The 144,179-nt window shown below is 44.8% G+C and overlaps 2 protein-coding genes across 11 annotated transcripts in view; both read left to right on the top strand.

Moving 5' to 3' along the window:
- The first annotated feature begins 24,928 nt into the window (after window positions 1–24,928).
- ACSL1 (acyl-CoA synthetase long chain family member 1) lies at window positions 24,929–129,430 on the top strand. Of its 3 annotated transcripts, none has more exons than XM_073578520.1 (21): window positions 24,929–25,155; window positions 44,326–44,541; window positions 70,928–71,042; window positions 71,341–71,405; window positions 72,362–72,463; window positions 72,723–72,822; window positions 73,050–73,228; window positions 74,511–74,543; window positions 75,170–75,221; window positions 75,790–75,863; window positions 79,334–79,411; window positions 89,459–89,593; window positions 89,677–89,811; window positions 92,679–92,774; window positions 93,429–93,501; window positions 94,188–94,276; window positions 94,358–94,474; window positions 110,517–110,660; window positions 110,732–110,833; window positions 111,345–111,416; window positions 127,935–129,430. In XM_073578520.1, exons 2-21 carry the CDS (start codon window positions 44,347–44,349, stop codon window positions 128,073–128,075), a joined length of 2,097 nt encoding a protein of 698 aa, XP_073434621.1. In that variant the 5' UTR covers window positions 24,929–25,155; window positions 44,326–44,346; the 3' UTR covers window positions 128,076–129,430. The 3 variants fall into 3 exon arrangements, with proteins under 3 accessions (XP_073434621.1, XP_073434606.1, XP_073434616.1); XM_073578505.1 differs by lacking the exon at window positions 79,334–79,411 and adding an exon at window positions 79,469–79,546 and having other exon boundaries at window positions 24,933–25,155; XM_073578515.1 differs by lacking the exons at window positions 24,929–25,155; window positions 79,334–79,411 and adding exons at window positions 39,132–39,150; window positions 79,469–79,546.
- A 9,810-nt stretch (window positions 129,431–139,240) lies between these two features.
- CENPU (centromere protein U) overlaps window positions 139,241–144,179 on the top strand; it is a 181,507-nt gene continuing 176,568 nt past the window's right edge. Inside the window, exons 1-4 of one of the 8 annotated variants that reach the window (XM_073578449.1) lie at window positions 139,245–139,401; window positions 140,731–140,797; window positions 141,839–141,897; window positions 143,925–143,976. In XM_073578449.1, the coding sequence (XP_073434550.1) occupies window positions 141,860–141,897; window positions 143,925–143,976 (90 nt within the window). In that variant the 5' untranslated portion in view covers window positions 139,245–139,401; window positions 140,731–140,797; window positions 141,839–141,859. Of the gene's footprint in view, window positions 139,402–139,441; window positions 139,463–139,637; window positions 139,815–140,730; window positions 140,798–141,838; window positions 141,898–143,924; window positions 143,977–144,179 lie in introns of those variants that run through there. The other 7 variants (XM_073578483.1, XM_073578428.1, XM_073578464.1 and 4 more) reach the window with 7 other exon arrangements.

Raw genomic sequence — 144,179 nt, 5'->3', positions numbered from 1 at the left:
GGTTTGTGCTTTTCATCGGGCCCATCCTGATCACCCTGGTGGCGTGGATGAGGGTTCGGTGACCCCTCCTCAAGGGGGAGGTACTGTTATGAGCTCATTTTCTCCTTCACCTTTGATGTCCGATGAACTCCCGTAAGGGATTTCACTATATTAATGTCTTTCTTAAGTAAAGTTCAATAACCTAGAAGAGAAACACAATATGCATGCAATAATAACTTCTTCAAAAACGAGGTAGATGACAGTCAGTTCCTGAGACAATCCAATGATACCCATCTTCGGATCGGAGAAGCCGCACTAGGCCAAACTGTCTCCGACCCAACGGTAATCCAATGGACGAAGTAGTAGGGCAGTGTTCTGTTCGTGGTTCATCCTACCGGAATGTTCTCAATTGGTAGTTATTTATGGCAAACGTGCCATCCGTGACAGTCTTTGTCTCCACGTGAGCTGAGATAAGATCTCGCAATGTGGACTAACCTTGCTACAGTCTTAAGAAGTTTCATCCCATTGGAGAAGTATTTGAAGCGCTGGCAACCGAGGCTGGAGGTTGGTTTAGTGTTCGTCGCCAAAGCACTGACCTCGGAGTGGACTTCGGGATCGCCATCCGGATCCTGGATGCTGAAGACTTCCTGGACACGTTCACTTCCCTTCTGTTCCAACAGAAACTTAGGACCTGAAAGCCAAGAAGAGTTAGCAAAGAACCTTATAGACATAGGTGTAGTCGCATGGTCAGCTGGTTTAAGTTCAGATGGGACATAGTGCCATTGTTCAGGCTTGGAAGACCTCCTTATTCTCTCGATGCGGTTACTGACATACACGTAGAAGCGCCTTGTTTGGTTGTAGATGTAACCTAAGACAACCTTACTGTCACTGTAGTATTGCACGTCATCTATGTTGGTGTCCATCTCGTGCCGTATAATGTCTCCGAGTTCTACTGCAAGCACGGTTGCACAGAGTTCAAGCCTGGGAATAGTGTGGTCAGGCTTGGGAGCCAACTTAGCCTTGCCGAAGACGAACCCAACGTGATCTTGATTGTCGGGTCCCGTCACCTTCAGATAGGCAACTGCTGCAATGGCCTCCGTGGATGCATCCGAGAACACATGGAGTTCCTTCCTAGTGCTAGCAACAAGTGAGGTTCTGGAGTAGCATCTCGGTATGTGGATCTCATCCAAGGCACACAAAGACTGCTTCCAGGTTTCCCATTTTGGTGCCTTCTCAGGAGGGAGTGGGGCATCACAGTCCTTGACGGTTTCGGAAAACTGTCTCAGAAGGGATTTACCTTGTATGGTGATTGGTGCTACAAATCCCAGTGGGTCGTATAAGCTATTCACCACTGATAGGACACCACGTTTAGTGGTTTGTCTGCACAGTTTATTTGGAAACTGAAGGTGTCGACTGAGAGGTTCCACCTCAAGCCTAAGCTTCTCTGCACAGGCGGACAGTCTGGTCCCAGGTCTATGTCCTTGAATCCTGGTGCGTGGTCACTTGAATCAAAGGCTCTCATGACAGCCAGGCTGTTTGAAGCAATTTTGTGCAAACTAAGCTTAGCTTGGTACAGCATACCTTGGGTCATAGAATCATAGAATCGTAGAGTTGGAAGGGACCTCCTGGGCCATCTGGTCCAACCCCCTGCTCAAAGCAGGATTCGCTAAATCATCCCAGTCAGATGTCTGTCCAGTCTCTGTTTGAAGACTTCCATTGAAGGAGAACTCACCACTTCTCGTGGCAGCCTGTTCCACTCATTGATCACTCTAACTGTCAAAAAGTTTTTTCTAATATTTAATCTGTGTCTCCTCCCATTCAGTTTCATCCCATTGCTTCTAGTCTTTCCTTGTGCAAATGAGAATAAAGTTGATCCTTCTACAATGTGACAGCCCTTTAGATATTTGTAGACAGCTATTAAGTCTCCTCTCAGTCTTCTCATTTGCAAACTAAACATTCCCAAATCCTGCAACCTTTCCTCATAAGACAGGGTTTGCAGACCAGTCACCATTCTGGTCGCTCTTTTCTGAACTTGCTCCAGTTTGTTGATGTCTTTTTTAAAATGTGGTGCCCAAAACTGGACACAATACTCCAGATGAGGTCTGACCAAACAGGAGTAGAGGGAAATAATGACTTCACGTGATCTAGACTGTATGCTTCTGTTAATACATCCTAGAATTGCATTTGCCTTTTTTGCTGCTGCATCACACTGTTGACTCATATTCAGTCTGTGATCTATTAGTATACCCAAGTCTTTTTCACATGTGCTGTCGCTTAGCCCTATTCCTCCCATTCTATATATGCTTTTCTCATTTTTATTGCCCAGATGTAGTACTTTGCATTTCTCCCTATTAAAAACCATTCTGTTAGTTGCTGCCCACTTCTCCAGTTTATTTATATCTTTTTGAATCCTCTCTCTCTCTTCTCTAGTATTAGCTATCCCTCCTAGCTTTGTGTCATCAGCAAATTTAATTTGTTTACCCTCAATTCCTTCATCTAAATCGTTGATAAAGATGTTGAACAATACAGGGCCCAGGACAGAGCCCTGTGGTACCCCACTTGAGACATTCTTCCAACTGGATGTGCAGCCATTTATGACCACTCTTTGGGTCCGATCACTAAGCCAGTTATGAATCCACCTAACAGTTGCCTTGTCCATTCCATACTTAATCATTTTTTCAATAAGGATTGTATGAGAGACTTTGTCAAAAGCTTTGCTAAAGTCAAGATATACTATATCTACAGCATTTCCTTGATCCACCCAATCAGTGATTCCGTCATAGAAGGAAATTAAGTTAGTCTGACATGACTTATTAGTTACAAACCCATGCTGACTCTGTTTAATCACTTCATTCTTATCCAGGTACTGACATACATGTTGTTTAATAATTTGTTCAAAGATCTTTCCTGGTATAGAAGTCAGACTCACCGGCCTATAGTTGCCTGGGTCCACCTTCTTCCCCTTTTTGAAGATAGGAACAACATTTGCTCTTCTCCAGTCTTCTGGGACTTCTCCTGTTCTCCAAGAATTTTCAAAGATTATGGAGAGGGGTTAAAAAATTTCTTCTGCTATCTCCTTCAGTACTCTGGGGTGTAATTCATCTGGACCTGGAGACTTGAATTCATTTAGGTTAGCTAAGTGTTTCCTCACTATCTTTCTGTTTAGAGATATCCTGGATTCTTCTATTCCCTTAATAGGACAGTGAAGAACAGTTGATGTTACATTTCCTTTCTGAGAGAAAACAGATGCAAAATAGGAATTTAAAAGTTCAGCCTTCTCAACATCCTGTCTTACCATTTCATCATTTTCATCCTGTAAAAATCCTATAGCATCTTTGACTTTTCTTTTACTTTTGACATATCCCCAAAATCCTTTATTATTGCTTTTGACATCTCTTGCAAGTCTCAATTCATTTTCAGCTTTAGCTAATATGATTTGTGCCCTGCAGGTTCTGCAGACAACATTATATTCTTCTTTAGATATGCCTCCCTCTTTCCATTTTATAAACATTTTTTTCTTCCTTTTTAGCATGTGCTTAAGTTCTGTGTTCATCCATCCTGGTTTCCTTAAATGCTTCCTATTCTTCCCTCTTTTCGGAATTGTTAACAACTGTGCTTTAAGAATTTCATTTTTCAAGATTTCCCATCGACATTTTTGTCTTTAAGGATATCCAGCCATTGGATCCCTCCAATTCTCTTTCTCAATCCCTTAAAATCTGCCTTTCTGAAATCTAACCTTGACGTCTGAGTCTTCACAGGTCTTCCGCCTCTAGTTATCCAAAATTCTAAAATAGCGTGGTCGCTACCTCCTAGGGTCCCAGCCACTTTTACCTCCTCAACCATTTCCTCCCTGTTTATAAGGATTAGATCCAAGGTAGCAGTTCCCCTTGTTTTCTCCCCTACCTTTTGGAAGATAAAGTTGTCAGCAAGAGAGGATAAGAATTTCCTTGACCTGTTAGTTTTGCCTGAGATAGATTCCCAACAAATGTCTGGATAGTTGAAATCTCCCATGACAACTATGTCATATTTTTTGGATAACTTGGCCATTTGATGCATAAAGAGTTCATCCATGTCTTCAGCTTGCACAGGCGGCCTGTAGTAAATGCCTACAATGGTGTCCTTTCCATTGTTCTGTCCTTGTATTCTTACCCAAACAGTTTCCACAGAACTCCCAGTCTCTGAAGCTTCAATCTCTGTGCAGATATACGCGTTTCTAACATACAATGCGACACCTCCTCCTCATTTATCAAGTCTGTGTCTTGCAAATAAGTTGTATCCTTCTAGTCTTGTATTCCAATCATGTGTATTGTCCCACCAAGTTTCAGTGATTCCAATGACATCATATTTCTTTTCCTGCGTTAGTAATTCCAATTCTCCTTGTTTGTTGCCCATGCTTTGTGCATTAGTATAGAAACATTTTAGTTTGTGATTGGTTTCTCTTTCTCCAATATTTTTATTAATTAGATTCTTTTGTCTTTGTTTTTCCTTTCCACTTCTAATAGCAGAGTTCTCAATAGCATTTGTCAGGTGTATGGCTTTTTCTGGTCTTTTGCTTCCCTTCCCATGTTGTTCTAGTTTAAAGCTCTCCTTACAAGTGTAGCAAGGCGACTTCCAAATACATGCTTTCCAGTCTTCGTAAGGTGCACCCCATCCCTAGCAAGTAGTCCATCGTATAAGTAATTCACTACGTGATCCAGAAATCCAAATCTTTGCTGACGGCACCATCGACGTAGCCAGTTGTTCACCTGCAGAATCTTATTCCACCTCCTTGTTCCATGGCCATCCACTGGGAGGATGGAAGAGAAGACCACCTGCGCTCCCAGTTCTTTCACTTTCTTGTCTAAGTCTTCAAAGTCTCTGCAGATGGTTTCCAGGTCATTTCTTGCTGTGTCATTTGTCCCCACATGTAGTAGCAGGAATGGGTAGTCATCTGTAGGTCTGAAGAGTCCTGATATCCTGTCAGACACATCTTTAATTTTTACACCTCTTGAGTAGATCGATAGCCACTTCTTCTGTGGGTAGAGATTTTAGTCCATCATCTACATAGAAGTCTTTCTCTACAAAGTCTCTGGCGTCTGTTCCATATTCGGTCTCTCCTTCTTGTGCGGTTCTCCGCAGGCCATAGGTTGCCACTGCTGGGGAAGGGCTGTTCCCGAATACGTGCACCCTCATGCGATACTCCACCATCTCTTTGCTGGGGTCATTGTCCTTGTACCACAGGAACCTGAGGAAATTCCTATGGTCCTCTCTGACTATGAAACAGTGGAACATCTGTTCAATGTCAGCGGTGATGGCAATGGGCTCTTTCTGGAACCTCATCAACACTCCTACTAGGTTGTTTGTAAGATTAGGACCCATGAGGAGGACATCGTTGAGAGATACGCCTTGATGTTTGGCGCTTGAATCACTCTAATTTGCTTAGGTTTCTGTGGGTGATATACTCCGAATGAGGGTAGGTACCAGCACTCCTCGTTTTCCTTTAAGGGAGGCGCTGGCTCTGCATAGTTATTCCGGAATATCTTGCTCATAAAGGTGACAATGTGTTCTTTCATCTCCGGTTTGTTGCTAAGTGTGCGCTGGAGAGAGTTGAATCTGGATAAGGCTTGTTCACGATTGTTCGGGAGTCTTACCCTGGTAGCTCGGAAGGGTAGGGGAAAAACCCAGTGATTAGTCTCATCCTTAAGGAACTCATTGTTCATTATCCTGACAAATTCCTTGTCTTCCATTGTCGGGGCTACTTTGTTGTCATCCTTAGTTGTATGAAACACCGATCTTCCCAAGTCATCTGCATAGGGAGAAGGAATGACATCAGGCAGCTGTACTGGATCTGGAAGCTTCTCTTTCACATCATAGTGATGAGGGCATGGTTTGCAGAAAGCAGTTTGTCCGTCTCGGCGAACATAGGTCTTAAAGGAATCGACTCTTGTTCGGTCCAAGCACACATTTCCTATGATTACCCACCCCAAGTCGAGTCTCTGTGCGTAGGGGGCATAGTCGGGACTATTGCACTGTTGGCGGACCTTATGTATCCTTAAATTGTCTCTGTCAAGCAGAAGCAGGATTTCAGCATCTGAGTCCATAGGTGGGATAAAGCTGACTAGGTGCCTTAGGTGTGGTTGGTGGAACGCAGCTTCTGGGGTAGGGATCTCATCCCTTTGGTCGGGTATTTGATCGCATTCGATTAGCGTAGGCAAGAGTATTTCTACGCCTCCGTTGACAGGAGAAGCAATGAAACCTTGTGCCCTCCTGCCGCTAGTCTCTATGCGTCCTGAGCAAGTGTTCAGAGTAAAGGGTGTTGCTGATCCCTTGATTCCAAAGGCTTCAAAGAACTTAGGTCCAGCTAGGGATCGATTGCTCAGATCGTCAATGATGGCATACATTTCTGCCTTCTCTGGTTGCCCTTCTGGATAAACTCTGATTAGGCATATCCTGGCACAGCATTTATCACTTTGGCTCTCCCCGCATACCTCTGAGCATGAGCAGGAGACGGCCATGGTAGAATTGGCGTTATTCTGTGGCTCCCCGCCATGGCTAGTAGCCGGACTAGAGGTAACTGCGACTGCTGGATCGCTGGTAGCTGAGGTTGGATGCAAAGCTGATGGGTGTTTGTCACTATGACATGCTTCACACTTTATGGCAGATTTACAGTCCTTGGCCATGTGTTCTAATGAGGCGCAGCACTTGAAACATACCCCAAGTTCGCTGAGGATTTTCTTGCGCTCCTGCATGGTTTTGGACCTGAAGCCTCTACATTTGTTCAATGAGTGTGGTTTTTTTTGAATGGGACACTCACGATTGAAAGACTTATCTCTCGATGGAATAGTGTACTGTTTATTGGAATTTACTGCAGGTGGTGGCAGGTTAGTCTTTCTGACACTTACACTGCTCCCCAAGTCCTTGCGTCTATGTGAGACGTTTTCATACCTTGATGACGGTGTTGCTGGAGCTGTAGTGTTAGACTACAGGAAGTCTAGGCTAGGGTCGTTCCTCATTTGGGCCTGTTCGCAGACAAACTTGCAGAACTGATTGAATGGAGGAAAGTTGACATCATGTGATCTTTTGTACCCACTTCTCTTGCAGACTATGCGGCAGCTTTGAGACGATTGGGTTCACCCTATGGGCAGTGTCCAGGTAGCATAATTCAGACAGACGAGGGTCTCCTTTTGCAATATCCAGCTCCATAAGCAGGTCGCTTAAGTCCAGAAGCTTGTGGGCTTCCTTAAGGTTGATCCTTGGAACGTTCTGCAGTCTCTTGAATAGGGACTTTTCTATGGCCTCAGCACTGCCATAGGTTCTTTCGAGTCTCAGCCAGGCAGCAGCAAGACCTGCTTCAGCTTGCCCCATGCAGACGGTCCGAAGACTCTTGATACGGTTCGCGGAGTCAGGACCCAACCATTTTACCATGAGGTCGAGCTCCCATTCTGCAAATAGATTGAGGTCAGCAATGGTGGCCTTGAAGGTTGCTTTCCAGGCTCTGTAGTTCTCTGCACAGTCGTCAAACTTTGAGAGGCTGGTGCTGATTAGATCTTTGCTCACCATAAACCTGGCTAACTCGGTCATATCCGATCCTTCACTCCTTGTTACCATGTTAGCTTGTGTTGCCTCTCGGGCGTATAAGCTGTGTGGCATGGAAGGGTGAATTGTTCCCGGGTAGAATGATGTTGCTGCAGGGTTGAGCTGTGGTTTAACCTCTGGAGATTTCGATGACTGCGGCTTGAACTGTAGAGATGGACTGGAGTGCATCTTGTGGTCACCTTGTGATGATTGCTGCACCTGAGGGGACACATTATGGCATTGGTCTTGGGTCTCTGCGGATGCTGTGGGTAACACTGGCACAGTAAGTTGGGCTGACTTGGACGTTTCCACATTGGTGGGTTGAACGTCGCTGGAGGTGTGTGCTGCAGATATCTGTTTCTGCACATAATCGCTGGTACAGACGGCTGGGTCCTCTTCTTCCGGTGGTAGTAGGCAAATCGGGTCAAGGTTTTGATTCAATGCTTGCTCGAGTATTTTTACTTCAGCTAGCGCGATTTCTTCCTCCATTTCTGTTTGAAGAATCTTTGCCCGCGCCTCTGCTTCTGCTTTCTTGGTCTCTGCCTCTGCTTCTGCTTTCTTGGCTTCTGCCTCTGCTTCTACTTTCTTTTCCGTGTAGGAGAGTCTTATTTTGGATCGCTCTGCTTTTAAACGGGCCTCTAGGATTCTGTCGCTGAGGGCTGAAGTTCTTGAGCAGGATGATTTGTATGACCGAGCAGAGCGTCTGGATGAGCCTGACCTGTGAGATCCAGCTTCTTGCAGATAAGCGATACGGAGCTCCGCTTTATCTTTGGCGTCTTGCACAGCGTCCCTTTCTCTGTCTGTGGAATCTACTTTGCTTAACTCTGATGAGGCTTCATCAATATTGGAGTCTTTTAGGAAGGCGGCGTACCTTGCGGACAGTCTCTTGTATCTTCCGTAGGCCGTATCTAGCCGTTTTATAGTGTCCTGTAGCCCCGCTGCATCATTTTTGTGGCGTTGGATGCTTGACATGAGGGAGGTAACTCGTTCCCATAGGTCGTCCAGGTTGTCATTGAACTTATCCTTTGTACTGAGATAGTTTTCGACGACCTTTATGGTTGGTTTGACAGAGCGTCTTGGTCGTGAGTTTTGGTCTGTTTCTGAAGCTGACTCTGTTTCCCCCTCTTCATAATGGACAATATTGGGTAGTATTTGCTCTGTTTCAGCAGTGGGAGACTGTGCAGGGTCTTTTTCGGCCATTTTGATTTAAGGTGCACTGTCTCTTTAAGAAACTGAACTTTTGAATTGGGGGCTGAAAATCGTAGTGCAGCTTAGGCCTCTTTCACACTTCAGTTTTTTAGCATCAGTTCAAATCCGCCAAAAAGTCAGAGAAGCGGATCCGTTCTGAACTGATGTGAACGGATGGCACAGGATCCGTTTTCAGACGGATCCTGAAAATGAGGAAATATAAAGGAACTGCTGGCCGAGAGAGAGAGAGAGAGAGAGAGAATTTTGTCCGGCACCCAGAAAGAATTTCGGGTTAAATCAGTGTCTGGAGGATCCGCCACAGAAAAAAACGTTGCAAGCTCCGTTTTGAAATCTTTGAGGATGGTGACGGACAGCAACTTTTGGCGGATCCTCACAAAAAACGGGTGCAACGGACAGCAATCCGTCACAATCCGCCATTAATGCAAGTCAATGGGGAAAAAAACGGATCCTCAAAAGAAAATTGAGGATCCGTTTTTTTCAAAACCTGGCGGATTGTGACTGATTGTAAAAAATGGAAGTGTGAAAGAGGCCTTAGTTAAGACATCCTGACAAGATCCCCAATGTGTTTTTAGAGAATTGTGGGGTTTTGCAGTTCGACAATATACAGACAGTCTCTATGCACAATGCAGTCTGGGGTGACGCTGCAGAGTTTTTTAGCAGAGCAGGGCTGCAGTATGTGAGCGGGCAGACAGGTTAGGATATAAGGGTGATTTTTTGCCGGGCTTCAAGGCAGTTTTTTGACTGTTCTGTCCCCACATGAGGCGAATGGAGGTGTAGTTGATTGGGGTTGGGAGAGATTCCTACCTTCCGTTTCCTCAATGCAGAGCAGACAGGATCATTGTTGCTGTTTTGCTGTTCATGCGTCCGGAGAGATGATACACACCAGATATTGTGAAGTCCAGACTTATTTATTGGAGATCTGGACATACAGCATATGATTGGTAATGCAGTACTTCTCCAGAAATGCAGATGTAACCCAGGTGGTACAGCAAGGTGAGCAATGAAGTGGTCAAAAAACTGATGTCTTTCACAGCCCGTACAGGCAAGTCTCTCCCAAGAGAAAATGAAACTAATAATGGCCACCAGTAGGAAGAGAAGCAGTGACACTGACCAGGAAGTGGAAGACATGTACTAGAAATAATTAGCTGCAGTCTGCTATACAGAAAAAGGACAGCAGGTGGCAGCATACCAAATGCAAAACTGAATACGAAGAAAGGTAACATAACACAATTATATAAGCATACAATAATAACCTTCGATGGAACAGCACAATTTATAACTACCCTCTACCTTCTGCCACTAAGCCAGTTACTTACCCACTTAGGCTGGTTTCACATTCGCGCTTTTTAAGCGCACGCACGGACGGGGGTAGCTCCGCCCCCGAGCCGGCTCTCTGCCCGGCGTGCCCGCCCCTTCCTTGTAGCGCCGCCTCCTAGCGCACAGCGGCGCCTGCGATCGGCGCACCCTATCTTTAGCATAGGGTGCGCAGATCGTGCGCAGGCCGTGCGCTAGTTGCGCTTTGACCTGCGCTGCGCACTTTTGACGGTGCGCCGTGCGCGCCAAAATCAAACTTTTCGGATTTTGGCGCGCACGGCGCACCGTCAAAAGTGCGCAGCGCAGGTCAAAGCGCAACTAGCGCACGGCCTGCGCACGATCTGCGCACCCTATGCTAAAGATAGGGTGCGCCGATCGCAGGCGCCGCTGTGCGCTAGGAGGCGGCGCTACAAGGAAGGGGCGGGCACGCCGGGCAGAGAGCCGGCTCGGGGGCGGAGCTACCCCCGTCCGTGCGTGCGCTTAAAAAGCGCGAATGTGAAACCAGCCTTACACACATTTCCCCGAGACCCCGCATTCTCATTTTGTGTACCAACCTCTTGTGTGGCACTGTATCAAACGCTTTGGAAAAATCAAGATCTACCATGTCCAATGACTCACCTTGGTCCAGTCTATAGCTTACCGCTTCATAAAAACTGATTTGATTGGTTTGACAGGAGCGATTCCTCATAAACCTATGCTGATATGAAGTTAACGCCTTAACGACCGGGGGTATTTTTGGTTTTGCATTTTCATTTTTCCCTCCCCTTCTTTCCAGAGCTATAACTTTTTTTTTTCTGGCAATATGGCCATGTGAGGGCTTACTTTTTGCGGGACGAGTTGTACTTTTGAACGACACCATTGGTTTTAACATGTCGTGTACTACAAAACAGGAATAAAAGTGCAGCGAAATTGCAAAAAAAAGTGCAATCCCACATTTGTTTTTTGGTAGGCTTTTTTTTGCTAGGTTCACTAAATCCTAAAAGTGACCTGCCTTTATGATTCTCCAGGTCATTACGAGTTCATAGACACCAAACATGTCTAGGCTCTTTTTTTATCTAAGTAGTGAAAAAAAAATCCAAAATTTGTTAAAAAAAATAAAATTGCGCCATCTTCCGAGACCCGGAGCGTCTCCATTTTTCATGATCTGGGGTTGCGTGAGGGCTTATTTTTTGCGCACCGAGCAGACATTTTTAATGACACCACATTTTAATGCACATATTATCATCACTGTCCCCAATGGGGCTCACAATCTAAATTCCATGGGAGGCTAGAAGCATGCCATACTTGATTGGCTCTGCTACATATAGGCGATGAGCAGATCGCCTAAATGTAGTTGCATTACTGCATTGCTATGAGCGTCAACCACCGGGTGGCGCTCATAGCAATGCGGCATCAACAACCATAGAGGTCTCCAGGAGACTTCTGGTTGTTATGCCAATGCATCGCTGACCCCCGATCACGTGTCGGTTAAATGCCACTGTCAGTGTTTGACAGCTGCGTTTAACTAGTTAATAGGCGCAGGTGGATCGCGATTCCACCTGCACCTATTGTGGATACATGTCAGCTGTTCAAAACAGCAGGCATGTCACGGCTTAGATGCGGGATCACCACAGGAGCCCACATCAAAGCAGGGGAGGCGTCTAATGACGGGCTATGCCCATCATTAGACGTTAAGGGGTTAAACAGTTATTCTCATTGAGATAATCTAGAATAACATCCCTCAGAAACCCTTCAAATATTTTACCAACAATAGAGGTTAGACTTACTGGCCTATAAATTCCAGGTTCACTTTTAGTGCCCTTTTTGAATATTGGTACCACATTTGCTATGCGCCAGTCCTGCGGAACAGACCCCATCGCCATAGAGTCCCTAAATATAAGAAATAATGGTTTGTCTATTGCATTACTTAGTTCTCTTAGTACTCGTGGGTGTATGCCATCCGGACCGCACCTCTTCTTGGATTAGATTGGTGCCCCTTAATATAGGGTTTTCTTTGTCTCTCGGCATTTCACCTATCATTTCATTTTCCACCATGAATACCGTGGAGAAGAAGGTGTTTAATATATTAGCTTTTTCCTCGTCATCTGCAATCATTCTTTCCTCACAATTTTTTAAGGGGCCTACACTTTCACTTTTTTGATTCTTTTACTAGTGATGTAGCTAAAGAACAGTTTGGAATTAGTTTTACTCTCCTTAGCGATGTGCTTCTCTGCTTCCTTTTTGGTAGCTTTAATTATTTTTTTAGATATTTTTCTCCCTATAGATTTTTTAGATCTTCAACGGTGTCATCCTGCTTTAGTAGTTTAAATGCTTTCTTTTTACTGTTAATTGCCCCTCTTACTTCTTTGTTTAGCCACATTGGGTTTTTCCTATTTCTTGTCCTTTTATTCCCACAAGGTATAAACTGCTTACGGTGCCTATTTAGGATGTTCTTAAATATTTCCCATTTATTATCTGTATTATTATGTCTGAGGACATTGTCCCAGTCAACCAGATTAAGGGCATCTCTATGGCTAGGTTCACATTGCGTTAATGCAGTCCGTTCAATGCATGGCGTTGACGGGCTGCATTAACGCAACTGTCATATTGTGATCACGTTTAGCAATGACGCTAGCGCAGCTTCCCTGTCTGCGCTAGCGGTGATGGACCCTCATATGAAGACTTCCGGGTCATAGACGCAGGGAAAAATACCGACGCATGCGCAGTAACGATTATATGCTTTGCCCACAGTTTGGCAAAGCATACTGCGCAAGTGCCGGAGGCCTTTGCAATGCGCAAGCGCTGAAACAATACGTGAAGGCAGGAAGAAGAAAGAAGAAATGCGTAGAGCAATACAGGGGGAGCAGGCGAATAAGCCCCGCCCATCGGACCAGACAGCGGCAATTTACATACATCTGAACTGATATAAAAAGGTATTTATGCATGAAAGATGTGGGGTCAGGGGGAAGCAAAAAGAGAATCCTTATGTGACACACCATTGAATAATATATAACAAAAATGGGGCGCACCAACTGTACCAATCACAAATATATAAATGAAGGTTTAGGTGCAGCAACAGTGGAATAATAAACATGAGAAGAGAAGAAAAAGAACCACTGCAAATAGCGCACACTGAACCAGTACAAAAACAATGTTTTATTGATGCAGCAATACAATTAAAAACATAATAAAAACATATGAAGCATCCCACAATATATAACAGTGAAGTATGGCATATCACAATTATAGATTATGCTGTGATAACCTGTATATCAACCATGTGGTCCAACCTCACTGCAATTAATCACAACAACCACCCCATAAACCTGCTCATGGAGACCAAGGGCCCTAATATTGCACAATCGCTGCATGAAATAATTCCATGCATGTGTCCCTAAATATTCACTGGTTAGGGCACACAGGCCATAATAAGCCAACAGCAATATGGCCAATGCCCACAATCCAATATTCAATTGTACCACACAAAAATTACTCCAGAGCAACCAATAATAAGGTTGCAGTGAAAATACAGCTATAACCAAGTGGGTGCTACACCCAGGATCATACCCCACGCGTATCGCCGCAACCCATGCGGCTTCATCAGGGGAAGTACACTGATCATGATCCAACAGCCTTATATACCTTACTAAGACTCAAATGACCCGCACATGCACCACAGGTGAACTGCCCCCATCCAAAAGTTCCAATCACTACAAAAAGACCGGCGTCCCGGTCACTGAAGGAACATGGCCGCCGCGCATGCGCAATGAGCTGTGTGAGGAGTGTTGATAAAACAGGGGGAAAAAAAAAAAAAAACCCTTCAAAAAATTTTTCTTTAAAAAAAATGTTTTTCTTTTCTCTTTTTCTTTCCTTTTCGCACCTGCGTCCAGTGAGACGCATGGAGTTCTCCCCTGGAACGCAAGCCTCACGCCCCCACATGCTGGCCAAAGAAGTCAATCAAGGTCAGCACCGAGCGGTAACCCACACCCGGGCGCGAGGCTGCAGCTCCAACGACACACAGTGCTCACAAGAGCATGAAACATGAAGAACAGACACGGCAATGAGACAGACAGAAACACATAGGGAGGGGGTCACAACATGAAAAGGAGCCATAAGCTAATTAGGGTTAATGTGAAGCATGAACACCGGTACATGTCATAAAAGACATTAAAAATATAACAATGGCTACCTATCCCCAGGTCCAACCCAATGGTCCCCATGAGCTCAAACCTAGGGATCCACCATATTATTCCAAGGTCACAATATACAATAGAACTAGATAGAAAATCCATAAAGGGATTAATGTCCCAAGCAATGTATAAGGTAAAACCTCACAGCCAAAAATGATAATATGATGTTAAAACCCCCCTCACATCAGACTCCTACTATACAGAAAACAGAAGATAATGATAAGGAATATCTCAAAGAGACTACAGAGACATCGTGTAAACCTATCAATTAGAACCATATGAATCAGTACAGTACAACTTTATTCAGATTTTAGTTACATATAAGAGAACGAAGACCTAACACAATATATCCAGACTGAGATTCCAATGAGGTAAGGGGTAACCATCTTCCCCATGAGAAGTGATGTCCAATAGGATAACTGCATGAGGGGAGAGAAGAGAACATCATAAATATTCATCCCAGAAATCCAGTAAATAAGAGCTCCTCATTTAGACCCCTTGGGCTCAGTGAGTCCAAATTAAAAATCCATCTGGACTCTGTTTGTAATAATAGCTTTCTGGGTGAACCCCCCTATTGGATAATGATATTTTCTCCAATGCGACCACCATAGTACCAGCAATCTTACCAGCATGGTGGTTCAAGAAATGGGCTGCCACAGATGTCAACACCTTGCCCTTGGTTTGATCAATACGTGCCAGGTTGATTGTTGAGAAATGCTTCTGGATCCTCCGGCGTAATTCCTGAGAAGTTTGACCAACGTAAACCTGATGACATGGACAGATTAATGCATAAACCACACAAGTAGTTTTGCAGTTCATATATGACCTTAACCTATGTCTAGTGCCGTCTCTTGGGTTCACAAAATAATCCCTGATGGAATGCATATAGGGGCATATGGTACAATTGCCACATGCAAATGAGCCCCTAAGCATTATTCCCCTTTCCAACCCAATTGCTGGTCTCATATAGTGACTTTTTGTTAAAATATCCTTAAAGTTTGGAGCCCTCCTTGCTGTTATACAGGGCCGTTCCGGCACCAGAGCAGACGTCTGCAAGTCCGTCGTAAGTATACCCCAATGTCTCCCAATCACTTCTCTCACCTGTGACCACTGACTATTATATTGCGTAATGAACCGGGGCATCACACTCCGAATCTTGTCACGAGTAACCAGGAGAGAGTCCTGCGTAGTACCATTCGCTCGCTGATAAGCTCGTGAAATGCTACCCCGAGGATAGTTTCTCTTCCTGAAGAGCTTCGTTAATTGTGCAGCCTCCTCACGAAACACTACCTCCGATGTGCAATTTCTTCGTACTCTCAAAAATTGCCCTATGGGCACCCCATTTCTCGTGTGGGCTGGATGAAAACTTGTATAGTCCAAAAGGCTATTTGTAGCAGTAGGTTTTCTAAATAGTCTTGTAGAGATGCCCCCATTGATATTAGAGACCGTAAGATCCAAGAAGTTAACTGAAACAGAGGACACAGTATAAGTGAGCACAATGTTGTATGGATTGGAATTCAATAATCCCATATAGATATCACATTCCTCTACCGTACCAGTCTAAATGAAAAAAATATCGTCGATAAAGCGCGACCAAAGTCGAACTTTATTTCTGAACATTTGTGTCACATATACCCGAGTGGCCTCCTACCATCCGAGAAACAAATTAGCCAAAACCGGGGCACATCTGGCCCCCATAGCCACACCGGAGGTCTGGAGAAAATAAGACCTGTCAAAAAGGAAGAAATTATGCTTCATCACAAAACCTAACAGATCCACAATGAATAAATCGTGCATTCTATCCGAATGAACTATCTGATCAAAAAAATACAGTACTGCAGTGATGCCATCAGAATGGTCAATATTAGAGTAAAGCGATTCTACATCGCAAGTGACCAACAAGGCCCCAGAGGGCAGAGTAACATCACGATGTTTCCTAATAAAATGAGAGGTATCCTGTATATAGGATGGTAACGTCTTCACCATCGGTTGAAGGAAATAGTCCACATAGATAGAGGCCTTTTCGCATAAGCTGCCTATACTGGCAACTATAGGTCGGCCCGGAGGCCTAACAAGATCCTTATGGACCTTCGGCAACATGTAAAAGGTAGGAGTGATTGGATGTTCAACCCACAAAAATTCCATCTCCTTCTTGTTAATAATACCCAACTCAAAAGCCCTATCTAGTAGTCTCTTGAATTTAATAGAGAAGGGTCCAGTAGGATCTGACGATAATCTTTTGTAGAATCGAACATTATCCAATTGGCGGTGCGCCTCTTCCTGATATAATTCATGCGGCCACAACACCACATTTCCACCTTTATCAGCCTCCTTAATCAAAAACAATTTGTTAGATTTTAAATTATCCACAGCCAGTCTTTCCCCCGCATGTAGATTATCCACGTGACGTGATCTAGCAGGGATGGCCAAAAAATCTTTTTGACCAACTCAAAAAAAACCCTCACAGCTGGAACCAAGGAAAAAGGCGGGGCTACCATTGATTTATTTTTATAAGGAAAACGATTTTTACCATGTGTCGTGTCCTCCTGTAAAAGATCCAATAGATCCTGTAACACCTGACGATCCGTTTGATCCAAACCATCCCCCATCCGTGGCTTGTTGTGTAAAACCTGAAGAATTAATTGTCTGCAAAAAATATAAAGGTCCTTAACCAAAGTGAACTTATCCATACCTATAACAGGCGAAAAAGTCAAACCCCTCTGTAACACAGAAATTTCCAAAGGTGAAAGGTTATATTGAGATAGGTTAATGATTTGAAGCACATTCTCCTGTACCTGTATCTCCGTAGTCCCATCCTCCACGACAACCTCCTCATCTACTTGCGAAAATCCCTGTACTGATTGTACTGCGGGGGCCTGCGTCCCCTGAAGCGGGTGTTTCTTGTGAACATCCTCCCGCCTGCGACGGCCCCTTCTTGTCCGATTTCGGCCTCGCTCTCGGCTGAAGATAAAAAATCACTACCCGATGTATAATCAGGTTTACGGGCCAACTCCACAGTTCTCTCTGGGGCCCTATCCATAGGGGCCTTACGTCTAATATTCCCTTTGTGTTTCCATTGGAATACCTGCTTCTCCTCAAAATCTCTACGATCTCTGTGAAATTTGGATTTTTTTCTTATGGGTAATATCCCTATCATATCTGTCCAAAGTCTCTTTGAGCCTGGTTTTAAAAGGCAATACTTGGGTCACTTCATCAAAAGCACTCAGTTTAGTATCTAATTCTTTAATCTGTTTTTTAACCGAGACCAATAGCTCCCTATCATGTTCCAACAACATATTCATAATAATACCTGAGCATCGTAAAAGTCCCTTCTCCCATGTGGCACGAAAGTCCAAAGAGGGTTCCCATGCCGGATATATAGAAACCCTAAGGCCTCTTGGCACAATGTTGGATTTAATATATTCCTCCAAGGACCGAATGTTCCACCACAACCTGATGCCTAATTTATGTGCTGCTATCGACTCTGCAGTCACAGTAGCAAATTCTGAACTAGGCATATAACTATTAGAAGTGGAAAAAATATCTGAGGACTGCGCCCTCCATGCTGCCTCTCTCGTATCCCAATCCATCCGGGAAGAACCACAGTAAGGAAGGCTGAAATAAAACAACAATAAATTAAAAAATATATAATACCCTTGCACAATGCATCAACCAAATAATAATTATATTAATAGTTTTTTGCAGACAATTAATTCTTCAGGTTTTACACAACAAGCCACGGATGGTGGATGGTTTGGATCAAACGGATCGTCAGGTGTTACAGGATCTATTGGATCTTTTACAGGAGGACACGACACATGGTAAAAATCGATTTCCTTATAAAAATAAATCAATGGTAGCCCCGCCTTTTTCCTTGGTTCCAGCTGTGAGGGTTTTTTTTGAAATGGTCAAAAAAGATTTTTTGGCCATTCCTGCTAGATCACGTCACGTGGATAATCTACATGCGGGGGAAAGACTGGCTGTGGATAATTTAAAATCTAACAAATTGTTTTTGATTAAGGAGGCTGATAAAGGTGGAAATGTGGTGTTGTGGCCGCATGAATTATATCAGGAAGAGGTGCACCGCCAATTGGATAATGTTCGATTCTACAAAAGATTACCGTCAGATCCTACTGGACCCTTCTCTATTAAATTCAAGAGACTACTAGATAGGGCTTTTGAGTTGGGTATTATTAACAAGAAGGAGATGGAATTTTTGTGGGTTGAACATCCAATCACTCCTACCTTTTACATGTTGCCGAAGGTCCATAAGGATCTTGTTAGGCCTCCGGGCCGACCTATAGTTGCCAGTATAGGCAGCTTATGCGAATAGGCCTCTATCTATGTGGACTATTTCCTTCAACCGATGGTGAAGACGTTACCATCCTATATACAGGATACCTCTCATTTTATTAGGAAACATCGTGATGTTACTCTGCCCTCTGGGGCCTTGTTGGTCACTTGCGATGTAGAATCGCTTTACTCTAATATTGACCATTCTGATGGCATCACTGCAGTACTGTATTTTTTTGATCAGATAGTTCATTCGGATAGAATGCACGATTCATTCATTGTGGATCTGTTAGGTTTTGTGATGAAGCATAATTTCTTCCTTTTTGACAGGTCTTATTTTCTCCAGACCTCCGGTGTGGCTATGGGGGCCAGATGTGCCCCGGTTTTGGCTAATTTGTTTCTCGGATGGTGGGAGGCCACTCGGGTATATGTGACACAAATGTTCAGAGATAAAGTTCGACTTTGGTCGCGCTTTATCGACGATATTTTTTTCATTTGGACTGGTACGGTAGAGGAATGTGATATCTATAAGGGATTATTGAATTCCAATCCATACAACATTGTGCTCACTTATACTGTGTCCTCTGTTTCAGTTAACTTCTTGGATCTTACGGTCTCTAATATCAATGGGGGCATCTCTACAAGACTATTTAGAAAACCTACTGCTACAAATAGCCTTTTGGACTATACAAGTTTTCATCCAGCCCACACGAGAAATGGGGTGCCCATAGGGCAATTTTTGAGAGTACGAAGAAATTGCACATCGGAGGTAGTGTTTCGTGAGGAGGCTGCACAATTAACGAAGCGCTTCAGGAAGAGAAACTATCCTCGGGGTAGCATTTCACGAGCTTATCAGCGAGCGAATGGTACTACGCAGGACTCTCTCCTGGTTACTCGTGACAAGATTCGGAGTGTGATGCCCCGGTTCATTACGCAATATAATAGTCAGTGGTCACAGGTGAGAGAAGTGATTGGGAGACATTGGGGTATACTTACGACGGACTTGCAGACGTCTGCTCTGGTGCCGGAACGGCCCTGTATAACAGCAAGGAGGGCTCCAAACTTTAAGGATATTTTAACAAAAAGTCACTATATGAGACCAGTAATTGGGTTGGAAAGGGGAATAATGCTTAGGGGCTCATTTGCATGTGGCAATTGTACCATATGCCCCCATATGCATTCCATCAGGGATTATTTTGTGAACCCAAGAGACGGCACTAGACATAGGTTAAGGTCATATATGAACTGCAAAACTACTTGTGTGGTTTATGCATTAATCTGTCCATGTCATCAGGTTTACGTTGGTCAAACTTCTCAGGAATTACGCCGGAGGATCCAGAAGCATTTCTCAACAATCAACCTGGCACGTATTGATCAAACCAAGGGCAAGGTGTTGACATCTGTGGCAGCCCATTTCTTGAACCACCATGCTGGTAAGATTGCTGGTACTATGGTGGTCGCATTGGAGAAAATATCATTATCCAATAGGGGGGGTTCACCCAGAAAGCTATTATTACAAACAGAGTCCAGATGGATTTTTAATTTGGACTCACTGAGCCCAAGGGGTCTAAATGAGGAGCTCTTATTTACTGGATTTCTGGGATGAATATTTATGATGTTCTCTTCTCTCTCCTCATGCAGTTATCCTATTGGACATCACTTCTCATGGGGAAGATGGTTACCCCTTACCTCATTGGAATCTCAGTCTGGATATATTGTGTTAGGTCTTCGTTCTCTTATATGTAACTAAAATCTGAATAAAGTTGTACTGTACTGATTCATATGGTTCTAATTGATAGGTTTACACGATGTCTCTGTAGTCTCTTTGAGATATTCCTTATCATTATCTTCTGTTTTCTGTATAGTAGGAGTCTGATGTGAGGGGGGTTTTAACATCATATTATCATTTTTGGCTGTGAGGTTTTACCTTATACATTGCTTGGGACATTAATCCCTTTATGGATTTTCTATCTAGTTCTATTGTATATTGTGACCTTGGAATAATATGGTGGATCCCTAGGTTTGAGCTCATGGGGACCATTGGGTTGGACCTGGGGATAGGTAGCCATTGTTATATTTTTAATGTCTTTTATGACATGTACCGGTGTTCATGCTTCACATTAACCCTAATTAGCTTATGGCTCCTTTTCATGTTGTGACCCCCTCCCTATGTGTTTCTGTCTGTCTCATTGCTGTGTCTGTTCTTCATGTTTCATGCTCTTGTGAGCACTGTGTGTCGTTGGAGCTGCAGCCTCGCGCCCGGGTGTGGGTTACCGCTCGGTGCTGACCTTGATTGACTTCTTTGGCCAGCATGTGGGGGCGTGAGGCTTGCGTTCCAGGGGAGAACTCCATGCGTCTCACTGGACGCAGGTGCGAAAAGGAAAGAAAAAGAGAAAAGAAAAACATTTTTTTTAAAGAAAAATTTTTTGAAGGGTTTTTTTTTTTTTTTTCCCCCTGTTTTATCAACACTCCTCACACAGCTCATTGCGCATGCGCGGCGGCCATGTTCCTTCAGTGACCGGGACGCCGGTCTTTTTGTAGTGATTGGAACTTTTGGATGGGGGCAGTTCACCTGTGGTGCATGTGCGGGTCATTTGAGTCTTAGTAAGGTATATAAGGCTGTTGGATCATGATCAGTGTACTTCCCCTGATGAAGCCGCATGGGTTGCGGCGATACGCGTGGGGTATGATCCTGGGTGTAGCACCCACTTGGTTATAGCTGTATTTTCACTGCGACCTTATTATTGGTTGCTCTGGAGTAATTTTTGTGTGGTACAATTGAATATTGGATTGTGGGCATTGGCCATATTGCTGTTGGCTTATTATGGCCTGTGTGCCCTAACCAGTGAATATTTAGGGACACATGCATGGAATTATTTCATGCAGCGATTGTGCAATATTAGGGCCCTTGGTCTCCATGAGCAGGTTTATGGGGTGGTTGTTGTGATTAATTGCAGTGAGGTTGGACCACATGGTTGATATACAGGTTATCACAGCATAATCTATAATTGTGATATGCCATACTTTACTGTTATATATTGTGGGATGCTTCATATGTTTTTATTATGTTTTTAATTGTATTGCTGCATCAATAAAACATTGTTTTTGTACTGGTTCAGTGTGCGCTATTTGCAGTGGTTCTTTTTCTTCTCTTCTCACACCATTGAATAATATCATTATATGATATCTCAAAAAAGGGGTAACAGATTCCCTTTAAGGATGGACTGGAGAGGGGAAAGTCGAGTGATGGGGAGGCCAATTAATAGAGCATTACAGTAGTCCAGGCGGGAGTGGATCAGGGCAACATTGAGGCTTTTTGTTGTTTCTACAGTGAGAAAAGGGCGGATTCTAGAAATGCTCTTTACGTGTAAGCGGTAAGAGCGGACAAGAGATTGTATATGGGAGGTGGAGAGATTTGTGTCAAACATAACACCCAGACAGCGCGCCTGCTGCTGGGGTGTTATTATGGTGCCACCCACAGAGAGGGAAATGTCAGATTTAGGGAGGTTGGTAGACGGTGGGAGTAGAAGTTGTTCATTTTTGGAAAGGTTGAGTTTCAGATAGAGAGCGGACATGACGTTGGAGACTGCGGACAGACAGTCACTGGCGTTCTGTAGTACAGCGGGAGGTAAGGTCGGGGGATGATGTGACATGTATAGTTGTGTGTTATCAGCATAAAGATGGAACTGAAAGCCAAATCTGCTGATGGTCTGTCCAATTAGGGCCATGTAGAGAGAGAAGAGAAGGGGGCCAAGGGCTGAGCCCTTAGGTACCCCAGCAGCGAGAGGAAGAGGAGATGAAGTGGAGCCAGAGAACAAAACTGAAGGAGCGGTCAGAGAGATAGGAAGAGAACCAGGAGAGAGCAGTGTCCTTAATGCCTACTGACTGGAGCCTAGAGAGTAGGAGACAGTGGTCAACAGTGTTGAAAGCTGCAGAAAGGTCCAGGAGAATGGGCAGATAGTGGTCATTGTTACATTTTGCTGTCAGACGGTCATTGGTCACTTTGAGTGCAGTTTCTGTCAAATATAGGGGGCGGAAACCGGACTGTGATGGGTCTAGGAAGGAGTGAGTGGAGAGGTAATGGGTAAGGTGGGAGTAAACCAGACGCTCCAAGAGCTTAGAGATGAAGGGAAGATTGGAGACTGGTCTGTAGTTGTTTGTGCAGGATGGGTCGAGAGCGGGTTTCTTTAATAATGGAGTAATGATAGAGTGTTTGAAGGAGGAGGGGAAAATGGCTGAGGAGAGGGAGAGATTAAAGATTGTAGTTAGGTGAGATGTGACGACTGGAGAGAGAGACTGGAGATGTGAGGGAATGGGGTCAGTAGTGCATGTAGTCGGACGAGAAGAAGAGAGGAGCCTGGAGACTTCTTCTGTGATGGGATCAAATGTGGAGTGAGCCACTCTGCACTTTACTATTGAATGCTGCTTTGTCTTGGATGCCTGGTGTTTCCGCATCTGTTCATACTTATGCCCTCCATTGCTCTCATGGTTATATTGCTGCCTGCCTGATTTTTATGATGAATTGACTTCTAGTATTGGATTCAATTTTTCTATTTTGCACGTGTGTCATATATTTATTCAATAAAGACAATTTGTAACCTTACAGAATCTGTTTTGATAATTTATAATTAAATACGCTTTGTGGTTTACCCATACTAGTGTTAGGATATTGAAACTCTCTATGGTTCTTTTCTATCATATTTTTTGAGAGCATCCTTGAAGTAGGAATACGTATTTTGGATTTTGTTGTTTCCCGTAGGTTTTTATGGGTTAAAATCAATAGTGGTATGCTGCGGTCCCCTAGTAACTGGGACAGGAAGGTCGGGCAAGAAGATGTGGGTGTTTGTTGTGGCACAATTTCAGCTTGGCCACGACCCCTGCATGCACCATCACCATCACGTCCCGTTCCCCGTCCCTTGCCATGTGCCTTGCCCATTTTAAATAGAGAATATTTTCCACGTTCACTACAAATGGCTGAATTTGGAGCAAACTTATGTGTGATCAGTGTGACGGACAAACCACAGTTTTTAATAGCTGGCCTGTAGGTAACTATTTTTACCAGCAAACTGATGTAAATAAATTCGCTAACACACTGCAACAAAATTTAAAGGGAGGGCAGAAATGGCAGAATTTTGAGCACACTTTTTGTCGCTGATCCGTGTGATGAACAAACCACTGTTTGAACTAGCTGGCCTGTAAACAGCATTATTCCTGGCCCCTGATACCTGGGGTTTTGCTATTAAATATCTGTAATAGCAGCAGCAGACAGAACTGGAGTGGACCCTCTTGCTATATGCACTGCATTCTGTCACATACACTGCCTGCCTAGCACTGACATCTATGCAGCTTTTAGTCCTCAGGACGGTTAGTTGAGATAGATATGTGTATTATATGTGGTATACCCACACTAAGTACGAACCAAGCATATCTCTCCCTACATTTACTGAGACCGGAGCAGACTGTGACAAGCATGGCAGCGCCAGGTCTGATATAGACCTGATGACGCTGTGCGACCAGGCAATCACTGTACTGCCACAACCAACATGGCTGCGGCATTACAGTGTGTGGCAGACAATCCCTGCATGTTCATTGGCCCTCTAAAGAGCACCAAACATGCAGGGAGGGGACCCGAGCTCTGGCCGAGCATCCCCGGAAATACTCGGCAAGCTTTGAGCATCTCAAGCAAGTGAGATGCTCAGGCGGGCAGAGTAATGACGAGCATGCTCGCTCATCACTATACATAACCATAAAACATTAATATACATTTCTATATAAAATTTAATTCTTCTTGACTCGCCATCTTCTTCCCTTCCATGCTCCCATGGCAAACGATGGTCGTCCCCGACCATATAACTCTGCAACAAACATTTAAACAACACATATCAGCGTTCAAAACAGTCCAAACCACTGTTCTTCTTCCGTGTACAATGTCCTTCTCTGTTGGTGTCTGCGGGTCCCTCGGTCGGAATGACGCTGGTCCCACTGGGTTGAGACCTTAGACAAGAGTGTTCTTGTCCTGTTTTTCTTCTACCCCCTTAGAGCGTGACGTAAGAGTGCACTGATCGGCAACCTCCTGTGGGTGTGGCCAATAGAGCAGATTACAAGCTCTGTAGGAATCAGCTTGTAAGCACTGCGCATGGTTGGCCACCACTGCTGACTGGTAACCTCGGCAACGAGCAGTAAACAGTACATTTAAAACGAACATTTAAATAAGATGTAAATTGCTTTTTTTACAATTGTATCAATAAAAGTCCGCGAGAATTACTGTACATGATGTAAGTGTAGCATAGCAGCTCATAGCGGGCTCTGCCTCGGAGGCGGCCCCTTACTCAGCCTCCATGGGGAGGCAGAAGGTGGACACAGGACACGGCCTTACATCACTGGAAAGAATTCCTGCAGGACTGGCGCTGATTTCCAAAGGCAGGGAGCAAAGAGCAGGGGGCGTAGACAGACAGAGAATGGGGCGGACAGGATTAGAGCTGGGGGCCGGCAGCACATGTAGCAGGCAGGCTCCGTGTATGCAGATGTCGGCCCCAGGGAGTGCAGTCTGGGCGGTGCATCCACACCACGGCCCTGCTGCGGCCACAGCTCTATAAATAGCCCGGCCGGCACGGGTGCTGCACGTTGTCCTGTGGAGGTGAGTGCGCTGTGGCTGTACCGGCTCAGCATGCGCCTTCTGTGAGGTCCGGATTGGACAGTGACGCGGGCTCTGCTGCACTGTGCCTGCTGGGGGTTGTAGTTCTGCGTGGAGGTCTCCCATGTGGCCGGTGCGAGGCCTGTGCTGAGCTCCGGGTATCGGGGGCTGTGCAGTCCGCTGCGCCGCATTGCCTGCGCCGTTGTTTCCATGGTGTCCTTCTGACTGCTGTAAGTTGTCGCGTCTGCTCGTGCAGTTGGAGTGGCGCTGTTTGCGCTTGGTAATTTCCCCCCCCGGCGCCTGCTGCACCGTGCTCGCCGTCCGCCCTCCTTTGTGGGGGCAGTGTGGCTTTCTCTCATGGTTTCCTGTTGCAGTGTACACGCCACATGACTGGGGCTTCTGCATTTTCTTCCCTCCTGTCCCATTATCTGTACACTTCCCTTGCACACATCATTGTGTACTGTGGTGGCCGTGACCTGGGCTGCCATTGCTGGATAGCCCCACCATGGGCACCCTGCTCATCACTCCATAGCTATCGTCCCCTTACGATCGGCCGCTGTTGGGGTCTTTTGCATGGTATAATTTATCATTTGCGTTGCTTCTATTGGGAACCCCTCACCCAATTCCTTAGAATCCCTTGTAGCTGAGGATGGAGGAATCCGATTGCTCAGTTAGGAATGGTCTGTCCCCACCGCCGGTTTCAAACTCAGAAGAATTGGGGTCTATAGCCGCCTAAGTGCAGAGTCCCACATCCATGCTCCACGGGCAGAGTATGGCATGCCGGACGCCGGTGTCCTGGCCCAAGTCTGACAACCACATGGATGTCAAATTTGGTTCAGATGAGTCACAACCGGTCTGTACCCACAAACCATGGCGGTGAGTGTGGGCCTAGGCTGAGCTCACCGGTGAAGAGGATACGGCTCAAAGATCCCTTTAGGCTATGTGCCCACACTAGCGTTTCTAAACACTCAGGAAACTGATTTTTCCCCCCCCCCCCCCTCCCTTCCCAGAAAACGCGCGTCTTTTTTCCGCTCGTCTCTTGCACGTTTTTTGCAAAAAAGCCGCGCGTTTTTGATGAGTTTTTTGACACGCGTTTTCTGGGAACATTGGGGAAGGCTAAAAACGCTCAGCAATGCGGAAATTAACGAGCATGCTGCGTCTTTAGCCGCTAAGTGATTCCTGAGCGGTTAAAAACGCATGCATTGGCACAAAAAGCCAAAAACGCATGCAAATTAATTTGAAGCATCTTTTAAGCGTTTCTGCAACATCTGAGTCGGCACAAATGCTGCGGAAACGCTTAAAAAAAACGCAACTTGGGCACACAGCCTTGGCATTTTACCTGCAGTCAGACAGTTCTGGAGGCTGAGAGGTCACTCACATGACCCGAAAACTCTGTCCCATTTTCATGCAGGAAAGTGGGGTGCCTTCCCCTTCATCATCCACATAATCATTTTTTTTTTTTAACTCTGCAGCTATTAATCATTTAAAGTATTCTATGCTACTGTAATGTATCCATAAAAATCCTATGGTCAGTGTGGCATGTGGTTAGTTTTTTCCCCTCACCCATCATATTTTGGCGTGAATACAGTTGCAACAAAACACACAGATCTGCACTGCCTCATTGTCCGGGTGCAATCCCAAGGTTATCAGATTGCACACTAACGCTAGAATCCCTGTTGGAAGTAGCAGGTGTAATGGCAACGAGAGCAGTGATTGTCGCAGGTCATGTTGACTTCCATTACATTGGCCTTTTCTGCTTTTGTGACTGGTAAGGCCTCTTCCACATACCGGAGCAGTGTACTGAGTCTTTATGGCACTTTGGGTCTCCATATTGCACTGCTTTACAGATCTGCTCTTGTAAGAGATCTCCTGTAGGGCATATGTCATCTGATGGATCAGTTGGGAGCTATGGTGTATTATGACTTCGTTAAAATTGGCTTTTGTGACCTTGGTCATGAACATAAGGCCTAAGGACCATGATGGGACTCGCTAAGAGGGGCATGGCAGAAGCACCCGACAGCAACGGTGACATGCTTAATCAAATGTCGCGTGTATATAGCGGCTCTTTACAAGCATTAGAGGGTGTACGACTGTTCAGGTACCATTCCTCAGCTCTATGTCAATGACCAGACTTTCTTTTCTTTATTTTCCTTTTTGTGTGGATCTGAGTAACAAACAACATAACAAGTCTCCATGTTAACATACTATGTGTAATAACGAATGCAATTTTTCTCCTGATTGCTTGGGCTGTATGGTATCAGACTGCACATGCTTTTCAACATCTTTTGGCATCTTTTTCTTTTCTCAGTTTCTCCCCTGTATCCAGCCGTTGTCTGCTAAGAATAGGTACAGCATGATCCCTGCACTTAAGTGCCTCTGTGACACCGAGTCATGAGATGCATGGAGTCCACATCAGTCAGTGCCAAGATTACATTTCCATACCTCAGGTTAGCTGTATTCAGATTAAGGAAAACTTCTTTCACCCCTGCTATCTTCTCGTCTCTGCAGCGACCAGCGTTCATGCAGAAGATCACGCGTGTGTTCTATAGAGTCCTATCCGGGTTCTGTGTGGTCTACATTCCGACAGCACTCGCATCAACATCGCTTATGTGACTAGGCCACAGTGAGAAACAGATTTTTTGTTTGCTAATGACAGCTGGCTCATGTAACACTACACAGGGGCTGTGACCGGATGAGTCGGTGAGATAGTGATGTTACAAAGTCCTAGAAGGTTGATCTGTCCTGGAGCCCCCTGAGGTCACCTCAATGGTGTGCTGGGGGCCCCCATTGAGGTGGCCTGTAGCTGATGTGCCGGGAGCCCCCCCCCCGAGGTGGCCTGTAGCTGGTGTATGTACACTTACGGCATTAAAGAGAAATCCTTTATTAGAAGTAGATGCTGGAGGTGATCTTTATCTGTACTGTCTAGCAAAGGGCTCATGGATTCCACCCGTGAGCTGCTGGTTTACACTCAGAGGTGTTCCCGGAGCAGCTTCTATGGCCACTGATTGGCATCTGTAAGCGGGCCCCGGCACTTTGCTAGCTGGCTCTGCTGCTCATTTGTGTAGAGCAATCTGTCATAGTGCAGGTGCACGCTTCCAGCCCCCATACACTGTGCACTGAGCGGTCACTGTCGCTGTACCGGCACACCTTTTAACTGAATGCCGGCAGCTACCAGGAGGAATAGTCCTCAATGTAAACGTGGACAACCGTCTTTAAGTTTTTTGGCTGAAGCTCGCTGAAATGCTGCAAAATGCGTGCGCATCGCATATTTTATGCTAGTCCTGGACTAGCCTTGTCAGAGTGGGTTGAGCCTGGATGGCACCTGTTGAAGCCCACCTGGTAAAGTTAGCAAGATGTATGCCACCTTGGTTGCACAAATACTGCCAGAAATGACTCCTGACTAGAGTAATATTTCTGGCAGTTGTAAGATGCCCCTAAAATAAGTGGTATTAATGAATTGGTTGCATCCTACTCCAGTGGTTCCATCAGTAAGACTGGAGAGGTCCTGATTCATCAGTGTTTAGATAATATACTTTAAAAAGTAAGAAAAAATGTTTACTTTTGGTGTTTTTTACCCCACTTTTTGGCCAACTCTACCAAAGTTGACAATTTAATCAAAAGTAACTGTGTTCTTTATGCAGAATTGTTTTGCCATTCCTTGACTGGTGTAATATTTCTGGCTAGAGTCATGGAGGCGCTTCTTGATGTCTTTGTCACATTTTATCCCTGCACGCATCTCCATTACAGCTGACATGCAACACCCCAGCCCTAATGAATCCGACCCTTAGGCTGGGGTCACACTAAACGACGCAAAATACGGTCCATAGATGACAGGCGTAATACGGATGAATGACCCCTAAATAGTGCTCTGTAGGTCATCCGTAAGCAAGGTGCGGTTGCGTATTTTGCGCATGTCTGCATCCGTATGGCGAGATTTTCTCGCCGCCTTGCAAAATGGACATATAATGGAGCCCTATGACAGGGTTTATAACAGAAACGAAATAATAGATATAGACACATAGAATGCATATATATATATCCACAAGTCATTGAGATATATATATTTCACAGAGTTCTTCATAGTAGAATAGCCGCTAATTAAATTGCCGGCTTCTATCAAATCCTTCCCCAACCTGACATGAAATGACACATGGTTTACATTCAGTAAACCATTTCATTTCATGTTTTTTTTATATGTCCTTATAATTAGATGCTGCTTTGTGTGCAAAACTTAGGAGTTGTAGTTGTTTTAAGGGGTTAATTCGTTGTTAAAAAATGCGTGGGCTTCCCATTGCCCTGTGGCGAATGGATTAATCTAACAAAGGGTTAATGTCACCTTACAATCAAATGGTGACATTAACCCTTTGTTAGATTAACCCACTCGCCACCAAACCATACTAACCCTAAACCTTAACCAAACCATACTAACCCAAACCCCTAATTTCCATTGTCTAACCAATGGTCAACAAAAAAACGCATATGAGCATGCCAATGCGCACCCATAGACTTACAATGGGTGTCTTGCTGTAAAAAAACACATTACATGTGCATGCGTTTTTTTGAGGCAAGTCGGACACCCAAAAAATGCAACAGGATGCATTTTGTGCGCCCGAGCGCACACCTCAAAGAAACGCATGCGCGCAAAAACGCATGTGTATGCGCCCATAAGCGCATCCCATGCAAAATATGGGGGGGGGAAGCGCATGCGTTTTTTTTTAGCGCTAAAATACAGCGCAAAAAAAACGCAAGGGTGAAACCAGCCTTAGTATCACTGGAATCTTTATTATTAAATGCAGCATGGTGTAGGTATGGCTTGTTTAGAGGATTTGAAAAATGCCAGAAAAAAATAACTGTTGTACAAAATGTCACTAAATAAGAAGAAAATTCCTTTGATACCCAAAGCAAGCAACTCAAGTACTTGCCTTGCAGAGCTGCTGGTTAATGAGTCTATCCAAGACAACAAGCGATTATCTCCCCCTCTTCCCTTAGTAGGATTGATGACTCTTCCAGCTTAAGTGGCATTATAAATCCTTTAACCACCTGTCCAGTCTGAGATCCCGTTCTCATTAGGAATTGTCCCCGTACAATTCTCCTAATGTTAATCCTATCACACTGGTTGAAGCTGTTCTTGCCCTATAAATTTCTAGTAGGAAATTTTAGAATAAGTCAGTGTTTTCCAACCCATGAATCTTATGTTAAAAATCATAACTTCCGGCATTCTGGGGATTTTAGTCTTAAGCAGCTGGATCATTGTTTACATGAACTTGCTAAATTTGAGTCAATTTTTCATATCAGAGAAACCTGCATTTTTCTCTGCCAGGACTGATCAATCCTTCTGAAAGTTCTCAATTCTGGAGTAAATTCTGTATACAGTGAAGACAGATTGTTACATTACTCAGATAGGAGCTGGCAACTGCTACTGATGACTCTGTGCAGGAGGAGGGTGGGAGCTTGGCACCTGCTCCATGGCAGGTGTCAAACGCAGGGGAAAACTGCAGGCAAATCCGCGTGGAAAATTCCATGTGCACAGACCCTTACTGCCAAGAGCAGGTTTTGCCTGCAGGAAAACACTGCAAAAAACGCAATTAAACATCATCTAACAAATCTCTTTTCACTGGATTCGGATTTTAAACCAAAATTGAGAATCTCGAAAATGAATTTGTACTGGAAGAGAGAAACGGATTTCTCTTGCGATATATTGTAAAGCTTCTTATTTTAACGTGTACTATCAATTCTAGGGCATTAAAATGCTGAATACTCATTACATACATCCTCTTTATGCCTTTGCCCCACTTTTACAGATATGCCTGCAAAAAAAAACAAAAAAAACAGGAGAAAACAAAAACCCCAAAGAAATGCTGAACACAAAACTGATACAATGTGTAACAAAAAGAGGACAAATTGTAAAAAATAAATTCTGTTTAAATAAATACTGCTAGACAGTAGAATATCTATCCTGTGCCAGGCATACAGTGTGTGTTTCCCCCACCCTCTCTCATGCTTGTTGTGATGAAAATCCACTTGGACTATCAGTTCCTTCTTTTTTTTTTTGGACCATGGTTTGCTTTTTAGTCTCCGTTGATACTTCCATTTGCCTGTTCTGTTTTGAGGAACGGAAACTGTGAAACCCCATTGGACGCTATAAGTTCTGAGTTTTGGTTTGTCTACAGTTTTGGAACAGAAGAAAGCTGTCCAAGCTTAAATTTTATCAGTTTTGTGAGGGGGAAATCAAAAAGACAGACCCCACAAAGAAAGGCGTTCGTCTGCTCCTCTTTTGCATCAGGTAGGCCATTACAGACTAATGGGAAGTGTGAACATAGCCTTAGAAGCATTAACGGATAGTCATAATATCCACCGTACTGCTCAGTTCATAAGGAGGCCTCCCAAAGGAATCCCCAGCGAGTTATCCACCGCTCAGCAGGCAATGGTATATTCTGACAGTATAATGAAGTGGCTATATCTGAACAAATGACTATGGCAACTTCAAAGGTCATTAAGGACGCTGGAAGGATATATAAAGACCTGGCGTTCACTTCACTGTCGTATGGGAAGCTCTGCCTTCTGAGGTCTTCAGGCCAAAACACTGTGCTGCATGTTCTGGTAATCTGGGATTTCTAGCAATTCAGGGTACGTCCTATTCCAGATTCTAGGAAGCTGCTCACTGGTCCTGCATGAAGGTTTTTAGGGACAACTGGATGGGGGCCAACACTGGAAAAGGGGGAGAAGTTGCGCCATTCTTTGCAGTTCAGCCGTCACATTTTAAAGGGTGTCAAAAGTGGTGCACAGAGACTTTCGTGTGCCGACTGGTTTAGCATTTGAGAACATTTCAAATTGTCACTGGAGCACCCATATAATCACAATAAATCCCCCTCTTTCCTCACTGATTCCTTGAGAATCTTTAAGCAGTATATAAGTGTTTTATAAATTTATCAAATGCCATTGCTTTGCGGTTTTCTGGAGGTACAGCAAGGCACCACCCAGTAGCAGGCCAACTTTATTTGAAGAGCTCCTCAGTTTTGATCACGCAAAACCACCGATGGCTCTTCCTATGAATGTTTAAACAGTTTTCCTTTGACTTTATTTTTAGTGTCCACAAGGTGGGATTCCCCACCCGCCCCATATGCACTAGAGGCATACATAGAAATCATGGGGGCCGCATTAATCACACTATTTAGTGAGGCACAGTTTAGCACAACTCGCTACTCTGCATCCCTTGCAGAGTAATTTCTCATATAGATTCTCCTCTCATTGCCCCAATAGTGATGCCAACAAAAGTGCCCCCCAAACAGTGATAACCACATGGTGAATTCCTAGATGGTACCCTTCACACGCACAGTATGTTGACCCTACTGTACCACCTGCTAAAATATGGTGACACCCCCCCCCCCCCCCCAACACAGCCATCCACACACAGCCCTCCATACAATGATGGACCCCATACAAACACCGCACTATATAATGGCCCACCACGTAGCGTTCCATATAATATGATATAATTAGCCCCCACATATAGTATGGTGAGCCCTAAAATAACCTGAGATTTTTGAAAAAAAAGAAAAAAAACTCACCTCTGATTCTCATTGGTGTCTTCTGCAGCTCTGCACTGCTCAGCACAGCGGGCGTGCTGTAATTTTGCGCTTACTGTGCTGAGGAGTCAGAAGCAGAGGAAGAATGATAGAGGATGCACCATCCTCCAGTCATTGTCTTCAACTGTTTCCGCAGGTGCAGCAAACGGGTCCCCGTGAGTATGTCTTGTGAGTGCGGAACGCCATCTGCTCATACATGGTAATGTGTAAAAGTGTGGGCATCCTTGAAATTGTTCCAGAAAATGAAGCACTGTATTTCTCCCAGGAATGTATTGCAATAACAAAACATGTGTAATACACTATTTTTTTTTTTTTTTATTTATTTTTTTTATTTTATCTTTGTATTGGAACAACACAAAAAAACAGTAAAAAAGGCAAATTGGACATAATTTAACTCAAAACCCCAGAGATGGGTTGGATGTAATTTTTGGCACCTTTCCATAATTGTGGATAAACAACTTTGTTTTAAGCATGTGATGCTTTCATCAAACTTGCCTGTTACAAGTAATGGGTTTGTACATTCTTTGACTCAATCTTTGTATTGTGTGTGCCATACTAAGGCCAGGATCACACTATCGTGTGTGATGCGAGAAACTCGCATGAATCTCTCTCATCAACACCAAGTACTGCCATTGGCACTCAGGACTGGAGCGTGCGGCTGCATGTATTTCTATGCAGCTTCGGTCCCGAGTGCCGGCGGCAGCGCCGGGTGGTGATGCGAGAGACTCGTGCGAGTTTCTCTCATCACACACAGTAGTGTGATCCCGGCCTAATAGTGGAGAGGAGAAGGAAACTGTCTGAGGACTTGTAACCTTTGAATTGTTGATATTGTTCAACAATTCAAGTTTCCAGAAGAAACTTGATGTTTGTCTTGTCCAAGGAGCTCAAAATAAACCAGTTTACAACCCATGGCACTGTAGCTAATCTCCCTGGATATGGAAGGCAGAGAAAAATTGATTAAAGGTTGCAATGCAGGATAGTCCAGATAGTGGATAAGCAGCCCTGATCAAGTTTCAAAGAAATTCAAGCTGTCCTGCAGGCTCGGGGTTTATCAGGGTCAGCGCAATCTATCCATCGACATTTGAATGAAACACTATTGCAGGAGACCCATGAGGACTCCATTGCTGACACAGACATAAAGCTAGTCTGTGATTTGCCAAAATCTGTCACGACTCAGCTGTCAGTTGACCCGGGAACAGGGGCTTTTTCCCAATCCCGAAAACTAGTAGGTACCCTAGCTCGCCCTATTCCCTGGGTTACTTCTGAAGGTGAAGATGCCAGGGCCAGCAACCTTGTCATATCTCTTGAATTTGGCCTCCGAGTACACCAAACAGACTAAAGGCTCCGTCACACACAGCGAGATTGCTGATTTTGTGACGCATCAGTGATCTTGCTGTGTGGGACATCCATCAGCGACCGGCCTCCCCACTGGGTATCGCTGATCGTGCAGGATCGTCCTGGGCCATTTTTTTTTTTTTTTTTTTTTGCTGCGTGTGGCAGCGGAGACCAACGATCAGCGACGCTGGGAGCTGGTATCTAGGGTAAACAGCGGGAAACTAAGAGCCGCGTGGCTCTTGGACACCCGCTGTTTACCCTAGATACCGTCCTGATCGCTGGTGAGTCTATGTCCCAGCGATCCCATCCATGTCGGATCGTTGGTGGGATTGCTGGGACATCGTCTTAAAGGCCCCGTTACAAGGGCTACTGAAAATACCAGGCATACAAATATTCACTCACATATAACAAAGGAATGGATCTGGGAGTGGAGTATGGGGGGGGGGGGGGGGGGACAAAGTTAGAGGAGGAAAGGGAATTATCACACTTGCTAAACTAAGCAAGAGTCATAGATAAATCCACCAGACTCCTTCTTATATAAGTGCCAGCAACAATCCTAAAAGCCATGCAGCACAACCTCTCTGATGTTTCAGCCAGGACCCAGATTATATAGGTGATAGGAGTGGCTAAGCTGAGAGCCCAGACTCCCAGAGCTCCAAACATGGCCGATTTAACCCCTGAACTGCCAAAATAAATTACACCATTTAAACATAAAGTGAATGCTCCTGCGTTGAAAAGAAGCACAACAGACACTACAGTCTTCTGGTTCCTCTGTTGCAGTAACCCCATTAAAATCCATCTGTGAAGGTGTCTTGTGGACAGATGTGACCCTGATAGAGCTGTTTGTAGGCCTCACTCTGTTTTCGGTAAACAGTTATTGTTTGTGCTTTAACAAAGAAAAGAACACAGTACCTACAGTCAAATATGGTAGAGGTTCAAAGATCTTTGGGGTTGTTCTGCTGCCTCTGGGTGCCTTGAGTGTGAGCAAGGCATCATGACATCTGAAGATTATCAAAGGATTTAGGTTGCAATGTAGTGTCCAGTATCTGAAAACTGGGTTTGTGTTCTAGGTCTTTAAGTAGGACAATGGTGCCAAACCTCAAAAAGCACCCAGAAATGGATGGATACAAAGGGCTGGAGAGTTCTGAAGTGCCCAGAAATGAGTCTGGATCTAAATTCCATTGAACACCTGTGGAGAGATCTTAAATTTTTTGTTGGTAGAAGGCACCCTTCAAATATGAGAGACCTGGAGCAGTTTACACAACTGGTCCAAAATTCCAGTTGAGAGGTGTAATAAGCTTGATGATGGTTATAGGAAGTGATTGCAGTTATTTATTCCAGAGGGTGTGCAAGCAAATATTAAGTTGAGTGCCAACCAGGGCTGTGGAGTCTTGAGTCGTGGAGTCTGAGTCGGAGTTGGAGTCGGTATAAAATGGACCGACTCCGACTCCTAAAATATATAATAAATTGGGTACAGTAATTCAATGCAGGATGTGCTGAATATTTTTTCATAGGAGTTTGGGAAAGTTATGAAATGTCCTATAAATGACTGTTCTATTCCTGATCTAAGGCTACATTCACACAGCGTTTTTCCTGTGTTTTTTGAGGATACGTTTTTCAGCTGCAAAAGCTGATCATCTTTTTAAAAAACCGCATCACCTGAAAGGTTTTTGAGCTCATAGATAATGTTTTCAATAGCAAAAGCAGATTAGAAATCTGCTCTATCTATATATCCATTTATCCATATCTGTCTATCCATATCGTATCTGTACCAAAAAGAATGAAAACCGGGTAGTACACCAATATATATTCTGTTCTATCTAAATATCTTGATTATTGGATCATAAAAATGATTAAATGTCTGAGGTTCACATTGTACTACAATAAATTTTTCACTTAAATATAAGCAATATGTGTGGGAGTTGGAGTCGGTGTAAGGGAAATTGAGGAGTCGGAGTCGCAGGTTTGGCTTACCGACCCCACAGCCCTGGTGCCAACAAATATACTGTATGTACTTGAGTATAAGCCGAAGCACGTAATTTTACCACAGAAAACTGGGAGAACTTATTGACGAGTATAAGCCTTTTATGCATGACCCCCTCCTGGTATGCATGATCCCCCTAATGAGAAAAAGATGAAATAAAAAAAAAAAAAAGCAAGCTATTCTACTTTCCTTCCCTGCTCTCTCTCGCAGTGTCCTGTTCTTATGCCAGTAGCTGATTTATGCTTGTAAGCAGCATGTCGTGTGCTGCTCACAAGCAGAGGACAGCTCCCTGAATACCTGCTGCTCTCCACGCCGGGACTATGGGCATGTGGAGCAGTGAATATTCATTGTGGGGTTTTTTTTTTTTTGCGCAGTAACCTCAGCCGCTGGCTTGCTGTAGCGGCCGAGCAATCGTGTGTCCGCTACTAAAGGAAAGGAATATGCACTGCTCTCCATGCCCATGGGAGTGGAGCACAGTGAATATTCATTCCCTTAAGTAACGGGCACGCTTCAGAGCCCAGCTGCTGCGGCTGACGGTGTCCACTATTAAAGAAAAATGAATATTCACTGCTCTCCTCTCCCATGGGTGTGGAGAGCCATGAATATTCATTTCCCTTTAGCAGTGGGCACAGGTTTGACCTGCTGCTCCCCCTACGTCTTATAGTCCAAAAAATGCCGTAAGTGGGACCCTCACTTGAGTTTAAGGGCCTTAGCATCATAACTTTTTGTATTTGTCTTGCCTGTACTGATGTTGTAGTTTTGCTCACTCGGGCTTTTTTTTTTTTTTTTTTTATAATCTATGTTGAAAAAAATGTGCCCTTCAGCATGTGGGTGAAGGCTTTTAAACCATTACTCATGTGGGGTCTGTGAATTGGATCCCTGCATAACTTAGATCCAGGCTTGTGTGTTTGTACATGTGGGAGGGGTAGATGAATAAGTGGTGAGTGGCCCTTTCTCATTTTGTCAGCTCTCCACAAAGCCGGAACAAATGTCTTATTTTCTGAAGTGTGTGGAGCAGACAATATATTCCCTTGTTCTTTCCCCAGTGGGGTGAGTGCAGCCTGATCAGGAGATGGGAGTTGTTCCCTCTGTGTTGTGAAATAAATTACCCCTACGCTATTGGGACTTTAGGCTTCCTGTGACACCACTGTGAGGGGCAATTTGCCAACGTGGTACTACTGTCTGCTATTGGAAATTCATTAGCGTGTCTGGTTTACTATTAAAGGTACCGTAAAGCCTATATAGCTGATAATTCTGAGCTCCTTGTTATGACTAGAATGCCAGAACTGCAGTGAAAGCTGACACGAGAAGCTTGGTAAGGGCTCGCTCTCATCTCCGTTAAAGAGAAAAACTGCTCCAATATTGATCCGGAAAAGTATGGCGAACCTCAACTATCATCCGTATGCAATGCATTTGTAACATCAGCTTTTACAAACAGTAATTGTCGTTTATAGCTGAATACAAAGATGGCTAAGGCTGAGTGCAGACATACTTTTTGGCCCTGCGGATTTTTCTGTGCAGAATGGAAGAAATCCGCAGGTCAAATGACCTGCATTTTTCCTGCGGATTTCTTCCATTTTTTTGTGCGGTTTTCCTCCTGTGGATTTGGTGACGGGGAGATGGAAAACCGCACAAAAGAAGTAACATACTGCGGATTTTGTACCGCAGGAAAACCGCACGGAAAAATCTTTTTTTTTTTTTTTTTTTTTTTTTTTTTTTTCATTTTAATGGTACTGTACATCACAATGCGGATATGCAATGTTTCTGCACGGTAAAATCCGCTGCAAATCTGCATCGTGTTCACACAGCCTAAAGATGTCAGTGAGATATATAATTGGTGTTTTGGGTGTAGTTTTCTGTGCTTGTATTTAGCTAAATAATAAAAAAAAAAAAAAAAAAAGGCCAGGGCATCCGCTTATTTTTAAGAGGAACCTGTCAGTGTCTAGGTTACTCCGCACAATCCTGCTGAAAGGTCAGCACCATTATATTAATGACAATGATACCTTGGGTGATATCTGTCTTGTGGTTGTTTAACTTTTTCAGTATTGTTAATGATGTGCTCTGGGGCGGCCTGTGGGGGGGTCTGCATGTGGTGCACGGATTAGGTATTCATCAGTATGGCTTCTGCGACTGGGTGTTACTGCGTATGGGGGAGACTGGAAATGGCTGTTGGCAGAAAGGTTTGCCAGACCACTGTCTAATGTGTGGGGCCTGAACACACTGCCGATCCCAAATCTGCAGCTCCTGTCACTTTGCTCTGCAGGGTGTATGACATTTCTGAAAATGTTCACCGTGCTGGCAATGTAAAATGCAGAAGGTAGCCTTATGAGAAAATGGTCTTGTCCTTTTTAAGGTGAACTTTCCTTGTTTCGGTTTTCTAGAGAATGAGTAGGACATACAGGTAATTCTCACTCGCGATGACCTTCACGTGTGCAGGATAGATAACATTGTGGTATGGAGTAAGGAATGTGGTAATGATCTCATTTCACTCTGCACTGCAGGCCACAAAGTGTTAAAAATCCGGTCTCAGTGTAATATATATATATGTATATGTTTCATGATTGTGGGACCCCACAACAAATACAAATGGTCATACCCACATGCCCTCATTCTCAGATGTAATGTGTGCGGATAAGACTTCGAGGAATCGGGCTTTAAATGTAATTTTTGAAAGTTCAGTCCTTCTCTCCCGGAGATCGTACATTCTGACCCTCTCGGTTATGTGGTGTCGTTAAGCGCACGCTCCTTCCCGCAGAACAGCTGACCTCTGCTGTGATGGGAAAGGGTTAACCTCTGCCAGTGCAGAGCTCCAGCTGTTGAATGACTGTCGGTCTGTGCCAGCTGTCCCTTTCCTCTGGGCAGTATTCATGCCATTGTGTCAGGGATGCCACCCTCTGCATGTGGGGTGACTCTCTGCAGATCCCGCTGTCATTGGCTCCTGCCCTCTCCGTTACCTTTTGCCTACTAGGCATTATGTAGCAGGTCCCTGCATGTGACTTCTGTCCTGAGAGTCCTTGCTCGCAGCTGGGATGACAGATGACAAGTTCGCGTCCTCCGCGGCAGGTTGTACAAGCGAGAGCTGAGCGCACAACGGTGAGTCCTCTGTGTTCTGTGATGGACGGACACTCGTCACTTGGACATTTATAGACTTCCAGCTTGTGGCTTGTGTTTTGCACTTGGGAGGGCTCACTCCCAGTTTTAAAATGTCCTGGTCCTTATCTATCTTGAGTTATTGTGCTCCCTTTCTGTATAACCTTATTTACATCCCGGAGGGAACCTGCTGGGATTATTCATCCCTATGGCTCCTAATAGATTGTGTTGTATGGCAGCCCCATACAATGCAAAATGCATTCAAAACTGTGATAAAAAGGGGTAAAAAATCCACTTAGGAATATTTATTGTATCAACTCCTTTAATGTTAGCCAATGCAGCACTTGTATGTGACGCTGCATTTGGGCTGACACTTATTTTTCCATGTTATTTCCATTGTTGGGACAGCTGAATATTTTTCATTGTTGGGGGGGAAATAAAGGCATTCACTTGTTAGCCCCCATGGCAGCACTATCTGTCCCATCCAGGTCACAACTCTACGTGGCTGTTTTGAATGCGGTGACTGTTTACAATGCTTTGGCATAATAATCCTTTTTGCACATTCTGAAGTTGTCCAGGAGGGGGCAGTGTAACGATGTGACATAACCTACATATGGAACCTGATGGCGCTATTACATTGTAGGTTACGTTGTTCTAATGTTTTATTGTGGTCAGCAAACCAATAATGGCGTCAGATGGATAATATCAGGAGCCAATCGGGTATTTGAACTTGACCATATTGTGTCAATCTCGAACTCTAATGTGTATATCCTGCTTAACATTTCTTTGTGTGTATATAATATATACTTTTTTTTTTTTTATTCCTATACTATTTGTACATCAAGGCTTAATTTACATCATATCTTGCATCAGCATTTATAAGCTGACAACCAGGAGCGGATCCAAAACAGGTGTAAATGTTTTGTATTTGACATTCTTAAGGATTAGTGCCTGGTTTTTAGCTTGGAAATGCTGTTACATAATGAAGACCAAAATATGCAAGTGTAATTGTCAGAAGGATACATTAACAATTTCTTATAATAAAAAAACTACTAATGACCCTGATCCATTGGCCATATTTATTAGTCCAAGGCCACTAGACCAGAGCCCTGCAATTCGCCTCCTACCTGCCAGAATTGACAGCACCTCTTCTGACTTTTAGGCCCAGCGAGACAAGAGTACTACATCTTGTCTTGACGACAAATTGAAAGAGGCACCATTTTCCTCTTTCTGAAGTTTTGGATTCCTCTTTAATTGCCCATATAAAGTATGATGCCAGCAAAAGTGCCCCAAACCAGTATAATATCCTCATGGTGAAATCCTCCACATTTGCCTTTACCAGCACAGTATAATGACCCTACTGTACCCCCAAGCCTAACTCAGTATAAGTCTCCCACACAGCCCTCCATGCAGTATAATGGGCCTAAATACAATATAATAGGCCCGCACTAGTCCTCCAAATAGCGTGGCCCCAACACAGACCTCTACACAGTATGATTGACTTCACACTGTGTAAATGCTTTCATACAGTATAATAGCACTCCAAATATTACTATGGCCCCACATAACCTTTCACATAGTACAATGCACCTTCCATAATCCTCCATAGAATATAATGCACACTCTCCCCATGGTCCTCCATAGAATATAATGCGCACTCTTCCCGTGATCCTCCCTCTGTAGAATATAATACGCACTCTCCCCATGGTCTTCCTTCCATAGAATATAATACGCACTCTCCCCATGGTCCTCCATGTGCTATTATGGCCACCAGTCACTGACGTACACAAATACAATACTTGTTCCACCCGATGCTCTGGTCTGCTGAGCCTGTGGTGTGAAGCACCGGATTTGTCAGGACAGTGGGCATGCTGTAATTACATCATCGAGCCAGCTGCTATGACACTTCAAATGTCAAGGATTGATGGAGCCCCCCTCAGGCTGTCACCGTGAGCAATGATGTTGGAGGGAGCGACGCTTTCACCCCCTTTACTCTGTGGGGGTGCGGACCCTGTGTCGTGCTCACAGGCCCCATAGCAGTGGGGTGTCCTACTGCCATTGCTACTGCACGAGGGTTTCCAGCAGGTAGTCCACTAATCTGGTCCAACAACCATGGACTTGGGCCATGCTGTTGGATCAGGGTCCTGTGAATCTGTTTGATTTCTATTCCATACACCAGAGAGCGAGTAAAAGAAAAGCTAGAATATGTGCAAATGCAGCGGATTCAATACCGCTCAGATCTACAGAATGCCTTCTCAGTTGTAGAAATTTGAACCAAATCTGCCACCTTTTTAAAGGATCTATTCATATTTGCAGATATTTTAGATTTATTTGCTGCTTAAATTTTAAGCAACTTTCTAAATGGTCTTCATTAAAATGTTTTATCATCTTGCTGCTGTGAAGTCTGTCCTTGATCTAGATGACTGCTATTGCAAAAACTTGACATACATATCATATTGGGTCTCTGCTCTTCTCTTCGGTTAGGCCTTATTCAGTGTTTAAATCTTGAGCGAATAAAGAGACACAATGGTGCTGTAGAAGTATAAATTCCCCAGCGCTTTACAGATATAATCACTATCCCCATTGGGGCTCACAATCTAAATCCCCCTATCATCATGTCTTTGGAGTATGGGAGGAAACCACGCAAACACGGGGAGATTATACACACGTCTTGCAGATGCTGTCCTTGGTGGGATTTCAACACGGGACCTCATCAGTTTTTCTTTTCCTCATAAGGGGGCAAAATCACAAGCTTTTGCTATCGGTCTCTGGGTGTGTGCACGTGGGGGGGTGACCATTGCTTCCTTCAAATATGAATTTATTTTATGCAAATCCTTTAGTTCCATGCCACGTATTAATGGGGTGCTGATACATTGCTATTGCAGTTGGGGCCTACTGGAAGGATCCCCAACTACAGCACGTTTGTTCCTTCTTTGTATCCCAGTCTTGGCCTGGGCCTCATAGGAAACATCGATACATATCATTACACTATATAGTATTACAGTATGTCGAAGTAATGAAATGATCTAAGTACCCTGGGGACTAGTAACGAAATGTAAAACAAATCAATAAATATAAAAAGTTCAACCAGAGTACATATTTTCCACAGACTCATTGTCTTGCATGACCAATTGCGATCTGAACGTCCCATTAAACGCTGGTATGCCTTGATTTATTATTTTTTTTCCCCTCCCCCCCCCCCCCCCCCCCCCACCAACTGTTCAAAAAAAAAAGAAGAAACAAAACAAAGACCTCTCCACGGCCCCATAGATAGAATATTGGTTCTAGTGCGATTTGATCTTTTGTTAAATCGCACTCTTGATGAAAATGCAGTCATGTGCACGAGCCCCAAGTTTGGTATCTTTAATCGTACTCCCTGGAAAATCCTATAATTTGTCTTTCAGGCCAAACCCATCAATAGCTGAATTGCGTATTTTCACCTCCCCTCAAACTTATTTTTGATGTTTTCAGTACATTATACAGACATGACTGATAGTGTTGTCCCACTTCCACAAGATGCCATTTTTCTCCCAGAAACTTATTGCAATTACAAGTGTTCTGTAATATAAATGTTTAATTCCTCTGTGTGTCTTGGAACAACACAAAAGGGGGGGGGGGGGGGGGTAGGATATGATTTACACAAAACCCCAAAAGACGGTTGGAAAAAACTGTTGGCATCCTCAACTTAATATTTGGCTGCATACCCTTTGGAAGAAATAACTGCAATTAATTGCTTCCTATAACCATAAACCAGCTCCTTGCTGACCACTTCAGAGCTCTCCAAGCGCTTTGCTTCCATCCATTTTTGAGTACTTCTTGAAATGTTTGGGGTCATTGTCCTGATGGAAGACCCATGACCTAGGATGCAAACCCAGCTTTGACGCTGGGCACTACATTGTGACCCAAAATCTGTTGGTAATCTTCAGATCTTGTGATTCCTTGCACACAGGGTCTCCTGCCATAGCGTTTCATTCAAATGTCTACGAATAGTTCGCGTTGACACTTGTGCACCCTGAGCGTGCAGGACAGCTCAGATTTCTTTGGAACTTGATTGGGGCTGCTTATCCACCATCTGGACTATCCTGTGTTGCAACATTTCATCAATTTACAGTACCATGGGTTGTTAACTCCTTGATTTATGTTGTGGAACATCAAGATCTCTTGAGATGGAATTGTAACCTTGATATTGTTGAACAACTGTATCTCAAGTCCTCAAGTTCTTTGTGTTCTCCATGCTTAGTATGGAACACAGACACACAATGCAAAGATTCTCCCCTTTTTATGTGACTTCAGGTGTGATTTTCATATTGCCCACACCTGTTACTTACCACAGGTGAGTTTAAACGAACATCACAAGCTTGAAACAAAGTTGTTTACCCACGATGTTGTCCAACCCTTTTTGAGGATTGTCTTAAATTTATGTCCAATTTTTTGATTTTTTTTTTATTTTTTTTTTTTGCTTCAATTCACAAAGCAAATACCGTAAACCTGTGTAATTGCATTAGTTTTCTTGGAGAAATACATTTTTTGGAATAATTTCAAGGGTGCCAACACTTTTAGCCATGACTGTGGTAAAATTATCATTCAAAAAATGCAACTCTCCATTCAGAAATGGACAAGAGACATAAAAACTTCTCCTGTCATGAAGGGGTTTAACAATTTACAGAATAAAGTCTCTTTATGGTGATCCAGCCATGAGGGAGGATATTCTGTAGATAACTTTTCTATGCTAGCAGTCTGGTTACTAGGGGTATGCTCACACGCTGCGTGTTTTCAGGCGTATAAAAAGCTGCTTTTTTTTTACAGTGGTGGCAAAACTAAGGCTTTTTTTTAACGAACATACTGTAGATAAAACCACACAACTCTGAAAATTCTAAAAAACACACCTGTAAAATGCCACAAACGTATGCCTTTGTAAGCAGTGTTTTTCCATACGAGGGGGAAGCTTTCGAGTAAAGAAAAAAGCTTTGTAAAAACTCCCCCACATGTGAACATGCCCTTACGGTAAGAACAGAAGTTGGCAGTGTGCAGACTTTTGCATGGTAAATCGGTGGTTGTGTGCATAATTATGGCTCCAGGGCTTCTTGCACAAGTGACAGATATGATCTTTCTGGACGTGTGACCATGGTTCTTCTGCTACCTAAAACCTCACCCCTCCCGTCTCTTCTCCACCCACAGGTTTAGAGTGCACCAGTAACAATGCAGGCACACGAGATTTTCAAGAGTATCAGGATCCCAGAGCTGGGGGACGTTCGCCAGTTGGTGCGCACTCTTCCCACGAACACCTTGATGGGTTTTGGTGCCTTTGCAGCTCTGACAACATATTGGTACGCCACAAGACCTAAAGCTCTGAAGCCCCCCTGTGACCTGGCCATGCAGTCTGTGGAAGTGAAGGTAAAGTGTCTGGCAGCTGCAGCACCTGCCGTGTGCGCTCTGCGCGCTTCATATGTTTCTTCTCTATCTGCAATTGCTATGTGATCCTGCTCTTTGTGGCTTGTTAAAACCAGTCTTGTTAAATAATTACTAGGAAGTACATGCTCACTACATCCACACATCTCTACATGAGGGATGGCTACTGTCTACAGAACTATTGACCTAGTGCATGTCATCTGATTGTGGCTTATACGCCTTCATTGTTACAGCTGATCACAGCTAATCATACAACTACATTGTCTAATCACTTGCATTAGTTACAGATCTTCGGTCTACGGCTGTCTGTGTAGGGAGTTATAACTTCACAACGGCTTTTCTAACCACAGATATAGACCTTGTGCTCTGTAGAATATTCTCGCATAGGTCTTCTGCTTTCATTAAACCCTCTGTGCTTACACGGGAATTTCCAGGCTGAAATTTTTCTTTGCAGTCGCGAACTTCATATCTCCTAATCATGACACACTCCTGTCAGGATTCTTTTTTTTCCAGGGTAAGTTCTGTCATGTGCCAACCTAGCTTCGATTTGGCTTCTCTCAGTGTTTATGCAAGCTGTCACGGCTCCGCATTCTTCTGTCACATAAAGGGTGTGAGCCCAGAAAACACACTATATACAATCCCAAAAAAGTGGATCTGTAGTCGCCCAATAGCCATAAAGAGCTAACCGCAATGGTGGGAGATGGGTACGTGTGAGCCATCCAAAATATTCCATGTCTCCATCAGCCTAAGTTTTCTAGTCCAGTGCTGCACGCTACATCAGATTCACACCAGGTTCTTGGCGTGCAGAATATGCCGACCGTACATATAAAGCTCGGAATTGCACGTGGATCTGCCTTACTGCAAACAAAGCCATTTGGGCTTGTATTGAGGTTTTGTCAGAAAAGTTAATTTAGGGAAGTGAATGGCCAATCTCTGAGATATCTGTAGATCGTCATGAAGCTGCCTTCACAACCTGCACTGTTCTGTCCAGAGCTGAGGACAAAGCACTGATGTAGCCTCAGGTATTACTCCTCCTATACTGGGAATTGCCTGCATATTATCTCTCATCTGTAACTTAATACAGTAATGGACGGCGCGGTGCTGAAGATATTCATTCACATTACCTGCTCTATTGCCACTTGTCATCTAATATTTCCTGTTTGTCTAGCGCCAACATATACTGCAGCGCTGGACAGTGGACACACTATGATCACGGACGCCAATCCCACAAACTAGGACCCCGTTGTATAGGAGACCATCGCCATCCAAACACTTAAAATCAACAAACACTATGTAGATATTTCTGTTTGGGGTCATGGCTGCCAGCATTTTCTCTGCACAGCTTCACAAATCCTTCCAACCCCAACAGCCAGTAGAAACGTGAAAATTAACCCATTCATGTTGCATGTCTTATCCTACATATAAGCTGTTCATTTACTGGCCTTTCCATCCAGATTAGATCTGTGGTCAATCACACAATGATCGTTAATACGATCTTTCTGTGCCCAAAACAAATCTCATATTTGGCAGTTCATGTCCTGTGTGCAATGATTTTTTTGAGATATCATATAATGATATCATTCAATTGTGTGTCACATAAGGATTCTCTTAGTACTTTTGCTTCCCTCTGACCCCGCACCTTTCATGCATTAATACCTTTTTTATATCGGTTCAGATGTACGTAAACTGCCGCGGTCCGGTCCGCTGGGCGGGGCTTATTCAAAGCCCCCCCCCCCCCCCCGTCTTGCTCTACACAAGAAGAAATGCATACAGCAAGACAGGGAGGGGGGGAGCAGGTGAATAAGCCCCACCCAGCGGACTGGACCGTGGCAGTTTACATACCTTTTTTATATCGGTTCAGATGTATTTATACATGAAAGGTGTGGGGTCAGGGGGAAGCAAAAGTACTAAGAAAATCCTTATGTGACACACAATTGAATGATATCATTATATGATATCTCAAAAAAGGGGTGACAGATTCCCTTTAAAGGGAATCTGTCAGTAGGTTTTTGCTATGTAATCTAAAATCTCCATGCTGTAGGAGTAGAGACCCTGATTCCAGTGTTATGTTACTTATTAGGGTGTGTTCCTGTTTCAGTATAATCAGTTTCATCAGCAGGAGATTATATAGGTCAAATGTGGTGACAGATTCCCTTTAACCCCTTTCCTACATTGGACGTACTATTCCGTCCATGGGACCTAAGACCCAAGGACGGAATAGTACGTCTAATGCGATCAGCGGCGCTCACGTGGTGAGCGCCGCTGATCGCGGCCGGGTGTCGGCTGATTATCACAGCTGACACCCGGCATAATGTGTCAGGTGCGGTCACGGACCGCCCCCAACACGTTAACCCCTGGCACACCGCGATCAAGCATGATCGCGGCGTACCGGGGATTAAAGGAAGCATCGGCAGGGAGGGGGCTCCCTCCGTGCTTCCCTACGACCCCCACAGCAGCGCGATGTGCAGCGCCACTGCGGGGGTTACCTTCCCTGCAGGTCCCTGGATCCGATATAGCGACGGGGGCCTGCAGGGAGCTGGCTTCCTCACTGCCCGCAGAGCGCAGGCATGAGGAAGCCTGCAGCAGTGCCTGTGACAGATCGCTGATCTGTCACAGGACAGTGATGTCCCCCATGGGACATTATAATAAAGTTAAAAAAAGAGTGTAATAATAATTTAAAAAAATATATTCCCTAATTCATTTTTTTGAAAATAAAAAAAACAATAAAAGTACACATTTGGTAATGCCGCATCCGTAATGACCCACCCTATAAAACTGTCCCATTAGTTAACCCCTTTAGCGAACCCCTTAAAAAAAAAATAAATCATTTTTTGCTTCGTTTATTTTTATCATACCGCATACAAAGTGCAATAACGCACGGTCAAAAAGACGCATATAAATATCCATGGTACCGCTGAAAACGTCCTCTTGTCCCGCAAAAAACGAGCCACCATACAGCATCATCAGCAAAAAAATAAGTTATAGCTCGCAGAATAAAGCGATGCAAAAATTTTTTATATAGAAATTGTTTTCATTGCATAAAACCGCCACAACATAAGACATAAATGAGGTATCGCTGTAACCGTACTGACCTGAAGAATAAAACCGCTTTATCAATTTTACCGCACGCGGAACGGTGTAAACGCACCACCCCAAAAGAAATTCATGAAACGCTGGTTTTTGTTCCTTCTGCGTCCCAAAAATCGGAATAAAAAGCGATCAAAAAATGTCACGTGCCCGAAAATGGTACCAATAAAAGCGTAAACTCGTCCCGCAAAAAATAAAACCTCACATGACTCGGTTGGTCAAAATGGAAAAATTATAGCTCTCAAAATGTGGTGATGCATAAACTATTTTTACAATAAAAAGTCTTTTAGCGTAGGACAGCTGCCAAAAATAAAACCCTGCCATAAATAGTAAATCAAACCCCCCGTTATCACCCCCTTAGTTAGGGAAAATAATAAAAAAAAATTTTTTATTTACTTCCATTTTCCCGTTAGGGCTAGGGTTAGGTTTGGAGTTAGAATTGGGGGATTTCCACTGTTTTGGCACATCAGCGGCTTTCCAAACGCGACATGGCGTCCTATCTCAATTCCAGCCCAAAAAAGTTAAACGGCGCTGCTTCCCTTCTGAGCTCTGCCATGTGCCCAAATAGTGGTTTACCCCCATATATGGGGTATCGGCGTACTCAGGACAAATTGCACAATAACTTTTGGGGGCCTGTTACTCTTGGGGAAAATAAAAATTGGGGGGTGAAAAGATCATTTCTGTTGAAAAAAAATGATTTTTTTTTTTTTTTTTTAATTGTACGGCTGTACGTTATAAACTTCTGTGAAGCCCTTGGGGGTTCAAAGTGCCCACCACATATCTAGAGAAGTTCCTTGGTGGGTCTAGTTTCCAAAATGGGGTCACTTGTGGGGGGTTTCCACTGTTTAGGCACATCAGGGTGCCATCCAATCTGAATTCCAGCCAATTTTGCAGTGTAAAAGTCAAACGGCGCTCCTTCCCTTCCGAACTCTGCCATGCGCCCAAACAGTGGTTCCCCCCCCCCCCCCACCACATATCAGGTATCAGCGTACTCAGGAAAAATTGCACAATAACTTACTCTGTCGCCTAATTGGGGGACACAGAACCTTGGGTGTTATGCTGCTGTCCACTAGGAGGCGACACTATGCATAATCTGAAAAAGATTAACTTTGGCTCCTCCTCTGCAGTATACACCCCTGGACGGCGTCGGCCTTCTCCAGTTTTTGCTTAGTGTCGCAAGGAGGCACACCTTTTTTCTTCCGTTTTTTTTCCTTTTTTTCACGGAAATACAGATGAAGAAAAGTGGGTCTCCAGCGAGACTCCCGGCATGGCTCCCTCCTCGGTCCCCTATTAGGGGTACCCGGTTGAGGTCGAGGTGGTTTTTTCCCCATGTCGCTCCCTCCCCAGTCCCTCGGGTCCTGGTTCGAGGTCGAGACCCCCCTCCTTCCCCAACCCCTTTAAGGGGTCTGGGTTGAGGTTGAGGCGAGGATGAAGACCCCCTGACGGTGACAGACGCACCCTCCCTAATCCCCCGCAGGGGGTATTAGGTTGAGACGCCTCAGGTAGGGTCGGAGATCAGGCAGCATTTCGCAGCTTCCAGGGACCCCAGGCTGGCTGAGGGATCCTGTTGGGGCCGGGGGAGGGTGCGGACTGGATGGCACAGCAGAGACAGGGTTTTTCTGCGTCCCTGTCTCTGCAACAGCAGCGGCTCCATAGCGCTTCAGGGGCACCCCATACAAAAACCGCTACCCCCACCGCTATCCAGTCGACCATTCTGGGGGGGTCTGGTACAAATCCGCCCCCCCCCCCCCCGGACTACCGCGCCGCTCTGGAGCCCTCCTGGGCATCATGCTTCTAATTTAGGACGCGGCTTCGGCCTAGCTGAAGCCGCCGCCTTTTCCCCGCCCCCCGGATGACCAAAATGACACACTGGAGTGTCATAGAAGGGGCGGATTGAGGCAGAAAGGGCGCGTTTTTACACAGCCCAGCGCGCCCTTTTCAGCTCTCCGCCCCCTCCTCCCTCTCCTCAGAGCCCCGGTGGCCATTTTTTCTGGATGAGATCCAGGAGAGGAGCATCACAGCGGTCTCTGGGGGGCACAGAACTTGGATCTGTCGGCGCTGGACCTAGGGGCACACCGGTGGGGTAAGCTCACAGCTGGGTTCTCATTACTCAGCTGTGAATCTATACTTCCTATAAGGCTTTCTGTGGGTTTCCTCTGCGTAGCCACCCCTGTACGATCCCTTATAGCCAGCCTCTGTGCACTATGCCGGGCTCAAGGAAGAGAACCAGGCAGGAATGTTTCTATGCATTCTGCACAGCCTGCAAAGCCACGCTCCCTAGTGGCAGCACGTATCCGCACTGCCGGGACTGCATCCAGAACTCTGGGTCAGAACCCCAGGGAGTCCCTACTGACGCTTCAGTATCACAGGCCACGCCGGAATGGGCAACTCGGATGTCTCAGTCTATGTCACAGTCCATAGACAACCTAACTGCTACATTACTGCAAGCTCTGCAGAGTCGGGCCCCGGCTATGGACGGTACACAGCAAACGGACAGCTTGTCTCAGGAACATGCTGCTTCCGACTCTCACAGACGTAAGCGGACCCACAGGTCTCGATCACCTGAGTCGCACTATAGCACAAGGTCGTCCCCCTCTAGGGAGAGACAGCGTCATTCCAGGTCTCCTGGGCAGTCCCCTGCCACAGACAGTGCAATTTACCACAGGGATCCCCCATCACAGAAGACCCCCGCCCCAGGTCGCCCTCCAGGGATCACCTTAGTGAGGCACAGGATTCGGAGGGCATCTGTGACTCCGACTCAGATAATGAAACGGTCAGGTCCGTGGTACCTTCTCCCCCTAGCAATACAGCGCTAGTTGAGGACATAATTTCTGCCATTCATCGGGTGCTAAAAATTCCAGAGTCGCCCCCGGAAGTCCCAGAACATAGGATTTGCTTCGAAAGTGTTCAAAAACCACCTAAGGTCTTCCCTAATCACGATGAGTTTGCGAAAATACTTGCCAAACAGTTTGCGCAGCCTGACAAAAAATTCGCTAATCGCAAATATTTGGAAGCGAAGTACCCCTTCCCACAGAAAGACACCAAACAATGGACAGATCCACCTGAAGTGGACCCTCCGGTTTCTAGGCTAGCAGCGCAGACTTTACTCTCTCTGCCGGATAGCTCAACCCTCAGGGACGCAGCAGACCGGCAAGTAGAACGCATGGCTCGTTCTATTTTCGAAGCGGCAGGCGCCTCTCTGGGCCCTGCATTTGCTTCAGTTTGGGAATCCAAGGCCATCCTGGCTTGGGCCAAAAAACTACAGGAGGGTCTTCAGGCTTCAAATCCTGAACTCTCGGACCAAGCGGTCCAGATGGCAGTGGTAGCAGACTACATGATTCATGCAGCCCTGGATTCTGCCAGAGGTGTAGCGGGAATAGCATCAAACGCCATCACGATCCGACGCATCCTCTGGCTGCGAGAATGGAAAGCGGATGCGGCCTCAAAGAAGTCCCTCACGCGACTTCCGTATTTTACTGGAAGACTTTTCGGCGAAAAGTTGGACACCATGATAGCCAATGCCACTGGGGGTAAGAGTACCTCTCTCCCGCAACTAAAACCGAAACGCACGTTTAAACTAAGAAACCAGACGCGATTCCGATCCTTTCGGAATTCCTCAGGCTGGTCCGTTTCGCGCCCAGTGCAAAACCGCAACCGTTCTCCACGCAGAGACAACCCACGGACTCAGCAGCGACCGGACAGGGCTTGGCAGTCGAAAGCAGGCCAAGCGAAACCCAAGGGAGGAAAACCTCAGAACTTCACTTCATCATGACTCGAGACCTCCGGAAGACACCCCACCAGTAGGCGGCCGACTTTTACTCTTTCAGCAAGTCTGGCTGCCTATTACAGAAGACAGGTGGGTCAGGGAAATAGTGTCTTCCGGATACAAGATAGAGTTCACTTCCGTTCCACCGAACCGGTTCTTCCAACACCACCAGAAAAGGCTCGTGTTTTCCACCAAGCGGTTTCCTCTCTCCTTCAATCAGGAGTTGTGGTGCCGGTTCCCGCGAACGAGAGATTCTGAGGATTCTACTCAAATTTGTTCGTAGTCCCCAAGAAAGGAGGCGGCGTCCGACCCATACTGGACCTAAAACAGCTCAACAATTACGTACGGGTCCGTCATTTCCGCATGGAGTCCCTCCGGTCCATCATTGCATCCATGGAGCAGGGAGAATACCTCGCCTCCATAGACATACAGGATGCGTATCTCCACATACCAATTGCTCCCGCCCACCAAAGGTTTCTCAGGTTCGCGGTCAACCAAAACCACTACCAGTTTGTCGCCCTTCCGTTCGGGCTCGCCACGGCTTCAAGAACGTTCACCAAAGTCATGGCGGCCACCATGGACGTCCTGCACTCAAGAGGCATCCTAGTCGTCCCGTACCTGGACGACCTCCTCGTCAAGTCTCCCACTTTCAAAGACTGCGAGGTCAGTGTCTCAATCGCTCTAGACACTCTGAGTCGCCTGGGATGGCTAGTCAACCTACAGAAATCGTCGACCATCCCAACTCGGACTCTAACATTCCTGGGAATGGTATTCGACACCGCCAGGGGCCAGGTGCTCCTTCCCAAGGACAAGACACTGGCCATCCGTCTGGGAGTTCGCACACTCCTTCGCAGTCCTCCTCGATCTCTCCGGTTTGCCATGAGAGTCCTCGGCCGGATGGCAGCAGCAATAGAGGCAGTGCCATTTGCCCAGTTTCACCTCAGGGTCCTTCAACTAGCCATGCTCAGATCTTGGGACAGGAACCCCTTCTCCCTCGACAGGGAGTTCAGGTTGACGTCATCAACCAGGAGGTCCCTGCATTGGTGGCTCAAACCAACCTCGCTTACACGAGGGAAGCCATTCCTCTCAGGACAATGGAAGATCCTGACTACCGATGCAAGCCTGACAGGCTGGGGGGCGGTGCACCTACATCACAGGGCACAGGGCAAGTGGTCACCGAGGGAAGTGACATTGCCCATCAATGTTCTGGAAATCAGGGCCATTCTCTTGGCACTGAGAGCCTTTCATCACTTGCTTGCAGCCTCGCACATACGGATACAGTCGGACAATGCCACGGCTGTGGCATACGTGAACCACCAAGGCGGGACCCGCAGCGCCCAGGCGATGAGAGAAGTGGCTCGTATCCTCCGCTGGGCGGAAGACACAAGGTCGGTACTTTCTGCGGTACACATTCCTGGTGTAGAAAACTGGGAAGCCGACTTCCTCAGCAGGCAAGGAATGGACTCGGGGGAGTGGTCTCTCCATCCCGAGATTTTTTTACCAGATCTGTCAACGCTGGGGAACCCCGGATGTGGACCTAATGGCATCCCATCTCAATACCAAGGTTCCCAATTTCATGGCCAGGACACACGACCCGCGGTCGCTCGGAGCGGATGCCCTGGTCCAGGACTGGTCCCAGTTCCGACTCCTGTACATTTTTCCACCCCTCCCCCTAATCGCCAGGGTCGTGAGGAAGATCAAGCAAGAGGGAGTTCCGACCATCCTCATCGCGCCAGACTGGCCCAGACGTACTTGGTACGCCGACATCGTCCAACTTACGGCAGACGCCCCCTGGCGTCTACCCGACCGTCACGACCTTCCGTCTCAAGGTCCGTTCTTCCACCAGAATTCAGGGGCTCTCAATTTGACGGCATGGCCCTTGAAACCTGGATTCTAACCCAGGCAGGTTTTTCACCGGCAGTCATTACAACTATGATCAGGGCAAGGAAGCCTGCCTCCGCCAAGCTCTATTATCGTACCTGGAGAGCTTTCTTTTCTTGGTGCGAATCTCATGGACAAGTCCCACTCCCTTATTCCCTCCCGAAGGTACTAGGTTTTCTTCAATCGGGCCTAGATGCCAAGCTATCCTTAAGTTCGCTTAAGAGTCAGGTGTCGGCGCTTTCAGTCCTTTTTTAAAAACGCATTGCTATTAAACCGCAAGTAAGGACTTTCATCCAGGGAGTTTCCCGATTGGTTCCTCCCTACAAACGTCCACTGGATACATGGGACCTCAATCTGGTCCTGACAGCATTGCAAGCTCCACCCTTCGAACCTCTTAGAGGAGTTCCACTCTCCATTCTGTCTCAGAAAGTGGTTTTTCTAGTGGCGATCACCTCGTTACGCAGAGTGTCGGAATTGTCAGCACTTTCCTGCAGACGGCCTTTCCTAGCCTTTCACCAGGACAAGGTGGTTCTCCACACGGTACCATCCTTCCTTCCGAAGGTTGTGTCCAACTTTCACCTTAATGAAGAGATTTCACTGCCTTCCCTTTGCCCGGTTCCGGTTCATAGAGTGGAGAAGGCTCTGCATACGCTTGACCTCGTCAGAGCATTGCGAATTTACGTGTCCAGGACTGCACCTTTCCGGAAATCTGATTCCCTCTTCATTCTTCCGGAAGGTAGTCGCAAGGGGTTGCCGGCTTCCAAGGCTACCCTTGCCAGGTGGATCAGGTCCACCATACATGAGGCCTACCGACTTAACAGTTCCCCTCTTCCGGCCGGTATCACGGCACACTCTACACGGGCAGTAGGGGCCTCCTGGGCCATTCGGCATCAGGCTTCGGCACAAAAAGTGTGCAAGGCGGCCACTTGGACTAGCCTACACACGTCTACAGTGTTCATACCCAGTCCTCAGCGGATGCGAGCCTGGGTAGACTGGTTCTGCAGGCGGCAGTACCCCAAGTCTAGGGGACTGTCAGCACAATATTCGTCCACTGCTTCCCACCCAGGGACTGCTTTGGGACGTCCCAAGGTTCTGTGTCCCCCAATGAGGCGACAGAGTAAAGGAGATTTTTGTGTACTCACCGTAAAATCTTTCTCTTAGCCTTTAATTGGGGGACACAGCTCCCACCCTGTTGCCCTTACGGGCCGTTGTTTCCTGTTGAGTTCTCATATTGTTCTTTGAGCTCGTACATAGTAGCCTTCTTACAGGCATGGTTATGTTATCTGGTTACGTTCCTCCTTATGCTTTGGCACAAAACTGGACAAGGCTGACGCCGTCCAGGGGTGTATACTGCAGAGGAGGAGCCAAAGTTAATCTTTTTCAGATTATACATAGTGTCGCCTCCTAGTGGACAGCAGCATAACACCCAAGGTTCTGTGTCCCCCAATTAAAGGCTAAGAGAGATTTTACGGTGAGTACACAAAAATCTCCTTTTTGTGTCCAATTTCTCCTGTTACCCTTGGTAAAATGAAAAAATTGAACCTGAAGTAATTTTTTTTTTTTTTTTTTTTCATTCAAAAAATTCCTGTGAAGCACCTGAAGGGTTAATAAACTTCTTGAATGTGGTTTTGAGCACCTTGAGGGGTGCAGTTTTTAGAATGGTGTCACTTTTTTGGGTATTTTCTATCATATAGACCCCTCAAAGTGGCTTCAAATGTGATGTGGTCCCTAAAAATAAAATGGAGGTGTAAAAATGAGAAATCGCTGGTCAACTTTTAACCCTTATAACTTCCTAACAAAAAAAAAAATTTGGTTCCCAATTTGTGCTGATGTGAAGTAAACATGTGGGAAATGTTACTTAAGTTTTTTGTGTGCCGTATCTCTGTGATTTAAGGGCATAAAAATTCAAAGTTGGAAAATTGCGAAATTTTAAAAATGTTCACCAAATTTCCGTTTTTTTCACAAATAAACGCAAGTTATATGAATGAAATTTTACCACTAACATGAAGTACAATATGTCGCAAGAAAACAATGTCAATCACCGGGATCCATGGAAGCGTTCCAGAGTTATTACCTCATAAAGGGACAGTGGTCAGAATTGTAAAAATTGGCCCGGGAGTTAACTTGCAAACCACCCTTGGTAGTGAAGGGGTTAATGATGAACTATTAATATGGACATACAGGTTATAGATTGCTGAGGAGTGCGACTCCTCATATCAGATGTGGTGTTGCTGAGAAATCCTCTTTTATCACTTTATATAAGTGACCTCTTCCAGGCTCCGGGGAGGATGGTGTCTGGAGATAACTCTGCCCCCAGAGCTTATTTTACAAGAAGAGGGAATTACCAGTGTGAGACAAGTAACTAACACTGAACTGGAGAAATGAACAGTCTTCTTGCAAACAAATTTTTTATCAATGACTTTCATTATGTGGCCCTTTTTTTAGAAAGAGTTATGCAGAATTTCGCACATTACACCCCCACTTAATAATTATAAAAAAAACACCAAACGGAACACATCCAGGCTCCACAATATTCATTGGAACTGTCTGCTTCCTTTTACATCAGTTATGAAGCATAAAGGGGCTGTCCCATGAGCAAAGTACATTTTAATTAATAGGTCTTGGAATGAAAATTTCCACAATTAAAGGTGTTACTTAAAAAAAAAAAAAAGTCCCTGTGCTGAGATAATCCTATAAATGTGCGCCTACTGTGTAATGGCTGTGTCTGACCGTACAGGAAACTTTGTGGAACAACCCCTTAAGTCCACAGACAAAAAATATCCCAATGCAAGTGTGAACGTAGCTCGACTTGAGCCTCATTAAATGACATGTTTCCCGTTGAGGAGGATAAAATAAACTGAAGTTTTTGCACACACCTGGACCAAAACAGTCTTGCTATTGGCACCACCATGATCTTTTCTGTGAGCTGTTGACTTCAGTCTAGCAAACTCTTCAGTAGATCCACAGTTGAAGTGATGTGCCCAGAGCATTATCTATTCCTCTACAATGGTATACACCTGGATCTGAAAGGTTACATACACATCGAGCATGGGTTCACCATACATCTTCCTAGAAGCTGTATTGAATGCCATGAAATGCCTGAAAAAAAACTTTGCTTTGTGTAGAACTGCTAATCTGGGTTTTTATGGGCTGTATACTCGGAAGCAATGTGATTTCAGATCATGAATATATGCCTGAGCTCTCAGTTGCACCTGTGTACAGTGTTACACCCTGGGTCCCCACCAGAGAAAATCATTCTTGTGGCCCACCATGTAGCTACATAGAAATAAATACAAGACCACCAATTGTGTGGTAAAATGTGCTAATATCGGGCTATAGTACATTTATTATCTTATAGAAACAGCTGGTACCCACATTTAGGTGCGAACTCTATGATCCATGACCTCTAAGCTGCACCATTATGTAGTAGTAAATGCAGCAATGTCTCAACAATATCTGGTGGATATTACTGCTGTGAATTTGCTGTGTCATTTCCATAGTAGAAATTCTGCAGCAAATACATTATGTAACTGCACCCACTAATAGTGGGGGGGGGGGGGCCCAAAAGCAGTTATGTGCGGCATTATTAGTGACATCGAAAGTGTTCCCTCACATCCCACCCATACACTTTTTATGGAAATCTTTCTGCCACCTATAAGGCCAAAACTTTTTAGGAAGTGCCTCATTTTCTTAGTGGTGGGGAATGACAACCTTTCCTCAGTCAGGTGAGACATAAGGAGGGCGGCCTCAGTCAATCAGGGGTGATAGGGATGAATGAGACTTCTGTTTCCTCATTAAGGCTACTTTCAGACATCCGATGTGTGGTGTCCGGCAGCGAAAAGCCGAGCCGCCGGATCCGGCCTGCAGCGGTGACACCGGATGTGTATGCGGCGTCTGATACGGCTCGGACAGGATTTAAGGAGCTGCAGGAGGAAGATACTGTACATCGGGGACGAGAGACAGCCGCCGAAGGGTATGGAGAGAGGGGAAGGGGTGGCGGTTAGAGAGACACATGTGGGGTTAACACTCAGTGTCCGGGCGACAGATCTCTCTCCAGGCACTTGTGGGGTTAACCCACAAGTGCCCGGCGAGAGAGATCTCTCAAGTGTCTGGGAGAGAGAGCTCGCTTGCCGGGAACTTGTGGGGTTAACACTCAATGTCCGGGCATGCGCTGTGTAAAAAGCCGTTCCGGCGCTGCAAAAAAAAACGTTGCAGGGAACGTTTTTTGCAGATGCCGGACAGGCATTTTTTGCCGTATCTGGCAAAAGCCGGACACGCCGCATGGCCATCAGGCGCAATGCAGCGATAATGCTAGTCTATGGGATAAAAGCCGCATCCGGTGACAACCGGCGCCGGATCCGGCTTTTACATTTTTCACCGCATCGCGCCTGATGCTAAACTGAAGTCTGAAAGGAGCCTAAGACTCCCTGTATTACCCCTGACTAAAGCCAATTCCCCCCTCCTTTTATTACTAGTCACTGTTGGGTTTGGCAGGGGTGCCTTTCAGTTAGTTGGGGTGATAATGTAGTCTGGTGCATAGATCAGACTTGCACTTGTTCTGCACTACCAGGGTGCCATCTGTCTCACTCTTCTATGGTGCTGGTGAGGAGGGGAGAGCGCTGTTCCATCCTGATGTCTGTTACCACTACTCCCAGTGTTGGGCAACTGGGAGAGTGATGTATTCATGATATTGCTGTGCTGGTGCCCACTGAAGAATGCTCCGGTGGGCCAGTCCGAAGTCTGATTCTGCCATGAGTGTCTTTACATCTGCTGAGCCTGATGGAACAGAGCATGATATGCGGAGCAACATAACATTGAAAGAGAACCATTTCCATGCTAGCATTAAAATGAATGGAAGAACTTTACAGTGCACTGTATGATACAATATCCCGACTGAGATCATACACTCTAGCCCCTTCCCATTGTGTAGTGGCCTGGTACTGGGAGCTTCTGTGAACAGTCAGTGGGCAGAGTCTCTGCCTCGACACTATTGCTCCCCAGTCTGTATAACCTGATGGAATAGTGTCCCGGTGTGAATTTTCCATGTGTGGTGGTGTACATTTCCCATAATAGGATTTTAAAGTATTTAGATTTTGTCGTAAGACTTGATGCTTTAATCGCTTTTGTTCATGGAAACTGGAATGTAGCAGGTTTCATATTTCTAATACTTGCCAAAGTACAGAGTTTGCTGTGCCCTGGTTAATAAGAGACTAATGTGATCAACGCATACCTTCTATTCTTTCAAGGAGTAAATGATTTATGGGACTTGTATGTGGTGATGGGTCTGGAGTTGGAGAGTAATTTAGTTTTAAAACTTTTCACTTTAAGGAATAGTTTCCCACTTGGAGTTCTTCTGTCAAGTTCAAGGTCACATTCCAATGTTTTACTCTGAGAAAGTTGGGCGAAGGCAAGATCGCTGCCATCTAGGATAAAACCTTTCTATGTTTGATGGTTCTGCTGCTGTAATTAGAAACAACCACTTGTCGCAATGTGATTCGGATAAACTTGTTCCAGACGGACTATTTCATGCGTATTGCGTTTAAAATCAGATTACATTCTGGGATATGAGCCATCTCATGTTTTCAAATTTATTTTTATTAAACACCTGCAGAGGCTGGAAAAACATTACCAATCCTAGGTACTTTCAGATGTATTCATGCTGGAAACTGAAGGGTCAAACACCCTGGTTTAATGATTGACCAGTGATTTGAGGCTGCAGGTGGGACAAGTATCCATCATCTAATACCATAGCGATCTATGTGCTTTGTGGCTCATTGCAGTGCTGAAAAGATTCGCATTTTGCATGATAACACAGGCCCCACTCTCATACATAAGAAAAAAGGACACAGGACACCGAGTTCTAAGTTTGGCATAAAATGGCCGTGGCGTTTATTTTGAGTTACTCAACAGCCAATTTTATTTAATCAGAACCATTAAATATCTCCATCACTGAATAAAATTACTATCATGACACAATCCTCCCTAAAACAGGGAGATTATCCACACGCCGTGCATATTAATGCATGCGCCCCCCCAAAAAAAAAACGCCACAGCCATTTTTCGATGTCCAGGCCAACATCTGAAAGGTGCACAAGGTCCCTTCTGTACATACCGGGGATCTTTTCTTTCAAGTCGACGTGTCTGTAGGAAAATCCATCAATCAAAACCATAAACCTCTGCATACTCCTGTTAACCCTTTTTCTTATTTTTTCAAAAAACGACATTGTGTTCTGCCCATAACAATCTAGGGACAATTTCTGAAAATACAAAAAATGATTTAAACAATTCCATTTTTAGTAAACTCAAATCCTTCCTCATGAAGGCTAATAAATCGAGAGTGTTAACTTTACCTAAATCGTTACCCCCATAGAACAACATGGGAAGGGAAGCAAAAGACCAGAAAAAGCCATACACCTGACAAATGCTATTGAGAACTCTGCTATTAGAAGTGGAAAGGAAGAACAAAGACGAAAGAATCTAATTAATAAAAATATTGGAGAAAGAGAAACCAATCACAAACTAAAATGTTTCTATACTAATGCACAAAGCATGGGCAACAAACAAGGAGAATTGGAACTACTAACACAGGAAAAGAAATATGATGTCATTGGAATCACTGAAACTTGGTGGGACAATACACATGATTGGAATACAAGACTAGAAGGATACAACTTATTTGCAAGAAACAGACTTGATAAACGAGGAGGGGGTGTCGCATTGTATGTTAGAAACGCGTATATCTGCACAGAGATTGAAGCTTCAGAGACTGGGAGTTCTGTGGAAACTGTTTGGGTAAGAATACAAGGACAGAACAATGGAAAGGACACCATTGTAGGCATTTACTACAGGCCGCCTGTGCAAGCTGAAGATATGGATGAACTCTTTATGCATCAAATGGCCAAGTTCTCCAAAAAATATGACATAGTTGTCATGGGAGATTTCAACTATCCAGACATTTGTTGGGAATCTCTCTCAGGCAAAACTAACAGGTCAAGGAAATTCTTATCCTCTCTTGCTGACAACTTTATCTTCCAAAAGGTAAGGGAGAAAACAAGGGGAACTGCTACCTTGGATCTAATCCTTATAAACAGGGAGGAAATGGTTGAGGAGGTAAAAGTGGCTGGGACCCTAGGAGGTAGCGACCATGCTATTTTAGAATTTTGGATAACTAGAGGCGGAAGACCTGTGAAGACTCAGACGTCAAGGTAAGATTTCAGAAAGGCAGATTTTAAGGGATTCAGAAAGAGAATTGGAGGGATCCAATGGCTGGATATCCTTAAAGACAAAAATGTCCAGGAAGGATGGGAAATCTTAAAAAATGAAATTCTCAAAGCACAGTTGTTAACAATTCCGAAAAGAGGGAAGAATAGGAAGCATTTAAGGAAACCAGGATGGATGAACACAGAACTTAAGCACATGCTAAAAAGGAAGAAAAAAATGTTTATAAAATGGAAAGAGGGAGGCATATCTAAAGAAGAATATAATGCTGTCTGCAGAACCTGCAGGGCACAAATCATATTAGCTAAAGCTGAAAATGAATTGAGGCTTGCAAGAGATGTCAAAAGCAATAATAAAGGATTTTGGGGATATGTCAAAAGTAAAAGAAAAGTCAAAGATGCTATAGGATTTTTACAGGATGAAAATGATGAAACAGTAAGACAGGATGTTGAGAAGGCTGAACTTTTAAATTCCTATTTTGCATCTGTTTTCTCTCAGAAAAGAAATGTAACATCAACTGTTATTCACTGTCCTATTAAGGGAATAGAAGAATCCAGGATATCTATAAACAGAAAGATAGTGAGGAAACACTTAGCTAACCTAAATGAATTCAAGTCTCCAGGTCCAGATGAATTACACCCCAGAGTACTGAAGGAGATAGCAGAAGAAATTTTTGAACCCCTCTCCATAATCTTTGAAAATTCTTGGAGAACAGGAGAAGTGCCAGAAGACTGGAAAAGAGCAAATGTTTTTCCTATCTTCAAAAAGGGGAAGAAGGTGGACCCAGGCAACTATAGGCAGGTGAGTCTGACTTCTATACCAGGAAAGATCTTTGAACAAATTATTAAACAACATGTATGTCAACACCTGGATAAGAATGAAGTGATTAAACAGTCAGCATGGGTTTGTAACTAATAAGTCATGTCAGACTAACTTAATTTCCTTCTATGACGGTATCACTGATTGGGTGGATCAAGGAAATGCTGTAGATATAGTATATCTTGACTTCAGCAAAGCATTTGACAAAGTCTCTCATACAATCCTTATTGAAAAAATGACTAAGTATGGAATGGACAAGGCAACTGTTAGGTGGATTCATAACTGGCTGAGTGGTCGTAAATGGCTGCACATCCAGTTGGAAGAATGTCTCAAGTGGGGTACCACAGGGCTCTGTCCTGGGCCCTGTATTGTTCAACATCTTTATCAACGATTTAGATGAAGGAATTGAGGGTAAACTGATTAAATTTGCTGATGACACAAAGCTAGGAGGGATAGCTAATACTAGAGAAGAGAGAGAGAGGATTCAAAAAGATTTAAATAAACTGGAGAAGTGGGCAGCAACTAACAGAATGGTTTTTAACAGGGAGAAATGCAAAGTACTACATCTGGGCAATAAAAATGAAAAAAGCATATATAGAATGGGAGGAATAGGGCTAAGTGACAGCACATGTGAAAAAGACTTGGGTATACTAATAGATCACAGACTGAATATGAGTCAACAGTGTGATGCAGCAGCAAAAAAGGCAAATGCAATTCTAGGATGTATTAACAGAAGCATACAGTCTAGATCACGTGAAGTCATTATTTCCCTCTACTCCTCTTTGGTCAGACCTCATCTGGAATATTGTGTCCAGTTTTGGGCACCACATTTTAAAAAAGACATCAACAAACTGGAGCAAGTTCAGAAAAGAGCGACCAGAATGGTGACCGGTCTGCAAACCCTGTCTTATGAGGAAAGGTTGCAGGATTTGGGAATGTTTAGTTTGCAAAAGAGAAGACTGAGAGGAGACTTAATAGCTGTCTACAAATATCTAAAGGGCTGTCACATTGTAGAAGGATCAACTTTATTCTCATTTGCACAAGGAAAGACTAGAAGCAATGGGATGAAACTGAATGGGAGGAGACACAGATTAGATATTAGAAAAAACTTTGACAGTTAGAGTGATCAATGCGTGGAACAGGCTGCCACGAGAAGTGGTGAGTTCTCCTTCAATGGAAGTCTTCAAACAGAGGCTGGACAGACATCTGACTGGGTTGATTTAGCGAATCCTGCTTTGAGCAGGGGGTTGGACCAGATGGCCCAGGAGGTCCCTTCCAACTCTACTATTCTATGATTCTATGATTCTGTGAAATGCAAAATTATTAAATCAGAATACGGATGACTCTTTGACAGCTGTTGCATAAATCCAACCAAATTTTTCCATAACATTCCTCTTCTGCTAAACCAAAAAATGTGGCGGGAAGAAGTATTAAATGAGAGATTCTCTGTATAGTACCGCATCGTCGCCCTTTTTTCGGCCCAATAAATATACTAGTGTCCGATGATCCACACAATTAGCGGATCTACAAAATGAATAAGATGTTAGCATTCCTATAAATTTGGCCGAACATACAATTTGAACCTTTTCGATTCCCACCTTCCAATTTTCATTATATTATTGTCTTGAAAACCCAACCTAGCCGCTTCCGTTGCTGCTTCAATACGAAAAGAGTGCGATGTGATTTTTATCTTTTTTTTTTTTTTTAAATAAAATTAAATTGAAAAACAGTCACTGGTATACTATTGCGGTGAAAAAAATGAACCTTCTAAACTTGGTCTCATGCTAAGCCATCTCTTCACACTCGAGACTGGACAAATGACTGAATCCGAGATTGCAGATAAACTGAAGCTCCTCTTCCTAACTGATCCGTTTTTGACCTTTTTATAAATAAAACGACAGAGGATTCAAATACCTTTACATCCTCCATTAACAGGCCAGAAGGTGAATTTTTTTGATTTGAGAATCTATTTCCCCGACACGAAGAGCTGCAAAAAAATGTAAATGTTGCTGAAAACAAACAACTTTCTTCAAAATTGTCGCAAACCGATGGGAGAGACAAGCAAATATCTTTTAGCAAGCGAAATGATATGGGACGACGATCATCCTGTTTAAAATTAGCCCTTCTGAACTGAATCCTTTTAAAAATTGTTTCATTAAAAAAAATTGTCATTCAATGGTTTCTTGCCCAAAGATTTAAGGAAAAATGAAACACCAGCAATGTGTTTTGCGAACGTTGAAGAAGACAGACCATTCAAAACCAAATGCTCCGCAAATTTCAGAGCTGTTTCTTCCTTAGCTTTGTTATATGAGTAACCGTTTGCTGTACAAAATCTTATCCATACATTCCAAGTGCCCGAATACTCGGACCAAGTTTTTTCAGCCAAGGACTTTCCAATAAAATATTGAATTAGACCTGTACTATGTCCCATATATTCTCTGGGCAAATCGTTCCTTCTTTGTCGGCTCCGGGAACATGCTCCAAAAACTTTGACCACTGGCGGTGACAAATAAGTTTAGCACAATCATTAATTCATTTGAAAATGACGCTTTTAACCAGATATTACAGTCCATACAGGCAAGAACTAACGGCCTAAGAATCTGTTTAGCCCATCTGTTTTCATCCGAAAATGTATTAACATAACCTAAAAACCAAACCCTGGTTGTTAGAATGAAAAAATATACGCTTATTGCAAAGGCTAGGTCCCCACAAAAGAATGGCTACATATATGGCGAAAAGGTCTAAAATTGCTCCCTTCTTAATATTACTGTAAGACCAAGAACTAGGCCATCTGTTTGCCGACCAGTGCAATTTATAAGCTAAACCAAAACCTTTTGATTCGTCCATAAAAATATACAAATCCAAATCTTCGGCAAATACAAACCGGGTCTGCCACATTTGTCTTGCCATTAAATTTAGATGGGAACCACAACCAAGTTTTTAAATCCTCAAGCTCACTACCTAATCTCAGGTGTGAATTAGGCGCAAGGTTACCTGCTGTGGCATCGTATAGCCTTCTTGAAAAAACCCTACCCATGGGTATGATTTTTAAGCATAAGTTCAAGGAACCTAATAACTGCAAATTTTTCAATAAAACTTTTTCCTTCGACAAAAACAGACTAATCATATAGCAAATGTCAATCTTTTCAGCAGGGAGAGAGCATGTCATAGATTCGGAATTCTGAAGAAGTACAAGGAGACGCTTTTTTTTTTTTTTTTTTTTTTTTTTCCCATCGGTATTCCAAAATGCTCGCAAACTTTAACAAACTTATCCATCAAAGCAAAACAAACGTCAGAGTCTCTGGGACCAATAAACAAGAAATCATCAAGATAATGCACTACTCCGCCGCCTTTTGATTTGGACTCCACTACCCATTGAAGAAAAGTTGAAAACGTCTCAAAATAAGATAATGAAAACCCCATAGGGAGACATCAATAAAAAATTTATCTTTAAAACAAAAACCAAGGGAATTGAAACCTCTTGGATCAACTGGTAACAACCTGAACGCAGCTTTTATGTCAGATTTTGCTAGCAATGACTTGTGACCAAAACTTTGCAGAAACTCCACTGCAACATCAAATGAAGTGTACTTCCCTGAACAAATTTCCGTATCCACTTCATCCTTTAGGGAACTTCCTATGGGATACGATAAGTGATGAATCAGTCTAAACGAACCTACCTCTTTTTTAGGAACTAAGCCCAATGGAGAGACCCTGAAATTATCAAACGGAGGAGAGTCAAATGTGCCCTCTACTCTACCTGCTTCAATCTCTTTTAATATATTTTCCTCGACTATCATTGGATAATCTAACGCTGATCGCAAGTTGTTCCATTGTTTCCAACCAGTACCTGAAAATGTTGGAACAAAAAATCCGTTACAGAAACCATTTTTCAGCATGTAACTACTCTCCGTCTCTGGGTACATTTCTAACCATGGGACCATATTTTGTAACGTCACTGGAGTCAGCGCTCTTTGAAAGTGCATCTTTATTGGGTCTTTGCTGACCATTTTGTGACTGACGTTTGAAGCATCTAAACATTGCATGTGTACCACCGCAAAACGAGCACTCATGGCGAAAATGAGTTTGCAGCCCATTTACAGCTTGATTCGTGAATGCAAAACGCACCCCTTTTTTTTACTAGGTGTAGCCATTTTCTGCTTATATGATGGGAACTTCTGGGGCAACATCAAAATTAGCCATAATCCCAGGTCTTTTTTTACCCCATGATAGGTTAGGGTGCATGGCTAATTTTTGACGAAATGCTTCGTCATATTGTAACATGACATGCCCACACAGTTCCGATATGCATCCAAAATTGAATCTAAATGCTGAAACAGACTCTAACATAACGAAGGGTGTTTTTCACCCATTACAGAAGCATAGATGGCAAATGCTTGAAGCCAATTATTAAATGACCTCTGAATAACCACCCGTTTCTTTTCTTCCTGTTCATCTTTTCTTTCATATCTATGATATTGTTCTTTAATTGACGGTAAAAGGGAGAAAATATCAATGTATTCCCCGTGCCAAATTTGTTCTTTTACTGACATATTAATATGGAAACCAAGTGGGGACATCTCACATGCCAAAGATTCTTTTAACATTACTTCTGGCAGCCCTGGTTTTACAACTACTCTTCTGCTGGCTGCAACCTCATGAGGGCGTAACACTGGGGCTGTTCCTGTAGACATACATTCACTTAACACTTCTTTAACCTAACTCTTAAGATTAGCATACAAGGGGGTAGATAAAGGGACATTAATAATCTCGCCCCTCTGATCCTGTGTGTCGACCGGGTCCAAGGAAGCTTCTGTACTCAAGCCTGTCACGGCAGGCGAATGCTGCTGAGTAGATGATTCCTGGCATACTTCGATATCCATTGCCGTTGAGACTGTTCTCCATGATAAAGCCACAGCCTCGCTGTCTTCATTTGCACAGACCTCTGCTGAACGCTGCCTGGCTTGTACTGGGGTTCCCTGGGCCGCTGCAGCGCTTTTACGGCTGTCGTGGCTAGATGTCTCCGTTAACTTCAAATTCACCGCTGTTTCCCCGGGTGCTCCTCCCCGTCGCCTCACTGATGTGCCGGTGGCTGTGTCTGATGACGTGGACTGGTTTCGCTGGAGTTCTCGCGTTTTGCTGCCTGTGTTCCGGTGTGACTTCTGACTCATATCGCGCATATCCTGTGCGTGGTCAGCCTACCTGGATGCCTGCGGCGGAGGGGAATATGTAACCCGGGCTCTCCGATCCCTCCCGGAGCTGCGACATGACTACACCAGGATGGAAACCGCTCCGGAAGAGTGTGGAGGAGGTGAGGATCCTGACAACGGAGCCGGTAAACCCACCGGAATGGGGGCCGGTTCAGTAAGGTGACCGGCCTCTAGGCAGCTCCTTAACCACTGGATGCTGCCTTCTTCTTCCCTCATAAGTAACTGCTGAAGTAATGAATCCATCCTGCTTATCTTGAAATCTTCTTGAGGTAAACTGAGGTAACTGTCTCACACAGCTGATTATATAACAAGTTCTTCCTGCTCATACTCTGTCAGCCAATCAAAACAGGTTCAAAAAAAGAGCGGGAAGCCAAATCTACCTGACAACAGGGAACATGCTCATGAAATATCACAGCTTACTGAAACATTAACTCTTTGTAAACCAGAGCTTAACAAGCCAACTGAACACCACCATCAAATTAATAGTTGTGGGAGCCGTGTTATCATGCAAACCCCCCCCCCCCCTTGTATTCACTAAGGGGAGGGCGTTCATTATTTTGGTATGTATGACCTCTGTGTACAGTGGCAAAACCATCATAAGGGTAAGTTCACACTGGGCGTTTATGCTTCTTTTTTTTTTTTTTTTTTTTTTTTTTTTTTTTTTCTGCAGCAAAACCTGATTTCTTGGCAGGAAAGAAGCTGCGGCCAAAATGCAGGTTTAGGTGCGTTTTGTGTGTTGGTTTTTTTTTTTTTTTTTTTTTTTTTTTTCTTGGCAACTTGTGTTTCTTTGTGCATAGTGCCCCCATTACTTTTCTGCAGAAAAAACGCTGAAAATACCTGCATTTTTTCAGCACTTTTTCAACACCCATTCAAACCTATGGGTGAAAAACATAGCAAAAACAGTGACATGCTCTATGTCCCAAAAAATCAGCAAAGCACAAAATCCTGATGACACAAAAAACAAATGTGTGTTCATGAGATTTCTGAAATCTGATGGGCTTTGCTGGTACTGTAAAAAGCAGCTGAAAATTCCCAGTGTGAACTTACCCTAAGTGATCATCGTTGTAATCCTTGACAAAGTTGTAGAAGAAAACCTCCTAGAAGACGCTCTCCGGACGTGTCAGTATTGGACAATGTCAGACTATGCAGGAATAAGCATTTACTAATACATGGGGCACTGATGAAAGCAGATATGCTCCACAGCGTTATAAGAACAGATGCTCCAGAATTACTTGTTTCTCAGGAATACAAGGATTTGCTGAAAGTCACATCAGGAGTACAGACCGGTTCTCACTGAAAAGTAAAATGCGTATTATATGATTTATGTTTGAGTTATTTTACTGCTGTGCTTGACTTGAGGCTGATTCCTCTTATATACTTTTTTTTTTTTTTTGTATGTATGTGCTCGTGTATAGTGATTTTAAGATTGGCTTGACCTTTAAGGGGGTTTTACACTAAGCGATATCGCTAGCAATATCGCTAAAACGTCACTGGTTTTGTGACGTTATAGCGATATTGCTAGCGATATCGCTATGTGTGATACTTACCTCCGACCGGCTCCCCCGCTGTCCATCGCTGATCGCGCGGCTCCATTTCTCGTCAGCTTCCTGCTGTGTGAGATGAGCGACGCTGGACGCGGGCGGGAGGACGTCAGGATCGCTGTGTGTGAAAGGTTAGTATCATGCGCTGCGTCGCTGCTGCATCGCTGTGAGATCTTTCTGTATGAAAGCTCACTAGCGATCATTTAGCGATGCACCAGCGATCCTGACCGGGTCAGATCGCTGGTCGGATCGCTGGTGCATCGCTAAATGTAAAAGGGCCTTTACAGCGCTTTGTTGATATTAATCACAATGGAAGCATTGTGTATAGATATGTGCATGGAGTTAACAAGATGTGGTCTAAATCTATTGTCACTACATACAGGGACATAAGTGAGTTATCTGGGCAACATAAGGGAAGGGTTCAAAAACAGCAAGTGACGATTGTCCTTTCGCCGGTTGCCCAGATGGGCACAGTACCTGATGCATCTAATTCCTGTTATAAGGCCGGGGTCACACTGGCGAGGAATACAGCCGAGTGAGAGGCGCTAAAAGCACGCATTAGACACGGACCAATGATTCTCTATGGGGTCCCTCGCACCAGCCGTATATTTCTCATCTGTATTCTACGGTCCGTGCCAATCGGAGCATGCTGCGATTGTCGGCGTACTACACCCGTAGTACGCCAATGCAAGTCTATGGGTGCGCAAAAAATACGGATTACACACGGAACACACACGGAACACACATGTGACTTGCGAGAAATACGCACTCGGTGTCTTTTAGCAAAGGCGGCAATTCAGTGCGCTATACAGTAAACTCACACTGACAGGTTTAATAAAGAAACGAAAGAATAGATATATACACATAGAATACATATATATATATATGCATTCTATGTGTATATATCCTTTCGTTTCTGTTATAAACCCTGTCATAGGGCTCCATTATACAGTCATATGTAAAAGTTTGGGCACCCCTATTAATGTTAACCTTTTTTCTTTATAACAATTTTGGTTTTTGCAACAGGTATTTCAGTTTCATATGTCTAATAACTGATGGACTCAGTTATATTTCTGGATTCAAATGAGGTTTATTGTACTAACAGAAAATGTGCAATCTGCATTTAAACAAAATTTGACCTGTGCAAAAGTATGGGCACCCTTATCATTTTCTTGATTTGAACACTCCTAACTACTTTTTACTGACTTCCTGAAGCACTAAATTGGTTTTGTAACCTCATTGAGCTTTGAACTTCATAGCCAGGTGTATCAAATCATGAGAAAAGGTATTTAAAGTGGCCACTTGCAAGTAGTTCTCCTATTTGATTCTCCTATGAAGAGTGGCATCATGGGCTCCTCAAAACAACTCTCAAATGATCTGAAAACAAAGATTATTCAACATAGCTTTTCAGGGGAAGGATACAAAAAGTTGTCTCAGAGATTTAACCAGTCAGTTTCCACTGTGAGGAACATAGTAAGGAAATGGAAGAACACAGGTACAGTTCTTGTTAAGCCCAGAAGTGGCAGGCCAAGAAAAATATCAGAAAGGCAGAGAAGAAGAATGGTGAGAACAGTCAAGGACAATCCACAGACCACCTCCAAAGACCTGCAGCATCATCTTGCTGCAGATGGTGTCACTGTGCATCGGTCAACAATACAGCGCATGCATAACGCCTTTTTGTATGACCAAACAACTCAATCTTTGTTTCATCAGTTCACAGGACCTTCTTCCAAAATGTAACTGGCTTGTCCAAATGTGCTTTTGCATACCTCAGGCGACTCTGTTTGTGGCGTGCTTGCAGAAACGGCTTCTTTCGCATCACTCTCCCATACAGCTTCTCCTTGTGCAAAGTGCGCTGTATTGTTGACCCATGCACAGTGACACCATCTGCAGCAAGATGATGCTGCAGGTCTTTGGAGGTGGTCTGTGGATTGTCCTTGACTGTTCTCACCATTCTTCTTCTCTGTCTTTCTGATATTTTTCTTGGCCTGCCACTTCTGGGCTTAACAAGAACTGTACCTGTGTTCTTCCATTTCCTTACTATATTCCTCACAGTGGAAACTGACAGGTTAAATCTCTGAGACAACTTTTTGTATCCTTCCCCCTGAAAAGCTATGTTGAATAATCTTGGTTTTCAGATCATTTGAGAGTTGTTTTGAGGAGCCCATGATGCCACTCTTCATAGGAGAATCAAATAGGAGAACTACTTGCAAGTGGCCACCTTAAATACCTTTTCTCATGATTTGATACACCTGGCTATGAAGTTCAAAGCTCAATGAGGTTACAAAACCAATTTAGTGCTTCAGAAAGTCAGTAAAAAGTAGTTAGGAGTGTTCAAATCAAGAAAATGATAAGGGTGCCCATACTTTTGCACCGGTCAAATTTTGTATAAATGCAGATTGCACATTTTCTGTTGGTACAATAAACCTCATTTGAATCCAGAAATATAACTGAGTCCATCAGTTATTAGATATAGGAAACTGAAATACCTGTTGCAAAAACCAAAATTGTTATAAAGAAAAAAGGTTAACATTAATAGGGGTGCCCAAACTTTTACATATGACTGTATGTCCATTTTGCAAGCCTGCAAGAAAATCTCGCCATACAGATGCTTACATGCGCAAAATACGCGACCAAACCTTGATTACGGAGGACATGCGGAGCACTGTTTAGGGGCCATTCATCCGTATTACGCATGTAAAATACTGACCGTATTTTGCGTCGGTTAGTGTGACCCCAGCCTTAGTCAGAGAGTAGCAAGATCTCCAGTCCAGGCCATTATTGTAATGGTCAGTCACCTTTTTGGTATATGTTGGTAATCATTGTCTTTTTTTTTTCTTTTTAACCAGGGACAAGAACTTGCACGTAGATCCACTCTACTGGACAGTGATGAGATCATCACGTACTATTATGATGACTGCAGAACGGTATATGACGTGTTTCAGAGAGGCCTGCGAGTGTCAAGTAAGAGGCTTTTCTTTGATTTATATCGGTTTTCTATCAGGCTATGTTCACACGTTGCATTTCTGCAGCGTTTTTTTTTTTCTGCAGGCAAAACCTGCTCTCTTGGCGGCAATGAAGCTGCTTAAAGCAGGTTTTGCTGCATTTTTATTATGCTGAAACATGGTTTAGGGCCTGTTCCTTAGTATTGGGCACCAAAAACTCAGCAAACCTGATCCCGCATGGTGGTGTTTTTTTTTTTTTTTTTTCTCTTTCTTTCTTTAAAGCCTCTTTAAAGAATGACTTTCATTATCTTTTCTAGATAATGGACCTTGCTTGGGGCATAGGAAGCCTAATCAACCTTATCAGTGGATATCCTATCAAGAGGTAACTATGACTGAGACCAATTCATAGTTGTATACTAATTGTGCCCAATTTATTTGCCAATGCTTCAGAGAGCTGTTAGGGTGGTTTCACATTAGCGTTTCAGGCCGCAGTGTCGGCCTGCGCACGGCTGCCGCTAAGCCCCGCCTCCGGTAGCTCCGCCTATGGGCACCTGACTCTGCATGTGACCTGTGTCCCCTATCTTTAGCACTGGGGGCGCAGGCCGTGTGCATGTATGCGTTTGGCGGCGCATGCATCCTTTTGACGGTGCGCCAAACGCAACCTGTTGCAATTTGGTGCTCTCGGCGCACCGTCAAAAGGACGCATGCGCCACCAAACGCATACCTGCGCACGGCCTGCGTCCCCAGTGCTAAAGATAGGGGACAGGGGTTGCATGCAGCGTCATGTGCCCATAGGCGGAGCTACCAGAGGAGGCAGGGCTGGGCTTAGCGGTGGCCGTACGCAGGCCGACGCTGCGGCCTGAAACGCTAATGTGAAACCACCCTTAGATGAGGGCTATTCCGCTCAACTTTCTTCATATACACTATATTTTACAGGTACAGTTTGAGCTATATTTGTCATTCTGGTAATGCTTTAGCCAAATGCAGTACATGCATGTGTGACCTGACACTTTTTGGCAAGAAAAAAGATTCTTGCTAAAAATTGTGCTTAATAGTCTGGAGGCAGCTTCCTACAATTAACTAACAAATGCAGATAATCCTTCCCCATCACTGAGAGATCTTCTCTCTTCCCCTGCTGACACTGATCAGCCAGATCTGTGCAGGGCAGGAGGGGAAGCTGCCAGGACCTATACATTACTATATCTGCACAGATGCTGCAGATCCTGACTTGCTGAAGCATTTTTCAGGTCATGTGATCAGTCACATGCATGGAATGAAGGAAAATGCACTTTTTTTTTTTTTTTTTTTTTTTTTTTAATTTTTCCTTCTCATCTAAAGGTGTCTGACAGGGCAGAGTATCTGGGATCTGCCTTGCTGAACAGGGGTTGTAAACCAAGTTCTGAACAGTTCATTGGCATTTTTGCACAAAACAGACCAGAGGTAAGATGTTCCACTCGACTCATTGTTAGTGAAAACACAGCACTGGATATTGCAATGAAAAGATCTGTTTTTATACTTGCATCAATCCTAATATTTATGTATAAATATATTCCTTTATTTTACACTGTGGTGTATAAGCGATTGTTGTATACAGAGTGCAACATGTTTCTTACCGATGTCGTAATAAAAGGTCTTGCATGTAATTTCTTGCCATTGTTGAGACTAATGTGACGACAATGTATGAACCCTCTGTTTACAGTGGATAATCACAGAACTGTGCTGCTACACCTACTCCATGGTGGCTGTGCCGCTCTACGACACCCTCGGAGCTGAAGCCATTACCTATATTATAAACAAAGGTACTCTTATTTCTGGCTCGTCAGGTTTATATTACCTGTACATCAGGAGCATTTATGAGTTTTACTATTATAACTGCCGTTCTTGTAATTCACGTTGCTTATTTAGTTTTGACAGAATTTTTGGGGAATGGCGCCGTGGCTTTTTGAGAAATGTAAAACCAACATTCTTGTACTACGAGACAATGGTGAACTTATTTTAATCTCCTTCTCCATTTTTATTTTTTTAGCGGAGATCTCTGTGGTGTTCTGCGATAACACTGAAAAAGCTAAATTACTACTGGCGAGTGTAGAAAATGGAGAAACCTCCAGCCTTCGTACAGTTGTGCTTATGGATCCCTTTGATGAGGATCTTGTGGAGAGAGGCAAGAAGTGTGGGGTTCAGATTGTCAGCCTGCGTGACATGGAGGTCAGTCATGGTTAAGTAATGCTTGTTTCTATTGGGTTTTACTTTTGTTAATCGGAGCACGCTGATGGCGCTCTGCAATCACAATGACTGTTGCGCTTGTTGTTCGGCAGCTGCGGTCTGTCTAATCATAAGTTGGCAACCAGTTAAAGTGTAGTCTCCTTAACCTGCTCGTTCTCAGCTAATATGCTTTTTTACAGTAGTCCTTATCTATCCTTATTCTAAAATACCTTAAAAGCATGATACTTTGGATCAATGGCTGCACAGAAGTTTTGAAAGCTTTAGGACAGGATGGTTAAATGTGTATTTTTCCTTCCCTCTTCTCCTCCTCCTATTATGTAAAGGGGTTGACCACTACTAGGACAACCCCTTCCTGACTAAATGTTCGACCCCCCCCCCCCAATAAAATAATAAAGCTTATACTTTCCTCCAACGCCGTTCCCGCGGTGTCGGTGCTTGCTGTCCCTGGGGTTGTGATGCGGTGTTGTGACGTGATGCCTGGCGCCCAATCTGCGCTGGCGTCAATGTCTCCGCCTTCGGACAACTGAACATAAAGAAGAAGCCAGAGCTGCAGCTGATCCTGGACTTCCTCTTCATGTTCAGTTTGTCCAAAGGTGGAGAAAGTGATTCCAGCTCTTGATTGCGTGCCGGCGTCACAACACCGCATCACAGCCCCTGGGAGAGCAAGTGCCGACACCGCGGGAATGGCGCTGGTACAAGAGGCGAGTATAGGCTTGAATTTCAGGGCCGAACATTTAGTTTAAGAATGGGTTGTCCTATTAGTGGACAACCCCTTTAAATCTTGACACAGTTGTATGGGGATGAAGTAATTTGGATATTTGTGTAGCCTAGGACATCCACAGTAAGGGTACCGTCACACTTGGCGACGCACAAGCGATCCCAACCACGATGCAACCTAGTAGGAATCGCTGGTGCGTCACTACGAGATCGCTGGTGAGATGTCAAACGGTCAGATCTCAACAGCGACGCAGCCAGCAACGATAACATAACGATAAGACGGTCGTTGGGACTCTGTCTCTCAGACCTGTAGTATTGAGGTTGTTCGTCATTGTCCCTGTCAAACAGTGATGCATGCTGGCCAGCGGGACACCAGCGATCAAAAAATGGCCCAGGACATTCGAGCACGATCAGCGACATCGCAGCAGGGGCCCGCTCGCCGCTATGTGTGACGGGGGCTTAAGTTCTGTAGGTTTTTCTTCCTTTAGTGTTTTAAATATACTTCTTTTTTTTTTTTTTCTTTTTTTTTTTTTTGTCTCCAATCCAGGAAGAAGGAAAGCACCATCATGAGAGACCTAAGGTGAGTTGAGGTGCATTCAAGGGCGTGAGATTTCAGGAGACTTACTGACTTTCTTCAGGTCTTTCACTTTTTTTTTTCTTATACCAGAAGTGTTTCATGAATTATTCTCATGCAAAAAAACAAACCTAATGGAGGTTTCTCGTGCTACTCTTAAAATGCGCTAGGAAGGCATTCATCCCCCCCCCCCCCCCCCCCTTAATTTCTACTCGTTGTGTGCTCTGCTTCCTTAACAGCATGGATAGAACGCTCACGAGAAGTCAGACGGGTTATAGTTGCCTTAGTTGTAGTTTAAAAACATGAATTTGTTGGTCTCCAAAGAAAATTCTAAGATATAGATTATTTTAAGGGGAATATGTAACTTAGCATGGTTATAAAAGGGGATGTTACCCCAACAAAATGACCCATATTAAATGCCAATGCATCTGTAGACCACCAATGGTCTTATTTCACCAGCAAAGATTGCATCTCCATGTGATCAATATGCAGCAATGACTGACCAGAGCTAGCGGGGTACTGTAAGGACATTGGCACTGGAGTGATTGATAGGTGGTTGAAGAGGGGGGGGGGGGGGGGTTAGCAAACAACTCTTTTGTGATATGTTTTAAATGTGTTTCCATACCTTTCAGCCACCAAAGCCAGAAGACCTGGCAGTAGTCTGCTTCACAAGTGGGACAACAGGTGATTATTTTCATTCAGTAGTGAGAAGCCTCTGAATTTTGCTCGCTGTTAAACTGCAATAAGTGAATGTGGGGGTTTTAGGTGGTTTCCTGAGCTTTTTTTTTTTTTTTTAATTGGACTTGTATTGTATAAACTAGCGAGTGGTCCGCTTACTCCTGTTACCCTCTTCACATCTTTAGAAACCAGATGTTGAAAAGTCTGAACCTTTTAAAAACAGCAGATTGTTTTTAAACATAAATGCATATCTTCATTCCGCCACAAAAGCCCACCCGGCTGAAAGACATTGTGGGCAAATACCGTTAGGAAGAGCAGCTCTGAAATGTAAACTGCTGCTCTAATCTCACAAGTGAGAAACCAAGCAGAGCCCGGAGCAGAGGGCTTATTGGTTACCTGGGGTGTGTATATTGGTGCCACGCATTAGCGCATTTTACAGTAACGTGTCGTGTTCAGAATAAATGCGGCGCATACAACTTAAAACCGATGAATAGTGTTACAAGTCATTTATTTACAAATCTGTCTACATGTTGTGCTTTTTTTTTTTTTTTTTTTTTTTTAATCCTCCCACTAGGAAACCCAAAAGGTGCAATGCTTAGTCACAAGAATATTATCAGCAACAGTGCTGCCTTTCTTAAAGTCACAGAGGTAATTGTTCCTGGGCTTTTCTGTTCAGCTTATCTAGCAATGTATCGCCACCCAGCTTTTTACAACGTTATTTGCCATCACCCGGTGTGTGTGCTTACTATTTCTTTACTAATGTGGTTTCTAATCTTGCATGCACTTGAACTGAATCTGTTATGAAGGGATATTTCCGTGTAGTGCAGCCAAAGGGAATTGCCGCCTTCAGTTTATGATTTGGGTGCAGTCGCACAGATGTACTGCAGAAACGCTTCTGAAAATTTCAACATTGTCCTACTGAGCAGTGATGAGAAGTAACAATTTTTGTTAAAAGTCTCTGCATTATGACATATGCAGAAAAAATGACTGATTCTACAATCCTATACGGTTGTAGAGCTCATAATATTGACCATCAAACCTGAGTCAATATCTTGACCTGCATTAAAGGCAATCTGTCACTAGGATCAACCTTCCTAAGCAAATGTATGCACCGGACACAGATCTCCCTGAGTATCTGCCTCCAGAGATTGATATAAAACAGTCTGCTTTCCAAATCAGTATATCTCACACTGTAAAGCCTCCTTTCACTTAAAATCTCTGGAGGCAGATTCTCACACAGACAATTGTCCAGACCATAGATCTGAACAGCTCATTTGCATAATAAAAATGGATTTCTGTTGAATAACATCAGATTACACATATCGAGGTATAATTTTATTCAGCTTTCTATGACCTACATGCCCATATACAGCAGCTGACTTGTGTATTAAACACGTTACCAATTTTCTGATTTAATATATTTCTAAAGATGCTGTTGACATGAAATTCTCACCAGATGTTTAACAACCCATCCAATTCACACAGGAAAAGACATCAAATCGTGATGTCTATAAATGAAGTTGTGTAGTAATGAGAAATGACACATAGAAAAAGTATTCAACACTCTTGCATGACTGTTTCAAGATGCCTCCTGTATGGAAAAACCAAATGCATGCATTGCTCAGGTATGAGTTTAGGCCCATTCTTCCACACACTCGTAACATCATAACTGTTTCGTGGGCTTCGTCTATAAGATCTGAGCTTTAGTTCCTTCCTTACATTTTCTATTATATTCAGCTCAGGTGATTGGCTGGGCCATTTTAGCTGCTTTATTTTTTTTTCTCTCTGAAACCAATTGAGCGTTTCCTTGGCTGTGTGTTTGGGATCATTGTGGTGCTGAAATGTCCACTCTTGTAGATGGCGGGAGATTTTTGTCAAGAGTTAATTGGTACATTTGTCCATTCATCCTTCCATCAGTCATATGAAGTTTGTCATTGCCATATGCTGAAAAACGGCACCATACCATGATGTTCCCACCTCCAAATTTCACTGTTGGTGTGGTGGTGTTTGGGTGATATGCAGTGCCTTTTGGCCTCCAAAAAAGGATGTGTATGTCATCCAAAGAGTTGCATTTTGGTCTCCTCTGACCAGACTATATTCTCCCAGTATTTCAAAGACTTGTGTAAATGATGATTCTTTTTCACTCCTTTGTCTGAAATCTTGTAGAGGGCGCCTGGTCGTTGCCGATGTATGGTGAAATGATGTTCTTTCCATTTCCGGATTATGACCCCTTCAGTAGTTTAGACATTCTTCTGTATCCAGTGCCGTCAGTATGTTTTGCAGCAATAAGGTTGCAAAGGTATTGAGACCTCTCACTGGTTTTGCTCATCATGAGATGTTTCTTGTGACACCTTGGCAATATGACACCTTTTCATAGGCCATCAGTTGAACCAGCTGCTATTTCATTAAGTGGCAGGATTGCTTTCTAGTTATTGATAGATTTAAGCTGGTGTCTTGATATTCCAGTTTTTTGCACCTCTTTGTGTTAAATACCTTTATGTGTAATTTCTCATTACACAACCTAATTTCTGGACTTTTTTTTTTTTTTTTTATTTCTTTGCCTGTGAGGATTGGATGGGTTTGTTACCAATATGTGGTGAGAATTTCGTGTCAATAGCACCTTTTAGAAATATATTTACTTAAAAATTGTCATTTTCAATACTTTTCCTGCTGTAAATGGCTTGCTCTTACTGACAGATTCCTTTTAAACAAGCATGACTAAAATTAGAATTAAGGCTGGGTTCACACGTAGCGGAAGTCTCGTGGAAATTAGCGCGAGAATTTCGGAACTCCATTCCACGGGAAAATCGCATTTTAAATTCCCGCGATTTTCCCACGGAAAAACTAGCGTTTTGCAAGCGTAATTAGCTTGCAAAATGCTAGCGTTTTCCAGGCGATATATATCATCGCTTGGAGAACTGATTGACCGGTTGGTCACACTCGTCAAACATAGTGTTTGACGAGTGTGACCAACTTTTTACTATTGAGGCCGCCTATGCGGCATCAATAGTAAAAGATCTAATGTTAAAAATAATTAAAAATAAAATCGGGTAATATTCACCTTCCGGCATCCCACTGCGATGCTCCGACAGGTCCGTTCCCAGTGATGCTTTGCGGCAATGACCTTTGACGTCGCGATCTTGCGAGATCGCTACATGATCGTGAGACGCGACGTCAGCAAAGGCATCGCAATGCATTACTGGGAACGGGAGCTGCTGCGTGTATCGCTGAAGCCTGGGGATGCTGTGCGGGTCATCGGAAGGTGAATATAACCCTTCCTTTTTTTTTTTTTTTTTTTTTTTTTTTAATCTATTTTTTACAGGGATTTAGTACCCACAGCCCGGAGGACAGTCTCCTCTCCTCCGGACCGTGGGTACCGTCAGCAAATGTTCTGCTTACTTTTCGCATGGTGGGCGCAGCCACACGCGGAAAGTAAACAGAACAATGCAATCCTATGGGTGCGGGATCGCCGCGATTCCGCAAATTAATGAGCCGCGGGAAATTCCGCAGCATTAGCACAGTGTTGCGGAATCCCCATAGGATTGCATGAGATGCTGTTTTTTCGTGGCAAAATCGTGCAGTAAAAACCGTCGCCAAAAAAAACCGCGACGTGTGAACGCAGCCTAAATGTATGGATACAATAATGCTAGAAACTGTATGATGGTAACCTGCAGCCTGTGAACCAGGATGCCAATAACTCGCCAGTGCCCTTTCAGCTAATTTAGAAAACTAAAGGAAAATAGTCTTCAGCCGTATAATATTTTAATATTATTCACCTAATGTTCTGAAAAGGCTTATTAAGCTGACTGCTGTAAACCAAAATGTGTGATGGTTTATCACAGTGTATGGGCGCCAATAGTTTTCTGAAAGACTTTTAGGAAGTGTAGTGGGTGATGTCTTAAATGCCTTGATTCTATTTTTAAAGGGAACCGTTCAGCCAAACAGTATTTTGGTGTACATCTCAAACTCCTGCAAAACTTTTTTTTTTTTTTTGTAGTATAGTACTTGTGCATGTAAATCATTACATCCTCTTACTAACCCACCTGACTTGATTGGTGTAATTAAGGGGGAAAAAAATAAGAATCTTTGTGCTGATCTGTCTTCCTTCTGGTGTCCAGGAGTTGGTGTTTCCTTCTACTAAGGATGTTCTTATCTCTTTCTTGCCGTTGGCGCACATGTTTGAGAGAGTTGTGGAGGTAGGCATGAGGCATGGTATGTTTTATATGCTCAGTATTTTTTGTCATATTTTCCAGAGCTTGCTTACACTCAACGCCAGTGATATACATATTTCCTATTTACCTCTGGCACACATGTTTGAAAGACTGGTACAGGTAAGATCACTAGTAGTCTCTTGTGGATGTTCCCATAGACTAGACATAGGAGGTAGGTACTAAGTAGCTTCTATTATATGTGAATATATGAAAGGTGCACCTATCGGTCGGCTTATTTCACCACTTGTAATACAACCCTTATAAAATGCAAACTTTTTTTTTTAACTTCCTTTAAAAAAAAAAAAAAAAAAAAAAAAAAAGTCCTTTCATAAATTCTCCACTTATCCACAGTAACCTACACAGGTCTATCCCAGTTGATGGCCCAAAATATATGTAAAGCTCCATGACCCCCAGAAATAGCAGTTTTCACACCAATTATAATTTGATACTTTGACCTCAGTTCATAAGGTTTTTTGCCTGAATTCCTTTGCTAACTTACCTGAAATAATGCAAAATATTTATATAACTCATTGCCCACAAAAACTTGCTACTTAATGTTATTACTCCAGGATTGGCCACCTCTGTCAGCTTTTTCAAAAAACACCATGGCAAGAAAATAATGTACGCTATAAAATGGGGACTGAAGTACATTTCTTGCTTTGTGCAGGGCAGCTGAAAAACTCTTGATGAATTTGTCTCGTCTGACTCTATCTGTCCCTTCGTTACAGGGACATGAACATCAGAAAATTACCTATTAATCAGGTTTTTGCACTTCTGTCAAAAATGTTTAAAAAATACTTTTAACTTGGCACAATTTGTATTATAAATTAAATGTCAAATTTTGCAATTTTTCACACTGGCCACTGGGACACTTTTTTTTTTTTTTTTTTTTACACTTGTACATGGCCACAATGTTGAGAATTTGACCCTATATTTTGTATTTAAGTGTCTAATGAGCATGTGCAGAGGTCACTGTGGGAGGAGGGTCGGCTTTGACTTCCCTATTGTGATTAGTGGATCCCATATTATCTGTATGTATACAGTGAGGAAAAGTATTTAGTCAGCCATCAATTGTGCAAGTTCTCACTTAAAAAGATGAGAGGCCTGTAATTGACATCATAGGTAGACCACAACTGTGTCAAAATGAGAAAACAAATCCAGAAAATCACCTTGTCTGATTTGGCAAACTTTATTTTTCAAATTATGGTGGAAAATAAGTATTTGGTCATTTTAACAAAAGTTCATCTCAATGTTATATATCCTTTGTTGGAAATAACAGAGGTCAAATGTTTTCTGTAAGCCTTCACAAGGTTGGCACACACTGTTGGTATGTTGGCCCATTCCTCCATACAGATCTTCTCGAGAGCATTGATGTTTTGGGCCTGTCTCTGGGCAACATGGATTTTCAAATCCCTCCAAAGGTTTTCTATGGGGTTGAAATCTGGAGACTGGCTAGGCTACTCCAGGACCTTCATATGCTTCTTACGGAGCCACTCCTTCGTTGCCCTTGCTGATGGAAGGAGGTTTGCGCTCAACATCTCACGATACATGGCCCTAGTCATTCTTTCATGTACATGGATCAGTCGTCCTGGTCCCTTTGCAGAGAAACAGCCCTAAAGCATGATGTTGCCACCCCCATGCTTCACAGTAGGTATGGTGTTCTTTGGATGCAACTCGGCATTCTGTGTCCTCCAAACACGAGTTTTGTTTCTACCAAACTGTTCTACTTTGGTTTGATCAGACCATATGACATTCTCCCAGTACTCTTCTGGATAGTCCAAATGCCCTCTAGCAAGCTTCAGACGGGCCTGGACACGTACTGCCACTGCAGGATCTGAGACCCTGGTGGCGTAGTGTGTTCCTGACGATAGCCTTTGTTATGGTGGTCCCAGCTCTATGCAGGTCATTCATTAGGTCACCCCATGTGGTTCTGGGATTTTTGCTCACCATTCTTGTGATCATTTTGACCCCATGGGGTGAGATCTTGTGTGGAGTCCCAGATTGAGGGAGATTATCAGTGGTCTTGTATGTCTTTCATTTTCTTATTCTCCCACAGTTGATTTCATCACACCAATCTGCTTGTCTATTGCAGATTCAGTCTTCCCAGCCTGGTGCAGGGCTACAATTTTGTTTCTGGTGTGCTTCGACCGCTCTTTAGTCTTCACCATAGTGGGGTTTGGAGTGTGACTGTTTGAGGTTGTGGACAGGTGTCCTTTTATACTGATAACAAGTTTAAATAGGTTCCATTTCTACAGGTAATGAGTGGAGAACAGAGGAGCCTCTTAAAGAAGAAGTTACAGGTCTGTGAGAGCCAGAAATCTTGCATGGTTTTTAGGTGACCAAATACTAATTTTCCACCATAATTTGCTAAATAAATCTTGCCAAATCAGACAAGGTGATTTTCTGGATTTGTTTTCTCATTTTGACTCTCATAGTTGTGGTCTACCTATGATGTCAATTACAAGCCTCTCGTCTTTTTAAGTGGGAGAACTTGCACAATTGGTTGCTGACTAAATACTTTTTTCCCCACTGTAGATGTTGCCTGTGACTGCAATTCTGCCTCTGATATGAAAAATCCTATTAACTGTTCTTTAAAAGAAGTAGGAGTCTAAAAAAGCTTCAGTAGCCAGTGTATAACTCTCAGCACTTAGATGACTGCTCAAACTATGTCTGGTTTTACACTTACCGTGTCTTTGCAGGCTGATTTTTGTGGCCCCAATAGATTTCTATGGGGCTGCAAAATCTGTCTGCAAAAATTCCAGGTTGTGACAAACGGCCGTGAGGGCCATTTTGGGGCTGTGATAAAAGATGGAGCTTGCTCGATCTTTTATACGGCATATGGACACGGCCCCCATTGTAACCAATGGGGCCGCAAAAACAAACGGAAGTTTGTTTTTGCCTTTGCACTGTCACTTCCGGTTTTGCGGCACGCCGTTTTTATTACAATACTATTTCCATAGTATTGGAAAAAAAAAAAAAGGGCGACGATACGGGCCGCAAAATAAGCTGCAAGTGTAAAAGCAGCCTAAGTCCAGGCGCTTGGTGCATCATATAGGGGCCAATAATTTAAATGCACCTTCCCACCTGCTTTTTCCCTCATTCTCCGCCCCCTCTCATTTTGATATATCTAGCTTCATAGAGGCAGAGATGGTAGGAGATGGATGGAAACCAAGGTCACAGGAGTTTGTGTATCTGAGAGGTGGGATTGCAGTAAGGCCAGTGTCACACCAGCGTATAGCATCCAATGCGACTGTCTCTCAGCTCCTGCTATACTGTGAGCATGATCCGAGTGTTGGGACTCTGTGGTCCTATCCTTTCGCATGACAGGATCGGAGAATCGGTGTGGAGGAGACGGAGAAAAAGTAATTTTCTCGATCTCCCCTGCTGCCAGCGGGAATCGCACTGCACTTGGGTGATATCCGAGTGCAGTGTGATGTTTCACACGCACCCGTAGACTTGTATGCTGAATCTCCATGAGAAAATAATCGCAGATGTGGTCTGCCTTATAAAATAACACTGGGCTAAGTGCTATGTGGTGATTTGTCGCACCGCACTCGGCCGTGTTGTACGATAGTGACTTCGACCTTCCAGACAACATCTTTCATACACAGCTGATATCATGGGGTGCACCAACTACAATATATATGGTCGCATCTGACCCAGCTCTCTGCACCCAGCTCCCCCCATAATAAAATTTGCACAGACTCATTAGACAATGCAATACAGAAGATGGGGTCAGATTGTCATCATTGTGGCTATGTGTACAAGTGGGGTTTCCTGAAATAAAAAAGTGGGAATCTAAAAAAAGCCCCAGTGGCTATTGCAAAAATTCTGTGGTCGTGTTTTTTCTTTTCGCCACGACAGCACCCACTGAGACAAATGCAGCACCCACTGAGAGAGGGGATCCGCCCCCAGGAACAGGAAACCTACAGAGAGATAAAAGGGGCGGTCCCCCTCGCTCCCTCAGTTGGTTTCCTGTTCCTAGGAAGGAACCCACAGAGAAGAGGATTCCTGGCCTGGTAGCCGCCCGCGGCATTATGTGAGCAACGGGGGCCCCAGAGCTGGAAGCAGCGACGGGCGGATCCGAAATAGGAATCCCCCCTCTGCTGGTAATGCGGGGGAGGCCGTGACGAGGACTGCCTGGCTCACCAGGAGGTGCCGTGGAGGAGCACCTGGGAAATCCCTAGGAGGGGATTGTGCATTACGAAGCGCGGCACAGACGCAAGGTATGCCACAGGTGCTTGAGATGAAAACAAAAGACCGGCATCCTCAGGTATGATGCGGATTGCGGTAAGCTGAACGCTGATTCCATACCTGATTCCTGGCGATGGTCAGTGGTATGGTCCGGTCGGACAGCATAGACCGGGAGAGGCCAACATGGCGCATATAAGAGGGCGCAGCACGGCGCAGAAGGCCAGCAGCCGGGGGCTTGTCATGGTGATGCAGCATATGGCTGGAGTAGAACTGGCTCCGGTCTGACAGTGTAGACCTGGAGAGGCCGACCTGGCGCGTATGAGAGGCGCAGAAGGCCAGCAGCCGGGGGCTTGGCATGGTGATGCAGCATATGGCTGGAGTAGAACTGGCTCCGGTCTGACAGCGTAGACCTGGAGAGGCCGACCTGGCGCGTATGAGAGGCGCAGCACGGCGCAGAAGGCCAGCAGCCGGGGGCTTGGCATGGTGATGCAGCATATGGCTGGAGTAGAACTGGCTCCGGTCCGACAGCGTAGACCGGAAGAGGCTGACATGGCGCGTATGAGAGGCGCAGAAGGCCAGCAGCCGGGGGCTTGGCATGGTGGGCCTGAGTCTCAGAGGAGAGCCGAGGTAGATTGACTCCCCCCTCGGCCGATAATGACAGCGTGAGGCAGGGGCCAGGTGAGGCCATCCTCGCTCACGGATGCAGCACAATATGGCTGGAATATAACAGGCGCGCATTTGCGCAGAGGGTCTGCAGTTGAAGGCCTTGTATAGCCACGGATAAAAGTGGTAGACAGAATGATTCCACGGAATGAGGTGGTACTACACGGTGAAGCAGACCACATCTTAGGCTGAGTTTCCACAGCCGGTACCATGTGTTAATCATCAAGGAGACGCGGGGTTGCTCTCTTTAGGTGGCTGCTGAGCAGATGAAGGCCGGGCAATTACCAGAGTGGGAGAGAGACCAGCTGATGATCCCTAGTCTGGTTGATGTGTGCAAAGAAAAAAAAAGTGCACTAACCTCACCCTGCTTCCCTGGAGGGGAGGCTCAGTATAGCTAGACCCTCGGCTTGCAATTGGGGGCTACAGCACCCGGCAGGGGTTAATGAAGCAGTGTGCAGGAGTTTGATCATTCTTCCTCCTGCTCTCCGAGAGGAAAAAAAAAAGGAAGGGTCGGCAGCCTTTCCAGTCTGACTGCTCTCGTTAGATGTCAGCAGCTAAGTAGCTGGAAGCCAGGCAAGTACCATAATGGAATACCAGTCATAGATCCTGTTAAACAGCAGCATACTGGTAGCAGTCCAAGAGGCACACACAATTTCATGTGCTGAGAGCCTTATGGGGGACTTCAGCAGCGCATTGTCTCCGTGAAGATTGCCAGCTGCAGCTCGTTAATTGGCTCCTTCGGGTGAGGTCACGCTGACAATTGAGATGTACCATTCAGAGAGGGGGTTATCTGGAACTCTGAGAGGTGCCCCCTTGAGTGTAACTGTGGGCCTGGTCTCTTGTTTAGCACCTTCAAGCGGGGCCGTAAGTCTGTGTGTACCCCATGGGGCCTATGTATATCATATGATATAATAGAGTCTGGATGTATCGTATTACATCATTGCGGCTCTATGAATCGTACTACATCATAGAATACTTCATGGTAATTCATAGTACTTCAGGGTACTGCTTGGTGCTTCATAGTACGAAAGATATGCAGTGAGAGGTGGACACCACTGTATAAATTACCAAATATTACGGCCCGCTGCAAACATGCGCCAAAGATGAATAAAAAAAAAAAGAGCGCAAATAGTGATGCACACGCAGCCAATGATATAATTCATGGTACGTCATATTTGCTTTGTGGTACTTCATGATATGTTATAGTACTTCATAGTACTTCTAGTTGCATCATAGTGTGCCATAGCTCATCTGACTGCTTCATGGTACTTCATGATAGGTGATATGTGTGTCATAGTACCTTGTGGTACTGCTTGTTGCGCCATAGTACATCATAGTATGTCATAGCGCATAATATTGCTGCATGGTATGCCAGGGTACTTCATCATATTTAGTATTGCATCATAGTACTTCAGATGGCATAATAGTACTGAATAATGCTGCATTGTGCATCCTTTGTGGTTCATAATATATATGGCTTCATGGTACTTCATAGTGCTTCATGGTACTTCATGGTACTTCATGGTACTTCATAGTGCTTCATGGTACTTCATAGTGCTTCATGGTACTTCATAGTGCTTCATGGTACTTCATAGTGCTTCATGGTACTTCATAGTGCTTCATGGTACTTCATAGTGCTTCATGGTACTTCATAGTGCTTCATGGTACTTCATAGTGCTTCATGGTACTTAATGTTTCAGAGTACTTCATGGTACCTCATGGTACTTCATAGGACCTCATATCACTTCAGGATGCTTCATGGTATGATATGGTACCTTCATAGTATGAGGAGGAATACGGTCAAGAACTCTGATATCTACCGCAGAGAGAATCCTGCAGAGAGCCAAAACATACCTGTTGTTCCTATTGACCCGTTTTTATCAGGGTAGTAACTTCAGAGCCTGTTCCTGGTTGCTCTCCATGTCAGAGGAGTGGACAATTCCGGAGCACACCTCCTCAGCCACCCTACCCGGCATCAAGAGGAATGGGTGCTCAGCCGGGGCATCTTCAAGATGATAGCGGCTATATAGGGCATGCCGGAGATAGATCTGTTCGCTACAATAGACAGGTCGAAGGGTTCGCTCCACTGTACAGGGCATGTACTCGACGCCCTTCTAAACCCTTGGACGGTTCACCAGACCCTCCGATGTTATGGTCGCCAGCTGTTACCAGGATGATGAGGTAATAAGGAGCGAGAGTCATCTTAATAGCCGGTGGGGCTAAAAAGACGTGGGTTTCATGGCTGAGAGCCATGTCATGGGTTCTCCCTCTGGATGGGGACCTGCGCTCACAAAGACCCTGTTACACCCTCAGGTCAAAGGTCTACGCCTCACAGCATGTAATTTGAGGGGCAGTTACTGAAGCTAAGCAGATGACTTATTTGGCACCCTCTTGGAGGAAAAACTTTAAATTTTCCATTCAGCAGACCTTTCCGGGGAGGGTCTTTTTCCTTGCCATATTAGAGTTCCAGCAGGAGGGGCGTGAGTTTGGACTTGCAGGTAACACCCTAAAATTCCAAGTTTCGGCTCTGGAGGCCAACTATAATAACGTGTGGGCAACAAAGGGGTAGCTCGATCCTTGCTTGCCAGCAAGCAAACCCGGTTCACATTCTTCAAGGACCGCCTTGGGGACCTTAGCTTAGTCCTAGATGCTTTCACACAGGGACCATTCGGGCCCATACACTTGACCTCAAAGTGCGTTTCATTGAAAGCCGCCATATTGGCAGCTCTAGTATCGGCAAGGAGGATGCATGATCTCCAGACCCTGTCAATGGATCCTCCATCCTGACAATATTGCAGGACAGAATAGTGTCAAAGACGGACCGTCCTACCTCCCTAAGAAGGCTGCTAAATTCCATAGATCCAAAAAATCTACCTTCCCTCTTTTTTTATGATAGCCCGGCAACACCAGAGAAGGAAAGATGGCATGGCCTAGACGTAAAGGGGGCCATCTTAGTCTATATAGATAACTCTAGGCCCTGGAGGCAGAGCAGGGCTCTTTTTGTCTCTTTTTCTCTTTCCAGGGTAACAAGATGTGTGGATCAGAAACGCATTGGCATATTCGGCAAAAAAAGGAGAAGGCCCGCCACAGGACGTGAGGGCACATTCTGCAGGAGCCATATCTTCTTCCTGGGCCAAAAGGACTGAAGTCCCAATTGAGCTAATATTGGTCTGTTTCCCTAGAGGTGAGTAGGAGGTAAGGCCGCAACCTGGTCTTCTCCTTCTGCCTTTTATAATCACTACAGGCTACATTTGTCTTCTTCCGATGACTTGGCCTTTGGTAGATCTGTCTTTAACACGGTGGGCCCTCCCAGGTGATTATCTCTGAAAATCTCTCAGTGGGTGCTGTCGTGGCGAAAAGAAAAAACCGGATTACTTACCGGTAATACTCTTTTGTAGAGCCACGACAGCACCCGCTCACTTCCCTCCCTTGATATATATACATGTGGTTCACTCTGGTGGGTGAAGGATAGAAGCTGTATATAAATATATGCTAGAATCGCTTACTGAGCAAATTGACTAAAGCATGTGTGGTGGTTCCTCTTGTTCTCTGTAATCCAACTGAGGGAGCGAGGGGGACCGCCCCTTTTATCTCTCTGTAGGTTTCCTGTTCCTGGGGGCGGATCCCCTCTCTCAGTGGGTGCTGCATTTGTCTCAGTGGGTGCTGTCGTGGCTCTACAAAAGAGTATTACCGGTAAGTAATCCGTTTTTTTTGTTTGTTTTATAAAATACATGTAACACACAAACTTGATCCAAACAATAGGTCTTTCTGATGATGACTTCCTGTTAAGCCTGGCATGAAAAATGCCAGCCTTGATAAATGGCTCCTGTGTTCTGTAAAGATCACTTTTCAGTATAATCACAGGCAAGAGGCATACAATGATGGGCAACACCTATTTTAACCCCCTCACTCCTAGGCGGTTTTTTCTTTTTTTCCTCCCTGTCAAAGAGTAACGTGTTTTTTTTTTTTTTTTTTTGTTTTTTTTTTTGTTTTTTTTTTTTGTTTTGTTTTTCAGTCCACATAGCTGTATGAGGGCTTTTTTTTTTTTCTTTTTTCTTCTTGTTTCTTACAGTTTACAGATTGTATTTATTTTATATTTTAATCTTATTTTTACAAACACAGCTTTATTAAATTTGTTTTTTTTACAATTAATGAGGCAAAAGGGTGTGACTTGAACTTACTTTTTTTTTTTTTTTTTTTTTTAAATCTTCAAAAGCTGTCATGGCAACCAATCGGTGCCCTGCGATCACATCATGGGCATGTGGAGTAACGTGCTCCCTGCCAGCGCGTGGTGTTAAATTCCGCTAATGGCTGTGAACAGAGCTTCAAGCTACCTGCAACTGTTAAAGGCACATGATGGCTGATGAAATCGGCCATCATCTGCTGGGAAAGATGCAGGCTTGGCGTGCGAGCACGTATTGAAGGCAGGGAACACTACTTAATAATAATAATAATCTTTATTTTTATATAGCGCTAACATATTCCGCAGCACTTTACAGTTTTGCACACATTTCATCACTGTCCCCGATGGGGCTCACAATCTAAATTCCCTATCAGTATGTCTTTGGAATGTGGGAGGAAACCGGAGAACCCGGAGAAAACCCACGCAAACACGGGGAGAACATACAAACTCCTTGCAGATGTTGTCCTTGGTGGGATTCGAACCCAGGACCCCAGCTAACCACTGAGCCACCGTGCTGCCCCCCACTACTTTAGATGTAAATGTAACTCAAAGGTCGCAAAGGGTCTAAAATGCCATATGGTAACGTAATTCACAATAGGTGATGGTCACAGCTTCCCCACTACCTCCTGACACAGACTATAGACTACATGGCATGAAAAGAAAGTTCTGCTATGAAGTTGATTGTCTAAGGTTCATGTGGCTGCTGTTTTAAAAAAAAAAAAACAAAAAAAAAACCCGCTGTCTCTGCAAAGTAGCCAACTGCGTCTTATCTGTGGCCCTCAATTGGCATTTGCGTAGGTGATTTATGTGAAAGTGATTTATCCGGATTAGAAAAGGGGGTTTGTTGTTTTTCTAGAAATGGCCCAAATCTTCTCCGGTGTCTCCTAATGTCATACCAAATGGTATAACCCAAATCTTCTGCGTTGCTATACAGGTATAACTGTGATCTGCAATAATATGAACCATCTAACTCTCAGATCTTGTATTTTCAGTGTGTGGTACTTTGTCATGGAGCAAGAATAGGCTTCTTCCAAGGAGACATCCGGTTACTGATGGATGACCTGAAAGTTCTGCAGCCCACTATTTTTCCAGTCGTTCCCCGTTTGCTGAATAGGATGTTTGACCGGGTAACTATTGGAATACACACATGTTGTATTTTTGTTCTCCACTTGGCTTTGACCTTAATTTTTTTTTTACTCCTAACACTCAGATTTTCGGACAAGCAAATACTACTTTAAAACGCTGGCTGTTGGATTTTGCTTCTAAAAGAAAAGAGGCAGAACTCCGGAGCGGAATTATCCGAAAGGATAGTCTTTGGGACAAACTCATATTTCAAAAAGTTCAGGTAGGGACACTACACTAATTGTATGGCGTCACTGCTGTACACGCCGCCTAAGATCTGGGCGGGAATGTTGTGCAATGTGGTGAGCAGATCACTCCAGGCACTATTTACAGAAGGGTGAGGCGTGTGTGTTTAAGGAGCTATTTTATTGTTCTTAATGCACCTGGTAGTATGAAGAGATCTGCTATAGGGAGGACTTAGTCAGATTATCCTGTGTATGTACACCAGCTAAGGAAAGGCTCTCCCATAAGCAAGAGCCCAGACTGAACTGCGTAGTAAACTATCAATGCTCAGTAGGGAGCCTCCCACCGGAACTAGGATCCAGCGACAACACGGCAAATGGAAAACTGATCTGATTGCTACACAGCAATTTTGATAATTACACAAGTCGCATCGGTAAATCTAGTTATAAACCACAGCAGAGTGTAATTCAGGCGAATGGGGTCAATCCAACTGGTTTCAACTTTTGCACCTTTTACTAGTCACAACCCCACTCACCTTCTTTATGCTGTGTAAAAACTCCACCAGATAACCACGTATTAAATGGTATCAGTTGTCAAATACATAAAAACAAAGTCAGATCATATGGGCTGCATGAATTGGTGACTCTATTACTCCTTCTTTCTTCTGGTGGATTCCCTTTTTTTTTTTTTTTTCTTTTTTTAAATGTGCTGTCGTGCATCATGCATTTTCGCGCTTAAAGGGAAGGTGCCATCCAAAAAATTTTTTTTTTCAACAATTGAAAAAAATGTGAAGAATTAATGTTTACATTTTCTTAAATATTATCATTTGTTTTTAATTTTGTAAAATATGAAAAATAATTTTAAAAAGTTTGGCATTTCCACATGTTAACACTAGGGGGAGCAGCTACTGAGATTTGGCACAAAAACCTAGTGTACAACTAGCTCACATTACTGCCCTGCAGTAATTATGGGCAGAATCTGCTGACATGGGTGCGGTGTCACTCCTCTCCTCCCCTTCTGGGTGTTTGCTAAGGGAAAAGAGAGGATGACATGTAGGAACACAGTGAGCAGCCATTTTGATGGGGCCTGCAAAGTTACTGACTACTGTCTGGATCAGAACAGGTCACCAATCAGCAGAAATGTTTCCTGGATTTCTGTGGAGCAGACAAGAAGACGGTCCATCCATGTGTATGAAAGACAGCGCTCTATGTACAATCCCTGGCACCGAGCAGGGTGCCCCCCATAGACCAGCACACTGCTCTCCTGAAATACTCTGTGCTGCTGTTACTCTGCTCCTTCCACCATATATCAGGCCCCTGTCGCCTCGCTTTCACACATCGCCAGGACAGGATCTGAGGTGAGGAATGGGATTAGATAAACTGCTCAGCAGTCAGTATCACACAGGATAGGATTAGATACACGGCTCAGCAGACAGCATCACACAGAGGATTAGATACACGGCTCAGCAGACAGCATCACACAGAGGATTAGATACACGGCTCAGCAGACAGCATCACACAGAGGATTAGATACACGGCTCAACAGACAGCATCACACAGAGGATTAGATACACTGCTCAGCAGACAGCATCACACAGGAGAGGATTAGATACACTGCTCAGCAGACAGCATCACACAGGAGAGGATTAGATACACGGCTCAGCAGTCAGTATCACACAGGATAGGACTGGGTACACGGCTCAGCAGTCAGTATCACGCAGGATAGGGTTAGATACACGGCTCAGCAGTCAGTATCACACAGGATAGGGTTAGATACATGGCTCAGCAGTCAGTATCACATAGAGGATTAGATGTCCAGCAGATTGCCAAGTGTTTTGAAACAGCAGGAAGCAGCTCCTCCTATGTTTTGCAAGAGCAGGGGCAGCAGCTGGTCTGTTTTGGAAAGAGCAGCTCGGTCTCCAGTATCCCTCTCCTGCAGCTGGTATGGGCAGAGTGAACATCCAAGCCCTGTTATGGTGGAACAGTACAGCATCAGTGATAACAGGGCTTGCAATAGAGTGTAAATGGAGCTAAAAGGAAAGCACTGGGCTCTAATAAGATGGCGCCTCGCCACACCTACAGCTGTGAATTGAGCTGCCCAGAGGCGTGCCCAGTTCACTCATGATGCAGCTGCAATGAAAGAGATGGGGTCTGGAGCCGACTGTTGTGTCTTATGCCCAGGGACTGCCGTAAATGAGCATGGAAAGTGTCGTTCAGCAGCCAGAAAGGTAAGATGGCAGCCCCCAGTGGCTGCAATAATACAGTTAAAAAAAAATAAAAAACATAAACACCACTGAGTCAAGCTTAGGGGACTATCTTTTCATACTATTTTCTTTTTTGCATTAAATTATGAAAAAACACGGCACCTTCCCTTTAAGGTTTGTTTTTGTTTATGGTGTAGTACTTGGCTCTCAGTAAAGGTGAGCGTTGCCCACAGGAATGTGTGCGGCAATGTAGGCAGATCTACTAATAAAGCATGTAGATGAGTCGCTGTAAGCCTGTCATTAGCTCCAAAATTTCTAGTTTATGTAAAGGACCCGCTTCATCTGTTTTTTCCTTTTGTCTTGCGGTATTCGCTGACACTTATTGCACCGAATTCTTAAAAATTGTACAGGTGGTTCATTAATTTAGTGCAAAGTAAAAAAAAAAAAGTCTTGTTTTCTCCTGTCAATTAACTACTTTTGCTACTTTTTGAATAAAGTTGCATCTTTTTCAAAATGTTGTAGAACATGCAACTTCTTGAAAGACCTCCATGAAACCACACCAGATGTGGGGAGAAACTGGAGTAAAGGTTGAAATTAAAGGTTTTCAGCTGACTTTGTGCCAAAAAAAAAAGGCACAAACAGAATAATGAAATGGGTGTAAAAGTAATGATGCCTCTCACCCTGTGTTTCCCCCTCATTTCTAGGACAGCCTTGGGGGAAGAGTACGGCTAATGATTACTGGTGCAGCTCCAGTTTCTCCTACTGTGCTAACCTTCTTGAGAGCGGCTCTTGGCTGTCAGGTGGGTACATGTGTAAAAAAAACAACCTTGTTTTGTATCTTAATGTTTTTATCAAATGGGCTATAAGTGGTCTTCAGTGCCCCACTTGTCAAATTATTATGAATCTATCAAAACTATTCTATAATCCCTTAAACTCGGTTTTCCAAAATTATGGCTGTTACTTTGCATAAATGATACACATGTCCATGGGCTGCATCTTACTGCCTGTTTGGAGTAGCAGCCTAGTCAGTGTGGTGCTGTTTCTGGGGGGAAAAGCTAACCCCTTTTTTCTGGATAATTCTGTTTAAAGTGTTGAAAAATAGTACTTGGTACTTTTTAGGAATGTCACTTTAAATCTATACCAGTCATCGTAAGTAATGGTATATCACTAGTATATGCCACAACACTAATGATCTCTGGTGGTCCGACCAATCCTGAGTAAATGGGTACAGTGATGTCCGCTGTACTCCTGGCGCCACCTAGCTGTACAGGTAACTGCAGTAGTAGGCAGCCGGGGCACTTTGTATGGAGAAGGGTGTCTTTGATCTCAGTATCTGGAGGGGATGTACCCATTTCCGGTAGCATGGTCTTCTGTAACTATATATTCCCCATATAAATACCCTGTTCCACATTGTGCTTTATACATGACCAATCTTTGGTGCGGTTTCTTCTCAGTTCTATGAGGGCTATGGACAGACTGAATGCACTGCTGGATGCTCACTGTCTATTCCTGGCGACTGGACAGCAGGTAGGAAATGTTATCTTCTGTTTTGTTTTTAGCTCGCTGCCTTTGGAAAGAAATACTTAACCCATGTAATGTATAGTCTATCCTGCAGAGGGGAAATGATTCTGTGCGCCATACTCCTTTAAGTATTTTCAATGATTATAAATGTCATGCGTTATTTGCCAGTTGTTATTAATCTCATCACTGCAAGTTGCAGACATGCTGCATAAATGTTTAGCCATGGGGGTTGGTGTTACGCGACCAACGTTTTGAAGTAGCCCTAGACTCAAAGTGGTTGTCCAGGCAAAAATGTCTTCTGAATTGTGACACTGTGTACTGCGCACATGATCATGATTCCTGTGTTGTCTCCAGTGTGACAACTCTATTTGCCTGGCTTCACTGAATAGAAGAGAATTGAGAGAAGCCAGAAATGTATTACATTGTTAGGAAATTGTATTTTACTTCTTTGTACTACCAGGGTCACTCGTGATTTGGTTTGGGAAGAGTGTGTTTACAGTCTACAAAAAAAATTCTGCAGGGAATTTTAACGGTAATATATCAGATACCTGCATCATCTGACACTTTTATCCGGTATTTGATGCGATCACCACGTAAAGTTCTATTTACAATGGGAAAGTTAGCACTTTTGGCACTAAGCAAGGTTGGCATGGGTATGGGAGATGCAAGTTCATAAAATGTCACCATTCCAGGTCACGTTGGTGCACCGATGCCCTGCAACTATATAAAGTTGGTAGACGTGGATGAAATGAACTATTTTGCAGTGAAGGGAGAGGGTGAGGTAAGTTCAGAGAACCATTTTAATCATTAAAGTATCATCCATAACCGTCTCTAACTTAAACAACAAATTTATTTAATTTAGGTTTGCGTGAAAGGGTCAAATGTTTTCCAAGGGTACTTAAAGGATGATGAGAAAACTGCTGAAGCTTTGGACAAGGACGGCTGGCTGCATACAGGGGATGTTGGGAAATGGTTGCCTGTAAGTAAAATGCATATGCACATTGACCGTACGCCAAAAAAAAAACAAAGGATCTCTTGCACATGACAATAAAACTGGACAGATTGATACCCTGCAGATTTATTTGATTGGGGATTTCTAAAGCATAAGAAATTTGTGAATCCACTTCACCTCCTTTGGTACAAATGAAAGTCAAGTTGAAAGTAAAGTTAACCAGTGCACTGGAGAGGTACAACAAGATGACACCAACAAGGAGTGGTTTGCAGGTGGTTGCCACAGACAATTACGCTCTCCTTAGGCCTGTTTCACACTTCAGTTTTTGTCCATCAGTCAAGATCCGCCGTTTTGCAAAAGAAACTGATCCGCTATTTTGTTTGGCGGATCCGTTTTTTTCCCGTCTCCCATGACGGCACACATGAGAGAGGGGATCCGCCCAGTCAGGACCGGAACCCTACTGAAGATAAAAGGGCGGTACCTCTCCCTCGCTTCAGTTGGGTTTCCTGTCCTGACAGGGACCCGTGCTGAAGACAGCAGGTCACACTTACCTGCCCCTCTCCCGTGCCGGCGTAGAAGATCAGGCTGGGCTCCTGAGCGCTGGGCGTCAGGATGGAGGAAGCGCCGTCCGCGGGTCCTCCGGGGCTCAGCGTCCGAGCGGGCGCAGGAACAGCACGGCGGGGGTCCTGGGGCTCTGCCGTGGCTGCCGCGCCGCCCTCTCCCCCTCTGCCGGTGATTCCCTACTCAGGAGCAGCTTAGAAGAGGGAGCGGTCGCTTCCGGGTCGCGCTCCTCTGACGTCACGCGCAGGGCACGCTGGGAAGGGGCGTGCCCGCGTGACGTCGGAGGCGGCGCCGACAATCCAAGATGGCGGCGCCCATGGTGAACGCCGATTGGTGGAGAGAGATCCCGGCGGTATGGCGGGGGGGAGGGGCTGTGGGGGTAACCGGAGGAGGCGGAGAGTGCAGTGGATCCCCCTTACATAAGGGGGATGACCACAGAAGACGCACTCATGCCCAAGGCTTCAGAATGGAAGTGGGGCAAGACGAGCAGCGTCAGCAGCAAGACCTCTCGCCAGATGCCAGGCTGAGCCGCCAACATACCAGGAGCAGTCGCTCAAGTGGTGGAAGCGGCAGTCATAAGCGCAATCGGCATGACTCTGGGACGTCCAGGAGAAACGTCACGAGTGCATCTGAGGAGCCTCCGAGATCGGTACCCCTGATTGACAGCGGTGGTGAGTGATCTACGTGAATGTCACCCTTATGGTAATGGGGTTCCATTTTTTCTGTTTGATCACTAGGGGGCGAGGAAGGCCAGCAGCAAAACCAAAAATAGAGAATGCGCCCTATGTAAAAACCCGCTGGCAGATCAGTGGCAGAAAGATCTCTGCGCTGACTGTATTAACAGGACTATACAGGAGGAGACCCCTGATTTGGTGACTAGTCTGAAGGAGTTAATACATCAGGAGGTGAAAGGTTCCCTAAAGGCAGCCCTTAAAAAGAAAAGAAACCGTAGAAGGAGCTCCGATTCAGAGGCCTCGCCAAAGCAGAAGGGGCGGGATAGATCTTTGTCCACCTCCTCTTCCTCTACGCAGTCCTCAGAATCCTCCTCGGACAGCGATATAGGCGGCCGTCCATGTTTCCCAACGGAGGACGTAGAAAAACTGGTCAAGGCCATTAGAGCTACAATGGGCCTTAAAGAAGAAAAAACTCCCAAATCATTAGAGGATGTAATGTTTGGAGGACTGGAGGAAAAGCGAAAGCGTACCTTCCCTGTAAATGATAAAATAAAAAAAGCGCTAATTGACAGGAAATGGAAAAAGACAGAGCGGTCAGGGGGCTTACCTTCCACATCAAAGAGGAGGTACCCCTTTGACCAGAAGGACTCAGAAACCTGGGAAAAAGTCCCAAAAATTGATGGGGCTGTAGCCAGATCCTCAAAAAAGGTATCCCTACCATTAGAAGATTCTGGCGTGTTGAAAGACCCGCTTGATAAGAAAACAGATGGGTTTCTGAAGCACATCTGGGAAGCTTCAGCAGGGGGATTGAAGCCAGCAATAGCCGGTACCTGTACCGCTCGTGCCCTCATGGTCTGGCTGCAACAAATAGAGGACCAGATCAAGGATAGAGTTCCTACAGATGAAATTCTAGCTAATCTAACATTGGTGCACGGAGCAGCGGCTTTCCTGGCCGATTCCTCTGCAGACTCCGCAAGATTGACAGCTAGAGCAGCAAGCCTGTCAAATGCGGCAAGACGAGCCCTGTGGCTTAAAGGGTGTCCCGGAGATTTACCCTCTAAGCACAAGTTATGTTCCATTCCATGCGATGGCCAATTCCTCTTCGGGAAAAAACTAGAAGAGATTTTGGAGCATGCGGGGGATAGGAAGAAAAGCTTTCCCCGATTTCCGGGAGAACCTAAGAAGCAGCCCTTTCGGAGGAGGAGATTTAACAGGGGTCGTCCCCCGGGAGATAGAAAAAGCTGGGACTTTAAAGAAAAAAGAGGATCGGGCAATATGTTTAAAGGGCCCTCCACTTCCTCCAAAAAATCTCCCCAATGACATTGGGCCGGAGGTAGGGGGAAGGCTTTCTCTCTTCCTTTCCGCCTAGGCAAATATCTCCCCCAGTACATGGGTCCTAAATATAATCAAGGACGGCTTAAAAATAAAATTCATCCGTCCGCCCAGGCATACCTTCATAATAACACCCAGAAGGAAAGCCCAAGAGCAACAGCTGGCCCTGGAGACGGAAGTCTTGGGACTAGTGGAAAAAACAAGTCCTACAGGAAGTCCCAGCGCAAGAAGAAGGAAGGGGGTTCTACTCCCCCCTCTTGTTAATACAAAAACCAGACGGCTCTTGGAGAACCATTGTCAACCTGAGGAGACTCAATCAGTGGATAGACAATTGCTCCTTCAAAATGGAGTCAATCAACACGGCCACAAAGATCCTGTTCCAGCATTGCCTCATGGCAGTGATAGACTTAAAAGATGCCTACTATCACATCCCAATCCATCGGGAGTATCAGATATTTGAGAGTAGCGCTCTATATCCAGGGGCAGGTGAGACACTACCAATACGCAGCCCTTCCGTTTGGCCTGTCTACAGCCCCCAGGGTATTCACCAAAGTGATGGCCGAAGTAATGTCTTTTCTGCGATCCAGGGACATAGTGATCGTCCCATACTTAGATGACTTTCTGGTAATAGGGAGGTCGGAATCCCACTGCACACATCAAGTGAAGGAAGTAATAGCAACTCTAGTAGGACTAGGATGGATAGTAAACATCCCCAAGTCAAGGATAACCCCAGTAAAAGCAATCCTTCCTAGGGTTGATATTGGACTCCGAGCAACAACGCTGCCTCCTACCAGAGAGGAAAGTGACCAAGATAAGAGGCCTAGCTCGCACAGCAATACAAAGGCCAAATATGACTCTGAGGAACGCAATGTCCCTTTTAGGCTCACTGACATCATGTATACCCGCAGTAACATGGGCGCAGTACCACTTAAGGCAACTATAGTGGGAAGTCTTGTCAGCGCAGAAACAATTAAAAGGGCATTTAGAAGGCAAACTATGTCTCAGTGGCTGTAAGAGATTCCCTGCTCTGGAGGACTGTAGAAAAGAATCTAACAGCTGGTGTCCCGTGGCAAAAACCAGTCGAGGACATCATTACGACAGACGCGAGTGCCACAGGGTGGGGAGCACACCTGAGATCCCATACAATACAGGGGACCTGGTCCTCACTAGAAAGCGATCAGAATTCAAATGTAAAAGAACTATGGGCAGTGGAAAAAGCCGTGAAACATTTCCTTCCCTTACTTCAGGGCCGCCACACCCGGGTCATGACGGACAATCAGGCAGTAGTAGCCTACATCAATCATCAGGGGGGAACGAGATCTCAGGGCCTCATGCAAATATCATATCCACTCTTCCAGCTAGCAGAACAACATCTGTTATCCATCACAGCATTGCACTTAAAGGGGGCAGAAAATATACAAGCAGACTTCCTGAGTCGAAGGCATCTATGACAAGGGGAATGGTCCCTAAACCCCCGAATCTTCCAACAAATAGTTCAGGCCTGGGGCAGACCAGAAATAGACCTGTTCGCTACCGCACACAACCGAAAGGTCAGGAAGTTCTGCTCACTAAATCCAATGGAAAACCCCTTCGCAGTAGATGCCCTACAAATACCCTGGGAGTTCATCCTGGCCTATGCATTTCCCCCGATAACAATGATCCCAGTAGTAGTCAGGAAAATCAGGGAGGATCGGGCAAGAATAATTCTTATAGCTCCTTTTTGGCTGAGAAGGCCTTGGTTCTCCCTTCTGAGGCTCATGTCAGTGACAGATCCATGGATACTACCAGAGATTCCAGACCTGCTTTCCCAGGGACCAGTGGTCCACTCTCAGGTGAAGGGCTTCCATCTAGCAGCCTGGAATTTGAGAGGGCGCTACTGAGTCGCCAGGGATTCTCTCCAGGGTTAGTCTCCACCCTGTTGAAAAGTAGGAAACCAATAACATCCCAAATCTACGGTAGAACGTGGAAAAAGTTCCTAGACTTCCTGGGGGAACCTTTAGGGGATGTAGCTCCAGTGGGACCTATCCTAGAGTTCTTACAGTCGGGGCTGCAACTAGGGTTAGCCACTAACACACTCAAAGTTCAAGTCTCAGCTTTGGGGGCCCTATATAACTGCAATTTAGCAGCCAATAGGTGGGTGTCCCGGTTCATTAAGTCCTGTGGCAGGTCAAGGCCGGTCATTATCCCAAAGATACCACCCTGGGACCTGAACCTAGTTTTGGAGGCTTTAACCAAAGATCCCTTCGAACCACTACTAGAGCTGTCACCAAAGCTACTTACACTTAAAACGGTCTTACTGGTAGCCTTAACGTCAGCCCGAAGAGTCAGCGACCTACAAGCTGTCTGTGTCCTCCTTATACACAGATCTTGGATGACCGAGTGGTTCTAAGACCAGACCCGGCCTATCTCCCCAAGGTAGTCCAAAAGTTTCATAGGACTCAGGAGATCTCCTTGCCGTCGTTCTGTAACAATCCCAGAAACCCGGGGGAGCAAAAGTTCCATACATTAGATGTAAGAAGAGCCATAATACAATATATGTCAATGACTAGTCAGTGGAGGAAAGATCAGTCCCTTTTTGTAGCCTTTCAGGGTAGTAGAAAGGGGCACGGGGTAGCTAAAAGTACCATTGCCAGATGGATCAGGGAGGCCATTATGTTATCCTACTCCGCAAGTGGCGCTCCGGTTCCAGAAGGCATCAAGGCTCACTCCACCAGAGCCGTGGCTACCTCCTGGGCAGAGAAGGCTGAGGTATCGATTGAGCAAATTTTGTAAAGCCGCTACTTGGTCCTCACCTTCCACCTTTTTTAAACACTACCGACTTGATCTGTCTTCCTCTACTGACCTAACCTTTGGTAGAAGGGTGCTGCAAGCGGTGGTCCCTCCCTAAGGGGTCTTATTCTACAAAAGTCTCTCATGTGTGCCGTCATGGGAGACGGGAAAACACCAAGGTTACTTACCGGTAGCCGGTTTTTCCGGAGCCCATGACGGCACCTGTATATTCCCCCCCCTTTTCACTCCTTTGGTGTGCACTTTAGTTTGGGTGTTTTTTTAGTTAGATATAATGTGTTGATAGTTTTACCATGTGTACTAACCCGGGGGGGCCTCTCATGCTCTGTAAACCAACTGAAGCGAGGGAGAGGTACCGCCCTTTTATCTTCAGTAGGGTTCCTGTCCTGACTGGGCGGATCCCCTTTCTCATGTGTGCCGTCATGGGCTCCGGAAAAACCGGCTACCGGTAAGTAACCTTGGTGTTTTCCCATTGATTTGCATTACCGGCAGAACTTGACGGACAGCCATCTGTTGGATCCGTTTTTTTGCGGATCCGCCAAAATTTTGCCGTCCGCCGACATGCCCGAACGGAGCATGTAACGTTTTTTCGGGTGGCAGGATCCACACTTCACATGCCCGAAAGACTTCACTCAGCCTGAAATTTAACCCTAAAGTCTGTTCTGGCGCCTGGTTAAAAAAAAATCTCTCCCTCGCGGTTCCTCGGATCCGTCAAAAAAAAAAACGGTCCGGTGGCATCCGTTCACATCCGTTAGCAATGGATCCGCTTTCCGCCATTTTGTCGGATTTTAACTGACACAAAAAAACTGAAGTGTGAAACAGGCCTTATCCTTCCTAACAGTCTTCTCTAGCTTTCCCACCTCGTCCCTTCTAGGATCTGCCACCCATTCAGTTTGCACAGGTAATCCTGCTCCTCTAGGATCGCACATCCAGGGGCGGACCTACCGCCCATGCAGACCGTGCATTGCACGGGGGCCCCGGGGGAGAAGGGGTCCCTCCAGCACCGCATGGCTAATTATGTCGCATTGAAGGAGCCTGGAGGCAATGATGGAGCCTGGAGGAGAGAGCATCAGATGCTCCCTCTCCCATCATTCCCCGCTCTGCCTCTGACACAGCGGGTGCCACTGTGTACCAGGCAGGCAGTGCAGGAGAGGAGACAGGAGCCGGGAGCAGCGCAGGCACGAGGAGAAGGTGAGGTGTGTGTTTTGTTTTTAAATCCGTGTGAGTACTGGACTGTGGGGCCATGCTGGGGGGGGGGGGGGGGCGCTACATACCATGCTGGGCTGTATCATACCATTCTGGGGGGGCTATATACCATGCTGGGCTGTATTATACCATGGTGGGCTGTATATCATTGTGGGCTGGGCTATATACCATGTGGTGCTGGGCTATATACTATGCAGCTGTTATATACCATGGGGGGTACATTTTACATTATATTCTATAAGGGGAGGCTACATTATATTCTATGGGGAGGTGGGCTTTATTATATTCTATTTGGGACTACATTATATTCTATATTGGGGCTGTATTATATTATATTCTATGGGGGCTGCATTATGCTATGAGGAGGGCTACATTGTATTATATGGAGGGGCTACATTATACTATATAAGGGGCTGCATTATACTATATGGGGGGGCTGCATTATATTCTATGGGGGAGGGGTTACATTATGTTCTATATAGATATTATATCCAGCCCTGCATAGCCTCAATATTGGATAACAAATAACTTTGTTGCCCTATGAAGGGTTGGGGGGGCCCGAAAAATTTCTTGCACAGGGGCCCACTACAGCCTGTGTCCGCCCCTGCGCACATCAGAGTACCATCATAAGGTTTGCGGTCTCTCAGCAGTCTTAAGGTCATGACCAATACACAAGAAGAGCCAGACGGGGGCTGTAGGACATCAGCCCAAACACAGAACCTTTTTTTGGTTATATATACATGGAGGAATGGCAACAGCCTTACAAAGTGACCTCCACTGGCCTACTGATGTGCATGCTTCCAACCAGTGTCAGAAACAGACTCCATTAGGGGCTGTTCTGTAGTGGCACAGGTGATCACATGCCTTTCTCAAGGAATTATAACATTTAGATCAGTAAACATTTTCTACTTTAATCTTTAATTCACTGAGATATGACTTGCAATTTAGGGATTCACTTAATTATTTTTGAGCAGCTCATACATAACTAGATGTGTATTTCCTGAAGGAAGTACAGATAGTGGTTTGAAATGGTGCCCGGGCTGCCCCTTTAAGAGAGATTTGCCTGCTGCCCCTGCAAGACTTTCAACTCAGGATCCGTTTTAACTGTGAGTGCCTCTCAGGGGCCACTTTGGCCTCAGGGTCTGATTTGCTGGGTGGGGCCCCTCAGGATCTGATTCCTTGGCCTGGGCTCCTCAGGGCTTGAATTGTTGGCCGGGATCCCTCAGAGTCCGATTTTGTGGGTGTGGCCCCTCAGGGTTCGATTTTGTGGGTGTGGCTCCTCAGGGTTCGATTTTGTGGGTGGGGCTCCTCAGGGTTCGATTTTGTGGGTGGGGCTCCTCAGGGTTCGATTTTGTGGGTGGGGCCCCTCAGGCTTCGATTTTGTGGGTGGGGCCCCTCAGGCTTCGATTTTGTGGGTGGGGCCCCTCAGGCTCCGATTTTGTGGGTGGGGCCCCTCAGGCTCCGATTTTGTGGGTGGGGCCCCTCAGGCTCCGATTTTGTGGGTGGGGCCCCTCAGGCTCCGATTTTGTGGGAGGGGCCCCTCAGGCTCCGATTTTGTGGGAGGGGCTCCTCAGGGCTTGAAATGGTGGACAGGATCCCTCAGGGTCCGATTTGGAAGCCGGGGTCGCTCAGCCTCCGATTTGGCGTGTCTGCCCTTTAAGAGCTAGTTTGGTTCACTGGGCTTCTAAATCAACTTTGGCGGACATTCTCTCTCAGGGGCATGTGTCATGTGATGAAGTTAGATTTGCATTAGTGCTGTGGGTTTCGCTTTAAGAGCTGATATTATGTGGCAGAAGCTCTGTCCTGGGGGTCAAGTGAAGTTCGTAGGTGTTCGCATAGTAACTGGGTCTGCCTGCGCATATCAATGAGCTTAACTGCTATTTCAATCGCCTCAGGGCACGTTTTGCCATTTCCCATTGAAAAGCATTGGAGACGGTGCATTCCAATGACGGGAAAAAAATTTTCAAACGCAAATTGCGCAAAAACTACAAATCCGATCGACATGAAAAATACTTAGCACACCTCTCGTGGACGCTGGCTTCGAAACGACACCTCAACGGAGTCTGTGCGTGTAGCGGTTCATGCTGTATTAATTGCGGAAATCAACTTAATAACTAGATGTGTATTTCCTGAAGAAAGTACAGAATAGTGGTTTGAAATGGTGCCCGGGCTGCCCCTGCAAGACTTTCAACTCTGGATCCACTTTAACTGTGGGGGCCACTCGGGGGGCCGATTTGGTGGGCGGGGCCAGAGAGAGAGAGAGAGAGAACAGAGATTCTATAAAGATACTATAGCACCCCAGCTCCCATTGTAGTGCCCACCGGAGCCTCCTGGTGCAGGACATATCATGATCCACTCACATGGCCGACATCCCCGATTCCAAGGCGATCCTGCTATCCGCGCTGTTAGAGGAGGACACGGTGATGGATCTGAAGCATTCCCTGAAGTGCCTCCATGGTTCCGTCACAATCTCCTACTGAAATTACCTAATTTCTGGTCAGCTTCCAGCACGTTACTTCCGGCAGAACGTTAACGTGCAAGTTTTAAATTGCTCCTTGGGGCTCCGCTGTGTACTCCTGTGTCCCGCGGGGAAAGTATGCTCCCGGCTGGGGCAGTCTCTCAAAATCGGGACTGTCTCGCTGGATCCGGGACGGTTGGGACTCGGGAGGTATAAATGCTCCCCACCATACACCTCGTACACACACAGCTCCGCTTCGTACACCTTGTACACAAGCGGCTTCACTCCGTACACCCCCGGCTCTGCTCCGCTCCATAAACACACAGCTCTGCTCCATAAACACACGGCTCCGCTCTGTACACCTCGTACACACACGGCTCTGCTCCGTACACCTTGTAAACCCCTCCTGACCCCACCCAAGAACACACACGGCTTGCTACATCCACCTTGTTAAACCCCTCCTGACCCACACAAGTACACATGGCTTTGCTACATCCACCTTGTAAAACCCCTCCTGACCCCACACAAGTACACACACGGCTCTGCTACATCCACCTTGTAAAACCCCTCCTGACCCCACACAAGTACACACATGGCTCTGCTTAATCCACCTTGTAAACACCTCCTGACCCCACACAAGTACACACACGGCTCTGCTACATCCACCTTGTAAAACCCCTCCTGACCCCATACAAGTACACACGGCTCTGCTACATCCACCTTGTAAACCCCTCCTGACCCACACAAGTACACGGCTCTGCTACATCCACCTTGTAAACCCCTCCTGACCCACACAAGTACACACGGCTCTGCTACATCCACCTTGTAAACTCCTCCTGACCCACACAAGTACACACGGCTCTGCTACATCCACCTTGTAAACCCCTCCTGACCCACACAAGTACACGGCTCTGCTACATCCACCTTGTAAACCCCTCCTGACCCCACACAAGTGTACACACATGGCTCTGTTTCATCCACCTTGTAAACCCCTCCTGACCCCTCACAAGTACACACGGCTCTGCTACATCCACCTTGTAAACCCCTCCTGACCCACACAAGTACACACACGGCTCTGCTACATCCACCTTGTGTGGGGTCAGGAGGGGTTTTACAAGGTGGATGTAGCAAAGCCGTGTGTGTACTTGTGTGGGGTCAGGAGGGGTTTACAAGTACACACACGGCTCTGCTACATCCACCTTGTAAACCCCTCCTGACCCACACAAGTACACGGCTCTGCTACATCCACCTTGTAAACCCCTCCTGACCCACACAAGTACACACGGCTCTGCTACATCCACCTTGTAAACCCCTCCTGACCCACACAAGTACACACACGGCTCTGCTACATCCACCTTGAAAAACCCCTCCTGACCCCACACAAGTACACGCACGGCTCTGTTACATCCACCTTGTAAACCCCTCCTAACCCCACACAAAGTACACACACGGCTCTGCTACATCCACCTTGTAAAACACCTCCCTGACCCCACACAAGTACACACACGGCTCTGCTACATCCACCTTGTAAAACGCCTCCCTGACCCCACTGTCCCACACATAAACGTTACCTCATCCATCCAGACTAGCACCATAATGACAAGCAACCAGCACAGCAGAGTCCTTCAGCTGCCCTGATCTTGTGACCCCTGACTCCTCCCCTCCTGTGTCCTCATTACAGGTCCTGTGCCGGCACCGCACACAAGATTACAGCCGAAGGAAGCGATGACCATTGCTGGCCGTAAGGCTGTGTGCACACGATGCAGATTTGCAGCGGATCCGCAGGGAATTTTACCGTGCAGAAACGTTGCATATCCGCATTGTGAAGTACAGTAGCCTTAAAATCAATGGAAAAAAAACCGCTGTGCAGACGCTGCGGATTTTTCAGCGTGGTTTTCCTGCGGTACAAAATCCGCAGCATGTTACTACTTTTGTGCGGTTTTCCATCTCCCCTGTCTCCAAATCCGCAGGGGGAAAACCGCACAAGAACCGCAATAAAACCACAGGAAGAATGGAAGAAATCCGCAGGGCTAAAGTCATCTGCACACGGCCTAAGGGGCTGATTCACTGCGTGGGTCCCTCGCGGAGGGCGCAGGATGGGGTCAGTACATGGGGGGGGGGGGGGGGGGGGGTGGCGGCCGGCCGGCGGCGGGTATCCCACACAGCGTGAGTGGGCCCTCCCATCTCGCCAGGGCCCCAGCAATTGCCCGGGTGCTGACGCCGGCCCTGGCCTACGCATATCAATGAGCATAACTGCCATCTCACGATTGCCCCATGTTTTCCCTATGGCAACATTTTCCCGTTAAAATGCATTGAGACAATGCATTCCAATGACAGGAAAATGTTTTTTCAAACGAAAATTGCGCAAAAGCTACAAATCCGATCGACACGAAAAATACTTAGCACACCTCTCGTGGACGCTGGCTTCGAAACGACACCTCAACGGAGTCTGTGCGTGTAGCGGTTCGGGCCGCATCAATTGCGGAAATCAACTGAATCGTAATAATACTAGATGTGTATTTCCTGAAGGAAGTACAGATAGTGGTTTGAAATGGTGCCCAGGCTGCCCCTTTAAGAGAGACTTGCCTGCTGCCCTTGCAAGACTTTCAACTCAGGATCCGTTTTAACTGTGGGTGCCTCTCAGGGGCCACTTTGGCCTCAGGGTCCGATTTTGTGGGTGGGGCCCCTCAGGGTCCGATTTTGTGGGAGGGGCCCCTCAGGGCTTGAAATGGTGGACAGGATCCCTCAGGGTCAGATTTTGTGGGTGGGGCCCCTCTGGGTCCAATTTGGAAGCCGGGGTCGCTCAGCCTCCGACTTGGCGGCCGGGGTCGCTCAGCCTCCGATTTGGCGTGTCTGCCCTTTAAGAGCTAGTTTGGTTCACTGGGCTTCTAAATCAACTTTGGCGGACATTCTCTCTCAGGGGCATGTGTCGTGATGAAGTTAGATTTGCATTAGTGCTGTGGGTTTCGCTTTAAGAGCTGATATTATGTGGCAGAAGCTCTGTCCTGGGGGTCAAGTGAAGTTCGTAGGCGTTCACATAGTAACTGGGTGTGCCTGCGCATATCAATGAGCTTAACTGCTATTTCAATCGCCTCAGGGCACGTTTTGCCATTTCCCATTGAAAAGCATTGGAGACGGTGCATTCCAATGACGGGAAAAAAATTTTCAAACGCAAATTGCGCAAAAACTACAAATCCGATCGACATGAAAAATACTTAGCACACCTCTCGTGGACGCTGGCTTCGAAACGACACCTCAACGGAGTCTGTGCGTGTAGCGGTTCATGCTGTATTAATTGCGGAAATCAACTTAATAACTAGATGTGTATTTCCTGAAGAAAGTACAGAATAGTGGTTTGAAATGGTGCCCGGGCTGCCCCTGCAAGACTTTCAACTCTGGATCCACTTTAACTGTGGGGGCCACTCGGGGGGCCGATTTGGTGGGCGGGGCCAGAGAGCGAGAGAGAGAACAGAGATTCTATAAAGATACTATAGCACCCCAGCTCCCATTGTAGTGCCCACCGGAGCCTCCTGGTGCAGGACATATCATGATCCACTCACATGGCCGACATCCCCGATTCCAAGGCGATCCTGCTATCCGCGCTGTTAGAGGAGGACACGGTGATGGATCTGAAGCATTCCCTGAAGTGCCTCCATGGTTCCGTCACAATCTCCTACTGAAATTACCTAATTTCTGGTCCGCTTCCAGCACGTTACTTCCGGCAGAACGTTAACGTGCAAGTTTTAAATTGCTCCTTGGGGCTCCGCTGTGTACTCCTGTGTCCCGCGGGGAAAGTATGCTCCCGGCTGGGGCAGTCTCTCAAAATCGGGACTGTCTCGCTGGATCCGGGACGGTTGGGACTCGGGAGGTATAAATGCTCCCCACCATACACCTCGTACACACACAGCTCTGCTTCGTACACCTTGTACACAAGCGGCTTCACTCCGTACACCCCCGGCTCTGCTCCGCTCCATAAACACACAGCTCTGCTCCATAAACACACGGCTCCGCTCTGTACACCTCGTACACACACGGCTCTGCTCCGTACACCTTGTAAACCCCTCCTGACCCCACCCAAGATCACACACGGCTTGCTACATCCACCTTGTTAAACCCCTCCTGACCCACACAAGTACACATGGCTCTGCTACATCCACCTTGTAAAACCCCTCCTGACCCCACACAAGTACACACACGGCTCTGCTACATCCACCTTGTAAAACCCCTCCTGACCCCACACAAGTACACACATGGCTCTGCTTAATCCACCTTGTAAACACCTCCTGACCCAACACAAGTACACACACGGCTCTGCTACATCCACCTTGTAAAACCCCTCCTGACCCCACACAAGTACACACACTGCTCTGCTACATCCACGTTGTAAACCCCTCCTGACCCAGACAAGTACACGGCTCTGCTACATCCACCTTGTAAACCCCTCCTGACCCACACAAGTACACGGCTCTGCTACATCCACCTTGTAAACCCCTCCTGACCCACACAAGTACACGGCTCTGCTACATCCACCTTGTAAACCCCTCCTGACCCACACAAGTACACACGGCTCTGCTACATCCACCTTGTAAACCCCTCCTGACCCACACAAGTACACGGCTCTGCTACATCCACCTTGTAAACCCCTCCTGACCCCACACAAGTGTACACACACGGCTCTGCTACATCCACCTTGTAAAACCCCTCCTGACCCCACACAAGTACACACATGGCTCTGTTTCATCCACCTTGTAAACCCCTCCTGACCCCTCACAAGTACACACGGCTCTGCTACATCCACCTTGTAAACCCCTCCTGACCCACACAAGTACACACACGGCTCTGCTACATCCACCTTGAAAAACCCCTCCTGACCCCATCTCGCCAGGGCCCCAGCAATTGCCCGGGTGCTGACGCCGGCCCTGGCCTACGCATATCAATGAGCATAACTGCCATCTCACGATTGCCCCATGTTTTCCCTATGGCAACATTTTCCCGTTAAAATGCATTGAGACAATGCATTCCAATGACAGGAAAATGTTTTTTCAAACGAAAATTACGCAAAAACTACAAATCCGATCGACACGAAAAATACTTGGCACACCTCTCGTGGACGCTGGCTTCGAAACGACACCTCAACGGAGTCTGTGCGTGTAGCGGTTCGGGCCGCATCAATTGCGGAAATCAACTGAATCGTAATAATACTAGATGTGTATTTCCTGAAGGAAGTACAGATAGTGGTTTGAAATGGTGCCCAGGCTGCCCCTTTAAGAGAGACTTGCCTGCTGCCCTTGCAAGACTTTCAACTCAGGATCCGTTTTAACTGTGGGTGCCTCTCAGGGGCCACTTTGGCCTCAGGGTCCGATTTTGTGGGTGGGGCCCCTCGGGGTCCGATTTTGTGAGCGGGGCCCCTCAGAGTTCAATTTGGTGAGCAGGGTCCGATTTGGTGGGCGGGGCCCCTCAGGGTCCGATTTGGTGGGCGGGGCCCCTCAGGGTCCGATTTGGTGGGCGGGGCCCCTCAGGGTCCGATTTGGTGGGCGGGGGTGCACTTTGGCGCAAATTCTCTCTCAGGGGCATGCGTCATGTGATGAAGCTAGATTTGCATTAGTTCTGTGGGTTTCGCTTTAAGGCTATGTGCCCACGTTGCGTTTTAAAACGCACAGTGAAAACCGGACTCCTTCCCAGAATTTGCGCGTTTTTTCCACGCGATTTCACCACGATTTTGCCGCGATTCTGTTCATGATTTTGCCGCGATTTTCTCAAGCACTTTCCAAGCGATTTGAAGCATCTCTTGGAAAGTGGTTGGTCACACTCGTCAAACATAGTGTTTGACAAGTGTGAGCAGCTTTTTACTATTGAGGCCGCCTATGCGGCATCAATAGTAAAAGATATAAAATGATAAAAAAAAAAAAAAATCGGGGTATATTTACCTTCCGAAGTCCTGCGCTGCCATCCCGGCCTCGGCGTTCCCAGTAATGCCTTGCGAGACAAGTGATGACGTTGGTCTCGCGTTACTATAGCGATCTCGCGAGACCACGTCATCACAGGACCTTGCCGCAAGGCATTACTGGGAACGCTTAGGCCGGGAATGCAGCGCAGGACGTCTAAAGGTAAATATACCCCGATTTTTATTCTTTTTTTACAGGGGAATGGTACCCAGGGCCTGGAGGACAGTCTCCTCTCCTCCACACGGTGGGTACCAACCGCTCATTGCACTGCATGGACTGGCCCGACACCTCTCCTGACCTGAGCATGACAGCGTGATGGATTACTATGCAGCTGTCATGCTCAGGTCAGGAGAGCCGACAGCCAGTACGAGGTTTACCATGCGATTCTCGCACAAGTTATTTGCCAGTCTGACCCTGCCCTTAGAAGGGACCGTCCAGTTGGGCTAACCCTACTGACATGAGATTGTTGTAGCTGTATTTAAAGTAGCACTCTAGAGGGGTTTTTTGTAAGTTTACCACTGGAGTGGCGCTTTATTATCTGAGGTCCCTGGCCCTACTTGTACTCCCCTGCCACCATATTCTTTTTATCAGTTTCCAGCAGTTTGTGACCAGCCAGATCACGTCAGTTTTTTTCATGGAGCAAGTTGGAGATTCAACTAAAGTCTGAGACCCTCATTCTAGCTTTCATTGACTTGCATTGAGTGTTTGATGTAACTTCCGACCAGTCAGAAATTGCAGTGTCAAGCTGGCTTAATGCTGAAAAAAGTAATGCTGGAATGTGAGTGTAAGACCGAGCGCAGAAACTTAAAATTAGAAGCACAACTTCAGCACTAGAGAAAAAAAACAAAAATGCTGGAGTGCTGCTTTAATTAGAAAACTGTGATCAGAGAAGAATCTAATTACCGCCGCCTTTGGTTGAATGTAAAATTTTCCATGTAAGCTTTGAAATCTCTAACGTAGTAGGTGATTCTTAATTTTTTTTTTTTCCTGCTAAATACAATTTAGAACAATAAAATACTCAATGAAAAATAACCTTTCAACATAGTTTTTGAGTAGATTTAATCATCGTCAAGCTAAACTTGATTTTTATTTTTCCTCTTTTCTAGAATGGTACTCTAAAGATCATAGACCGGAAAAAACATATATTTAAATTGGCCCAGGGTGAATATATTGCGCCAGAAAAAATTGAGAATATTTACACAAGGAGTGAAGCCGTGGTACAGATCTTTGTTCATGGAGAGAGTTTACAGGTAACTAGAACTTATCAGCATGAGGTGTTGTAGGGTGGCGCTGTATATTTTATTACTCTTCTCCTTTCCAGGCTTTCCTTGTGGCCATTGTGATTCTGGATCCAGATAATGTACTCAACTGGGCAAAAAAGAAAAAATTTGAAGGTCCATATGAAGATCTATGCAAGAATAAGGTAAGTGGCGTACTCTCTTCCTTAAAGGCTTTATCAGGAAAAAAAGTGTGCTTCATTACTGACTTCTCTGCCGTGCAAAAAGGAAGAAAAAAATCATATCAAAGGCCATCTCTGGTATTGTAGATGAATTCAGTTCATGTTTAATCAAATCCATAGAAATCAAGTCGATAGGAATTATCTATAATACTAGAGATGGCCTACAACTTTTTTTTTTTTTTTTCTTCATTGGGTTTTCTTCATTTAAAAAATTTTGTGTTTAAAGGGATCCCTCATGTAGTAACTATCCTTAGACGCGGTCAGTTTATTTTAGTGTTCCCTTCCGAAAAAAAAGCTTTCCAGAGCAGAATGTCAATATAGCATGAGTACTCCTTACAGTTTTGAAGGTGTGTTATATAGATATATTTTTTTTTTTTTTTTTAATTGAATAACTATATGAAGAGCCCTTGAAATTCCTAACATTGTTGACCTAACCAGATAACCTCAGAGTATGTACTTTATTCTTAATTCTCAGGACTTTAAAAATGCAGTTTTGGAAGATTTACTGAGACTGGGCAAAGAAGCTGGTTTGAAAACTTTCGAACAAGTAAGTGTTGTGGTCCACATGTACATTAGCAGCAGTAGACTAGCTCAGACCCTACCCTGACAAGACTCTTTTTTTTTTTCTTTTTTTTTTTTTTTTTTACTTGGGGCGAGATGGGAAATGGCAGCTTTTCATGGTTGAGACCGGTATATTTCCATCCGGGCTCTGACCACAGGCGGTAAAGCTATGGAAACAGCAGATTGCGCCTGAGCAACACTGCATCATTTACATAAATATAAATGATGATGTTCTTTTCAGCAGTCACATGAACATGTACAGCAATAGAGGGGTTCTGATTCTATTGACTTGAATGAAAATATTTATATATATGTATGTGTAAAATATATATATATATATATATATATATATATATATATATATATATATATATATATATATATATATATATATATATATAATTTTTTTTTTATTTTTTTCTTTTTTTACTGGGAATGTTATGATCTAGGCAGAGATCGTTATGAAGGGAGGGGGAGAAGGTGAGCTGTGACAACTACCTATGGTGAATCTAGTGTTACCATATATAGGAGTGTTCTCTTAATTGTAATCCTTTTTATGTGAAGACGCTGTTGACAAGTCCTCAGTAAAGTACGGGAAGAATGATTCTGTGTTCGCTCACATTGGTGTTGATTTTCTCATGTGAGAGAATCGGGCCGATCATGCGAATGACATGCTGCTTAAACTGTCAGAGTTTGCGCTGAGTGTGATATGATTCTCTCACACGAGACTCGCCTCACCGGTGTGAAGATGGGAGAATGTAATTTTTCCTTGTTTTTGGTCTCTGAGCATGTACATTGGACTGCACTTAGATGACAGAAGTTTCACATGAACCTACAGACTTGAATGGGTGAGTGCAATCTGGTTATTGGAACCACTCGCAACATGCTGCAGTTGTCTTCACATGCCAAGTCGGCATGAGAAAATAATCACAGATCTGCACTGCCCCATAAAACCTCGGCTAACACTTGCCTATGTTATACGCCAGTGTGAGCATACCCTAATACTTGGTGTACTGGCTAAGTGTAAAAATTGCATGCTTGTCACATAGCATCTATTTTACTTTTTTCCATCATGCATGACTGCACCACAAGAGCGGGGATCTGCCCTTCAAGGACAGAAAACCTTCAAGATAAAAGGGGTGGCTCCTCTCTCCGCATCAGTCGGTTTCCTGCCCTTGATGGGGAACCCTCAAGATGAAGACCCTGGAAGACTCTTGAAGAAAGAAGAGGATGCCTGGGTCGGATAGTTACTGGCAGGCACAGGTCTGCTACATCCGTCACCAGGTACCGGTAGACTCCTCGGGGGCCATGTATTCCCATGCCCCCCCCTGAGCAAATGCATGGTCACAGCCCATGAGGCAAATGCCCAGGTGAAGTTTAGAGCCTCGGAGGCCACATTGGTTGTACCCTCCCTGATGCCAACATGCCCCATGGAAGTCCTTGGAGGCCCTGCCTCCCTGTTGACATCTGGTGGCCATGCAGCCCGTGAGACACCGGTGCCTGGGTCAATTTAACTCCTCTGAGGCCAAATTTATTTGCCCTCCCTGTTGAGCCCAAGACGCTGGTCACCATTTGGATTCCCAAGAAAGAGAATACCTACAGCAGTGGTGGCCAGGGCGAGTGGATGCTCCATCCAGGTGAGGCCGAATCCAGGAGGCACAGGTATGGAGGGGGCAGCATTGTCAGGTGTCATGGCGCTGGAACGCCGAGAGCAGGCCGGGCGCGCACCGAAAGTGAGGACTGGGTGCGCGCAGGGCACCCGGATTGCAGTGTCCCCTTGACTTGTGATATGCGCGCTTCAGCAGCCGGCGGGAGCAGTCCGGGAGGTCAGTAGAGAGCGTGCACTGGATACAGTCGGGGCATGCTTCGAAAGTGACGCGAAGTCGTGCACCAGAAACCGGGAGTGCATACATCGGGAAACGGGATGCACCAGCAACCAGTCAGGGTACCCGGAGCACTGAAAGGGTGCGCACACCGGGAGGAGATCAGCACGTAGTGGTTACTGGGTACGCGCACAAGCCAGGCATAGTGCGCATGTGTGGGGATAGATCTAGGAAGTGCAAGTGGCCGGCAGGTTCAGGATCAACCAGGTGATCAATTAAAAAAAAAATAAAAAAAAAAAAAAATGGGGTAATGCTGTCAGAAGTGCTGGCATGTCACCAGCCATTCTACGTTGAATGTGACTGCTCTCATCAGGAAGCAGCAGCAGCTAAGCAGCTTGTAAGATTGAGAGCCTTTTGCCAGAGCACTTACAGCCGCACCAGGAGGTGCAGGAGTGGCGGTCTCACTCAGATGAGAAGAGCCAGATGCGCCATAACAGTGGAAGCCGCTCGGGCAGCGTACAGGCGGATCGCCATGGTTTTAAAAAGGAGGGGTCCATAGTCTTGATGGGAGACAGTGAACAGACCAGGCAGCCTCCAAATTCGGTACCCGTCCTGTGAAGCGTCCCGAGTGGTGAGTGAGCTTCGAGAAAGTCCCGCACGATAATGTCTGTTCTTTCTCTCTTTTGTCTCCTCTCTCCCCTCTTATACATACATTGGTGGGGTAAATCAAAAGCTAAGAATAAGGAATGTCCCTTATGCAAAAAAGTCACTTAGGAATAAGATTGTGTCAGGACTGTATTGATAAGACCGTAGTCGAGGAAACGCCCTTTTTGCTGAGAGCCTGAGATCCCTGATCCAGTCAGAAGTCTGTAAGGCAGTAAGGGCTTTACAGTCAACTGACACGGATAGCAAAGCAAGGGATAGGTCCAGCCCCTCGTTGATCTCTCAGGAGGACTCCACAGGCTCAAAGGAGGACTCAGTTGAATCTCGCTACTCAAAGTAGCTCAGATGAGAAACATAGATTCCCAGTGGAAACTACAGTACAGACAGGCTTATTAAAGCAGTCTGGCCTACCATGGGGCTGGTAGATGAGAAAGAGACAGCCCATAGAACTCATGTTCAACAGCTTGCTATAAGAAAAACGTAGAGCCTTCCCTATTATCGAACAGCTGCAAGGACTCATTAAAAGGGAATGGGAAAACCAGGGCTGTGGAGTTGGAGTCGGAGTCGTGGAGTCGGAGTCGGTGCTCATTTTGGTGGAGTCGGAGTTGGAGTCGGTATAAAATGGACCGACTCCGACTCCTAAAATATATAATAAATTGGGTACAGTAGTTCAGTGCAGAATGTGCTGAATATTTTTTCATAGGAATTTGGGAAAGTTATGAAATGTCCTATAAATGGCTGTTCTATTCCTGATCTAAGGCTACATTCACACACAGCGTTTTTCCTGTGTTTTTTGAGGATACGTTTTTCAGCTGCAAAAGCTGATCATCTTTTTAAAAAACCGCATCACCTGAAAGGTTTTTGAGCTCATAGATAATGTTTTCAATAGCAAAAGCAGATTAGAAATCTGCTCTATCTATCCATTTATCCATATCTGTCTATCCATATCGTATCTGTACCAAAAAGAATGAAAACCGGGTAGTACACCAATATATATTCTGTTCTATCTAAATATCTTGATTATGGGATCATAAAAATGATTAAATGTCTGAGGTTCACATTGTACTACAATAAATTTTTCACTTAAATATAAGCAATATGTGTGGGAGTTGGAGTCGGAGTCGTGGAGTTGGCGTCGGAGTCGGTGTAAGAGAAATTGAGGAGTCGGAGTCGGAGTTGCAGGTTTGGCTTACCGACTCCACAGCCCTGGGGAAAACCGGAGAAGAATTCCCAGAAAAGGAGATGCCCCTTTGAGGAAGAGACATCCTCATCCTGGGATGGGGCTCCAAAGATTGGTGTAGCGTTCTCAAAGGTCGCCAGAAAGTTCTCCATGCTCTTTGAGGAGTTGGGTTCCCTGAAAGAACCTCTGACAGAAAGACAGATAATTGTCTCTTAAACAGCATGGGGGGCCTCAGCTGGGGCACTAAGGTCGCCCATTGCGGCCACTTGTGTGGCTAGATCCCTAAAGATATGGATTAATAACCTGAAGGATCAGCTAGAGAAAAGAGTCCCCAGGGAGTCTATCCTAGAAGCAATACCAGCTATAAGAGCAGCGGCAGTATTTCAAGCTAAGGCTAAGCTGCAAAATCAGCAGCTTTGGCTAATGTGGGACGCCATGCAGTATGGCTTAAATGCTGGCCGGGGGACACACAGGCAAAGATGTAACTCTGTAGACTGTGAGCCCTCGCGTGCAAGGTCCCCTCTCCTTATGTACTTGTGTGTCCCTTGTCTTACACATGTTTATTGTACCTGTCTATATTTTCCCTTTTCACATGTAAAGTGCCATGGAATAAATGGCGCTATATAAATGCATAATAATAAATTCATAATAACTGCTCTTTACCGTGTGAGGGAAATTTCCTGTTTTGGACAGGCATTGGATAACATATTAGAAAAAGCTGACGACAAAAGAAAAATTTCCCAAAAACAGCCATTTCAAGCCTTTTCGGCACTCCTTTCAGGCCTTTTCGGCACTCCTTTCAGAAGGGCCGGAAGTCCAGAAGACAGCAATATAAGGATCAAGACAGAAACAACTCTCACAAACGATCCAGAGGTGGGAGAGGCTTATACTTTGGCAAGCCCTCCAAAGACACCGAAAAACCCTCCCAGTGACAGGCCTGTCAGGTGCATTTCCTCCCAGCTTGGGAGAGGATCTCATTCAGCACCTAGATCTGGCAAATTGTGGGGTCAGGTCTGGTGTTAAGGTTCCACCACTGGCCTCCACGATTATATATGCTGTCCACTCAAGAAAGACAGTCTGGAAGGGCAAGTAATCTCACTCCTCGACAAACATGTCCTGGAAGAGATTCCAGTAGAAGAAAGAAAGGTAGGGTTTTACCCCTCCCCTGCCTATTTCTTTGAAGAAAAAAAAAAAAAAACCAAGACAATTCCTGGAGGACAATTATAAATCCGAAAAAACCTCAACAGGTATCTGATAATCCCGTCTTCCAAGATGGAGACGATAAAGTCAGCAGTAAAACTCCTCCTTCCTCAGTGTCATATGGCAGTCCTGGACCTCAAGGTCGCTTATCACCACATTCTGATCCGGTAATAAGGCTGCAAATGTCTGAGTGGCAGTCCAGAAGGGGTCTGTGTTGTCACTTTCAATACAGGCTCTGCCCTGTGGGGTAGCGATAGCCCCTTGAGTTTTCACAAGATAAATTGCAGAGGTCACAGCGTACCCCAGAGAAAAAGATACTCTGGTGATGCCATATCTGGACAACTTCTTGACAATGGGAAGAAATCTCCCTTACTGTCAAGAACAAGTCAGAATAGTGATGAAAAAGCTACAGATGCTGGGATGGCAGCTGAACCTCAAAAAATCCAAACTGGAACTAGCAATGATCCAGAATTTATTGGGGTTAATAGTAGACTCTGTGGAGCAGGAGTGTCACCTCCCAGAGGAAAAAAATCAAATAACTAATTGTAACAAAGGTAAAAAAAAGCCAGAAATGACTCTGTGAAGGACCAGGTTGGTTTGGGGTCCCTCACCTCCTGCATACCAGTGGTGAAATGGGCCCAGTTCCACACAAGGGGACTGCAAGGGTGTGTGCTGCAGAACAGCCTGGAACTTCAGGGACGGTTAGAGCAGAAGCTCACCCTCCCGGACTCTGTACTCCAGTCACTCAGGTAGTGGTTACAGATGGTCATCGAGAGGAGTACCCTGCGCACACACACAGCTTCTAACAATCGAAAAGGCGCTAAAGGAATTGTTACCACACTTAAAGGGGACACCATGTGAGAGTTCTATCGGACAACCAAACAGTGGTTGCATATGTAAACCATAAGGGAGACACCCGTTCTCAGTCCTTGATGCAGATGGTCACCGGCCCTGAAGGTGATTGATCTCGTCAGATGGCCTCCACTAAGCAGCTTGAGGCCGGGCCAGAAAAAACAAAGGGGATCATGACTCTGGCAGAACACCAGTTCCTCTCATTATCGGCCCTGCATATCCGAGGTGTAGACAACCTGAAGGCGAACTTTCTGAGCAGGTAGATGCCTTCAGGGTATAGTAAACATCAGGTCTCCTGTACACCTTCCCTCCAATATGCCTCATACCAGTGGATCTGAGGAAGATCAGGGAGGACAGAGCCAGAGTGATTGTGATAGCCCCCTTTTTGGCCGAAGAAAAAAAAAAACAGGGTTCTACTGGCTGAGAGTAATGTCAGTGACAGATCCATGGGTACTACCAGAGGTCCAGGACCTTCTAACACAGGGTCCCTTTAATCACCCTCAGAAGTCCGGGCTGCATTTGACAACTTAGAATGTGAAAGGTCACTACTAGGGAAAAAGGGATTCTCAGCAGGGTTAATATCCACCTCACTCAGTAGCAGAAAACCAGTGACTACAAAAATATATGGGAAAAAATTCTTATGTTTCAGGCTCAATATGGGAAGGGGAAGTCCCAATAGTAGCAATACTGGAATTTCTGCAGAAAGGTTTAGAGTTGGGGTTAGCTGTCAGTACCCTCAAAGTACACGTCTCAGCCCTGGCAGCTCTATTCAACTGTGACCTGGCAAACAATAGGTGGGTGACCAGGTTTATCCGAGCCTGTACTAGAACCGACTCTGTCCCGTCTCCTACTCCTCCTCCTTGGGAGTCCTATCATCTCTGACAGTCTGTTTGAACCAGTAAAAACAACATCAGATAAGGCTGTTTTTAATGTTAGAATTTTATTAGTGGCGCTCACATCGGCCCGTAGGATTGGGGATTTACACGCACTGTCAGCAGACTCTCCCTACACTCAGGCCATAGACGATAGAGTTGTGTTAAAAATTAGATCCAGCATACCTTCCCAAGGTGGTATCAAAATTCCATAGGGCTCAGGAGATAATCTTGCCATCCTTTTGTCCTAACCCTAACAACCGGAAGGAGGAGAGGCTTCATTGCCTAGATGTGAGCCGATATCTCCTGCAGTAATTAGAGGTAACAAGACCTTGGAGAAAGCAGAGGGCCTTATTTGTCTCCTACCGGGGGCAAGGAAGGGCCTTAAAGCCCCTAAACAAACTATAGCTAGATGGGTGAGACAGGCCATTATGCCAGCATATAGCAGTGCTGGCATGACTGTTCCAGAAGGTCTAAAAGCCCACTCCATGAGGGCCAGAGCGACGTCTTGGACAGAGAGACGCTCCCATCGACCAAATCTGTAAGGCGGCCACTTGGTCCGCTCCGTCCTTTGTCAAACATTATAGGTTAGACCTATCTGCTGCCTCTGATGTCACATTCGGGAGAAGAGTGTTACAAGCAGTGATCCCTCCCTAAGAGAATACAAATCTCTGTAACTCTCTCGTGGTGCTGTCATGTATGATGGAAAAACACTGGTATTCCATACCTGGTAATGTGTTTTTTCATGAGACATGATGGCACCCTTATATTCCCTCCCTATTGATCACATCATTAGTTGGGTGCATTATTAGCATTATACACTCCCTTGGGTGTTGGAAATTAGTATAAAGGATGTATTATTTATATGTACACTAACCTGCGGAGTTCCCCTCGTGCTCTGTAAAATAACTGATGCGGAGAGGAGCCGCCCCTTTTATCTTTAAGGTTTCCTGTCCTTGAAGGGCGGATCCCCTCTCTCGTGGTGCCGTCATGTCTCATGAAAAAACATTACCAGGTATGTAATACCCATGTTTCCTTCACCCATGACAGCACACATGAGGTCTACCCACAGGAAACCTACTGCAATAAAAGGGTGTTACTTCTCCCCTGCATCAGTTGGTTTCCTGTCCTTGATGGGAACCTAATTCTGAAGCTGGGCGGTTAAAGGAAGCAAGAAAGCACTTGCCCAGGCCTGTCCCAGCTTCTGTATGAGCGTCTGCAATGCCAGCCTTCAGGTCCTGGAAGCGCCGTCAAGTGTGAGCACACATGTACAGGCAGCGGTGACAGTTGCTCAGCAGGTCTCCAACCGCTCTGTTCTGCGAGGGGCTCAGCAGCAGCCTCAACAGCGTGCACTGCGCCACCAATGGTTTTTTGCCATACCAACAGGATCTCTGCTCCTCTAGCACCTGGACTATTGGCTATATTGGAGAAGCTGCATTTTTTTGAAATATTGCCTAGCAGTGATAAACTATCAACCGGTGACTACCAAAACTCTACTTCAAAAGGGCGACTATGTGATAAAGGCCGTTGTTAGGCCGAAACGTCAGCTGTCGCTTCATCACCGTCAATTAAATAATAAAAAGCTCACTTTAGCATAATTGACGTGTGCAGTGATTCTATATTGACTTCACATTTACGGGACCAGAGGCTCCCTTTCACTAGCACCGTTTATTCATTACACTAGTCGAGTGCTAGCCATCTGCCATATCTAGGATGGATAGTAAACATCCTCAAGTCAAGGATAACTCCAGTAAAAGAGCAATCCTTCCTAGGGTTGATATTGGACTCCGAGCAACAACGCTGCCTCCTACCAGAGAGCAAAGTGACCAAGATAAGAGGCCTAGCTCGCACAGCAATACAATGACCAAATATGACACTGAGGAACGCAGTGTCCCTTTTAGGCTCGGTGACATCATGCATACCCGCAGTAGCATGGGCGCACTACCACTTAAGGCAACTACAGTGGGAAGTTCTGTCAGCACAAACAATTAAAAGGACATTTAGAAGGCAAACTCTGTATCTCAGTGGCTGTAAGAGATTCCCTGCTCTGGTGTACTGTAGAAAAGAATCTAACAGCTGGTGTCCCGTGGCAAAAACCAGTCGAGGACATCATTACAACAGACGCGAGTGCCACAGGATGGGGAGCACACCTGAGATCCCACTCAATACAGGGGACCTGGCCCTTGCTAGAAAAGGATCACGGTTCAAATGTAAAAACTATGGGCAGTGGAAAAAGCAGTGAAACATTTCCTTCCTTTACTTCGGGGCCGCCACACCCGAGTCATTACGGACAATCAGGCAGTAGTAGCCTACATCAATCACCAGGGGGGAACGAGATCTTGGGGCTTCATGCAAATATCGGATCTACTCTTCAAGCTAGCAGAGCAACATCTGTTATCCATCACAGCACTGCACATAAAGGGGGTAGAAAATAAACAGGCAGACTTCCTGAGTCGCAGGCACCTAAGACAAGGGGAATGGTCCCTAAACCCCCAAGTCTTCCAACAAATGGTTCAGGTCTGGGGCAAACCAGAAATAGACCTGTTCGCTACCGCACACAACCGGAAGGTCAGGAAGTTCTGCTCACTAAATCCAAGGGAAAACCCCTTCGCAGTAGATGCCCTACAAATACCCTGGAAGTTCATCCTGGCCTATGCATTTCCCCCGATAACAATGATCCCAGTAGTGGTCAGGAAAATCAGGGAGGATCGAGCGAGAATAATTCTTATAGCTCCGTTTTGGCCGAGGAGGCCTTGGTTCTCCCTTCTGAGACTCATGTCGGTGACTGATCCATGGATATTACCGGAGATTCCAGACCTGCTTTCCCAGGGACCAGTGGTCCACTCTCAGGTGAAAGGCTTCCATCTAGCAGCCTGGAATTTGAGAGGGTGCTACGGAGTCTCCAGGGATCCTCTCCAGGGTTAGTCTCCACCCTGTTGAAAAGTAGGAAACCTATAACATCCCAAATCTACGGTAGAACGTGGAAAAAGTTCCTAGACTTCCTGGGGGAACCCTTGGGGGATGTAGCGCCAGTGGGACCTATCCTAGAATTCTTAGTTGGGGCTGCAACTGGGGTTAGCCACTAACACACTCAAAGTTCAAGTCTCAGCTTTGGGGGCCCTATATAACTGCAACTTGGCAGCCAATAGATGGGTGTCCCGATTCATAAAGTCCTGTGGCAGGTCAAGGCCGGTCATTATCCCAAAGATACCACCCTGGGACCTCAACCTAGTCTTAGAGGCCTTAACCAAAGATCCCTTTGAACCACTACTAGAGCTGTCACCAAAGCTACTTACACTTAAAACTGTCTTACTGGTAGCCTTAACATCAGCCCGAAGAGTGAGCAACCTACAAGCTCTATCTATATGTCCTCCATATACACAGATCTTGGATGACCGAGTGGTTCTAAGACCAGACCCGGCCTATCTCCCCAAGGTAGTCCAAAAGTTTCATAGGACTCAGGAGATCTCCTTGCCATCTTTCTGTAACAATCCTAGAAACCCTGGGGAGTAAAAGTTCCATACATTAGATGTAAGAAGAGCCATAGTACAATATATGTCAGTAACTAGTCAGTGGAGGAAAGATCAGTCCCTTTTTGTAGCCTTTCAGGGTAGTAGAAAAGGGCACGGGGTAGCTAAGAGTACCATTGCCAGATGGATCAGGTAGGCCATTATGTTATCCTACTCCGCAAGTGGCGCTCCGGTTCCAGAAGGCATCAAGGCTCACTCCACCAGAGCCGTGGCTACCTCCTGGGCAGAGAAGGCTGAGGTATCGATTGAGCAGATTTGTAAAGCCGCTACTTGGTCCTCACCTTCAACCTTTTTTAAGCACTACTGACTTGATCTATCTTCCTCTACTGACCTAACCTTTGGTAGAAGGATGCTGCAAGCGGTGGTCCCTCCCTAAGGTGTCTTATTCTACACAAGTTTCTCATGTGTGCCATCATGGGAGACGGGAAACACCAAGGTTACTTACCGGTAGCCGGTTTTTCCGGAGCCCCTGACTGCACCTGTATATTTCTCCCCCCCCCCCCCCCCCCCCCCCCCCTTTCACTCCTTTGGTGTGCACTATAGTGTGGGTGCTTTTTTTTTTTTAGTTAGATATAATGTGGTGATAGTTTTACCATGTGTCTAACCCGGGGGGCCTCTCATGCTCTGTAAACCAACTGAAGCGAGGGAGAGGTACCGCCCCTTTTATCTTCAGTAGGGTTCCTGTCCTGACTGGGCGGATCCCTCTCATGTGTGCCGTCATGGGCTCTGGAAAAACCGGCTACCGGTAAGTAACCTTGGTGTATTCCTATCATGGAAAAGATGGTGATGCATACACCATAAACATAGGATCAGAATATACCTATTATGGAAGGCTGGGCTGCAGATAGTAAAAATTTCTCCCAGCCCCACAATTTGGTCCACCAAAAGTTGACACAAGTGTCTCAAAAATAGAGAACTCATAAAGATAATGGAGAATAAGAAGGGGGGGGGGGGGGTAGTGGGAGGCTTTCCCTCTTCATCCAGGCCTGGGATTAACCTGTCTTCCAGCAGTTGGATCATGGAAATAATGACAGGCTTGACTATAAAATTGTCAGATTCCTCTAAAGACCTTAAAACTGACACCCTTCAGAAGGTCATCAGAGGAACAATATGCCTAGAGACAGAGGTCCTGGGACTAGTAGAGAAACAAGTGTTTTGCAAAGTATTGGTAAAAGAGAGGAAGAGTGTGGGTTTTTTTTTGTTTTTTGTTTTATTTAAAATTCATAAAATACCGTGCCTCAGGATAAAATCAATAAACACTGCAATGAAGCTCCTGTTTTCAGAATTGTTACATGGTGTTCATAGACTTAAAGGATCCATCTTATCATATCCAAATACATCTAGACCATCGAGTTGGAGTCCCTTTTTTATACAAGAAAAAGTAAGGCATTATCTATTCAAGGCCCTGCCATTTGGCTTGTCTGTGGCACCAAGAGTGTACACCAAAGTGGTAGCTGAGGTGACTGCCTATCTTGGAGTCCAGAATACTCTTATTGTTCCATACCTAGACAACGTCCGAAAATGACATTGAGCAAGACAATGTACTTGGGGTCTCTGACCTCCTGTATCCCAGTGATTATGTGGGCCCAGTTGCATTTGAGACTGCTTCAGTGGGAAATATTATCAGCAAAGACTGTTAGGAGGGCATTTAGAATGAAACCAGAAATTCCCTCTTATTGTGTTAACAGGTCAAACCTGTCACTAGGTGTCCCATGCTTGGCCCCAGTAAGCAACATTTTTACCACGGATGCAAGGTTTTTTTGGTCGCTTCTGGAAAGTGGTCAGAATTAGAACCTAAAGGAGTAGGGTAGTACAAAGAGCACTGAAAGGGTTTCTTGCATCACACCTCAGTCGTGATGATTGCATCGTGCCAGACAATCACCTACTGGTAGCATATATCAATCACCGGGGGGGGGGGGGACCACAATATCGCGTTACTTAGTTTTAGCAGTGAATATTTCTTTCCACTGGCAAAACACATTATGTCCTTAACAGCATTGCATATAAAGGGGAAAGAAAACACCATAGCAGACTTCCAAAGTCAAAACAGACTGAGAAAAGGAATTGGCACTAAATTACAAGGTATTTCAGCAGATAGTCTTCTGGGGGCTACCAGAGAGATCTGTTTGCCAACAAGCAGAATAGGAGAGTAATGGGGTTCTGTTAATTGAATCCAAAAGAAAACCCTCATGTGATAGATGCCCTGCAGATCCCTTGGAACTTCAGGATATCATACTCCTTTCCTCCTTTGGTCATGATCCCAGCAGTTTTGTAGAAGATAAGGCAATAGTGATTTTGATAGCTCCATTTTGGCTAAAAGGGACATGGTTTTCCTTTTTTAATGAGGTTAATGTCTGTCTCCAGTCCATGGATCCTGATGGAGATCCTGGACTTTCTTACTCGGGGTCCAGTTTGTCACTCTCAATTGAAAAACTTTAAATCTAACAGTATGGAACTTGAGGGCACTATCAAGTCAAAAAGGTCCTCTCTCCAGGATTAGTCTCCACCTTATTGAAGGGTAGTAAACCGATAACTCCCACACTTCCTCCAAGTTCTGCCATAAATGTTTTTCAGGTGAGAAATTAGGAGGGAAGGTTATGATTAAACCCATCCTAGAATTTCTCCAAAGGGTTTTAGAACTTGGGTTGGCTACTTATAACCTTTAAGCTTCAAATCTCAGCCATGGGAGCATTATGTCTGTCAGCTAACAGGTGGATATCGAGCTTTATAAAATCCTGTGACAGATCTAGATCACTTCCAATTCTAAAAGTTTCCCCGTGGGACCTAAACTTAGTGCTGGAGACATTAACCAAAAATCCATTTGAACCGTTGCGAGAATCTGTTTAATTCCTGATTCTGAAGACCAAAATTTTGGTAGCACTGACCTCGACATGTACGGTTAGTGATATTCTAGCCCTTTCAGTAAACCATCCTTATACTCTGGTGTTTATGGCTGGATCCGGCCATAATTTCCCCAAGGTAGCAATGAGGTTCCATAGAAATCAAGAAATCCTCCTACCATTTTTTTTTTAATAACCCTAGGAACTCCAGAGAGGAAAAATGTCTTGATGTCAGAAGAGCTTTGATAGAATACATGTCTGTAACCAGTCAGTGGAGAAAGCACCATTCCCTGTTTGTAGGTTTTCAGGGCAACAGGAAAGAGTGGAAGGTATCAAAAAGTACCATAGCAAGGTGAATTAGGGAGGCTATTCATTAAGCTTACGCTAATGAGGTGCCAATTTCAGAGGGCAACAAGGCTCGTTCCACCAGAGCCATCACTGCCTCCTGTGCAGAAAAGGCAGAGTTCTCTTGACCATATTTGTAAGGCAGCAATGTGGTCCTCACCTTCAACATTCTTTAATCACTACAGATTAGATCTATCCTCCTCTGCTGACATAACATCTGGCAGGAGTGTGCTGCAAGCGGTGGTCCCTCCCAAAGGTGATTAGTTTTTGTAATTCTCATAGGTGTGCTGTCCCTTATGAAAGAAAAACAGCAAGATTACTTACAGGTAGCAGTTTTTTCCATAACCCATGACAGCACTGTATATATTCCCCCCCCCCCCCCTTTTTGGGTGAAATAATGATTTGGTGTCGGTTGTGTATATATAATTTTTTTTTTTTTTTTAACATGGTTATTAAGGTTGAAGAAAGACTTGAAGTCCATCTAGTTCAACCCATATCCTATCCTAACTTGCCCTAACATGTTGATCCAGTAGAAGGCAAAAAACCCCATGTGGCAAACAGTAAACTTCACATTGGGGAAAAAAATTCCTTCCCGACTCCACATACGGCAATCAGACTAGCTCCCTGGATCAACGCAATATTAAGGAAACTAGTGTATATACCCTGTAATATTATACTTTTCAAGAAAGGCATCCAGTCCCTTCTTAAATTTTAGTAGGGAATCACTCATTACAACATCATATGGCAGAGAGTTTCATAGTCTCACTGCTCTTACAGTAAAGAATCCGCGTCTGTGAGTATGCTTAAACCTTCTTTCCTCCAGACGTAGAGGATGCCCCCTTGGCCCCGTCACAGGTCTAAGAGTAAAAAGATCATTGGAAAGGTCTTTGTACTGTCCCCGCATATATTTATACATTGTAATAAGATCACCCCTAAGCCTTTGATTTTTCCAAACTAAATAACCCCAAGGGTAATAGCCTATCTTGGTATTGCAGACCCCCCAGTTCCCTAATAACCTTGGTCGCTCTTCTTTGCTCCAGCTCAGCTATGTCTTATACACCGGAGACCAGAACTGTACACAGTATTCTAAGTGTGGTCGCACTAGTGACTTATATAGAGGTAAAATTATGTTCTCCTCATGAGCATCTATGCCTCTTTTTTTAATGCATCCCATTATTTTATTTGCCTTTGCAGCAGCTGCCTGACACTGGCCACTAAATGTGAGTTTGTCGTCCACCCATACACCCAGGTCTTTTTCAGTGACAGTTTTGCCCAGTGTTTGACAATTAAGCACATAATTATACATCTTGTTCGTTCTACCCAAGTGCATGACCTTACATTTATCCCCATTAAAGCTCATTTGCCATTTATCAGCCCAAGCTTCTAGTTTACATAAATCCTCCTGTAATATAAAATTGTCCTCCTCTGTATTGATTACCCTGCAGAATTTAGTGTCATCTGCAAATATTGAAATTATACTCTCTATGCCCCCTACAAGGTCATTAATAAATATGTTAAAAAGAAGCGGGCCCAAAACTGACCCCTGTGGTACCCCACTGCTAACCGTGACCCAGTCCGAGTGTGCTCCATTAACCACCCTTTGTTTCCGATCCCTGAGCCAGCTCTTAACCCACTTACACATATTTTCCCCTATCCCCATTGTTCTCATTTTATGTAGCAACCTTTTGTGTGGCACCGTATCAAAAGCTATTGAAAAGTCCATGTACACCACGTCCACTGCATTCCCTTGGTCAAGTCCGGAACTTACCTCTTCATAAAAGCTTATCAGATTAGTCTGACAGGAACGGTCCCTTGTAAACCTATGTTGATATTGGGTCATGAGGTTATTCGTCTCCAGATACTGCAGTATAGTATCTCTTGGAAATTATAGGACAGTAAGTTTAACCTCAACTGTGGGTAAAATCCTAGAGGGTTTTCTAAGTTCAGTTTTTGTCCCCTTTTTGAATATTGGCACCACATTTGCTATACGCCAGTCCTGTGGTACAGACCCTGTTATTATGGAATCTTTAAAGATTAAAAATAATGGTCCATCTATGACTGTACTTAATTCAGGCAGTACTTGGGGGTGTATCCTATCCGGGCCCGGGATTGGACCTGCGAGCGCGAGCTGGTCTCCCATTCGGGGCCCAGCCCAGTCTCAAGCTGCTTAGCGGCCGCCACCTGACTCTCACTCAGCCTAGAATGGCCGGTCCTCTCGTTCTCTGCAACCCAACTCGTGTGGGGAAGTGGTACTGCCCTTCCATTTGAGTAGGTTTCCTTTACTTGGTGGTCCATCTCTCTTTCTTTCTTTCTTTCTTTCTTTCTTTCTTTCTTTCTTTCTTTCTTTCTTTCTCTCTCCTAATGGTAAGTAACCTTAGTGGGGGGTTTTAATAGTGAAAAATTAAACTTTCTTTCAACTACTTTTAATATCTAAAACCCAAGACAGAAACAAAATGAACTTAACCTTAGCTATAAATAAATATAAGCAATATTGCATATAAATAATGTTGGGGTACTTGGTTAACAGTTTTTGATTAACAAAAAAAAAAAATAAACTATAGGGCTCTCCACCAACGTCAAGGTGTACCACAATCAGGGCGGTCCTAGCTACTAGTATTAAAACTTTACCATATGTCATAGTGACGTCCCGTGTGAATAAGGGCAGAACAGGACCCGAATAAACGCCATGTCCAGCTCAAAGGAAAGGGAGGCCACACCCTTACCTGTACTAAATGTAGAAACCTGAAACTTAACTGAAAAAAAAAAAAATGAACTGGAGTATAAGTTGGTATTCATGCAAAATATAAGAACATGTTCACATTGGCCATTAAACTGATAAAACCCAAAGCAGAAACAAATGGCACAAATACCCTGCTGTAAGTAAATAGAAGCAATAGTACATATAAATAACATAGGGTGCTATTTTTTAATTAAAGCGTAAAAGCCATCTCGCCATAATCTGATTTAAAAAAAAAAAGTGATTGTCCAATAAATTCCTTTTGCCTAAAAAGGAAAAACACCAGAACAAATGGGGAAACAAAATAGACAAGCCAGAATGCAGTATTCAGAATGTTGAAACAAAAGTAAACTGTAAAAATAGCACTAAGAATTTTGCTTATTTGCTCAGTCTTTGAGTATGAGCCCTAGGTTTGTGTAGTCCTGTTTGGGTATCTAATTTTGTTTGGTTTTTTTTTTGTAGGTAAAAGACATTGTTCTACACCCAGAAATGTTTTCTATCCAAAATGGCCTGCTGACTCCCACCTTGAAAGCAAAGAGGCCAGAGCTAAGAAAATACTTCCATGCCCAAATTGAAGAACTTTATGCTAATAATAAAGTATAATGAGTCCATGTTCATAGTCGTCTGTATACAACCACTAAGAAAACAATGGTCATAGGAATAACAAGGAAGACCTCTCTACAATGCCTTACGGGTCCCCTGTATTGTCTTTTGTACTGCAATCTAAAATCTTAAATCTAGGCCTTATATTTGGGGAAAAAAATGGACATTCTTGAAGCAAATGTCAATCTCTGGAACTTCTGCCTCTAATTGGATTTTTTGCCCTGTCACTTGGGTTTGTGTACAAGACTTCTTACACTTCTGTTTCAAAACTCCAGAGTTTTGCTTGCCAAATTGAATAATTTTTTTCTAACCTCTCGTATCTAAAACACAATGCACAGATTTCTCGTTCTGGCGTGTTATGGGATGCGTGAGAAATATTCTGAGGTGGTGACCAGTTATATTTTCACAATTTTCTACATTTAAATGGGACTTGGTAGTGCACGGCGTATAAAACCTCTTTAAGGAACTGCTCTCCCTGTTCTACAGGAGCATCTGTCAATGTCCAAAAGCTGCTAGAGGCCTGGGATACAGTTTAATTTTCATAGGACTGTCAACCAAGAAAAAAGTGCAATTATCACTGATGTCTGTGGAGATGATCTAATTTTACTACGTTAAAGGGAACCTGTGACCTGGATTAACAGTCCGCTCTGCAGGCAGCTGCTTATAGCAAGGGGAAAATGGAATAGATTTATATAGTGGTGTTGGTAACATTAGACTGAAATGACTAAAATACATGCACATTCTGAATTTTTCAGTCTTGCGGGTGGTCCTAATCGGTGTGTTCATACAACGATCGGTCAATCACTGAGTAGCACCGCCCACTTGATGTACGAGCCCAGAGTGGGCAGGGATTTGAATGAATAAGAAAATTTTACTCAAGCTAGTTGTATCAACCTGTTCCGCTCCTGCTCTAGGTTATGCTGCCTGCGAGTTAGACTGTTTTCAGTGACCGGTTTGCTCTACAGAAATGTCTCATTTTTGGAGGGATAAATGGGTATTGTCAGAACCACACACATTTTAAGGCTTTTTAGGTGTCCGTGTAAAATATATATATTTTTTGTTTTGTTAAATACAACGCACAAGGGAGTTGTACATAACAAGCACAATGGTTTGCACTATGTAAAGATCTATGATTTATGTAAAGACCTGTGATCTAAAGCACTGCATTCTAGGTGGAGATCATTTATAGCTGCGCAATGAAAGAATTTTTATCCAAATGATGTGACTTGTTAAAACTGAATTTAATTGTTATCTTAACGGTTTTTGATCTTGTAAGAACCAAAAAATGTTTGTCCCAGTTCCCTTTACAGTCCCTTCCAAAAATGAAGGAAACCAAAATAAACAATAATACGACATTTTGACTATATATATTTTTTTTTTTTTTTCCCTTTACTGCATGAATTGCAATATTATACCTATTCCTTCTCTAGAAGACTGCTGCTATATCATGGTGGTGTGATGTGTTCAGGGTTCATCAGAAAATATTTTATAGCAGAATTCTAACCATGCTTTGTGTCCTATTTGCATTCAAAAGCGGCCAGAGATGGTTTGGGCAAATTTTAATGTTATGTCCAACTTACGAGGCTCTACAATGTTCTCCCCCCAGTGGAAGATGTGAAAGCTGGATTGGGCATATTGGAATTCAGTAGGTCACAGCAGGAGGTGCATGGCTGTGATTTGACTATTCCAAATTGGTGGACAATTATGAAAGTTTATGGTGCAGTTGCAAGAAAATGTAATGTATGGCCAGCTTTTAAGGTACATTTTACAATATGATGCGCAGTGTTAAATGGGTGACCACCAGCATGTGATATTTTGGTGGTCGTTTCATAGCCTGTTCACACAGGCCGACCATGCTTCGGATGCACATAACCGGTCAGTGTTCAGCAAGTCCTCTGCACAGGACCATGTGCTGAAGAGAACGACAATCCTTTGTGCAAGCGCTTTGCTAGTTCATCGGGTGAGCCTGTTTACACTGCAGGATTATCACTTGCGAGCGTTCCTAGAAACACTCGCCAAAGATCACTGTAGTGTGTTGGAAGCGCAACATGCACTATCAGCAATAAGCACTGGACAAACAATTTGATCATTGAACGCTGACAGCATTTGAAGTAATGCAAGAGGACAAGAACATCAATGATGAACAGCATTCTAGTAAGACTGGGATCACACTACCGTGTGTGATGTGAGAAACTCTCACAAGTCTCTTGCATCAACACCCGGCGCTGCCGCCGGCTCTCAGGACCGGAGCTGCGGCTGCATAGAAATGCATGCAGCCGCAGCGCCGGTCCTGAGTGCCGGTGGCAGTGCCGGGCATTGATGTGACTTGTGAGAGTTTCTCGCTTCTCACGGTAGTGTGATCCCGGTCTAAGGGTCATAAATGGTCAACTAAAGTAATGTGAAACCACATAAATAGCCTCTATGGTGTTTTGCATACGTATCCATTGTTGTGTTGATACTCAATAGTTTGCACACCTGTATTTGAGATGGACAGCTTCTCTCAAGCCTTTGCTATTAATACTTTCAGGTGCCAAATACGTTGGTTGGCACATCTGTGCTCGTAATGGACAGTTATCCTCAGACCTGTAATAAAGACTCTTCTGAAGTGCAAGGTCGCCATCCACATGAAGATTACCTATGCAATTATATTGGTAAATTATCTTGACCATCAATTTAATTTAATCATTAAGGGGTTAAATCCCCCTATGATTAGTTTATAGACCTTTATAATACCTGAAAATTTTAAACATCCCCTTTATGCACCTGGGAAAAGTGCATGGAGACCACTGAGGTATTTAGTGCCATCAGATCTGCCACACCAGACATGTCTCCCAATTCATTTATTTTTAAACAACGAATTAACCCCTTAAAATAACAACTACAACTCCCAAAATTTGCACACAAACCCTCATCTAATTATTAGTCAGGGACATATAAAAAAAACATGAAATGAAATACTTTACTGAATGTAAACCATGTGTCATTTCATGTCGGGTTGGGGAATGATTTGATAGAAGCCGGCAATTTAATTAGCGGCTATTCTGCTATGAAGAACTCTGTGAAATATAAATATTTATATTTCACAATGACTTGTGTGTGTGTGTGTGTGTGTGTGTGTGTGTGTGTGTGTGTGTGTGTGTGTGTGTGTGTGTGTGTAGAATATATATATATATATATATATATATATATATATATATATATATATATATATATAACTATATAGGGCTCCATTATATGTCCATTTTGCAAGGCTGCGAGAAAATCTCGCCATACGGATTACATACGGATGCTCACATGCGCAAAATACGCGACCGCACCTTGCTTACGGATGACCTACGGAGCACTATTTAGAGGTCATTCATCTGTATTACGCCTGTAAACTATGGACCATATTTTGCGCCAGTTAGTGTGACCCCGGCCTTAAAGGGATAATCATTCAAAGCTTGAAAATTGCTAATCTTTTACACAAAATATCAGAAATTTGACAAAACACAAAACATATCAACCTAAATATACCATTATCATAAAGTACAATGTGCCACGAAAAAACAATGTCTCAATCACTGGGATTTGTTGAAGCGTTCCAGAGTTATTACTAAATTAAAGTGACACCGAGCCACATTTTTAAAATCTGACCAGTCACTAAAGGGAGAAAAATTCTCAATACAGAATCGTATTGGATATTTAAACTACAATTGCGAGTCCCATCGGGACTGGATGGTAGACAGGATCTCTTTTAGGCTGAGTGCAGACAGACTTTTTGGCCCTGCGGATTTTTCCGCGCAGAATTGAAGAAATCCGCAGGTCAAATGACCTGCATTTTTCCTGCGGATTTCTTCCATTTTTCCTGCGGTTTTTGTGCGGTTTTCCACTGCGGATTCTCCCCTGCGGATTTGGTGACAGCGGAGATAGAAAACCGCACAAAAGTAACATGCTGCGGATTTTGTACCGCAGGAAAACCGCGCAGAAAAATCTGCAGCATCTGCACAGCGGTTTTTTTTTTTCATTAATTTCAATGCTACTGTACATCACAATATGCAGCGTTTCTGCGCGGAAATATCCGCTGCATATCCGCATCGTGTGCACACAGTCTTAGGATGCTCATGGCATGTTTCTTCAGTGTGAGTCTAATTGATTTATTGATTGACAACACTATGGTAACAGGTTTTTTTTTTTTTTTGATTGGTCAGCATTTGCACATGTGACCTGTAATAGAAGGTAATTATGGACTGCTAAGGCTACTTTCACACATCAGGTTTTCGCCGTCAGGCGTGTTCCGGCGTCGTGCCGGAGCGCCGGATCCGGCAAATGTTTTGTAAAACCGGATGTCACGGATCTGGTTTTCTGCCGGATCCGTCTTGCGCATGACAGCCAAAACCGGATCCGTCTCATCCGGTTTTCGATCCGTTCTTTGACGGATTAAGCCGGATCCGGTTTTTAAAAACGCCCCTTGTGGCCTTCCGAACGGGATTGGCTACTGAAAAACTACATATACCGTGTTCCTACAGCCCTTCTTTGACAGGTTGTAGAGGAGAAAGTGCAGGTTGGAGAGAAGAGCAAGTGGCTGGTGAAGATGGATGTTGTGATTGGAAATATTTTGAAGAATTTGGCGGATTTTACAGCGGAGGCAAATCGTTTGAGGGTGATTGTTCTGGAGAAGGAGAGAGCGAGACAGCAGCGCATCAGGCATCGTAGACGACGTTTGTGAATCCACCCCATCACAGCCAAGAGAATGACGCGTGGGGTCTATTCTACACTCTGCATGGACCTTAGACGAAACCTGGAGAAATTTTTTGGATATGTTCGGATGAAAATGGAGAATTTTGATTACTTGGTGGCGCGCATTGCACACCTCATAAGAAAATCGGACACCTATTGCCGCTTCTCTGTTTTACCCGCAGAGCGTCTGATGGTGACTTTAAGGTAAGCCACATTTATTGGATATGCTCGCATCAGAGCACACTTTCACTGCAATCTTGTTGGTGGTAGTTTGTATCTCCAAGTGTTATAGCTGAGTTTTGGTATGTAATGCTGTTATTTTAAACTAATTGATTGTTTTTTAATTCCCCACAGATTTCTTGCAACTGGAGAATCCCTTTCGTCACTGCATTTCCAGTACAGACTCGGGATTTCCACCATATCTGGAATAGTGAAGTACACATGCCGTGCACTGTGGGACTCCTTAGCTGAAGAGTTTTTACCAGAGCCCACAACAGAGGTGGATTGAAATTTCTGAAAAGTTTCAACAGATATGTCAGTTTCCCAACTGCTTGGGCGCTGTGGACGGGAAACATATCCGCATTGTAAAGCCAGCCGGATCGGGATCGGAATATTTCAATTACAAGAAATATTTTTCAATTGTCCTCATGGCCATCGCTGGCGCGGAATACAAATTTATTGCTGTTGATATTGGGGCCTATGGCCGCTCAAATGACTCAAGTTTTCAAACTGTCTGCCATGGGGCGTAAACTGTATGGAAACACCTTCCAATTCCCATCCCCTTGACCACTGCCGCAAACATCTGGTCCACCTATGCCATTTGTCTGTGTAGGGGATGAAGCCTTCCAGCTGTCAGAACACCTTTTGAAACCGTACGGTAGCAGAGGATTGTCAAGAACAAAACGCATTTTTAATTACCGCCTCACAAGAGCAAGAAGAATGGTTGAATGTACCTTTGGTATTCTGACAGCCAAATGGCGGGTCCTATTGACTGCGATCAAAGCTTGCGTGGTACTCCACAATTTTATCTGCAAGGAACCCATTTCCATTGAGGACACCTCTGAAGAAACCACCTTGCAAGATTACCAGAACATTACCACCTAGAAGTTCTGTGACGGTTTCAGTAATGAGGGACAATTTTGCACTATACTTTGTCACCTCAATTCAGAGTACACTGGCAGGATGACAGAGTGTGAAAGATTTGTGCCCTTAACCAAACTTGTGTACCTTCTGTACCAACAGTATATACCTTTGCCAACCAAAGTTGGCTATCTTGTCATGGTCTCTATTTTTACCTTTAGGCCACAGGTGTGTACCTGGTTGTGTTTTATGCAAAGTATTTCACCTTTTAACAAAAGTTGTGTACATTGTTAGGAAATCACCAACAATAAACACAACTTTTTAGGTGAAATACTTTGCTTCAAACACAACCAGGAACACAACTGTGGCAAAAAGCTAACATTTATTTACCTTTTACCTACAGTTATATACCTGGTTTTGAATACCTTTTTACCTTTTAAATTCCCTGTATTTAACCTTTTTTTTTTTTTTTACATTTCGCCGCAGAAAGAAATGACAGACAACCAGTGTAAACAATAATTTAACTTTTATTTAAAAATATTTTTTTTAGTAAACTGTTTTTAAATTTAAATAAACTTTTTTCATACAGTTTTGAAACCATAAAACTGGTCATTTTTATTAAAATACACACATTATAAATTTGTGTAGTGTGGGGTGGAAATACTGCTGGAGGGGCTGCGGGACACTTCGACACTGGGAGTGTGGAGAGAGGACTGGGATCGTGGTGGGGAAGGAACAGTTAGAGGTGATGGTGTGGAAAAAGCTACAGAATGGGTGGACATGTGGGAGGCAGAAGAGGTGGTGGGTGGTGGAGTGGAGGGTTGGGCAGGGACTGTAGGAGCAGATGATGTTGATGGAAAGTTGTATGGGGAAGGAGTTTGGTACGGGGCAGGTTGCTGGAAGTGGGGAGATGTCTGGTAATGGGGAGGTTGCTGGTACTGGGGAGGTGGCTGGTATGTAATAGGAGGGGGAGGATGGAAAGTGGCTGGAGGGGGTGGAGGAACTACTGGGGTGGGAGGAGGTTGGGAGGTAACGTGCTGGAGAGCACCGTGGCACGAATGCATTACATGCATCTGCTGGCTAGGAGAGAGCGTTTGCATGCGCTCCACAACAGACCTGAAAAAGGTGTGGTTTGGCGAAGATCTTGCTTCTGAATGCATGGTTTGCAGAAGTGTCTGCACCTCCAGAATGCTGGAGTTGATCTGCTGAAAGCCTGCGGAGATTTGCTCTGACAAGACTTTTAGACAGTTCTGGAAAGATGCATTCAGATGCAAGAACTCTGGCGCATAACTCTTTTCCTGACCCCTCTGCCGCTGCCGCCCAGTACCCGCAGGTGTACTAGAGGTGGCAGGGGCAGAAGGGTGGGGTAAAGGGAAAGCGATCTCCTCACCAGCAGCTTCATGTAATGTTGTCGGCCACGATGCTCCTGCGCTGGTGGATGGGACAGATGGGTGTAATGTGTGGGAAGGTGCAGATGTACCGGGGCGGTCGAAGTGTCCCTCGGTGCCGGTCTCCTCAGGGATCGCCTCAGAAGGGTCCAATCGTGCAGGCTCCCGAGTGCTGCTCACCGTGCTGTGGAATAAAGAGAAAAAAAACAATTAAAATAGTGACCTGGCTGAAAAATTTTTTTTTACATCTAAACGTTTTTTTTTTTTTTTTTTACATGTGGTGTGTAATATTTACCTTCTGGTGACCATTGTATCCCGGAGGAACGACAGGGCTCGTGTGTACTTGTACTTGCTCCTGCGTCCTCCAGATCCACTCGGGCCCCACATCTCTTTATTGAACTCCTTCTTGAAACGATCCCTCACAGACCGCCACCGCTTCACAATTCTCTCCCCTGAAACGAGAAAGGACAAAGTGGTTAGTATACAACATCAGTGTTTCCCAAACTCCAGTCCTCATGGTCCCCAGGGGTCATGTTTTCAGGATTTCCAAAGTAAATAGAAATCCTGAACACATGATCCGTGGGGACCACGAGGACTGGAGTTCGGGAAACACTGGTTTACATCAAGCAACCGGTACTGTATATACTTACGCTCTTTAATCTGGGCCCGAGCATCGAGGTCCTCCCAGCGGCCCACAAGGAGCGAAAAGATTTCCTCCCAGAGCCGTCGGGTAACTATCAGGTCAGCATGGCGGCGGTCAGCCATATTTCATAGCGGCTCCCTTTCTCTGACTAGATCGATGAGGTGGTCCACATCTATTCCTCCATCCTCACCATCCGAGTCGGGAGCACGCTGTGAAGGCTGTTAAAGTAAAAGAGAAAAATAGCAAAATAAGGCACCACACTTTAAGACATGAAATAAAAAGTGTACCAAAATTTAACTTAAATATTATACTTACACGTTGGTGACCCTGGGAGGCACTGCGAGGACCTCTTGGCCGAGCACCAGATTGGGAAGACTAGAGAAGAAAAGAAAAAAATTTGTGTTTGGATGTTGGCATATTTGTTTGCTGTGTGATGTCTGCGGTACATTGTTTTCTTTGTGTTGTGTGAAGTGTGATGTTGTGTTTCTGCGTTTGATGAAAAAATCTTACCAATTGTGAGCCCACTCCAGGTGTCTGTCCTCCCCTTCCTTCTTCTTCTGGGAGCTCCTCTTCAGCTTGTGATTCCTGTTTTGAAATAAAAGCCAATGAATAGACATATATTACAGAGATGATGGATTTTGGAAATAAAAACTTACCATCAAACACTGACGATGCGAGGGAGGGCTCCCAGAAGAAGATGTGGTGTCCTCTTGCTGGCCAGACTCCATGGCTGTGGGTAGTGCTGCTGCTGCATCTCTTGGGCGGCTGTTGAATAAAGAGAAACAAAGGGCCAATGAATATCTTGATATTCCATGGCCCTAGTTTTGAGGAATGGGGGATTTGATAATTACCGTCTCTCATCTGCTGGTGGACTCCCCTCCCGTTGTTCAGCATGTTCGCTTTGCTGCTCCATTTGGGGTGGTGGTACTGCAGTGGTCTCCTGCCTTCTCCTACGCCTGGTTCCTGTCTTGGGTGGCATGTTGGGTGTGGCTGAGGGTCCCACTGTCATGTTTTATATATGTGTGCTGTGGGCAGAGCTACTGAGCATGCTCAGACCCCAAAAAACGGATCCGGCGCTCATAGACTTTCATTGTGTGAAAAAGCCGGAAGCGCCGGATCCGGGGGGTCCGGCTTTTTCGCCGGAGACAAAAAAACGTTACAGTTGCCGTTTTTTCCAGACGCCGGATTGCGACACATTGCCGGATCCGGCGAAAACCGGACGAAACGCATGGCCATCCGGCGCAAATGCAAGTCAATGGGGGGGAAACCGGATCCGGCATTGCATTTCGCCGGATCCGGATTTTGTCAAAATAGCCGGATCGCGCCTGCCGGCGAAAACCTGATGTGTGAAAGAGGCCTAAGGCTTAACACCAAAACGTATGGTTTGCTGTGATTACCCATTTTAAAGTTTCTAACAAAATGTGTTTTTTGTTTTTTTTTTTTTTATTTTTTTCCATCGCTGGAAAATCTTGCTCTTCCCGCATATTCACTTGAGCCCGGACTAGAGCGGCTCCATGCGGTGTTTGTCATCCTCAACCAGATTTGGCGAGCTGACTGCTTTCTGGTTATATGTCTAATTCATTAAGACCGGAGTGCTGACGGCAGTGACTTTGCGTTCTTCAGGAACGTGTCTGTGATTAGAGGCAATGGTACTACTATGTAAAGGTGTAACAAGGATTGGGCAAAGTGTGTTTGTGGCTGGTGTATAAAGGTAGTGTTCAGAGTTTACCAGGCCCTCTCCATCTTCTACTGCCCTCTCCAACTGCCTCTTCCTGAATCCAGTGATATGTCATTACTGGGCTACTTGCTGTAGTTTCGATAAAAATGTTATCAGGAAGAGTTGATTGCTAGGACAGGGTTCCCCAACTCCAGTCCTCAAGGCCCACCAACAGGTCATGTTTTCAGGATTTCCTTTGTATTGCACAGGTGAAGCAATTATCACCTGAGCAATACTAAGGAAATCCTGAAAACATGACCTGTTGGTGGGCCTTGAGGACTGGAGTTGGGGAACCCTGATGTAAGATACTGACCAAATACTGAATGTGTGCACGTGGCCTTACTTTTATTTTTTTTATATCCCCAGAATCATGATCTCTCTTTTCTCCCTCAGGAGTCATTTCCATAGTTCGTTTAGAGGCATAAATCTGTTGGAATGAGACCCCCTCTATCATGCAGAGGCCTTATCTTGCTTCTACATTACAACTATTTGTTTCCATCAAGGTAGCGTGTGGTTTCTTTTTTTTTTTGCCCAGACAAGTATTAGTTTTTATGATGGCTATTTTGGGGGTCACTACAAAGTAACGTGCACACGTCATGTAGACGCTGGCGGTACCACATCGGTTTTGAAACAAGACATTACAGGAAGCCGCCGTCTGAGCTTTCCCTGAAGTATCTGTGGCATAATAATAAATAATCTTTATTTTTATATAGCGCTAACATATTCTGCAGCGCTTTACAGTTTGCACATATTTTCATCACTGTCCCTGATGGGGCTCACAATCTAAATTCCCTATCAGTATGTCTTTGGAGTGTGGGAGGAAACCGGAGTGCCCGGAGAAAACCCACGCAAACACGGGGAGAACATACACACTCCTTGCAGATGTCGTCCTTGGTGGGATTCGAACCCAGGACTAACCATGCTAACCACTGAGCCACCGTGCTGCCCTGCATCTTGTTTGCTGTTTTTGCAGCTTTTTTTTATGATTGTGGCAGCTTCCAAGAGGAAACCACCAGGAGGGTCAGCTCAGATCTTCTGGCCGCTCCCTAGCTAGTTCCCGGGTCCCTTGTTGTGTCATCTTTGGTTTATTTGCATTATATAGTGTCTTCCAGGCCGCCTGATCTATAGCTTACCTCTATTAACAGATTGGCTTTTTTTTTTTTTTTATAAACCTGAAGTGAGAAAATAAGGGACGTGCACTGCAAGAACTTATAAAATATAAATGCATTTTAATTCAGCTTTGGTGTTTTCTTAGCGCCTTAGTCCGGCTCCTCCTGAATAAACAACCTGCTCGTACCCTAACTTCTTGGTTATGAGAAAGTAGTACGTCTGCCTTATACGAGGGCTCAGTATGACTGCTGGCACTAAATTGCTGATTGGTATTATATATATAACCCTGCGGAATACATGGCAGCACTAGTGCCTGGTAACAAGCCATGTAGCCCGAGGCCAGGCCTCTGTAACCTGGAAAAGCCCCACGGTAGCCATGGCAACAGTTACAGTCTTGTGTCTGAATGAACGGCACATGCGCACTGGCATTTCAGAGGTCAAACATCTGCCTGCACTGATATAGTTTTACGTTGACTAAACAACCAATGAGGAACTAAAGAACAGGAAGTGGCGCAAGCGCGTCATCATGAAGCGCCGGAAATGAGCGCTTTGTTTGCGTTCCACACCTCTTTCTCGGTTTGGCGCGATCGCGCTTCTTGATGATGGGATAGTACTTGCAAACCAATGTTTGAGCGAAATTCAAAGTGGCGTCTAAAAGTGTCTGGACAGGTAATGTGGGGCCGTCCGATAATGCAGTGCGTGCCGTATACCGTGTGTATGACGCCGGCTGGTATGTAGTAATGAGCGGTACCGGGTTATCACAGACGTTGCGAGTTATAGTGAGGTGAACATAGGAAGTAAGACTATGTCTCGCTGAGTGGTGTAGAACTACAAATCCCATCAGAACCTGACAGAAGCCCCCACACCTCTGATTTAAGCAGCACATCGTCATTGCGCGCGCTGTGCCTGACACATGCTAAATCAGCGTCTGCCAGCAGAGGGCGCTCATGCACTGTGACCCGATCTGCAGCCTCTTCTGATGAAATACTCGGCTGTGACCACAAGTTTGGAGACAGACGAATTCCTGTTTTTACACCATTTGCGGCTTTCGGTTTTCGATCTTTTATTCTGATTTTCTTACGGTTAGTGACGCACTGCTCCAGTGTTTTTTCTTATTGCAGTGCTGGAATGGTGCCAGTAATGTAAGTCCCCTGTATTCTGCTCGCCAGGCGTCGTCTTCTGCGGTTATCAGCGCCACTCTGGTCGTCTTCTAGTGTTTGTCACCTGCCCGGCGCGCACTGCTCAGTGTAAGTCTACAGGGTTGTCACAGCCTTCCACTGAGAGCTTGTGACCATTACCTCTGACCGCCGGTCAGTCAGGAGCTGCAGTGACAAGATGGCCGATCAGAACTGGAGCGGCGCTGGAAATAGCAGAAGACAGCGGCTGGTGAGTATATCACTAAGGTCAGGGAGCAGACATTACTAGCACCACTTCAGAGCCGGAGCGTGACGTACAATTCAGCATTTCAGAAGTTGTATGAACGTTTATTGACAAATATATCGGAGAAGAAAAGGTGCGCGCTCCCATGTTCTGTGTCTGCCAACAGCAAAGCATCCTGTAAAGTGAACTTTACATAAACTTCATATATTTGTCGATAAAAGCTTATATCACTTCTGAAATGCTAAATTGTACTTCTTGCACCGCTCCATCGTTTTTTTTATTTTTTTATTTCACCTCTGAAGTGGTGCTACTAATGTCCGCCAACAGTAAACCATCCTGAGCCCAGTCAGAAGCAGAAAACTGTGTGAAAACCAAAATTTGTGTCAGTCTCAAAACTTTTGGCCACAGCTGTACATCATATGTCACATATGGAGGGAATGAGCGGAACCTAGTGCTGTCTGTCGTCATATCTACCTCATTAGTATAATATCCTCCTTTCCACAAAATATTCATCAGCTGGGAGCAATAGGTCAACATCTGCCTTGATGCGCAGTCGGTGTAATACTTATAAGAGAGAACATGTTCTGCTTTGTATCTGACATAAAATGTCACCAGCAGGGCCCAGGCAAAAGTATCCACCAATGAGGGTTATCCACTGTGTATGCCACTGAGGCTTATGCTGGAAGTAAGTGCTCACAACACCTGGTAGGTAGTAGATATTAAATATTTCCAGTGCACTTCGGTGACCCTTACTGGCAGCATGCCATTCTTGTTGGGCATTGTTATTTTATCAGGTTTTTCTTCGTTACAGCACTGGTAATTTTGTCTTTTACAGCTTCAGATCTATATAGTTACACAGGACAGTCCTTTTTGTCTTTTATGTTTTGTAATTTCTTTTACATAAATACTGTGTGTATGTGTGTATATATATATATATATATATATATATATATATATATATATATATATATATATATATATATATATATATATTCGGTACTTGGACGCATCCGCTCTTCGCCAGTTCTTACATTGGTTGCCCATTCATTATAGGATCCAATTCAAAGTACTTGTTCTCACCCACAAAGCTCTCCACAGTGCGGCACCCCCTTACATCTCTTCCCTCATTTCTGTCTATCGGCCTAGCCGATCGCTGCGCTGTGCAAACGACTTTCGACTAACCTCTGCACTAATCCGGTCCTCCCACTCCCGACTCCAAGACTTCTCCCGTGCTGCTCCTATCCTCTGGAATGCTGTACCCCAAGAAATCAGGGCTATCCACAATTTGCATAGTTTTAGGCGCTCCCTCAAAACACACTTGTTCAGAGCGGCTTATCACGTTCACTAATCAAAGTAATTCTCTGTGTAAGTGTGCATGTGTAGCCCATTCAGTATCTCCATCCATCCTTCACTCCCTCAAGATGGCTGAACCATCATTGTAAATACATTTTTGTAAATACACACCTGTACTCTGTATCTCTCCCATCTCATTGTAGATTGTAAGCTCTCACGAGCAGGGACGTCTTATTTTGCTTTAATTATTGTATTGTTAACGTTGTTACTTATGACTTGTGTTTTGAAACTGTTAAACTGTAAAGCACTGTGGAATATGTTGGCACTATATAAATAAAGATATTATTTATTATTATTATTTAAATATATTTTCAAATTCAATACCCTCCGTTACAATAAGTAGTTACTTTCCTCCATGTATCCCTCCTTCTAGATGTGAGAACAACTACAGAAAATGTCTCCAAGCAAGAAGTTGAAGAATATAAACCAATCGTAAGTTCACCGGAAGGAAAACTGTCCTAGATTTAAACACTTACCAAGACAGGTTTTTAGTTTTGCTTTGCACTTTTGTGTTTATTTTTTTTCTTCATTTCTCAACACCTTTTTTATCCTTCAGTCAACACCGCCATATGACGGCTTTTTTTTGTTCGTTTGTTGCTGTTTTGAATGACGCCGTCCATTTTACCATACAATTTACAGAAAAATGGAAAAAAAAATACCAAGTATGTTTAGAAAAAAAAACCAGTCAAGACTGCATTGGTTTTAGGATTTTGTTTTTGCGGCATTTTGTTGTACAGTTAACATGTCTTGTGAACAGGATTTTCTAGGACAGTGTATTTATGGTGATACTAAACTTCTATAGGTTTTTAAATTTTAGTGTTTAAAAAAACAATTGAAAGTTATAAATAGAAAAAATTGGTGTGTCGCCATTTTCTGAGACGTACGGTAACTTTTATTCTTCCGTCGATTAAAGCTATGTTAGGGCTTCATTTTTTGTGTGGCGAGCTGGTATTTTAATTATGTTAAGTAATATAATTTTGGGGTACATAGTATGTTTTGATCATTTTTATTCACTTTTCAGGTAAATGTAGGGACCAAAAAAAACCTCATTTTGGCGTTTTCATTTTTTTCCCCACTTTACCACACAGGATAATTAATTTTTGTAATTTGATAGCTTGGACTTTTACAGACCAAGCGATACCAAATTAACTTTTTTTAATTTATTTTCAATGTGGGAAGAGGTGGATTGTTAAAATTTGTTGTACGTAAATATGCTTGGTCCGGTCTGATGGGATTCGAACCCATGACTCCAGCGCTGCAAGGCTGCAGTGCTATCCACTTACCCACCGTGCTGCCCTGATGGTTTCAGCAGACCCCGGCTACCATTACAAGCAATCAACACTCGGTGAATACGTCGCTAGGGAGGTCGATGGGTTCCCGAGCACGTGTACACCGGCCATCACCCTATGTATTTCTGTGATTAATAATAATAATACATTTTATTTCTATAGCGCCGACATATTCCGCAGCACTTTACATTTCAGAGGGGACTTGTACAGACGATAGACATAACAGTAATCACATAGGTCATAACAGATACCAAGAGGAATGAGGGCCCTGCCCGCAAGCTTACAGTCTATGAGGAAAAAAGGGGAGACACGAAAGGTGGGTGGTAACAGTTGCCTTCATTGTTCAGACCAGCATCAACCAGTGTTGAGTTGACATCATCTAAAAGGTTAAATGGCAGCAACTGGCACAAGCTCTGATCACTGCTGTTTCAGGAAGATACCAGCTGGCAACTCTTGAGCCTACTCCAAATACCAGCACCCAATGTGGGACATACATAAATGTTGGAAAGCGGCTAAAGGTGGTTTCTTGGCTTTCAATATTGATGGATAGGATCTGCAGTACCTGGGAGCAGACACTACTGTGTACACAGTTAACATGCACTTCTCACTTCACCGTTAACTTCTGGTCACTGTTGGGGCTGATGACATTGATTGATAGAAGTGTAAGATGTTGGATCCCCCTCCGATCTAGGAGATCAATATCTGAATCCTGCCTTCTATATACCAAGCAGACGCTGGCTATTTAACTCAACCAGCGTCTGTCGTACAACAGTGCCACTTAAATGGCCAGCTTACCAGTGCGCTCACTAATGGGTTACTATGGCAGCCTGGGGCCTGCTGAAGTCCCCCATGGTTGTCATAGCCCTCCTATGAACAATTAAACAATCACCGATTCAAATCCCTTAAGGAAACTAGAAAAAAAATTGTAAGGAATATAAAAAGAATATCTGTCAAAATTGCGGCACAAACAAAGCTTTTTTTTTAGACCAACAATTTTTTTTAACCACTAAAATGTGATAAAATAACCTTGCAAATTTGGTATCACTGTAATCGTACTAAGTAGGAGAAACACGTTGACAGGTCAAATATTTTGTATATGAAATACTCGCATAATGTGCTGTGGGGTCACAGACACAAGGTTTTACTTTTTAACCCATTGATATTTTGTAGGACAAAAAGCCTTAAAAGTCAAAATGTCAAAAGCCCAGGGCGCATCAAACAAGTAAGTTTTCCTGCAGCTCTCACAATTAAAACGTCTAGTATTTCTATCTTGTGTTTTAGTTCATTTCTTTTATATTAACCCCTTCATGACCAGAGGTATTTTTGTTTGTTTTTTTGCTCCCCTTCTTCCCAGAGCCATAACTTTTTTTTTATTTTTCTGTCAATACGGCCATGTGAGGGCTTGTTTTTTCGCGGAACAAGTTG

Source organism: Dendrobates tinctorius, unplaced genomic scaffold (genome assembly GCF_039654945.1).
Source record: "Dendrobates tinctorius isolate UK_male_01 unplaced genomic scaffold, ASM3965494v1 ptg000008l, whole genome shotgun sequence".
In the NCBI taxonomy this organism is placed as follows: domain Eukaryota; kingdom Metazoa; phylum Chordata; class Amphibia; order Anura; family Dendrobatidae; genus Dendrobates; species Dendrobates tinctorius.
The sequence above is the reverse complement of the archived record's forward strand: the minus strand, read 5'-3'. Positions and strand labels throughout refer to the sequence as shown.

Coding starts and splice junctions, on each gene's coding strand:
- ACSL1 (XM_073578520.1), top strand. CDS start 44,347: ATGCAGGCACACGAGATTTTCAAGAGTATCAGGATCCCAGAGCTGGGG. Junction 72,464..72,722: donor TTGCACAAAACAGACCAGAG/GTAAGATGTTCC, acceptor CTCTGTTTACAG/TGGATAATCACAGAACTGTG. Junction 111,417..127,934: donor GTTTGAAAACTTTCGAACAA/GTAAGTGTTGTG, acceptor TTTTTTTTGTAG/GTAAAAGACATTGTTCTACA.